Source organism: Lacerta agilis, chromosome 6 (assembly GCF_009819535.1).
Source record: "Lacerta agilis isolate rLacAgi1 chromosome 6, rLacAgi1.pri, whole genome shotgun sequence".
Taxonomy (NCBI): Eukaryota; Metazoa; Chordata; class Lepidosauria; order Squamata; family Lacertidae; genus Lacerta; species Lacerta agilis.
The window spans coordinates 93185244-93310249 of NC_046317.1; the positions used below are offsets into that span (position 1 = coordinate 93185244).

The following is a 125006-nucleotide window of genomic DNA, read 5'->3' on the forward strand; positions in this document are numbered from 1 at the left end:
AGACTTGGCTTATTTTGCATTCTCTGCACAAAAAGTCCCTTTCATCAAATGTGATTATGAAACATGCCTGTAATTACTACTCGTATGTCACCATTTGCTTGCAGCTAATTCAGTTAGCCTCCAAACTGTCATTAATTAGCAGGAGGAAAACAAGCATATATCAGAAATTCAGGTTTGCAAGATTAACGTGGTATAAAGCACTCTGCTACCAGTCACTTTCAGACAACTTTTTTAAAAAATGAACATCCATTCTGATTTGCTTGTAGGGAGATTAGATGATGCTGCAGGCCAGGGCATTTCCCTGTAACTTTCCTTCTTGCAAAAGAGTCCAATATTTTGGGGGAAGCAGGTTTGTTTTGCAAGAACTCCGGATCAGCTTGAATTGCCCTGAGTTTGCCAGGATGTGGCTGAATCCTGCTTTAAGATAGCGACAGCCCGGAAGCACCCACCCTGGTGCAACAAATCCACTTTCGTGGCTAGGAAAGTGACGTGGGAAATGTGCACAAAAGTGTGAAAATAGTGAGCCATTTACAGGAAGGCATAGAAACGCCCCACAAGCAAATCGGAACAGGTGCTCAATAAAGAATAGACGTGGTCTGACCTCCGCAGAAGCTTTGTGCAAGCGAATCATGAATGCTCATTCTCATATAACTAGCCCCCAAATACTCAGCAAAGACAGGGCTGTGTCTAACCTCCAAGTAAGCCTTAGGCAAACAAAACATGGCAAATGCATGATAAAACAGGTCATTTGGACAAACACTAAAAAGTTGCATAAATTAGAATTTAGTTTGATGATTTCGTTTAGTGCGGCAGCACCTGCACTCCAGGACTTTGTGCCTTTTGACACCCGGCAAGTGCCTTCAGCACCCTTTTCTTCCCCTGCTTAAAATATTTTTGTTTAGGCAAGCCTATCTAGGCATGGAGGCATGGAGATGCTTCAATGTGCTTTTATCTTATGGTAGATTTGAATTTCTTTTTTTTACTGTTCATTATTTTATTTGTTATGAAATTGTCACATGTCAAATGCTCTAATGCAAACAAAGCTGTATTTCAATGCAAATATGTCGAACAGTTTAAAGATGGAAATGAATTAAAAAAAACACGTTGCAAGAATCATTCTTTAAATTTAAGCTAAATACTTAGCTCTAACTTTCCAGTCGGCCGATTTAAGTGTTCGATTTTACATTTTTGTAAACCACTCGGATGTGTTTTTTTTTAAAAAAAACAACAACAATCAAGTGATTTATAGACCTTGCTAAATAAATAAATGAAATATGGCAGGAAACAGAAAACAGTAGTAGATAGGTCTTTCTGTCTGAACGGAGAGGGTTGCTCTTTATGTGGCTTGTACAGAGTGAATCTAGGACTGCAATGAAGCATTTCACTCTGATCTTATTCAGGGACTGGACCTCTACTCTTTGTAGCGTTTTGAGAATTCTGCCCCATTGCATCTGATTTTTATTTTTATTTTTGCAAAACAATTTGAGATTGTTGTGAATATAAAGCAGTTAAGAAATATTCTATAAATAAATAAATAAATAAATAAATAAATAAATAAATAAATAAATAAATAATTTCCATTGGGGGGGGGGAAGTGGAGTCAATTGATTCATAGATCTTCTTAAAAATAATTGCAGCTGCATAAGAGCTCCTTTGCTTCTCCCCGCAGACAAGGACAAAACACAACAACAATCTTTATTACGGTCCAGAGACCTGCCTTCAGGTTACACAAGCATTTTGTTCAGACTTAGGAATAGGGATCATTGGTCCTTGCCACAGCCGACAGAAACTTTGCCACTGCTAATGTTCTATCATTTGTCCGGTCTTCCAGTAGGAACCTGACATAGTAAGCCTCTGATTTTCCCGGGAAAGGTACTAACAAGGGTAATATCAGTCCAGTCCTGGCTTGCTCGAATTTCACACAGGGCAGCAAAATATGTTTTATAGAGTCAATGTCTTGGGCACACGAGCATAGTCTGTCCTGGTAAGGAACTCCTCTCAATTTGCCATCCAACACTGCAGAAGGAAAGACATTAAGTCTGGCTTTTGTAAATAGCCTTCGGTAATTTGGAACTGTCAGATTTTTAATATACAGGTGAAACTCGAAAAATTAGAATATCGTGGAAAGGTTCATTTCTTTCAGTAATTCAACTTAAAAGGTGAAACTAATATATGAGATAGACTCATGACATGCAAAGCGAGTTATGTCAAGCCTTTATTTGTTATAATTGCGATGATTATGGCGTACAGCTGGTGAGAACCCCAAATTAACAATCTCAACTTTGGGGTTTTCATCAGCTGTACGCCATAATCATCACAAACTTAACAAATAAAGGCTTGACATATCTCGCTTTGCATGTCATGAGTCTATCTCATATATTAAACTCCAGTAGCTAATGAAAACAATTGCTTACATAAATGGACTTTTCCACGATATTCTCATTTTTCGAGTTTCACCTGTAAAATGTTAACTTAAAGACATGTCCATATTGTACTCCTGCTGCCAGCGGACTGCAGACTGCGTGTGATCGATATCGCAAGTCACTGTGTGTAAAATCCCAGAGTCTTTAGGGCACCTTCATAACCCAGGCAATAGAGTTTGGAGGGGGAGGGGTGACAGACCAATACAGCAATGGCGACTTACGGTAATGTTTTTGTGACTCAGGCATTTAATGAAGAAATTCTGGCAACACCTTTTAAGAAATGACGATTCCTTCCGTGGAACTCGCTTTTTTGTGCACCCTCAAATCTCAACCACTGTAATTCATTCATAACCCAAAATAATAACGTGTTTTTTGTTGTCGCGCTTTTGCTCCTTCCTCCTCAGGTCCTCGGGTCACATCTTCTCTGTTTCCTTCCGTGCGTTGTGGTGACACACCATGGGGCTCTGTCTGAAGGCAACACAGGTCTGCCTGCTTCTGCTGTTCTGCAGCTGGGCAGCCCGTTCTGAAGAAACCTCCCAGTGCGTTGAGCCCATGGTGAAAATTGATAAAAAAACAATATTAATCGGTAAGTGACATAAACCTAAACATAAACTTGTTGGACGTACAAATATGTCTCTCCTGGGAAGCAGCTGATCTGCCACGACTCCCATTTCCCTACCCCGAGAAAGAAGTGGATGAGGAAGGGATATAGGCTTTTTCACTTTCGGTGGGGGAGAAAGACCCTTATTCCCTTCCCCAGGCTCCTCCTTGTGTCTTGCTCAGACTCAGAGAACCAGTTTCTTCCCTTACACACCATAAACTCAGCACAAACCTAGCTCCCTAGGGAGGCAGGACCAAGCACTGAATAGACGGACCCGGCTCTTTGCTGAGACAACATCTTCTGATGCTCAGCCTTTGGGAGCTGCAGAGGGAGATCTGACTCCACCTTTGCCTGGACTTGCCTCAGCCTTCTTGCCTGGCTAGACTAGACTGGCTTGAGCAGATTCCGGCTTCTGCTCCCCCTGCAAGCCCCACACTTCAAGAGAACAGGAAACATACCCCCCCCCCCCAAAAAAAACCCAGCTCCAATGCAACTCAAGTAAAATGATTAAACTGGGAATAAAACATGACCCGGAAGCTGTACGCTGGCTCCCTCGGCCAGTAAAGCGAGATGAGCGCCGCAACCCCAGAGTCATCCTCGACTGGACCTAACGGTCAGGGGTCCCTTTACCTTTACTTATAAGCAAGCTTTACAAAGCCTGGTTTAAAATCTTGGTTAAACAAGAACCCTGACTAGACTTAATTGTTTAAAGGGGAAAAATTTAGAGGGGGGGTGTCCTGCTAATAAGCTAAACAGAGGCTGGATGGTGATCTGTCAAGGATTCTTTAGCTGAGATTCCTGCATTGCAGGGGGTTGGACTAGATGACCCTTGGTGTCCCTTCCAACTGCACAGTTCTAATAGTAATGAAGGAATGGCCTTACCTGTGGGCTGCTTCATGGTGGGCTATGGCAACCTGGCTCTGCTGGTCTAATTCATGAGCTGGCATATCTCTTTCAGCGGCCAAGAAATCCATGACTGATAGCCACATTATGGAGGAAATGGCGGAGTCTGCGACCAAAAACCAGGGCTCTATGAAAAGTGTCAAAGGCATCAAAGGGTGAGGCATTTGGAGGAGGGGGGGGGCTATGTCAGCCTGTACCAACAGGAAGTGGACCTGGCATGCCAGAGCTCCAGTACAAATCCGTCGAGAAGACCTTCTTCTCTGGCGATCCCTCGCAGCCGAGTAAGATTGTCTTCCATGAATATGGTCTTAACAGTGTGTCCGTAGGTGACTGTGGAGGCCAGTTCTGGATCCACACGTCCCTCCACAGTGGGGACATAGGTTTCTGGGTGGGAGTCGATCATGGTGTGGGTTTGCCAAGCGTGTCTTCCTCTTAGCACATTTCTTCCTTTCGTCCTGAGTTCGAGGGTCTTCAAAGCCCATGACACCTTTGGTAAAGGCTGTTCTCCAACTGGAGCGCTCGCTGGCCAGGGTTTCCAAATTATCGGTGTTTATACTGCATTTTTTAAAATTTGCCTTGAGTGAGTCTTCAAACCTCTTTTGTTGACCACCGACATTACGCTTTCCATTTTTAAGTTCGGAATAGAGGAGTTGCTTTGGAAGACGATAATCAGGCATCCGAGCAACATGGCCAGTCCAACGAAGTTGACGTTGAAGACTCATTGCTTCAACCCTGGTGATATTTGCTTCTTCCAGTACTCTGGCATTAGTTTGCCTGTCTTCCCAAGTGATATTAAAAAAGATGTAAAATATGTAAAAATATGTAGAAGTGCAGCCTTCTGCCGATTGAAGTGCAGAGTGTTTGAGGACAGGGAAACCAAAATACTCGTTTACAAAGCTATTGTACTACCAACCTTACTGTATGCTTGTGGAACATGGACAACTTATAAACGCCGTCTCCAATTCTTCAAAATATTCTATCAACGGTGTCCCCGAAAAATTATACCTATCACTTGGGAAGACAGGCGAACTAATGCCAGTGTACCGGAAGAATTTGAGAAGACCAACACATATTTTAACTTGGCCCAGGGAATGCTGTTCCTGTATGCAAAAACTATAAGCGACAGCCTTCTCCAATGCCCCGAAGGGGCAGGGGAGGCTCATTTGGAAACCGCTGTCCTGTCACAAAAACATTTGGGTAGGTATGGGGAAGGAATTTGATTTTAAAATGTACTGACTGGGGTAAACAGCGTCTATAAAAATGCATACTTTAATGGGGATGGGTAAATACAACAACGCATCATATTAGGAAAAACTGCTTTGGCAAAAATATGTAAATTCGGCAAAAGTGCATAGAAGCCTGTGCAGATTAGGATAAATTTCCCCCACGGTGCCGATGATTTTTTTGTGAGGACTTTTTAAAGAATAAATAAGTGATGTGGAAAGTAAAGACTAGAAATAAAGAGAAGCTGATATATTTCCCCTAATTTATTCCCAAATGAGTTGCATTTTTATTTTATATTATTTATTAAATTTCTATAACACTGTCCACCCGAGGATCCCAGGGTGGTTAACAATATAATAACACAAAAAAGCATAATATAGTAACAAACAAAACGATTACCTCCCCCCCCCACCTCCACCCAGTTTTTGTTTTTGGGTCCCAGTGCTTTCCTCCAGAAAACCTACATTTTACCATTGAATCAGAGCTTTATGCTGGTGGCTGTTCAGTGCACTTCTCTCTTCTTCAATGCACCGTGTCTTTTGTCCCATAGGCTGAAAGTTGCAGACATCCAGCCCCCTGAGATTGTAATGGTCTTGCGCCCACCTGGGGACATGATAATGGTGGCGATAACTCAGATAACAATTGCTGGGAAAAGGTGAGCAAGATTTTGCTTCCAAATGCAGGGCAAGATCTCGGAGGGTGGTTCGGAGAAAGACACGGCAACATTCCAGAGAACTCTTTAGGTGATCCCAAGGGTGCACTAAGTCAGGGGTGGCCAACATGGTGCCCCCCAGATCTTGAGGGGCTCACTTCTCATCAGCTCCAGCTGGCAAGATGACAGGAGATCTGGAGGCGACCACACTCAGACCCTCCAAGTGTCCCTATTTTCCAAGGACAGTCCCAGATTTACAGAAGCCACCCCAGTATCTGATTTGATCCCATAATGTTCCTTAGGACATCCCTATTTTCACTGGAGAAATGTTGGAGGGTGTTATGTACTGAGTTGAATAGGATCCAAAATGCAGCAGTCTGATTGGTCCTAGAACAATAGGATCTAGAATGCAGCAGTCTGATTGGTCCTAGAGCAATAGGATCCAGAATGCAGTAGTCTGATTAGTCCTAGAACAATAGGATTCAGAATGCAGCAGTCTGATTGGTCCTAGAACAATAGGATCCAGAATGCAGCAGTCTGATTGGTCCTAGAACAATAGGATCCAGAATGCAGCAGCCTGATTGGTACAAGAACAATAGTATCCAGAATGCAGCAGTCTGATTGGTCCTAGAACAATAGGATCCAGGATGCAGCAGTCTGATTGGTCCTAGAACAATAGGATCCAGAATGCAGCAGTCTGATTGGTCCAAGAACAATAGGATCCAGAATGCAGCAGTCTGATTGGTCCGCAGGAGCCACCCAATCCAGCTCCAGGTGGAAGTGAATCTGCAACCTGATTGGCATACAGGAGTATCCCTGAATTAGCCAATCACGTGGGGCCCATTGTGTAAATAATGTATATAAAGCAGACGTTTTGGGGAAACTGCATTCCTCGCTACAATGATCTGAATAAAGAGCATGAAATCCACACTTGACTCTGAGTATATTTCAGAGGGTATGGAGTTGTCCAGCCCCTGAGCCATCTGAAGGCAGCCCTGTATAGGGATGTTTTGTCATGTTTCATGATGTTTATATATATTTTGGAAGCCGCCCAGAGTGGCTGGAGCAACCCACTCAGATGGGTGGGCTATAAGTAGGATGATAATGATAATGATAATGGAATAGGACGTCCCTAATTAAGGGACCCCCTCTCTAGCATGACTGCAGTGGAATGGTGGTCTTGTTTTCTCTTCTTCTCCAAACAACAGCAGATAAGCTCAGAGTTTGCTTCCTAAAACGCAAGTAGCTTTCTCTGTGCAGAGGCTGTTCTTCAATCTTCCACTGAAAATGTTTAGATGCCTCTGTGCAACTGGGAAGCATTCCTGATTGCCAGGAGGTATCTAAGAATATTCAAAACAAAATAAAATAAAAAATTCCTTCCAGTAGCACCTTAGAGACCAACTAAGTTTGTTCTTGGTATGAGCTTTCGTGTGCATGCACACTTCTTCAGATACACTGAGACGGAAGTCACCAAACCCTTAAATACAGAGAGGGAGTGGGGAGGGGTATTACTCAGAAGGGTGGTGGGAATGGGTGATCAGCTGATAAGTGTGGAAAACCTGTTGACGACTCTTAACGGCTGCAATTGGTCTTGCAGGGAAAGGCAAGGGGTGAGATGGCTAAAGATAGCTTTGTCATGTATAATGAGATAAGAATCCAATGTCTTTGTTCAGACCAGGTTTCTCCATGGTTTTAAGTTTGGTGATTAGTTGCAATTCAGCCACTTCCTCTTTCCAGTCTATTTCTGAAATTCCTTTGTAGTTAGACAGCTACTTTGAGATCTTGTATAGAATGTCCTGGGAGACTGAAGTGTTCTCCTACTGGTTTCTCTGTCTTGTGATTCCTGATATCAGATTTATGTCCATTTATCCTTTGGCATAGGGTTTGGTTTCTATAAAAGATCTCAAAGTAGCTGTCTTAATACAATAGTACAATTTGAAACAATACAGAGTACAATTTGAAAAAAATTATCAATTAATTAATACAGAGTACAATTAATACAGAGTACAATTTGATAACAATTATCAGCAGTACTTTCTTTCTATTTTTTATTTTATTTTTTTAGGGGTGCTCTCATTTTCCTACTCATATTGAAATACTGCCCCTCAATGAGACCAAACTTAGATTCACAAAACGTTTAGGGGTATGCATATCCCTACGTCCCCCCAGAAAAAAACACTGATTATCTATATACAGATAAGATCAGCGAGATTAACATCAGATATGCGCAATTTGTTTCCATGCGAATTCAGGCCCGGAGATGCCTTCTGTCTCTTTTTCCTCTGCCAGTAGATTCTGAATTTAGACAACGGCTTGGTCACTGTGAAGTGTGAGGAAGGGCCAGGCATGTCAGAAACCGCTGCCCCTAAGAAACCAGATTTCATTTTGTGCAGCTTCATAGGTGGTACCATGGAGATCACGGTGAGATCAAACATGACAACAGTCAGTTGCATAGAATACGATGCCAATAATGAACTCAAGTTGAAAGTAAAACAATGCATTGTGACGCTGATCAGCTGCAAAACCAACCTTCCCAGCAGGTGAGTGCCAGCAAGAAAGAACTGATTCAAATGAAGAGCTTTGAATTCTGCTCTGGCCAACAGTCCATGTTCTCTGAGTGTGCAGAATAGGGGTGTTTTCTTCCTGTGTATTTCGTTGGCAGCATCCAGTGGAAAGGTTTCCCTTCGCTATTGATCTGCAAGGTATTCCCCGAGAAGGCAAAGCTGCTCTGTGTTGCCAGTTGCCCCTGCCAACTGCTATCAGAAGGGGCAGAGGGAAGACAGGAACAGCAGAGAAGAAAATTGTGTTTGTCATCACCACCATGAATTAAATTTCCATGGCGCCCTTCATCCAAGGATCCCAGGGCAGTTTGCAATAAAAGAACACAAAATGTAGTAGTGACAACAACAACCAATATGACCCGCCCCCAGTGTAAAAGGGGTTGGCCAAGTTTTTGTGGCTTGGGCCGGTTCACGGTCCCACAGACGTGTATGTGTGTGCAAATGCTATTTCCAGTGCTCCTTCCGCTGTGGAGGAGGCATGCGCAGCTTCCCATTGGCTTCAGGAGCTTCCTGCAGCCAATGGAAAGCCGGCCAGCAACGCAGAAGGCGGTCCCCGCTCTGGTCCACACTGGTTTAGTGCGGCACACGGGAGCCGAACAAGCGGGCGGCAGGGATCCATGGGCCAGTTAAATGACCCCCATGGGCCATAAGTGGCCCATGGGCCTTAGGAGGCTGGCTCCTGCCATAGATTGTTTCATTAGCCAAAGGCCTGGGAGAAGAGGAATGTTTTCCCCTGGTGTTTAAAGACATACAATGAAGACGCCATGTGAACCTCCTTAGTATGCCTTCAATCAGAGGGTAGTCCTGATTTGCAGAAGGTATTTGTTTTGCTCCCCAGCAGGGATAAAAGCAGCTTCCCTGGAGACTGGGGTTGGGGTATTGGCCAGGGCCGTCTTAAAGGGATCGGCTGCCCGGCGCGATGATCCCTTGGTGCCCCCAGTGGGCCGCCTCTCCGCCCACCTCCCTGCCGCGCTGGCCACCCCTCGGGAGGGGGGGTGGGCGAGCGGGAGATGAGGAGCGTGGCGTTGCAAGCCGGCCGCCCTCCGGAGCCCCAGCTGGAGTGCTGGGAAGGGCGCGCAAAGCCCCGCGCCGCTCCAGCGCCACGCCCCTCATCCCCCGAGGGGTGGCCAGCGCGGGAGGGAGGTGGGCGAGCGGGGCGGGCACGGGTTGGGGAGGGGGCGCCTGGTATGCCGGCGGGCTCGCGGGGGCGCCCCTGGGGGGCCTGGCGCCCTGGTGCACCGTGCCACCCAGCCCCTATGACGAGACGGCCCTGGTATTGGCACAGGACAAATGGAAGTGTGGACAAGCTTTTAGATACCCTCTGAAGGAAAAAGACATTAACCCCCCCCCCAAAAAAAAACCTTCAATTCATTGGTGATCAGAAGATCCCTGGGCATTGCTGGTATCAAAACCTATGAAGACTGCTGTTTATAAATGGCAACCCTTATTTTTTTTAAAAAAACCAGCCACATTCATAGGTTTTGATACCAGGGAAGAAGTGATGACTCTTGTTCTCAGCTTAGATCCCCCAACACCTCGTGTTCACAAAGTCCCTTTCCCTCCCCGCAGCATGCTTCCGAAGATTGTGAACAAATTTCTTAATTCTACCCTCCAGAAAGTCCTCCCCGGCATGGTGAGTCTGATGGACCTGAAAGAGAACTTATGTGTGTGTGTGTGGGGGGGTGTCTGTTGACGTTGTGCAGAAATATTCTTGGTGCGCAGCTCACATGAAAACATGTTAATAGCAGCTGAGTCTCCTACAATGCCCTTCGGCTTTCTCTCTCTTCTAGATGTGCCCGGCAGCAGAGAAAGTGGTCTTACACATGGAGGAGAAAATGAAGAAAGCATTTGGTAAGCTTAGCTGGCATCTTCTGCACCAGCCTTGGTCAACCTGTGGCCTCTGGTCTTCAGCTCCCAGGCAGGTTGACCAAGGCTGTTCTATACTGTTCCTTTTAACTCTTAAAAACTGGTGGCTCAGTTCAGGTCATTGTCCCATGTATGTGGCAAACTATGACCCACAGTGATCACAAGCTTTATGAATGACGGACCCTGTTCATTCTGCTATATAACCCAGGTCTTTATCTGAATGTTGTTGTTGTTCAGTCGTGTCCGACTCTTCATGACCCCATGGACCAGAGCATGCCAGGCACACCTATCCTTCACTGCTCTCGTAGTTTGGCCAAACTCATGTTAGTAGCTTCGAGAACACTGTCCAACCATCTCATCCTCTGTCGTCCCCTTCTCCTTGTGCCCTCCATCTTTCCCAACATCAGGGTCTTTTCTAGGGAGTCTTCTCTTCTCATGAGGTGGCCAAAGTACTGGAGCCTCAACTTCAGGATCTGTCCTTCTAGTGAGCACTCAGGGCTGATTACTTTGAGAATGGATAGGTTTGATCTTCTTGCAGTCCATGGGACTCTCAAGAGTCTCCTCCAGTACCAGAATTCAAAAGCATCAATTCTTCGGCGATCAGCCTTCTTGATGGACCAGCTCTCACTTCCGTACATTACTACTGGGAAAACCATATCTTTAACTATACGGACCTTTGTCGGCAAGGTGATGTCTTTGCTTTTTAAGATGCTGTCTAGGTTTGTCATTGCTTTTCTCCCAAGAAGCAGGCGTCTTCTAATTTTGTGACTGCTGTCACCATCTGCAGTGATCATGGAACCCAAGAAAGTGAAATCTCTCACTGCCTCCATTTCTTCCCCTTCTATTTGCCAGGAGGTGATGGGACCAGTGGCCATGATCTTAGTTTTTTTGATGTTGAGCTTCAGACCATATTTTGTGCTCTCCTGTTTCAACCTCATTAAAAGGTTCTTTAATTCCTCCTCACTTTCTGCCATCAAGGTAGTATCATCAGCATATCTGAGGTTGTTGATATTTTTTCCGGCAATCTTAATTCCGGTTTGGGATTCATCCAGTCCAGCCTTTCGCAGCCTTTATCTGAATACTGTATGTATTTAAACATACAGCTTCTCCAGTCCTCCACAACCTGTCCACAGTTCTTTCCACTTTGACTTACTTGCCAAGGAAATCCTGCGCGTTGCAATGGAAATCTTGCAACTGAGCATTCAGCAGAGAATGTACACACTCATTTTTCTCAGACTAAACTCTGACTGACTGAGCCGTAGCTTTGGAGTAGAGCTCGGGCACCAAAGCCCAGCCTCTGACATCCTTCTTTCTTAGCAACCTGTTCTGGCTTATCATGGAATCTATGTTAGAGTTGAAATCATAGTTGGAAGGGACCTCAAGAGTCATCCAGTCAACCTCCTGCAATGAAGGAATCTCAACAAAGCATCCATGCCAGGTGGTCTGCTTAAAAACCTCCAAGGAAGGAGAGCCCACCTCCCCCACACTCACCTTTCCTCCATTCTTTCCAGGCACGACTTGTGGTTTAAAACTTGGTGTCCACGTACCCTTGTTTTTGCTCTGGGCTTTCCCCACGAAAACCTGCTCTTTAAAACTCAATCGGAGCAAACAGCAATCTGAGGGAAACCCAAAGACGTTTGCTTCAATTGAGCGCTAAAGAGCGGATTTTTGCAGGGAAAGCTCAGGGTAATAATAATAATAATAATAATGTTTGGACCTGGGGCTTTCAAGCACGGACCTGTTCCTGGGAAGGGCAGGGCAAAAGGTGAATGCAGATAAGCCCTGAGTCAGATTTATTCATGGAGGAAGACGTTATTCTGCCAGGGCAGTATCTTAAGGACTTAGGAATTGCCTTGCTGGAGTGGACAGGCTTCCAGGAAGCCTCAGGCAAGGTGCGAAGGCAATAGTTACATCACCCATGGTTATTTGCCTTGTCAGATGCTGCAAATCATTTTCCATGTCATTTCCCCAGAGCAATGCCCTATTGGTGAGCGGGGAACAATGCAGTATACAATGAATGGGCTGCCAGTAATACGTGAAGACGCCTTGGACATGAAGTTCAAGGTAAGTGTGGATAGCTCTGCTGTGTGCCAATTATATCTTCTTGCACTTAGTATAACTTTTCATGATCTTTCAGAGCCTCCAACCTGTCTATGAAATGAAATTGCCCAGTGAAGGCTCTTAAAGGAGCCAACCAATAGGTGTTCCCATTCTGCAGCCTGTACCCCTTGACTTTGACAAAAGCAAGGGGTCTACTCAGCGGTGAAGCAAAGGCAGAAGGTTATAGGAACATGCTGGATCATACCAAAGGCGTGACCAACATCTTGTTAGCCAGTTTTATTTAGAATCATGGAGTCAGAGAATTGTATTTTTGGAAGGGACCCCAAGGGTCATCCAGCCCAACCGCCTGCAATGCAGGAATAACAACTAAACTGACAAGCTGGAACTAAACTGACAAGCTGGAACGTGTCCAGAGGAGGGCAACCAAAATGGTCCAAGGCCTGGAAACAATGCCTTATGAGGAACGGCTTAGGGAGCTGGGTATGTTTAGCCTGGAGAAGAGAAGGTTAAGGGGTGATCTGATAGCCATGTTCAAATATATAAAAGGATGTCATATAGAGGAGGGAGAAAGGTTGTTTTCTGCTGCTCCAGAGAAGCGGACACGGGGCAATGGATTCAAACTACAAGAAAGAAGATTCCACCTAAACATTAGGAAGAACTTCCTGACAGTGAGAGCTGTTGGACAGTGGAATTTGCTGCCGAGGAGTGTGGTGGAGTCTCCTTCTTTGGAGGTCTTTAAGCAGAGGCTTGACAGCCACCTGTCAGGAATGCTTTGATGGTGTTTCCTGCTTGGCAGGGGGTTGGACTGGATGGCCCTTGTGGTCTCTTCCAACTCTAGGATTCTATGATTCTATAATGCATCCATGACAGATGGCCATCCAACCACTACTTAAAAACCTCCAAGGAAGGAGAGTCCACCACCTCCCGAGGGAAACTGTCCCACTGTTAAACAGCTCTTACTGTCAGAAAGTTCTTCCTGACTTCAGTCAGAATCTCCTTTCTTGTAACTTGTAACCATTGGTTTGAGTCCTCCCCTCCGGAGCAGGAGAAAACAAGCTTGCTCCATCTTCCATGGGACAGCCCTAGATATATTTGAAGAGGGCTCTCATATAACCTCTCAGTCTCCTCTTTTCCAGGCTCCCTCCACCATTCCTTATGATGCTTACTTTCCAGACCCCTACCATCTTGGCTGCCCTTCTCTGCTCTCCCCTTCTAGCTTATCAATATCCTTCTTAAATGGTGGCATTCAGAACAGGACACAGGTGGTTGTCTGACCAAGGCGGAATAGAGTGGGACTATGGCTTCCCTTAATGAAGAAACAAACACTTTTCTATCTTGATTAAAATATAAATGCAATTAAAAAAGAGCACCCAAAACCAAAACAAAACAGATAAACAGAACCATAACTCAGTGGTGGACTTTGGGCTTCAAAATTTCAGTGGTGCCCCATGCGATGCCAAAATTCACAGCAAAAGGAAAGATTTCATACGGAAAAGCCTCCACTCAAAGAGCCTCCATAAGAAAGAGTTCTTTTATACTTCTGGACTAACAGTACATTCAGGTAAATATATACAGGTTAGCTAATTAACCCCTTCATTACCTTCTCCTTTAGCCGGTAGTCCGCGACAGCGATGGAAATGAAATTGAAAAAGTCTGTGAAGCACCAGGCGCTGAAGGTTCTTCCCCAAGAGCTGATGGCATTACTCAAGTCATCATACCGACGAGTGTCCTGAACACTGTGTTGAAACTATTCAAGAACGACATGGACTGCGATGCTACTGATGACTCAGTGAGTGAGCAGATATTGGATTCCTTGAATCTGTTGGCATGTCGGCTTCTGTGTCTGCGACAGAATTTCCTTCAAAGGTGATGCTGACTGGAGAAAGTCAGCGGTGGCTTCTGTGGTGGGTCAGAGCAGAGGTCCTCCTGAAAGTGGCATTTCTGCAGCTCACCTGGATGGGGCAAAGAAGACCAGCGGTGAGATCCATTCCAGTGGGATTGGCTCTGTTGGTTCCGACTTTGCTGCTGCCCTGCCTAGGGATGGGAGTCGGTTTCAGTTTCTTGTAGGTACTCCTATTTCTGGCCTTCAGTCTTCAGACACAGCCAGAGATCAGGGATATCAGAGGTAGGAAGTGGATGGAGATTTGCTGAGTGGCACTTGGAGGCAAGCAAGAGTGGATAATTTGAAAGCGTTCACAACTAGAACTGCTGGTTTTGGGCTCTTTTTTTTTGTTACTGGAGAGCTATGTAGCTGCTTGCAAGCTTTCCTGAATTTGCCATTTGATGGTGAGTGTGTGCCTTTGAAAAAGAAACATTTCCACTTAGATTTGCTGATAATCATTTCCATTGACCAAGCCTAGGCTCCACCACCACTGAAAGCAGAATTTCCTGCTTTCGTTGCATCTCTTCACGTTGCTCCCCGTGACTCTGCCTTTGAAACAAGCTGTTCCTGCTTTTGGATGGAGCCACTGCTGCATTTGAAGCACTCATCTCCTTCCGTCCATTAATGCGGTTTCCCCTCACTCTTTCGGCAGGTTTCTGACATAACAGTGGGCAAGATGAAAGAAATGATACCAGGGGTGAGTCCTCACTGCTTATCGCAACACTGCCATTGAGAGATCTGGGGGAAGAAAGGCTGCGTCTGGTCATTCTTCAGGAAGGTTGAATTCTGAGGGGCAGAAGCCCATTGATTTGTAGCCACAACAGGTGTGCCAACCTGAATAAAAAATTTTTGGGGGGGCAGGTAAGCCCCACCTCGCATAATCAATCACATGATGTAGTGCGCACACACCATTTGAGTGGCCATGCCCATCAACTTTGAGGGGACTCAGCCCCCTCAAATATTTTAGGGGGGCTGAAGATCCCATGGCCCAGAGCAGGGCCGTCTTAAGCCTATCTGGCGCCGTGGTGCAAGGATCCCTCCAGCGCCCCCCACACCCACCTTTCCCTCCGGGCGGGCAGCAGCTGGAGGGCGGCTCCTCCGGCAGGGAGGTCTCCACCCTCCCTCTCTCCACACAGGTTCCCGTTCCAGGTGTAAGGCTGGGTGCGCACCGGGAACAGAGAATAGGTGCTGAGACTGATCTTGGCTCGTGTTCCGCGTGGATCCCTTCCACGGGGACCCCTCGGGCTCCTTCCCGGCTGCCCCACGCCCTCCTCCAGTCCTGCGCAGTGGCAGGCTGGAGAAGCGCTCCGGCGACCAATTGCTGCGCCGAGAGTAGGGGCGGCCACTGGGGATCGCGTCCGCCTTCCGGGATGGGTGCGCACACCAGCCAGAGAGGGAGGGAGGGAGGGCTGATTGCTGCGCGCTCAGCTCACTGCTGCTGATCGCCTCCTCCTGCCTTCCCCCTGGCAGCAGGCAGGCTACTGCACCTACCGAGCCACCTACGTGGCCCCCGGACCTCTTCCCTGGCACCCTCCAGAACATAGCGCCGTGGTTCCCCGTGCCACTACCCTCTATGCCTAAGATGCCCCTGGCCCAGAGGAACTGGCTCCTATGAGCCACAGTGTGATTTGGTGAAAAAATTATTCCCTTGACCACGGGTAGGCAAACTAAGGCCCGGGGGCTGGATCTGGCCTTCTAAATCTGGCCTGCAGGCAGTCCGGGAATCAGCGTTTTTTTACATGAGTAGAATGTGTGCTTTTATTTAAAATGCATCTCTGGGTTATTTGTGGGGCATAGGAATTTGTTCATTTAATTTTTTTTCCAAAATATAGTCCGTCCGCCCCCCCCCACAAGGTCTGAGGGACAGCGGGCCGGCCCCCTGCTGAAAAAGTTTTCTGACCCCTGCCCTTGAGGTTCTGCTGCAGATTCATTGTGAAAGATCTCGCAGCTTCTCCACCAATTGACAAATGATCCGAAGAGCTCTGTAGAAGAAGAGCATCTGCTGGGTCGGGCCAATGGCCCATCTAGTCCAGCATCCTGCTCTCACAGGGGCCAGCCAGATGCCCATTATGGAAAACCTGAAAATGCTTCCACTTGCCCCACCACTTCCCCCCAGAATCAGAACATAATGTCGATCGGCTTTTCTGCAGGGACGGCATCCAAGCAAACTCCCACAGAGCCTTAGAGAAGCATCGTCTTCAGACAATGCAAGCTTAAGGATAGGTTTCCAAAAACAAACGTGGAACAGGTTCTCAGAATGCAGTCAACCCCCCCCCCAAAAAAAACCTCAGAAAGCACCAGAACTGTTAGAGATTTCATAGCTAGCCACCTATGTCAATTAACTGTTGGCTGAAAGCCAAGATCTGCTCTCTCTCCAGAGCCTTAGCAACAACCTATGATTGGTTAAGAAGTTCCTAAAGAGATGAGCTCTGTGTGAGAGGTGGTGTGTGGGGTGTGTAGTTTGGTTAATGAAGGTTGAGAGAGAGAGACAGACAGAGAGGAAAGCTTTTACTTTTGTTTCTTTTATTTCCAAAGTCTGTACATAGTAACTTATGGATACCAGTTGCTTCAAGAAACACTGTATATAGTTATCCAAGTGAGTTGCTGAGTTCCTGCATTGGTCCTTCTTGGCTTAAGAAGTATGATCAGCATCTTAAATATAAATGTTATGGGGCAGTTGGAAGTTGTTCAGGCCTGACAGTATTTTCTCCAAAGTGCTTTTCTTTGGTCTTTCATAACATCCCATATCCCCAAATACAGTGGTGCCCCGCTAGACGAATGCCTCGCTAGACGAACAGCATTCGTCTAGCGTAGGGGTGGCCAACTCCCAAGAGACTGTAATCTACTCAAGGGGGTTAAAAACTGGCAGTGATCTACCCCCTTTTGTAGGGGTTCAGGTCAAAGTTGTTGAGCTTTTTTTAGGGAGGAGGAAAGCCCATTTTTGGGGGGTGCAGGGCTTTTTTTTTAGGGGAGCCAAAGTTGTTCAGCTTCTTTGGGGGGAGCCAGTGATCTACCAGTGATCTACCACAGACATCCAGTGATCTACCAGTAGATCCTGATCTACCTGTTGGACGTGCCTGGTCTAGCGGAAGCTGCCCCGCAAGACAAAAAAGTCGATGGGGCTGCTTTGCAAGACGATCTTTTTTTTAGCGCGAAAACCTCCGCGCTCCATTGCCGCTTCGCTAGACGAAAAATTCGCTCTACGAAAAAACTAGTAGAACGAATTATTTTGGTCTAGCGGGGCACCACTGTATTGAATCGGTGCAAGTTGACAGAGGAGGAGGTGGAGCACTGGACTTGGAATAATAAGGCATGCACAGTGGCGTAGGAAGGTGGCTAAGGGGGCAGGGTGCCCCGGGTTCCAGGCTGGAGGGGGAGACACTCTGGGCGCCCCCCCCCAGCACAACACCCAAGCCGAGCCCCGCAGACGCTGGGAAAAAGCCACACTTGGCAGCGGGGCTCACAAACCTGCTGGGCGTGTGCTTTGCTGCTTGGGCTGCGGGAGGAGGCGAGTTGCAGGCCAAGCCCCTCCCTTCCCCTCCGCCCGCAACCCGAGCGGGAAGGAACGAAGCAAAGTGCCACTCGGGGGAGGGGAGGGGCAGGCTTCTCTTGGGCCGCTGACGCCCCTCCCTGGCTCGCCTCCACTCGGTAGCGTGCATGCACAGCATCGCTATGCATGCGTCGAACGTAGCGGCGTTGCGCGTGTACGCTACGGAGTGACTCCGCCCCCGGGTTTGCCGCCCTGTACCTGCAAGAGCTTTTGGTTCTCTGCTTCCTCACACCGCTGGTTTTAATTGCATTCTGACTCCCTGCAGCTTCCAGATATGGACCCCTCAAAGAAAGTGAAGTTGGAAATCAGGTCTGTAGAACCGGCCAAGGTTCGCATTGAAGACGGCAAAAGTATCATGGCAGTCCATTCGACAATAGAGGTCAAAACAGATCCAGACAACGGACCCGTCTGCACCATAGACATGGTAGGCAGAATTTATGTCTCACTCCCAGGGGCCAGCAGTTCTGACATGTTTTACTTGTGCTGTCTCCCCTGCTGGGCTTTCCCCCCACAAGGCCCCCCTGCCCCCTCCCCAAAACATATTCAGGATTTGAATGAACTGAGCAGGTAATTCCACCCCAGGTTTTCCAGATGCCTGGTGCTACGTTTTAGAAACTTGCCGATAAAGTTAAAAACAAGTCCCTAGGATTTCTGGCCTCATTGCTAGTCTGCACATCAACAGCTGAACACTTCCCCCCCTCCCTCTCTCCGTCGCACCCACCCACGCCCCTTTTAAACTCAAATTTACAAATCAAAATTAAAAGTTCCACATTTCTCTAAGTACATTTGCAAAGGGTGGAGCCTTTGCCATTTTCTCCCTCTGCTGCAGACTCGAATCACTTTGGAGGTCAATGTCCTCACTTGGTCTTCCTTCTGTTGTTCCATTGCAGGCGCACGAATGGGATGTTGGCTATCAGCAGGTCAACGAAACAATGAAAGTGTTCTTGCAACCGGAAACGGGCAGGTACTGAGCTGAGGACTCTTCCCTTCCTTCAACAAGTTCTCAGTTGAAGAAGATGGTCTGGGGGCCTTTTCCAAGTCTATGGCTGTTCTTATACATGAGGTTTAAAACTTTGTTTTTTCTAGGGGTGTAAGAAGCATCCCTGGGTCCTTGGCCCTTGATGACACTCCAATCAAACACCTTAAACATTCTCGTTTCTTTTTTTCCATTTCTTTTATCACACTCCATGTTATGTGAAATTTCAGTGACAGTTCTGATCATGTGGACATAAAACCTTGATTAGTTAATCTGCTCATTAGCATCACAGTTGCTGCTTCCCTTCAGTAGCAGAGAGGGCACAGTTCATGGCATTTTCCTCCCACACCCATGAAGACCACCACCCCATTTTGGTGGCATATATGAGGCTGGACATTTTCCCACAAGGCGTCCTTTCCCAATCCATATTTAGGCTCAGAATGAGCTGAGCAGGTATTTCCACCCCATTTCAGTTTTGCTGGCATCCAATCAGTGATCTGTTCCATTGCACCCTGTCGTTTGCATTTTCTGTATACAGTACAAGATACATACCCTTTACACCAGGCATGGCCAAACTTGGCCCTCCAGCTGTTTGGGTACTACAATTCCCAGCATCCCTGCCCACTGGTCCTGTTAGCTAGGGATGATGGGAGTTGTAGCCCCAAAACATCTGGAGGGCCAAGTTTGGCCATGCCTGCTTTACACCAAATAGACACTTTTCAATTCTGTTTGATGCGTTCACTAGGATGACACAATTTATGGGTGAATCTTTTATGAAGTATGTGTATTTTCACATGTACTTCTTGTACACCAAAAACCCATAGCAAAATGTGTGCTGTCCGACTGGGGGTTCTAGTCCAATACAAAAGCTAGTTTGGGAACGTTGGGTCAGGTTGGTCCTCTCCAAATAGGGAATGAAATGAATTTCTTCCTCCCTCAAGCTCCCCGCACCTTCCTCTGTGTTGTGTGAAGAGAGAGGGGCTTTCTTTTGTCTGTCTTGAATCTTCAGCCCTTTTGTGGAAGAAGTCCGGGGCATTGAGGAAGGATTTGAAGGGAGGTGAGAGGAGAAAAGCAGTAGTGGAAATCTTCAATATGACAAATAATGAAATATCACTAAGCACAAGAAAGCAGCCGAGGAGGAAGCGATGGAGACACTGGCATGTCCTCACATGCTACCTTTCTTTCGTTTTGCAGGACAACAGCAATATCTGTGACTTCTCCCTCAGTCGACAACATTAATGTAAGTGTGAGGTTGTCTTGGGTTACTCAAGAGCACACACAGAAATAGTGGGTTTAGCCCTGTGAGAGATTCCCAGGTATACAATCGCATGCAGCCTGAACAGGAATTCTTCAAGATGGCAGGTCCCAGGAGGTTGTGCCTCAGGAGGCTTTCTAGAGAATTCCCACATTTTGCTCTGGGGACTTTCCCCCTTCTAACGTTTGCTCCGTCCTGATCAGTGATCCAAACACCTGCCTTGCCTGTGCGTAAGGTCTCAGGTTTGATCCCTGCTGTTGAAAGGATCTCAGGTTGTGGATCTCAGCCATGGGAGGGGGGGTAGCCCACCCATTTGTCTTCCAGCACAAAGCAACTTCCTCTCTTATACTAATGATCCATACTTAGGGGCCATCAACTCACCAAGAAACCTGCCTGGCTCCTTCAGCAATGGAAACACCCCAAACTCAGGACAGTATTTCAATAGAGTAGGTTTCTTAAATATTGTTTTAATTCTATTAGAGTTTAATTGCTTTTCAACAATGAGCCTTTATGTGTTTTCATATTTTATCCATGTTGTTTTGGAAGGAGTTAATTAGCTAACCTATATATTTACCTGAATGTATTGTTAGTCCAGTGAATGTATTAAGTATAAAAGTGCCCCTGTTGAGCTTTTCTGTATGAAACTGCTCTGTAAAGCTGTGAACTTTGATCTGCATTGTACTTCTCTCTGGCAAGCTTTGCCTTACTAAGTGTCTGGAGATAAGAACAGTAGACCTTACGCAGAGAGTACTGTAGCTGTCCTTCATTGAGAGGAACTGTTGTCTAGGTCAAGAGATAGGATGGCCTTGCTGGAGTGCGCATGAACCAACTCTGGCTAAATGTCATTTGCCTTATATGTACAACAGGAAATGTTCCTTATATGGACAAGAGGAAGTTTTCTGGGGTGGGAAGAGAGCCAGAGAACTGTCTATAAGAACTGTCTGAAATTTGACTAGTTTTGTACTTGCTTGGCTATCTAAACACCGAAGTACCTCTGCATGCAGAAATTAAATCTTTCTCTCTCTGAAGCCAGAAGCCTCAGGTTTTTTTACTTCCATGTTCTCTCACCGGGCGCAACAATGGGAACCCGTAGGGGCAAATAAGGCTCCAGTTTTAATTTCTGTGAGCCATCTTGATTCCTGGTTTGAGAAAAGGGTAGGGTAGATAGAAACGTTGTTGTTGTTGTTGTTGTTATCCCATTACTTGAGTGTAACACTGATTTCATATGCAGTTTGTGCATCAGCCATAATGAAGGCTTCCTCTTCCTCTTGTTTTAGGAAGATCAACTAAAGGAATGTATGCAGAATGCCATAATCAGCAGTTGCATCCCAAGGATGAATGGTAAGAGCCTTTGAGATGTTTGCTTAGGATTGCCATATTTCAAACAGTGAACATCTGGACAGAAAAGTTGTTGACCTATCTTCTATTTTTAAGGAAAATCACCCAAAACTACATTGCTGACATGGGTTGCCATACGTACGGGTTCCCCCAGACATTTTTGCCATTTCCACCCGGACACTGCTTCTGACTTCAGTATTCTGGATATGTCCGGCTCATTCATATGTACGTTTTGCTCCATGCTTTCTAGGCTCAGGTCCACGTTTCCCCCCGTCTGTGTCTGAGTGCTCCTTGCCCCTCCACTTTCCCTAGAAAAACCTGCTCTTTAACTCTGATTCAGAACAGATGGCAAATTGGGTTTTCCTCCTGAAGATGGTGCATAGGCAGGAGAAGAAGAGTCTTGGCAGTGCAATGACTTCCCCCTTCGGAAGTAAGGGAGAAGCCTCCAGCACACTTCCTGCCACTCTCTCTAAAGCCAACGGGACTTTATTCTTTGCACTTTCCAGGTGCCCTGACAAAGAACCAGATGAAAATGCCCAACCTGATGGGAGTTGACTATGGTCAACCTGAATTCAAGATGGTGGAGGTCAGTGTGGGGCAATGCGCTTGTGTTGGCTTTTCGTTCATGCGTGGTTGTCGGATGAACAAGCAGGCTGGTTTTAGCTTTACCTTTAGCTGCAGATCCCTGCATTGCAGGGGGTTGGAGTAGATGACCCTCGGGGCCCCCTCCAACTCTACAGTCCTATGATTCCATGACCCCTGTACTCCAACCGCATAGAAACAGCCTGAACTTTGTGAGCCGTGTCCCGTTGTTGGTGTTGTGGTGGTGGCACTTGCCCCCTTTCTGATAAAAAAAATATTCTGCAGGGGTGAGGGGCACAAAAAACAGGGGGTCAAGGAGGGTCAGTTGGAGAGAGAGTGAGAAATGTCTCTATTTCCATCTGAGGAATGTTGGAGCTGCGCCCCCAAATGGATTCAGAACAAGATCCAGAGAGGATCTGAGTTGGTCCAGGGTGGGTTGGCCTAGTTTTTTGGGTGAGGGTCAGATTGAGGCCATGGGGCAGTTTGGGTGGAGAGTTGTGGTTGAAAGGGCACACAGAGTCCTTGTTGTTGTTTTTTTTAAATGTGGCAATATTAATGGCTTTCCCCCTCCACCTTTCCAGAATCTCGTGATCATTGAAGTGGACCACAGCAATGCCGATGACAATTCCATGTTGGACTTGAACAGGTTTAAAAACTTGGGTGCTTAAAAACAGGCCAGAGACCTGCACCTGCATCCCAGAGGTGCTCCCCCAGCCACTTGGTCCAAAATGAAAACAGCACATCCATCTACAATGGGTCCCTTCCAACTCTACAATTCGATCTGGAGTGATTGGAGAACTCTTCTTCCTTGCCTGCCTGATAAACGCTCACCCCCATTCCCGGTTCTCTAGACTGCAACTCTCTGTCTAGATATTTTGCAGGTTCCTTCAATAAAAAACACCCATGTTTCCTCTTCTGCATTTCTTTTGTTGTCCTTTGGCCAAAAGCCTGCTAGAAATCTGTGGATGTTCAGAAACATGAATGTCATGTCAGTGAGTTGGGCTCAGTGTCCAAGCAATTCTGCAAACAGAGGCAGGCAATCTTTTCCAGCAGTCCACTGTGAGATTTTGCTCCATTATTTATTTTTAAAATGCCTGATGGAACAAGAAAATTTAAGTCATGCGCTTGAACTTCAGCAAGGAGGGTGTCTAACCGCAGCTGGGAGACAGATCCACAGGCTTGGGCCCACAACACTGAACAGATGGCCTCTAGCACTTACGAGACATCAGGGCTGCCATATTTCAAAAAGTAAAGGACCAGGAAGCCCCAAAATTGTTGAACTTTATTTTATTTTATTTTTTAGGATACACCAAAAACACACACAATTGATTGACTTGCCTAAGATCCAGGATAAAGTGCCACCTTTTGGAAACCCACCTCGGATCTCAATTCTGCCCCAAAGGTCTCAGTTATTGGGATGGGATATAAGGGTTCAGGAGAGGAGCATTTGCTGGATCAGGTCAATGGCCCATCTAGTCCAGCATTCTCTTCTCACAGTGGCGAACCAGATGCGGGTGTGGAACCCGTAAGTGGGATTCACACACAAAAACAACTCTACCCTGCTGTGGTTTCCAGCAACTGGGATTCAGAAGCATTTCTCCATCCGACCGTGAGGGCAGAGCAGAGCCATCCTGGCTAGTAGCCATCAATTGTCCTCTCCTCCTCCATAAATTTGTCTCATCCTCTTTTTTAATTTTATTTTTAGTATGTTTATTAGTGTACGAGAATTTTAACATACACTGTATAGTCTCCGTCAAGTATTAAATTTCCCGTACAATTTCCCCCCCCCCCTTTGCCCTTCCCACCACCCCACCCCACCCAAGGTCCATTGAGAGGATTCAAACAATAGTCCTCAGCCACGGGCACAAAGTCTTTGATTTCCACCAAATGTCTTTTGTTCCAGTAGTTATTATCCATTGAAGATAGAGGTTCCATCTGGTCTTCATCATAGTGGACTTGACCTTCCATGGTGTTTCCTGTGTCGTGACTGCGACGATATCCGATTGGATAAAATCAAACAGATAATTAGTCCAGACCTCTACTGTCCATTTTTCTCTATCTTTCCAACCAGGACCGGTGCTAGGGCTTCTGGCACCCTAGGCGAGACCAATCTTCTGGAGGCCCCCCCCCCCCGCCCCCTGCCAAAGCCTGCTTTAGCGGGAGGTGCAGGGTGGAGAGGCAAGCAGCGGTTTCTTCGCTGTAGCGGAGAAGCCGCTGCTCGCCCACCCCGCCCCCGCCCCACGCCAAAGTCTGCTTTAGCAGGAGCCGGGGCGACAGCAGCATCCTCTGGCGGGCGGCCGAGGCGGCAGCCTGCGGGCAGCCGGGCAGTGGGCACTGGGCAGCCCTTGGTCTGCTTGGCGCCCATGCTGGATGGAGCCCAGCCACCGGACGGCCTTGAGCGGGACATCGCAGGCTCCGGCCCACAAGGAGCAGGCGCTGCTGTCGAAGCGCAGGGCAGCTGCCGGCCCAGGAAACACCGCGGAGACGAAGAGGAGGAGGGGGAAGCAGCAGCTACGACGGCAGCGGCTTCTCCGGGCATCTCCTGTGCACCCGGCAACTGCCCCCTACCTCCTGCGCGCCCGGCAACTGCCTGCCTCGGCCCCCGGAGGGCGGGCCGCCGGCCAGGCAGAGAAGTGGGTGGGTGCAGGCAGGCCAGCAGCGCCCCCTTCCATTTTGGCGCTCTAGGCAGTTGCCTAGTTCGCCTAAATGGACGCGCCGGCCCTGTTTCCAACCTAGAGCTACTGTTGCCTTTCCTGCTGGTATCATAGCTTTGAAGGTGAGCTGGTCACCTTTCTCTATGGCCGTATTTCCAAGTAAACCCATTGCCGTAAGGTCTATAGATAACTTCACTTTAAAAACTTCATTAATAACCTTAAGAATTTTATTCCAGAATCCCCTTACATCTGGGCATTCCCAGTAGATATGGGAGAACCAGCCCTTGGCTTGTTCCATCCCTCTTTTAAAGCGATCCAGGTTGGTGGCCATCACTGCATCCTGGGGGAGGGAATTCCAAAGCTTAATGATGAATGAAATCAACACCACAGCAAATCAACAACAAACTAAAGACAGATTAAAACATACACCCACATTCTGGGTGGCTTTCTGCTGTCCAGAGGAGTTTTTTTTTTTGCGGACGGTGAGCTAGGACCGCAATCCAAATCTGCCCCTGTTCTTCCCATCCTGCCATTGAGACGCCTGCATCACCTTGCTCATTACAGAGCCGGCCCTTAGCTGGTGCCCTTGAAGGCTTCCTCTCTTTGAAATGGTCTTTGCATATGTTTCGCCAGAAAGCTCTCATGGCATAACACAGAGAACGAGCTCATTGCTTCTGTGCCACGGAGAAGCATTCTTCGAAAATTATGCAACTACATTTTCAGAGGAGGAACGTACGAGAGACAACTTCTGCAACTCATACAGACACAGTTACAGTGACAGTTCTTTCTTTCCTTTGACTGATTTGAATAATAATAATAATAATAATTTGGATTTGATATCCCGCTTTTCACTACCCGAAGGAGTCTCAAAGCGGCTAACGTTCTCCTTTCCCTTCCTGCCCCACAACAAACACTCTGTGAGGTGAGTGGGGCTGAGAGACTTCAGAGAAGTGTGACTAGCCCAAGGTCACCCAGCAGCTGCATGTGGAGGAGCGGAGACGCGAACCCAGTTCACCAGATTACGAGTCTACCGCTCTTAACCACTACACCACACTGCACAGCTGTATTCTTGAAAATTAATAAAGACATACACACACACACACACACACACACACACACACACACACAGTCATACCTCGAGTTGGGTATGCTCCATGTTGCGTCCGTTCGACTTACGGACCTCCGCAACCCGGAAGTCCTCCCCGGAGAGTGCGCAACGTGTGGGTGCGCACAGGTGCACAGAAGTGTTCTGCGCACTTCGTGCATGCGCAGAAGCACAAAAACGCATGAACTTCCATGTTTTTTTTGGTTTTTTGTGGGGGGCTTTCATGTTAAGCACGTCCGTGTTACGTAGCGTGATGCGGAACGGATTGCGTGCATAACACGGGGTACCACTATGTGTGTGTGTGTGTGTGTGTGTGTGTGTAGACATATAAAATGAAGGACTCAAAAGGATGACGTTGAAAAGTTTTTTGCCCTTGGGAATATAGGGAATCTGTGCCTGAAAAATGCGGAGGAACCACCCTTAAACCTTCCCACCTGTATATTTATTATTTATTTTATTTTTTAAAAATTGTATACCACCCTTCGTTCGAAGATCACAGGGCTGTTCACAACACAAAAATACAAAACGAGAACACAAAATACATAATGAAGCAAAGACCAACCAATAACTCCTCTAGGGCGCAAGGCCAGGCTCAAGGGAGCAGAGAGGACTCTTGGCTATTTCTCCAGTTATTGCTGATTCCCTTTCTCATTTATTTGGTTTTCAGTTGCTGCCTGCCTTCTCCCCTTTCACACCATTACCATGTTGTTGTTCAGTCGTTCAGTCGTGTCCGACTCTTTGTGACCCCATGGATCAGAGCACACCAGGCACACCTATCCTCCACTGCCTCTTGCAGTTTGGCCAAACTCATGTTAGTAGCTTCGAGAACACTGTCCAACCATCTCATCCTCTGTCGTCCCCTTCTCCTTGTGCCCTCCATCTTTCCCAACATCAGGGTCTTTTCCAGGGAGTCTTCTCTTCTCATGAGGTGGCCAAAGTACTGGAGCCTCAGCTTCAGGATCTGTCCTTCCAGTGAGCACTCAGGGCTGATTTCTTTTTGAATGGATAGGTTTAATCTTCTTGCAGTCCATGGAACTCTCAAGAGTCTCCTCCAGCACCATAATTCAAAAGCATCAATTATTTGGCGATCAGCCTTCTTTATGGTCCAGCTCTCACTTCCATACATCACTACTGGGAAAACCATAGCTTTAACTATATGGATCCTTTGTCGGCAAGGTGATGTCTTTGCTTTTTAAGATGCTGTCTAGGTTTGTCATTGCTTTTCTCTCAAGAAGCAGGCGTCTTCTAATTACCATGGACCCTCCCCATATTTTTTATTGTTCTAGGGGAGATGCATGTAGAGCCATTGAATAACTCATCCTTTGGCTGGTCTTGTGCGTAAGCTACAGAGGAATAGAAATTGCTCCACCTGGTAGTATTATCGCTTATTTATGGCCATCAAGGAGCAACAGGGCCCCTCCACAATCCCTCGCTTGGTTGGAGGGAAGAGTAAGGTGGCTTCACCACCAGAAATAACGTAAGTGACAAAAGGAAACCAGATGTCACCAAAGTCATGATTCCTGCCTGCACCCCCACAAGCCACCTACACCATGGGAAGGCAAACTAAGGCCCGGGGGCCGGATCCAGCCCAATCGCCTTCTAAATCCGACCCACGGACAGTCCAGGAATCAGCGTGTTTTTACAAGAGTAGAATGTGTCCTATTATTTAAAATGCATCTCTGGGTCATTGGTGGGGCATAGGAACTCGTTCATTAATTTTTTTTCAAAATATAGTGCGGCCCCCCCACAAGGTCTGAGGGACAGTGGACCGGCCCCCTGCTGAAAAAGTTTGCTGACAACTGGCCTACATTCTGTGAGGCTCCCAGACAGGACGGTGTCCCATATATATGTTTATTTGGGTGTCAAAGGATCTTTCGGAGTTGGATTTCCTCGGCTCTGCGATTATGAGTCCAGCGGCTGCAAGGAGAAAATGAACGAATCCTTTGCAGTTAAGCGTAGTGTTCATAATAATAACAATAATTTTTTTAAATTATTTCTACCTCGCCCATCTAGCTGGGTTGCCCCAGCCTCTCTGGGCAGCTTCCAACATGTATAAAAACATAAGAAAACACGAAGCATTAAAAACTTCCCAATACAGGGCTGCCTTCAGATGTCTTCTGAAAGTTGCGTAGTTCTTTATTTCCTTGACATCTGGCGGGAGGGCACTCCACAGGGAGGGCGCCACCACCGAGAAGGCCCTCTGCCCGGTTCCCTGTAACATGACTTCTCGCAGGGAGGGAACCAGCAGAAGACCCTGGGAGGGTCCAGGCTGAACGATGGCGGCGGAGATGCTCCTTCAGGTATACAGGGCCAAGGCCATTTAGGGTTTTAAAAATCAACACTATATTCTGCTCTGGTCAGACCTCACCTGGAATACTGTGTCCAGTTCTGGGCACCACAGTTCAAGAAGGATACTGACAAGCTGGAACGTGTCCAGAAGAGGACAACCAAAATGGTCAAAGGCCTGGAAACAATGCCTTATGAGGAACGGCTTAGGGAGCTGGGTATGTTTAGCCTGGAGAAGAGAAGGTTAAGGGGTGATATGATAGCCATGTTCAAATATATCAAAGGATGTCATATAGAGGAGGGTGAAAGGTTGTTTTCTGCTGCTCCAGAGAAGCGGACACAGGGCAATGGATTCAAACTACAAGAAAGAAGATTCCACCTAAACATTAGGAAGAACTTCCTGACAGTGAGAGCTGTTGGACAGTGGAATTTGCTGCCAAGGAGTGAGGTGGAGTCTCCTTCCTTGGAGGTCTTTAAGCGGAGGCTTGACAGCCATCTGTCAGGAATGCTTTGATGGTGTTTCCTGCTTGGCAGGGGGTTGGACTGGATGGCCCTTGTGGTCTCTTCCAACTCTAGGATTCTATGATTCTAACACCAACCCTTTGAATGGTGCTGGGAAACGTACTGGGAGCCAATGTAGGTCTTTCAGGACCAGTGTTATAGGCTATGGTCCCGGCGCTGTGGATCTGTTTCAGCCCTGGTCCTTTGCACAGAGTTTCCCCTTTGTCAAGCCTCTGGCTCTTCAAAATGGCTTTTTCCAAACAGGAGCTGCTTCCTTCCTGGAAGACCCTGGAAAGGTCACCACCGGGGAGGGACAGGACATTCTGCTTTTGCAACGAAGCATCGTCACCTCCATCATCACGCACGCCATGCCAGAGCTTGTGAGCAACCTGGTGACCTTTATCGCAGGGCTGCTTACAGTGGCCTCCTCCTTGTTATGTGGATCTGGCTCCAATCCTGATGGGGATCAAAGGCTTCGATAACATGATACGGCCCTTGTCAGCAAACCATTGTTCGCCTTGCACGCTCTCTCTCTCCTGCTCTGGCACCAAAACTCAAGGAGCTTGCAAAGTCTCAGCTGGGACAATGGTCACCTTAATAAGCTCCTTGTCACCTGAGCAGAACCTTGTGGCAGCAGCGGCAAGGCTTGTTTGCCCGGAAGATCAGCTGTTCCTCTGAGCCTGAAAGTGGTTGGGGACAAGCCAACGCTTTGCGTATCAGCCCTGCTGCCCATCAGAAGCAGAACAAGGCCTTGCCGTCTCCGGGGTATAGGGATTGGGAAAGAGTAATTGTAAAGGGGAGGGAGCCAGAGAAAGGATTGAATGAATAAATGATTGATCCCATTTCTATACTGCCCTTCCTCCCATCAGTGTGCAGAGCAATGAACCACAGAGAAATGCAATCTAAAAATTACATTTCTAAAATGAAAAATGCAAAGCAATGCCAGCTAATGAAATTCCAGTAAACACATGAAACATCTATGCATGTATTTATGTTCATGCGTCTATGCATGTATTTTATGTTCATAGAGTTGCAGAGCTGGAAGGGACCAGGAAGATCATCTAACCCCTTGCTGTGCAAGAATCTTTTGCGCAACATGGGACTCGAACCCACAACCTTGAGATTAAGAGTCCCATGCTCTACTGATTGAGCTATCTCAGTATGTGTGTATCTATAACTTCTTTTAAAAAGCCCCCCCCCCCCCGTTAGAACTCAGGACAGTTCAGTCGGAAGATCATGAGACTCTTAATCTCAGGGTCATGGGTTTGAACCCCATGTTGCGCAAATGATTCCTGCATTGCGGGGGGTTGGGCTAGATGAGCATCAGGGGACCCCCTTCCAACCCTACAATTCTGTCATTCCACAGGCCTTCAAACTGTCCCAGGGCAAGAAAAGAACAGCTCCCTCGTTTGTGTCATTTGCTTGGCAGATGCAAAACTTCCAGCAGGGCACTAACCCACCTGCCCCAAAATTTCTATCTGAGGATGTGTCAGTGATGTACCCAGCCAGGTTCCTGAGGGCTCTGCACTGCCCAAGAGATGGCAATGCCAGCCTTTCTGCATGAGGCTGCCTGGCAAAAGGGGAGGAAGCAAAGTGAGAGCTCCAAGGGGAAGGAAGGCAGGAGGAGAAGGAGGCGGAGTTCCTGACAATTTTGGTTTCTCTCCATTTCTTGGTTTTCCAAATTCACATATTTAGGTTGCCTTCCCAAGGGCAGGGATCACCTTATCACGTGTTTTTGTCAGTTGCTCTGAGAGCCTTTTCTGGCTAAGCAAGGAGACAGAACTGCTGTAGCTCAATGAGCCCAGAAGTCCTGGGCCAAGCAGAGCTACTTCCACTAACAGATGGCAGCAGACCCGTCTCTGGAGTTGTCACCCGCTCCTTTTACTGGCCCCGATTTTCCCGGAATGCAGAAAAAAGGAGGCAAAGCTGCTCCCTGCCTTGCAGGTTCATCTCCCTGCCAGGAAAAGCTTCTGTTTAGTTTCTGCTCTCAAAGCAGAGCTCCGTTTAAAAGGTTAAGAGGTGTAATCAATAAAGCAGATTTATTGAGAGGCATGTTTTGTTTTCACATTTTTGAATGACAGTGCAAATGGTGATTTTTTTTATTTCAGTCTGTCCACTGTACTATAGAGCAGTGTTTTTCAACCTTTTTTGGGAAAAGGCACACTTGTTTCATGAAAAAAATCACGAGGCACACCACCATTAGAAAATGTTAAAAAAATTAACTCTGTGCCTATATTGACTATATATAAAGTAATTCTCTTGAATAGGAATCAAATAAACACAATTTTTCCCACGGCACACCAGGCAACATCTCGCGGCACACTAGTGTGCTGCGGAACAGTGGTTGAAAAATACTGCTATAGAGGGTCCCCACCTCACCCCCACTGTTGCCCCTTTCTTCCTTCACATGTCATTTTTCACTTCGCTCAGTTTCTTTTTTCCTGGACAAGCAAGGTTGTTTGAGATATATTTGGATCAGGGCAATAGCCCATAGAGCGCAGCCTCCTGTTCTCCCAGTGGTCAACCAGATGCCTGGATCCAAGCACAAGATAGCTCTCCTTTCCTGTGGTTTCCAGCAACTCTTATTTGGAAGGACTACTGAAATATCAACAACCTCAGATATGCTGATGACACAACCTTGATGGCAGAAAGTGAGGAGGAATTAAAGAACCTTTTAATGAGGGTGAAAGAGGAGAGCGCAAAATATGGTCTGAAGCTCAACATCAAAAAAAACTAAGATCATGGCCACTGGTCCCATCACCTCCTGGCAAATAGAAGGGGAAGAAATGGAGGCAGTGAGAGATTTCACTTTCTTGGGTTCCATGATCACTGCAGATGGTGACAGCAGTCACGAAATTAGAAGACGCCTGCTTTTTGGGAGGAAAGCAGTGACAAACCTAGACAGCATCTTAAAAAGCAAAGACATCACCTTGCCGACAAAGGTCTGTATAGTTAAAGCTATGGTTTTCCCAGTAGTAATGTATGGAAGTGAGAGCTGGACCATCAAGAAGCCTGATCGCCGAAGAATTGATGCTTTTGAATTATGATGCTGGAGGAGACTCTTGAGAGTCCCATGGACTGCAAAAAGATCAAACCTATCCATTCTGAAGGAAATCAGCCCTGAGTGCTCACTGGAAGGACAGGTCCTGAAGTTGAGGCTCCAGTACTTTGGCCACCTCATGAGAAGAGAAGACTCCCTGGAAAAGACCCTGATGTTGGGAAAGATGGGGGACGACAGAGGATGACATGGTTGGACAGTGTTCTCAAAGCGACTGGCATGAGTTTGGCCAAACTGTGGGAGGCAGTGGAGGATAGGGTTGCCTGGTGTCCTCTGGTCCATGGGGTCACGAAGAGTCGGACACGACTGAACGACAACAACAACAACAACAACACTGCCTCCAGTAGGACTACTGCCTCCAGTAGGCAGTGCATAGCCATCCTGGCTAGCAGCTATTGATAATTCCCCTTGCTTAAGGCCACAGTGCATTATGGATCTCCGAGGGCTGTTGCGCAGAAAGCATGAAATCAATGCTTGACCCCATCCTGCATAAGCTCCGGTGCAAACAAGGTCATAATCCCTTAAGTACTGTGGTCAGCGTCTGATGCTAACTCTTGCTTCACCAACCCCTAGCATGGAACACACAGACCTGGCTTTTCCCTAGGTAGGCAGGAATGATTGACTTGGCCCCTCGGGAATTGGCATCCCAGATTAATGTTGAACCAAATACACCTCCTTAGATGTTCAACACACATTGCTCAACGATTTACTCAGCTTTTCAGATTTCTAAGGAAATATTTGCATTGGACATAAATCGCAAACCACTTGCTATTTTACACCCGAGCAAATATCATGAGTTGTCCACAAACAATCCAGTTTTCCTCATTCCTGACACAGATATTAGATATATAAGGGCCACTTGCCGTGGGTCTGAAGCATCTTCCTCAGTGAAGGACGGCAACAGGTGAGGAGCATCTTGGGACGCCTCAAGCTGAGTAAGGTAAGTGATGAGACTCCAAGGTTTGCTTCTCCCAAAGTAACCGCCGAGTTTGATTTCACAGCTTGGAAAGGATTTTGCAAGCGCTGGTGCTCTAAGGCTGTGATCAGTTCAGTTCAGTTCACATTTGGATGCGAACCTAACCCATTCACACATCTCAGAATGATACCTGTATGTGAACTGAAACACAGCTGTCTTGGAGATGGCCACTTCCCCACCTTTTGTGATACAGTTCCCCAGTGAAAGCTTTGTGCAAAAATTAGGGGACAGGATGCAGAAGGATATTAGTGAAGAAAAACACACAAAATGCATTAAGGTAAGGGAAATTGCTTGCAAAAATGTGTCCATTTGGCAAAATGGCATACCAAAATGTGCAGTAGAATGCGGAAGATTTTTCGTGAGTACTTCAAAAAATGGCAAAATGATGCATGAATGTGCCAAGTTAAGACTGAAAAAGAAGACAGAAACCAAGAGACCCCTAAACTGACAGATTTGTTGATCCTTACTCTTACATGGAATAGGTCTTGTTTAACTCAATGGGACTCACTTTCTGTGATACATTTATGTAAGATGGCCTGTCAAATTCATTTCATGAAGGTTGTGCTCAATACGTTGTTGAACTGTTAACCAAACAGTTCAGTTTGTGGGGGAAACTCAGTCACCGGATCCATTAGTCCTTCTCCAGTCAAGAGGCTGTAACTGAGCAGCAGAATACCTGTGGCTGCTTTGCATGCAGGATGCAACCCTTGGGGTCTCCAGCCATCAGGACTGGGGCAGGCGAGGATGGAGATGTGCTGTGTGAGTCAGAATTAGGCATTCCCAGTTAAGATGGCCCAAAGGTCCGGCTCAGCATAAGGCAGGTTTGTACACAATAACAACAGCTAGAAACTATGATGAATTTGTATGGGGACAGTCCCCAAGCCAAGGTTTTAAATTCAAATATTTTCAATTATAGAAATAACTGGTTTCAGGGCTTAAAAAAAAAATTACAAGATATAATCAACTGCACTTAGCAAGTCAATGCATAAAATGATTTTCTTAAAAATGCATGGACAAATCTTCCTTCCTTCCTTCCTTCCTTCCTTCCTTCCTTCCTTCCTTCTGACAATCAGTAATATTTTCTCAGGTACCAGATCAAGATGCTAAAGGCTTGGACTGTCCTCCTCCTTTGCGGCCTCCTGCCCTCCACCCAAGCTCTCGCTGACAATGTCCTTTTGATGGCCCGGCTGCCTAAGGATGTCCTGGAGAATGGTGAGCTCTGGATCTTTCTGATTTTTCTAAAATATGAAAATTCAGAGAAATGGCAAAGGGAACCATCCAACTCTTGAATGAGCATTTACAGAGAAGCAGGAATTGGCAGCCTCCTCTTCAAAACAAGAGTGGGTACAGTGGTCTTGGCGTTTGTGTGCCCAGGTGTGCCTCTGCTATGGACTTCATCCCCTGATGTGCCAGCACAGCCACTGAGACCCTCAGGTCTGCACAGGTGTTTCATAGGATTGTAGAGCTGGAAGGGACACCAAGGGCCATCTAGTCCAACCCCCCTGCCGTGCAGAAATCAAAAGCGAACAGGATAACGCATGCACAGCAGATGTGAAGTCCCTCTCCACAGGCTGCCATTCAGGTTTATACCGCCTCCTTCATTTCTAAAATTAGGGGTACTGTCTCAAGCCAGACAATTGCATCAACCCATCCCAGCAGTTTATTTATCAATTAACATATTTATATACCACTATTTGGGATGCGGGTGGCGCTGTGGGTTAAACCACAGAGCCTAGGGCTTGCCGATCAGAAGGTTGGCGGTTCAAATCCCCGCGACGGGGTGAGCTCCTGTTGCTCGGTCCCAGCTGCTGTCAACCTAGCAGTTCGAAAGCACGTCAAAGTGCAAGTAGATAAATAGGTACCGCTCCAGCAGGAAGGTAAACGCAGGTGGCACTGTCCCTCAGACCAGAAGTGGCTTAGTCATGCTGGCCACATGAAGCTGTACGCCAGCTCCCTCGGCCAGTAAAGCAAGATGAGCGCTGCAACCCCAGAGTCATCTGCGACTGGACCTAATGGTCAGGGGTCCCTTTACCTTTTATATCACTATTCATTAAAAAATCAGGGTGGTTTAACACCAGTGCATAAAACCATACAAATATTAAAATCAGAAATCGGCTCCCTATTGTCAGTTCCTGATATGTGAATGGTAATTGTGACATGAAAGGAGATTCTGACTTAACATCTGGAAGAACTTTCTAATGGTAAGAGCTGTTGGCCAGTGGAGCAGTCTCCCTTGGGAGGTGGTGGACTCTGTTTTGTTGGAGGTTTTAAGCAGAGGCTGGGTAGCCATGGGTCAGGGATTTGTTCGCAACGACTACTGCATTGCAGGGGGCTGAACTAGATGACCGCTTGAGGGTTGCTTGCCTGGACTCATATAGTCGAAGGATCCAGGCAGATTATTGTCTGGGACGTGGAAAGAGGCATGCTTAATAAACCAGGTTCAGTCCACCCAACCTCTGGTGGAAAAGCATGCTAATGAGATAGTTGCTTGTTTTGTGTCCTTGTATACCGTTGATGAGGACAGTGTCAACACTGACTTTTATTCCCTTGACTTCTGTCCCCTGCGCTAAATGCTGTCTCTTCCTTCCAGGCATCTCAGATACGCTGGCCAAAGGCAACCTGCTCCAGGGTCTCTTGGGGCAAGTGCTTGGTGGAGACCTTCTAGGAGGCTTGACTGGCGGCGTCCTTGGAGGCCAAGGAGGAGGTCCTCTTGGCTTGGTAGGAGGCCTGGCTGGTGGTGCACTTGGAGGCCAAGGAGGAGGTCCTCTGGGCTTGGTAGGAGGATTGGCTGGAGGTGCACTTGGAGGCCAAGGAGGAGGTCCTCTGGGCTTGGTAGGAGGCCTGGCTGGAGGTGCACTTGGAGGCCAAGGAGGAGGTCCTCTGGGCTTGGTAGGAGGCCTGGCTGGAGGTGCACTTGGAGGCCAAGGAGGAGGTCCTCTGGGCTTGGTAGGAGGCCTGGCTGGAGGTGCACTTGGAGGCCAAGGAGGAGGTCCTCTGGGCTTGGTAGGAGGCCTGGCTGGAGGTGCACTTGGAGGCCAAGGAGGAGGTCCTCTGGGCTTGGTAGGAGGCCTGGCTGGAGGTGCACTTGGAGGCCAAGGAGGAGGTCCTCTTGGAATTGTCGGCGGTGCCCTGGGAGGCAAAGGAGGTCTCCTCGGTGGTGTCCTTGGACGTGAAGGTCTCCTTGGGTGAGTTATCTCTTTTACTGAGAAAAACACAGGGGGTGGAACTCAACGTTTCCCTATGGCAAGATGTAGATGTTGCTTTGTGGATTTAGCTTCTGCTCCTGACTGTCTCTCCTTCACCCTCCAGCTTGAAGTTGGTGGACATCGTCCTTCCTAAGGTCTCACTGAAATTCTTGAAAGGCGTTGGGGTCGGACTGAACATCTATACCAAAGTTGCTCTCAAGGGAGATACGTGAGTTGACATCCATGGGACGTAGCAAGCGGGGGGAGCAATAGCTCAGTGGCAGAGCACCTGCTTTGTAGGCAGAAGAATCCAAGTTCAGTCTCTAGCGGCATCTCCAGGTTGGGCTGAGAAACCCTGGAGAGCCACTGCCAGTCAGTGTAGACAAAGCTGAGCTAGATGGCCATGAGTCTGCATAAGGCAGCCTTCCATGTTCCTATTGAGAAGTCCCGAGAATTTTCTCCTCCTATTCATCCTCCAAAAGTGTATGAGGATTTTTATTTCAGCAGGAATTTCCCAGGTGTTCTCCTGTCCTAGCCAGTTCAAGAAAGAGTCTTTGATGATGGTGATGATTAAAAAAAAACTTAAACAGCACTGAAGTATCCTGAAGATTTATTTGGGACACAATCTCCTGTTTCAAATACATGGTTGGGTTGCTTGGGTGGCAGATTCTGGGGTGGGGGATAGGCTTCCATGAACAGGAGGTGATCCTTCACTCAAAGCAGCTCCCTCATTCACTTCTATGGAACAAGCCAATCAATGTACCTGCTCATTCACGGATTGGGTCCCCACCACTGAATGTGGACCACCATATCTACGAGCGATTCCATGAGCACATCTATGCACACACATATCTCTGGATCCAACTTCAATTCTACTTAAGTGCCCGTGTGCACAGGGTCATCGACTCATAGACGTGTGGCATCAGGAGGGAGTCACAGGGTCATCTAGTCCTGCCTCCTGCAATGCAGGAATCACAAGAGGTTGCTTCTTGGTTTCCATGGGGGGGGGGGGAAGAGGGCGCCCAACCTTTTCCACGTGAAAAGTAAAATCTGCATAGAGTAGTATCTGTGCAGGACTCACAGATAGTGTACAAGAGGGATCTGCAACACAATATTGCAATTCTAGCCAGCTATGCCCTTTCCAGGATATTCTACCCCCCTTCCCTCAGTTCCCCAACCCTCCCCCAGCTGTCAGTCATCATTCTATGGCCACTGAGCACAGTCATTTCTCCTCATTGGGCTGTGGGGGGGGGGTCTCCCCCAGCTTCAATTTGTATTTCTCCCTCTAAACCATTTGTGTACTTGGGTTCACCAAGCAGTCGTGGCTGGTGCTATTTCGGGTACTTAAGACCAACACTTGGGAGAACTGAGACCGCAGTTACGCAGTGTAATGGGAGATAACTTCCATTAGAAGAAGAAGAGTTTGGATTTGATACCCCGCTTTAACGCTACCCGAAGGCGTCTCAAAGCGGCTCACATTCTCCTTTCCCTTCCTCCCCCACAACAAACACTCTGTGAGGTGAGTGGGGCTGAGAGACTTCAAAGAAGTGAGACTAGCCCAAGGTCACCCAGCAGCTGCATGTGGAGGAGCGGAGACGCGAACCCGGTTCACCAGATTACGAGACTACCGCTCTTAACCACTGCACCACACTGACTCTCATTACCCATCTTCGTCAAAATAATAGATTTCAAAACTTGGTGGGGAAAACAAAACCACACCCAGGATAGGAGTCGTATGACCTGCAAGGCATTTTTGATATTTGTGCCCCAAGCAATGCCTGACAAAGAATTTGCCATTGCAATCTGAGTACCTGCAGAATACATTTTGAAACTGGAGTTGGTTCAGTGATTGTTCTCACCTTCACCTCTTCTCTGTCTTCCAGGCTTTTGGGTGGGCTTCTGAATCTTCTGGTGGAAGTGAACGTCACAGCAAACGCACGTCTGGTCCAGGACAAGTCAGGCACTCCCATCCTAGTTGTGGAAAACTGCAAGACCAACTTGGGTGGCATTCAGATCCTGTCTGGGTGAGTGACCAGAGGTCCTAAGGAACATAGTCACTGTGGCTACTAGCCACTGAAACACCTTAAAGACTCATGGTCCCCAAACATTTTCTCCCTTAGGTTCCTTCCACTCAACTTGGACAGGGTCTTGACGAATCTCCTGAGCAATGTCATCCCTGGAGTGGTGAGTCTTCTGATAATTTCACAGCTCAACACGATTGTCGGTCACTTTCTTTGCATCATAGTTTTGCTGAATTTAGGAGAGGCATTGCTATTCAGAGTCGACTGGATGAGATGGAGCAACAGACATAGTTAAAACAGCTGCAAATACTGATACAAGGCAAAAGGATACCCTGGGAATTTTATCTGAAGAAGTGTGCATGCACACGAAAGCTCATACCAAGAACAAACTCAGTTGGTCTCTAAGGTGCTACTGGAAAGAATTTTTGATTTTGTTTTGACTATGGCAGACCAACACGGCTACCCACCTGTAACTGGGAATTTTATGTGTTTATTATTTATTGCATTTATTCCTCACCTTCTTCTGCAAGAAGCTCAAGGTGGCACACAGGGTTCTGCTCTTCTTCATTTAATCCCAACAACCCTGTGAGGTAGGCTAGGCTGAGAGGCAGTGACTGACCCAGTGAGCTTCATGGTTGAGCAGGAATTCGAACCCTGGTCTCTCAGGTCCCAGTCTGACACTCTAACCACTACACCCCACTGGCTCTCATTGGCTCCACACTTGAAGTGAAGAATGCCAATATGGGGAACCTTTGGCTCTCCAGCTGTTCCTGAACCACAACTCCCATCATCCTTGACCATTGCCCATACTTCTAGGACTGATGGGAGGTGTAGTTCAGTAGAAGCTGGAGGCCCAAAGGTTTCCTACCCCTGAGTTAGAGTTTTACCCTTCTGGGAATCAGGATGACTAATAGCTCCTGCAAGTAAATGGTGACTCTTCACTCCTTGTTGTCGTCTGCCATTGCATCTCTGAGATGCCACCAGAATAAGCAGATGAGGATTGATGAATTGATGAACTCCTTTTACTGGTCCACAATAGAAAGTGTCCTTTCATATTGTATCACAGTGTGGTATGCTGGCCTGACAGCCACGGACTGACAGTCTCTACAGAGGGTGGCGAACACAGCACATGATATCATGGGCTGTCACTTGAGTCCGCTAGATGACATCGCAATGGATCGTTGCCTTAGGAAATTCTTAGGGATGACTCACACCCCAGCCATCACCTCTTTAATCTTCTACCCTCGGGCAGGAGATATAGAAGTATAATCAGCCGTACCAACAGGCTAAAAATAGTTTCTATCCATGGGCTGTTAGGCTGTTGAATGGAAAATAACATAGTGAAATTGCAGTTATAGGGAGCTAGCCGTGTTGGTCTGCCATAGTCAAAACAAAATAAAAAATAAAAAATTCCATCTAGTACCGCCTTAGAAACCAACTAAGTCTCTAAGATGCTACTGGAAGGAATTTTTTATTTTTTATTTTATAGTGAAATTGACTTGCAAGGTGGTGTGTTGTTCGATAAGAGATTGAGTGTTAGGGGTTGGGGAAGGAGGCTCGTTTAATTTCATTGTACACAGGCTGTACAATGACAATAAAGGTATTAAATTAAAGAAAGATTTCTTTCTTGCGATGGTTTCCCCGAGGGCAGCTCTGGTGGCAGGCAGGCAGCACAAGGAGATTTATTTTTCAGGTAACATAACAAAGGATGTGGGGAGCACTCAGTTCTGTGGCTTCACTCCTGCTCCTTTCATTTTGTTGCAGCTGTGTCCAGTTGTAGATCTTGTGCTGAATATTGTGAACACCCTTCTTGGCACAGTCAACAGTAAGTTTTCCCATCTCCTTTGGATCGTCAACTAGAGGGTATATCATATTGCACAACTTGCGGTCTCCCCACTTTGAAGTGTCAGAGCGCCCCCACCCCACCCCCACTGCTTTCCCCAGGAACAAACGGCAATTGGGGTTTCCTGCAATTTGGGTTTGCTCTGATTCAGGGGTGAAACGCAGGTTTTCGCAGGGCAAAAACAAAAAACAAATGCTTGGACACAGAGCTTTCAAGCGAGGGCCTGTGCCTGGAAATGAGGCACAAAATCAAGACGGGATGACGATCCCTTAATGGACAGGTTTGTTGCATTGTTGGCTGAGACCTTGCGTGCAAAAGGGTTTGAACCGCCTAAAAGCACAAGTGAAATGGACTAAGGAGCCTAGCTGTCTAGCTCACTGCCTCCTGAAGGAGGGCATTTCAAAGCTTAGCTATGTCCTCCTGTGTAAAGTCCCAATTCGTTTTGTTGTTGTTGTTGTTGTTGTTCAGTCGTTCAGTCGTGTCCGACTCTTCGTGACCCCATGGACCAGAGCACGCCAGGCACGCCTATCATTCACTGCCTCCCGCAGTTTGGCCAAACTCATGCCAGTCGCTTCGAGAACACTGTCCAACCATCTCGCCCTCTGTCATCCCCTTCTCCTTGTGCCCTCCATCTTTCCCAACATCAGGGTCTTTTCCAGGGAGTCTTCTCTTCTCATGAGGTGGCCAAAGTACTGGAGCCTCAACTTCAGGATCTGTCCTTCTAGTGAGCACTCAGGGCTGATTTCCTTCAGAATGGATAGGTTTGATCTTCTTGCAGTCCATGGGACTCTCAAGAGTCTCCTCCAGCACCATAATTCAAAAGCATCAATTCTTCGGCGATCAGCCTTCTTGATGGTCCAGCTCTCACTTCCGTACATTACTACTGGGAAAACCATAGCTTTAACTATACGGACCTTTGTCGGCAAGGTGATGTCTTTGCTTTTTAAGATGCTGTCTAGGTTTGTCATTGCTTTTCTCCCAAGAAGCAGGCGTCTTCTAATTTCGTGACTGCTCCCACCATCTGCAGTGATCATGGAACCCAAGAAAGTGAAATCTCTCACTGCCTCCATTTCTTCCCCTTCTATTTGCCAGGAGGTGATGGGACCAGTGGCCATGATCTTAGTTTTTTTGATGTTGAGCTTCAGACCATATTTTTACATGCCCTGAATTTTCAGACCATGCCCTGAATTTCCAGACCATAGTTTTACATGCCCTGAATTTTCCGACATTCAAGTTGCAGTGTTATGAGAGAGAAGGGAAAACATTTCTCGGTCCACTTTCTCTCGTTTCTTTCATCCTGTTGCCTCTTACCCATCTTTCCTCTAAACTGAGCAGGCTGCAAGCTCCTTCCTCTCCCTCTCCCCCTGGACACCACCAGCTCACCACCCATTCAAAACTGCTTTTTTGTCTAGTTTGTGACGTTGAGTACACAGAGTATGTCTCACGAACCCTGGATTTTATTGCTGGAGGAAAAGCATGGGACATTGGAAGGAGGTGCCCCAACGACAGCTTACATCTTCCCCCTTTCTCTCTCCTTCCTTTTTATCTCCCAAACAGGCGTCTGCCCATTCGGTACGCTGGGGAAACTACATTACACCCTGGCTGGCCTGCCGTGGTTCAGCGATGAACAACAAATTGTGCTGAATGTGAATGTAAGGCACCTTTATTGATTGATTGATTGATTGATTGATTGATTGATTATTTGTTTATTTATTTATTTATACCCCGCCCATCTGGCTGGGCTTCTCTTGCCACTCTGGGCGGCTTCCAACAAAATATTAAAATACAATAATCAATCAAACATTAAAAGCTTCCCTAAACAGGGCTGCTTTCAGATGTCTTCTAAAAGTCTGGTAGTTGTTTTTCTCTTTGACATCTGGTGGGAGGGTGTTCCACAGGGTGGGTGCCACTACCGAGAAGGCCCTCTGCCTGGTCCCCTGTAACTTGGCTTCTCGCAGTGAGGGAACCGCCAGAAGGCCCTCGGCGCTGGACCTCAGTGTCCGGGTAGATCGATTGATTGCATTTATATCCCACCTCTTCCTCCAAGCAGCTCAAGGTGGCCTACATGCTTCTCCTCCTCCCCATTTGAGTCTCAGAACAACAACCCTGTGAGGTAGGCCTGGCTGAGAGAGAAGCAGAGAATAACAACAGTTAGTTATCAACCGACCTAGCAGCTCAGAGAGCTTAATATAGCCCCAGGGGAAATCCCGATTAAGTCATTCCCCATTTCAGTGTCAATTAAACAATTCCAGGCATAGGCAAACTCTGCCCTTCAGATGTTTTGGGGACTACAACTCCCATCATCCCTGACTACTGGTCCCATTAGCTAGGGATGATGGGAGTTGTAGTCCCAAAACATCTGGAGGGCCGAGTTTGACTATGCCTGAATTATACTTAACCTAATAATAATAATAATAATAATAATAATAATAATAATTTATTATTTGTACCCCGCCCATCTGGCTGGGCTTCCCCAGCCACTCTGGGCGGCTCCCAAACGAATGTTAAAACAATACAGCGTTAGATATTAAAAAACATCCCTAAACAGGGCTGCCTTCAGATGTCTCTTAAAAATAGGATAGCTGCTTATTTCTTTGACATCTGATGGAAGCATGTTCCACAGGGTGGGCGCCACTACCGAAAAGGCCCTCTGCCTGGTTCCCTGTAACCTCACCTCTTGCAATGAGGGAACTGCCAGAAGGCCCTCGGCGCTGGATCTCAGTGTCCGGGCTGAACAATGGGGGTGGAGATGCTCCTTCAGGTAATGTCTCTGAACCTCTGATATTTTTTTAATGTTTCTTCCAGGTCTTAGTGCTTGATAATGAAGGCAACTCCATCAAGCTTCCCCCAACCCAGCTGCCCTCTCTTCCTCCAGCTGGGGACCACACTTCCCAGTTGCTTCTCTCTGGTGACCTCATCTCCTCCTTGCTGCAGCTGGTGGTAAAGAACGGGCAGCTCAACACAGACATCACTGACCAAGCGGTGAGTCGCCTGCCCCGGAAATGATAGTTAGTCCTTGAAGGGTCCGCACAGGATGCAGTCGAGGCAGATGGAAACCAAGAGCCTGGAAGCTAAATGGCCAAACACTCAAACAGCATGGGGTGGGGAGGGGGGACACATGGTTTCTTGACCCTCTTCTCCTCCAGAGCTTTCCCCACTAAATAATATGCACATGATTCCTGCTGGATCAGGCCAGCAGCCCATTTGGGCCAGCATCCTGTTCTCACAGTGTCTAAGCAGTTGTCTGTGAGAAACCAGCAACCGTATGAAAACGGTTGTAGGTTTGAGTTAAAATATTTTGCAATGTTGATATTGGGAACTAATTTACAATTAATAAGGTAAAGTTTATTAAGATAGAAAGAAGGTAAATAAGTTGTTTGGGGAATGCGAAGACCAACTGTAGGTGAATTCCTAGGCAAGTCAGAGAGTGGGAAGGAGGGAAGTCAAAGCTCAGTATGAACAATATTTTTGGTGATTTGAATAATTGATGGAATGTGATTATGGTAAAATTGTAAAATTAATAAATATTATAATAAAAAGGAGAGAAACCAGGAATCAGGATTCGAACACAAGAGAGCCATTCAGCTGCACTGGATTCCAATGAGTAGTGCTAAGAGAAAGGGGGGGCGTGTATCTTTTCTCTATCCACTTTCCCCCGTTCCATCCATCATGGTATAAGCTTCTATCGTGTTGCCTCTTAATTGTCTTTTCTCTGAACTAAAAAATCCCCGAATGCTGCAACCTTTGGGCTTGAACCTTTTCCAGCTCTACAATATCCTTTTTGAGGTGGGGTGACCAGAACTGTAGACCAGGGGTAGGCAACCCAAGGCCCGTGGGCCAGATGCGGCCCAATCACCTTCTCAATCCGGCCTGCAGATGGTCCGGGAATCAGTGTGTTTTTACATGAGTAGAACGTGCCCTTTTATTTAAAATGCATCTCTGGGTTATTTGTGGGGCATAGGAATTCATTCATTCCCCCCCTCCCAAAAAATAGTCTGGCCCCCACAAGGTCTGAGGGACAGTGGACCAGCCCCCTGCTGAAAAAGGTTGCTGACTCCTGCTGTAGACAGTATTCTACATGTGGTCAAGCCCAGAGCTTTTTTCAGCCTGAACTCACCTGAACTCAGGGCCGGCACATCTCAGGTGGGCACCATTGCCATTGATTTGTATAATGGACCAACTGTGGGCCAAGCTGCGGGGCCTTGGTCCCACTCAAGCCACTATGTGTAAGGCATATGATTAATATATAATCAATAAAGCATTTGCAATCTATAAAATAGTACTAAATAAATAGCAATTGAAAATAAGCTCAACACTATTATGTTCTTAGACACACAAACATACACAACCATTAATTCTCAGCCTCAGTTTTGCACCTGTAAATTGGGAACAACCCCTCCCCTCCGTCTTTCTTTATTTTGAGAGGATGAACATGAAGGAAATTACCACGTCAGGCTGAAGGTCTTGGGCAAAAGATTAGGGTGGCATTTAGAAGACACCCCCCTTTTAAAGTTCTTTGCACCCATCTTGCTTTCCCCCAGCTCCATGGAGCCGTCCCACTGACAACGTCCGCACTTCAATCTGTGCTACCTCAGGTAAGGAAGCCCTGCTGGGCATCTTCCTTTTGGGGTGTGTGTGTGTGTGTGAAGTGATTTGCCCCTGCGCCCTGAGTGCGAATCATTCTCATTGCCCCGCTTTGTACAGCTGTCCCGGCTGCTGCCAACAAGCCTGCCCCTGGTGGTCAAGATCCGGATCAGCGACGTTCCGGGAGTGTCTTTGCAAAACGGGAAGCTGACAGTGACCCTTGCCGCTGCCGTTGATGTTTTCGCCCTCGCAGACTCCGGCCCTGAGCTTCTCTTTGGGTTGAATGCTGTAAGTAACGGGATGGGGGTGGATGGCGCATGGCTTGAAACTCCAAGCCCCGCCCCGCCCTGGGTATCTAGCCGATGCGGATAAGAATTCGTAAGAACATCAGAACAGCTCTGCTGGATCAGGCCAGTGACCCATCTAGTCCAGCATCCTGCTCTCACTGTGGCTGCGGGGAACCCGCAAGCAGGATTCGAACGCAGGAGCCCTCTCCCTTCCTGTGGTTTCCAGCAACTGATATTCAGAAGCATTGCTGCCTCTGACTGCAGAGGCAAAAGTGGTAGCCATTGATAGCACTCTAGGCTTCATATTTCTTTTCAAAGAACCTTTGCTTGGGTGTCAGTAATCCCACCAATCGTCAGTGTGTTGGGATTTATTTATTTTTTTAAATGACACTCAGGTGTCCTTGAAAACCACGCAGATTCCTCTTTCCAGGTGTGGCAGTTCCTTTTAGCCTAAAGGAAGGAGGGCACGCAATGCCATATTCCTCTGACAAAGAGCCCCCCCCCCTGATCTCAGTGGGGCAGAGAAATTGGGAGCAGAACAGCGCAGAATCATAGGGTCATAGAGTTGGAAGGGACCCGACTCCAGACATCTAGTCCAACCCCCTGCAATGCAGGAATCTCAACCCAAAGCTGGTTTTGCAAAAGCGAAAGGGAAGGGGCCAGTCTCTTACCCAGTGATCACCCAGAGAGCCAGTGTGGTGTAGTGGTTAAGAGCAGTGGACTCGTAATCTGGTGAACCGGGTTCGCTTCCCCGCTCCTCCACATGCAGCTGCTGGGTGACCTTGGGCTAGTCACACTTCTCTGAAGTCTCTCAGCCCCACTCACCTCACAGAGTGTTTGTTGTGGGGGAGGAAGGGAAAGGAGAATGTGAGCCGCTTTGAGACTCCTTCAGGTAGTGATAAAGCGGGATATCACATCCAAACTCTTCTTCTTCTTCATCTTGCGTTTACAGCAAATCGGCTTGAGTGGATCTGTCCGCATTTCAGGAGCAAAATTGGCCGTCTCCTTATCTCTTGACAAGTAAGTGGATCTTGATGCTCTAGATCAGGGGTCAGCAAACCTTTTCAGCAGGGGGCCGGTCCACTGTCCCTCAGACCTTGTGGGGGCCGGACTATATTTTGGGAAAAAATAATGAATTCCTATGTCCCATAAATATCCCAGAGATGCATTTTAAATAAAAGCACACATTCTACTCATGTTAAAACACGCTCATTCCTGGACCTGGGCCAGATTTAGAAGGCAATTGGGCCGGATCCAGCCCCTGGGCCTTAGTTTGCCTACCCATGCTCTAGATCCCTAGGTTATGGTGCAGAATAACAAGTGGCATTTGGACAGGACTGGGTTTAAGGTGATGCCAGTGGTTCTTCCACACGGGGACACTGAGCCGAGGGTGGGGTGGGGGTGGGGGCACGAAAATAGTAGTAGTAGTAGTAGTAGTAGTAGAAGTAATAAAACCTATATTTTATATGGGTACCTACTGAGAGAGCTGGACCATCAAGAAGGCTGAATGGATGCTTTTGAATTATGGTGCTGGAGGAGACTCTTGAGAGTCCCCAGGACTGCAAGATGATCAAACTTATCCATCCTTAAAGAAATCAGCCCTGAGTGCTCACTGGAAGGACAAATCCTGAAGTTGAGGCTCAAGTACTTTGGCCACCTCATGAGAAGAGAAGACTCCCTAGAAAAGACCCTGATGTTGGGAAAGATGGAGGGCACAAGGAGGAGAAGGGGACGACAGAGGATGAGATGGTTGGACAGTTTTCTCGAAGCTACTAACATGAGTTTGGCCAAACTGCGAGAGGCAGTGAAGGACAGGCGTGCCTGGCGTGCTCTGGTCCATGGGGTCACGAAGAGTCGGACACGACTGAACGACTGAACAGCAGCAACAACCACAACAACCTACTGAGAAGATCCATTAAAAAGCAACTGTGCCAAATGGAATTGTTGTGAAAATAAGAAATGTTTAGGTGGCTCATCAAATGTTGTCCTTGCTAAAATCCATCCCCGATTTCGGAGAAAGTCTCCCTTTAAATCAATGGTTCCCAAAGTGGGCGATGCTGCCCCCTGGAGGGCAGTGGGATTACCTAGGGGTTGATAAGTGGTAAGGGGGTCGGGGGTGGGACCAGCGGTGTAGCCCAGGATTCCCAATTCTGTACTGTGTTTATAGCCCCCTTTCTTCCTGGTCTTTTCTCGGCCGTGCTCTGGAAGCTCTGCAGACCAGCCTCCCCCAACACGATGTCCTCTACATGTCTTGGACTACAGTTCCCATCAGTCCCAACCAGTTGTAGTCCAAGATGCCTAGAGGCCATCGGATGGCGGAGGGCTTCTCTGTGCCAGATGTGCAGCCTAGCACTCAACACTTTCCTTTCCTTTCGCAGCGTCAGCCTGAACGTCTCGTCTTCCCAGATTGGCTCCTTTGATGTAAGACTCCCTTCCACCGAGTACTGCAGTGGACCCCTTGGAGAAGATTTTGGGGGAGCAGGGCGGGGTGGGTCGGGGAGAGGAAGTCCTGTCGCATGAGCAGAACTCCCAAGGTCTCTGCAGCTCACCTGGAACTTGAAAGAGAGAGAGATAGCTGAACTCGTCCAGGATTGGGGGTTTCTGAGTGCTGCAGCAGAGGTGGAGATGGCATCTGGGGCAGCCACACAAACCCTTGGGTGCTTGAGCTACAAAGGGTGAAGTCCCATCATAGAATTGTCAAGTTGGAAGGGTCCCCCCCAAGGTCATCCAGTCCAGCCCCCTGCAATGCAGGAATGAGAATCCCTGGCAGATGGCCACCCAACCTCTGCTTAGGAACCTCCAACGAAGGGGAGCTCACCACCTCCTGAGGAAGTCCATTCCACTGTCCAACAGCAATTACTGTCAGAAAGTTCTTCCTAATGTTTAGTCGGGAAATATTTGAAGTGAGCGACCCAACGGATCACATCTCTTTCTCTCACCAACTGATGATGCAGAAGTTTCTCTTTCTGTCGCAGGTTGCCGTCCTCAAAACCTGGATCACAAACCTTCTCCGAATTGGATACCTGCCTGTGATCAACGGTAAGAGAGCCGTATTTGTACCAATAAGTGTGCCGTTTCAGCAACTATTCTGCATGCCTAGCGTTGTTTCTTGGTTTTCTTCCAGGTGCCCTGGAGATAGGAATCCCACTCCCTAACCTCTTCAACCTGAACTTCGCCGCTGGGGATGTCAACATAGTTGATGTAAGATCTCAGCTGCTCATTTCTTAAAAACTGGGCTTATCGGGGGCTGAGCACCATCCTGAACAAATCTGTAACATGTTCCACAATGCGCCAGGGAACCCGCAACTTAGTGGGTTGTATTGAGTGCTACTTCTGACTCAAAGTAAACTCCATTGGGGCTAATGGATGTGAAGTTCCTTAATTCCAATGGGGTTTACTCTAACTAGGGCTCAGTTTAAAACAGTCCAGTGATTGACACATGACCTACATGTCAGGGGAGGAAGAGGGGCAGAGGAAAGCTTCTTTTCTACTGCTGGAGAGAGGAGGGAGGGTGGCTCATGATGTAAGGAGCTTCGTTGGTCTTTAATTGATGAGGTTGACTGATGGATAGCTGTCAAGTTTCGGTTTTGAAAATAAGGGATCAGCAGTCTCACCTATCCCGGGGACAGTCACATGTCAGTGGTGGGCGGAGCCAGAAGCAAAAGTGGGCGGAGCAGCAATGTAAACTCCAAGCAGGCTCGGGCTCGGAGCGGAGCAAAGAGGAGGGCAGCCATGTGCTCCGTGCGATGGAGCCCCATCGTCTTCTTGTCTGATCCCACCAAAACAGGACAGGAAGCAGCAGCTGCTCAAAGGCAGCCAGGCTCCGCACGCCAGCTAACCCTATTGGCCGGCTGAGGGGCTCGGCGGCAACGGATAGGGGCTGATGCAGGGGGAGGAATACACCCCCTGTAAGCACGGGAAACGGCTCCCACTTGCTTTGAGGGCTGAGGCTTTTCTCTCCAAGTAGGCGAGGTCTTCCCACCCAGTCCCTGGCCAGCAGGGGAGGAGCTGCTTCCATTAAAAATGGGAAATTTAAGGGAAATAAAAAATAAGGGAGAGCAGCAGGAAACTGCTTGAAATAAGGGAGAATCCCGGGGGAAACGGGATACTTGACAGCACTGGACTGATGTGATAGTAGGAGGAGAAATGTAACAGACAGGAGGGAAAGAAAATCAAAGGGATTTCAGATGCAGGAGCAAAGCATGCTTTTAATTCAATCAGGACTGATCTACCCCTTCCGGTGTTTCTGTTTCTCATTTGTCCGGTCTTAAATCCTGTTCTCCATACCTCCACAGTAGGTTTTCTTAAAATTGGTTAATTAATTGTATGCCTTTCACTGCTGCTTTCTCTTAATACTGCCATTTGTAACGGAGCTTTGACTAATACACACATATTTGTATGCTGTGTCCGAGAATATATGCCTTTTCCGCACACTTTAGAATCATAGAATCCTAGAATCCTAGAGTTGGAAGAGACCCCAAGGGCCATCCAGCCCAACCCCCTGCCAAGCAGGAAACACCATCAAAGCATTCCTGACAGATGGCTGTCAAGCCTCCGCTTAAAGACCTCCAAAGAAGGAGACTCCACCACACTCCTTGGCAGCAAATCCCACTGTCCAACAGCTCAGAACTGTCAGGAAGTTCTTCCTAATGTTTAGGTGGAATCTTCTTTCTTGTAGTTTGAATCCATTGCTCCGTGTCCGCTTCTCTGGAGCAGCAGAAAACAACCTTTCTCCCTCCTCTATATGACATCCTTTGATATATTTGAACATGGCTATCATATCACCCCTTATGCAATTTCTATTATTTTGTTGGAGAACTGCACCACGGAACTGGGGCATGTGCAAATTTAACAGGACAGCCGGTGTGTGGGCTCCCTCACGTATGGATTAGAGATGTTCCAGTTTCTCATTGAAATGCAGTCGGGATTCTTCCCCCGCCCATAACTGTGATGCTTTTCTTCTCGGCAGAACGCATTGCTGGCAAGCGTGACTCCTAAACTCCTCTAGAGTAGACGTGATCGCCCAGCTGCAGAAATGAGCTCCGAGGCAGAAGTCTCCTCCTCGCTTCTTGCTGTTCCCGGTGACGTCTTGGCCCAGGACTCTGGCTACAGAAGAGTCCTCTCTCATCCTCCTTCAGCGTCTCACTGAGCTGCAGAGCTGCCTTTGGAATGAGCTCAGCAATGTTTCCTCTAGAAATGCCTTGGCAAGAACTCTGGGCTGCTAGTGTACTGTCTGGGGTGTTTCTTGACTTCCTCGCTCAGTAAAAATACGTCACTTTCTCAGCACTTACAGCATGTCTGTGTTTTTCTTCCACTTTCAATACGCTTTGAAGACCTTCCCAAGAGTGCCTCTGGGTAACGTTTGCCGCTCTCCTCCCTGCTACAGTTTTAGCCAATCCATCCCTCCTCACCTGTAGCCCCCTAAAATATTAGTAAAGGGAGACACGGGACCGCTGCTACTTCTCCATATTAATTTTATCCCATAAAACTTACATACCACTTGATTATAGGAAAAACAACAACGCCCTAACAACACTCAAAGTGGTTTGCAAAGCAGAGCTGCTTCAAAGAGCACTTTTGCAAAGGGCTTTCAACCCCCCCACTCATCAGCAGAAGAGCAAGGACTGAATCTTGCTGGGCACAGAGGGCATAGCTAATTCAGGATCAAACGCTGTCCTCCTGACCGTCAGCTGGCATCACCGGTGATGTGGTGTGGTGTAGTGGTTAGAGTATTGGACTATTAGGACCTGGGAAACCATCGCAGCACACAGCCATTATGAGTGGTAGCAAGCCATTGATGGCTTCCATTTTAGATCCATCCAAATTAGTGGCCTTCTCCATTTTCTTCAACCTCAAACTTCCAACATTTGCTTCGTTCAGTGAAAGGGCAATTTTGTGAATGTGATGCCAGGTTCTTTAATGTTCAGTTCTGCTTGCACACACCCAACTTGTCCTAGTGTAGTGCAACGCTGAGTCAAACAAAGTTAGGGATCTCCAAAGGGACCAGTTTCTGCATGGAATTTCTTTGGGTTGCAATACCTGGTCCCTGGAAGAAACTCCCCTGTGATTTGCTCCATGGTCTCCCCCAGAGTACAGCCACCCAAGAATTAGCATTTCTTTGTCCTGACTCCAGTCTATGTGCAGATAACTGAAGTCACCTATTACTAGATCCCTTCTTCCTTTGGATGCCTCCTGGATTTCAGGACAAATGAAAGGCAGTATGTCTTCATGCAGCAGATAGTTAAACTATGGAACTCACTGCCCCAGGAGACAGTGATGGCCACCAATGCAGATGCCTTTGAAATTGGATTGGACAAATTCATGGAGGAGGAGAGGGCTATTGATGGCTGCTAGGCAATAGGGACCCAGGTGGCGCTGTGGGTTAAACCACAGAGCCTAGGGCTTGCTGATCAAAAGGTCGGCGGTTCGAATCCATGCCACGGGGTGAGCTCCCGTTGCTCGGTCCCAGCTCCTGCCCACCTAGCAGTTCGAAAGCACGCCAAAGTGCAAGTAGATAAATAGGGACCGCTCCAGCGGGAAGGTAAACGGCGTTTCCGTGCGCTGCTCTGGTTAGCCAGAAGCGGCTTTGTCATGCTGGCAACATGACCCGGAAGCTGTATGCTGGCTCCCTCGGCCAGTAACGCGAGATGAGCGCTGCAACCCCACAGTTGGACACGACTGGACCTAATGGTCAGGGGTCCCTTTACCTTTACCTTTTATGTCTTCATGCAGCAGATAGTTAAACTATGGAACTCACTGCCGCAGGAGACAGTGATGGCCACCAACGCAGATGCCTTTGAAATTGGATTGGACAAATTCATGGAGGAGGAGAGGGCTACTGATGGCTGCTAGGCAATATGGCTCTGCTCTGCCCCCCACAGTCGGAGGCAGTGATGCTTCTGAACACCAGTTGCTGGAGACCACAGGAGAGGAGAAATTTGCTCTTGCCCTTGGGTCCTCCTTGTGGGTTTCCCATAACGGGCATCTGCTCAGCCACTGAGAGAATAGGATGCTGGACTAGATGGGCCGCTGGTCTCATCCAGTAGGTTCTTCTTATGTTCATTGTCCACCTCAGATCCCCCTTAGGCATTTTGGTCAGGAGGATAAAAATATGATAACGCAGTGTTAACGGTGATGTGATGTAGCCTGTGTCGTCTTGGTGTGCTGTGGGCCACTGGCCCGTTTTGATGTGTTTTCTCTCGGAATTAAAGTCGGTATTCACCAGCCTCTCCCACAGAGCTGGGGCAAGGAGGTTTTGCAGAGGAAAGGTTCTGTAATTTCCCTCCTCTTACGTGGAGAAAACGAGCTGATGAGCTTTGAAATTGCTTTTTGTTTGGGAAGGTAATTCCACCCCACCCACAAACCCACCCACCCGCCGCAACCCCTGTTGTGTAACACTCATTTGAACAGGGAGCTAATTGCTGGGTCTTTATCTCGCCAGGGTATTAACTGTTCATTTCGCCAGGACAAGGATATCATTATGGTCTGGTGGCAGTTTGGAGCTAATCTCAGCATCTCTCTGAGAAAGGTCTTTGCAGGGACTGGAACCCAAAGCTGTCAAAACAGGGCGTCAGCTTTATCAGCGCTGGGGTACAGACTTGAGATCCTCCCTCCCAGCCTAATCTTCAGGAAAAGGCCACTCAAGTTCAAGGACAGGAAATCCCTGAAATAGAACACTTCACAGGTGCCCAGGGTGGACATCACAGTTGGGGGGGGGGAGCTTTTTCGGCTCTGAGTCTAGTTCTTTATATTGGGATTCATCCATATTATTTAATGTTTTCCAACAATTGCTCTGTGCTGATTCTATATATCGTTTCTCGCTCCCCTTATTTCTGAGCAGAAGAGGCAGCCATTCAAAGAGTCAGTTGCCTCTTGGGGAAAGCACATCTGAGGCTTAGCAGTTGTAAGAAGAGACTGCTGGATCAGGCCAATGGCCCATCTAGTCCAGCATATCCTGCTCTCACAGTGGCCAACCAGACGACTGTGGAAAACCTGCAAGCAGGATCCAAGCACAAGAGCAGCCCTCTCCCCTCTTCCAGCAACTGGGATTCAGAAGCATCGCTGCCTCCAGCTGTGGAGACAGAGTAGAACCATCCTGGCTAGGAGCCATCAATAGCTAATGAGTCTGTCTCACCCCCGTTTAAAGGTTTCTAAAGTTTGGTCAAAAAAAAAAAAAATCCTTCCGGTAGCACCTTAGAGACCAACAAAGTTTGTTCTTGGTATGAGCTTTCGTGTGCATGCACACTTCTTCAGATCTTTTAAATATCCAATCATTCAGATCTTTTAAATATCCAATATTCAGGTCTCGAAGGGGCTACCGGAAGGAATTTTTTATTTTATTTTGTTTTGACTATGGCAGACCAACACGGCTACCTACCTGTAACTAAAGATTGGTGGCCACCAATCCTGTGGGAGTGAGTTCCCTAGTTCAAAAGCACTTTCTTTCATCAGTCCCGAATTTTTCATCTTTTTTTGGTAATAACATGCAACAATATCCAGTAAGCAGCTCTTTGGGGAAAGGAAATACCTTTAACTAGCAAACTATGTGAATAGTGGGATGATGTGGTTTGTTAAGGAGAGCCAATACTCTCCAGTCATAAGGAAAGCCTGCAGGATCAGGCCAATGGGTTATCTAGTCCAGCACCCTCTTCTCCCAGTGGCCAACCAGATGCCCATTCTAGGAAACCCGCAAGCAGGATCCAAGCACAAGAGCAACACTCTCCCCTCCTGTGGCTTCCAGCAGCTGGGATTCAGAAGCATGGCTGCCTCCAACTGCGAAGGTCAGAGCCATTCCAGCTAGCAGCCCTCCATAGCCCTCTCCTCCTCCATGGGTCTGTCTCACCCCCGTTTAAAGGTTTTAAAGGTTGGTGACCACCGGCAGCAAGAATGTTATTGGCACAGAAATGGAAGCAAGAAGAATTACCGGCGATTGAAGAATGGCAGGTGAAGTTAATGGACTATGCAGAATTAGATAAGATGACAGGGAGAATTCGAAACCGACGGGACCAGGAATTCCTGAAGGATCTCATCCCTGTTTAAAGGTTTCTAAAGATTGGTGGCCACCAATCCTGTGGGAGTGAGTTCCGTGGTTCAAAAACACTTTCTTTGATCAGTCCTGAATTTTCCATCTTTTTTTGGTAATAACGTGCAACGATATCCAGTAAGCAGCTCTCTGGGGAAAGCAAAAACCTTCAACTAGCAAACTATGTGAATAGCGGGTCCTTCCATCACTGATGTGGTTTGTTAAGGAGAGTCAATACAGTTTTACCTTGGTTTTCGAACAGCTTAGTTCTCGAATGTTTTGGCTCCCGAACGTCGCAAACCTGGAAGTGACTGTTCCAGCTGGCGAAGTATTTTTGGAAGCCAAATGTCCGACAGGGCTTCCGCAGCTTCCGATTGGATGCAGGAAGCCGTGCTTTGATTTCTGAACATTTTGGAAGTCAAACAGACTTCCGGAACTGATTCCGTTCGACATCCAAGGTACGACTGTACTCTGAATATAAAGCAGGGGGGTTGGACTAGATGACCCCTGGGTCCCTTCCAACTCTGTTGTTGTTGTTGTTGTTCAGTCGTTCAGTCGTGTCCGACTCTTCGTGACCCCATGGACCAGAGCACGCCAGGCACACCTATCCTCCACCACCTCCCGCAGTTTGGCCAAACTCATGTTAGTAGCTTCGAGAACACTGTCCAGCCATCTCATCCTCTGTCGTTCCCTTCTCCTTGTGCCCTCCATCTTTCCCAACATCAGGGTCTTTTCTAGGGAGTCTTCTCTTCTAATGAGGTGGCCAAAGTACTGGAGCCTCAACTTCAGGATCTGTCCTTCTAGTGAGCACTCAGGGCTGATTTCTTTGAGAGTGGATAGGTTTGATCTTCTTGCAGTCCATGGGACTCTCAAGAGTCTCCTCCAGCACCATAATTCAAAAGCATCAATTCTTCAGCGATCAGCCTTCTTTATGGTCCAGCTCTCATTTCCGTACATTACTACTGGGAAAACTCTACCATTCCAACTCTACCATTCAATGATTCTATGACACTTGGAGCACCGGAACTGTCTTCCTAATCTCCATGATCAGCAGTGCCATCAGGGCATAAATTGGGCACAGAAGTCCAGGTCCCCACCTGGGGAATGAGTAGGAGGCCTCCAAAGACAGCAGAATAGTTGACTTACCATATTCCAAAGTAAGTGAAATAAAACTCCTGACCTTAAAAAGGGAGGAACAAGACCATTAAGTCCAAAGTCTTAAATTACCCAAATGTGTCACTGTCCACAATGAGATCTATCTAGATAAGCCCTGAAAGGCGATAACTATTTGCCTGCCCTGTTCGAAGCAGAAAGAGATTTCAGAAACGAAAATCCCTGTGGGCTGAGAAACGTTCCTCCTTCATCCCTCCTGCCAAACACAAAAAAAGACTTTCTGGAACCTGGAGTGATCCAGGCACTTTATCCCTCTTGCTTAACTCCCGTTCCAGATTGGCAAATAATTATTTTTACTGGAATATGGCATACTGAGCCCATTATCTCCATGTCCCTGGCACTGGTTCCATGCCCGCCCCGCCACTCGCCACTAATATAAATGGCCTTTGCCACCTCTGCATTTCCAGAGCCAGGAGAAGGCGAGAGCACAGAGGCGATGGGCAGCACCAAAAACACACCGTGATCGAGAATTCGCGGAAGCAGGGCTGATTTCTCTCCTTTAACCGTTAGTTTCAGAAGGGGGCACTCAGGTAACTCAGATCTGGTCTGCAGAGTTTAACCAATTTACCTTTTAATTAGTTTTTGTAAAAATAATAATAATAATAAATTATACACCGCTTGCTTGTAAACAACAACAACCCTCAAAGTCGGTTGCAAGAAAGGTGAAACAATAAAGTTATCGATAAGAATAAAATTATCTCAGCAGGTGTGGCGGCTTCAGCCAAGATGTTACCCGTCTGGTGTGCTGCCATCTTCAGTTGCCTGCTGATGAGATCAGAGAGCCAGCTCCTTCCAACCGATGCTGTCATCCGAGTCAATAAGGGCGTATTGCATAACGGTAAGTCTAGGATGGGATGCTAGGGTTGGAATGGACCTCACAGACCAAGGTCCACCAGTTTACCTCCTACCCTAAGAAATTCTTGATGTGCAAATACCCTAAGAAAAGTGTTGATCTTGCTAACATTTCCAAAATTCCTCGGTTGCATTACCTGAGCCAGAATTTCCAGTATTTGGCGTAAGATTTCACTTTGGGTGAGTTTTGTGGTCACTCTAAGGAGCGCCACCTGGGCCGACATCCAGGTGGACATGAAGCTCAGACTGTGAGACACGTGGCAGATTCAGGGCATTCAGGAGCCCACAAAACAACGAACCTCGAAGGGTTCAGACAAGAGTGAGCCGAAGGAGCAAAGGCCTAGGGGCAGCGTTGGCTGAATGCGGGCCAAAAACTGAATGCAGACAAGACAGAGGTGTTATGTGTTTTTGTTTGTTTGTAAAAATATTTATATGCTGCTATATTGCATAAACGTATAGAATAGGTTTTTAACAGTAAAAAGAGGACAATAAAAGCACAAAAAGTTAAAAACAGCAGAGTTAATAAAACAAAAACCAGCAATCCACTCTTAATTGCCTGCCTGGGCCTGGAGGAACAGAAAAGTTGTCACCAGCCATTTAAAAGGTGGCACAGAAGGCACCTGCCGGATCTCTAGTGGCAGAGAGTTCCGCAGAACTGGGCCGATGATGCTAAAGGCTCGGTTTCTCATTGTTGTCAAACAAGCCTCACTATGGGATGCTCCTGCCCATGATCTCAGTGGTCGAGTTGGGATAGAAGTTGCTAGTTTTCGACTTCCGGCGAGGTCGCCATCACGGCGGTCGTGGGTTGCCTCGGCAGTGAGGCGACCCATCCAGCCCGGGGGTTGGAGCCCTGCCACCGCTACGCGGGGCTCCGGTGAGGCACGGGAAGAGCGTCCCGTGCCTCGGGCTCCCCAGCGGGCCCGCTAAGCTACGCGCCCTTCCCTCGCTCCCCCTGTAAAGGGGGAGTGGGGGTGAAGGGAATGCGGAGCTGGGCCATTAGGGGAAATGCCCCAACCGGGCGGAAAAGCGGCGAGAACCGGCCGTGGTGAGCGAGACGTTCTACCTGAGAGAGATGAAAGGAAAAGAAGCTGAGGGTCGTAAGTACTTAATTGGATTAACTGCTGAGTTCAAAGACTTAACGACTTAACGACCCTGGAGGCTGCAGACAAAGGCAGACCGCCTGTCTCCCTTCGGAACTGAGAAAAATAACAGATAGTGATGCTGTTGCTATTGAATGGATACATTGTTAAGACTTTTTGAGGAGTGAGACTTTATAGATCTCCCTTGGGGGAGGAAGAGGATGGAAAATATTCCTTTTGAAAGTTTTAGTCTTTGCGTCCCGGTTTCAGAGAAAATGGCCGCGAAAACTCTGAACCGAAGTGGAAAAGTACTGAGTACTGTTATATTGAAATAGAAACTGAAATTTGATACCTATGCCCATCCTCACCATGCTGGGCTATGTTTTTGAAATTGTTTTGGACTCTGAACTAACTGATGAAGAAAGGATTATTTTACTGGAACTGGAATTGATTAATCGGAAATTGAAGGTTTTGAGTGGGGGTTTGAAGGAAAATATATTTCCCACAGAGGAGACCTTCCAGATACTCGACACTATGGAAGAATGTCTGGGCAAAGAGTTGAAGGAGTTGTTTGAGAAATTGAGTGAGTTGGCATGGCGATCCCTGGAAAAAGGAGCGTTTCTCGGTGGTGGCAGCTCGAGAACGGCAAGGAATGTTATATCCAGCCCCCGAGGTGTGAGCTCGGGAGCGATGGTCAAGAAATTAAGATATTTACAAATAGAAGAATGCAGCATTGAATGGGAGAAGCCGAGAGATGAACAGTGTATCCTGATGCTCGATGCAAAGATGGTTGGGGACGGTGTCTGGCTGGTCTGGCCCTGTGGACGTATAAGAAAAAAGGACAATCCGAGGAGCGGTTCCGGTGAAAGACGGAGAAGGACACTAGACAGAGGGGGGATAGGGTGAACTTTACTAAGTATAAAATATAAATGCTTTGTTATGGTAATCTGAAATTGGAAGGTTAAGACTGTAAGCTTTATTTTAATTTTTAATAAGAAAAGGGATATGCTGAAACTTTTTGATATTAGCAACAGTTTAAGGGAAGAAGAATAATTTAGATTTAATATAAGAGCAATTTGTTAAGACCCAAAGAATTGTTATTAAGATTGTGGTTTAAGGTTCGAATTGTATTAAGTGAATAAAATTTTTCGAGAAAGGATGTTATTAAAGTAGAATAATGGATATAAAACTGAAGGAGAGAGGGTGGGGGAAGTCAATTGTTAAGATTTGGAACTAGAAGATTTTCTTAAGTGAGGAAATAAGAAGAATTGTATTTGTGTTTGTATTTGATTTATATATGTGGGTGTGGGTGTGGGTTATGTTTTGTTATGAAAATGACAATAAATTCTTATTAAAAAAAAAAGAAGTTGCTAGTTTTCAAGCATGGGCTCCAATACTGCATATACAGAAGCTCTCCCACCCCACCCCCCACCCCGAGTCAAGGGAAGCAAAGCCCACCCCATCTCTGCTGAATTATAATGTGCTTCTCTCTTCCTTAGCGGGTCATGCAAACCACTATTTTGAATAATGCTTTTTGTAAGGCAGGGGGCCCTGCAGCTGAGTTTATGAAAGCCTCTAATCTAGGCATCCCCAAACTGGGCCCTCCAGCTGTTTTGGGACTACAACTCCCATCATCCTTAGCTAACAGGACCAGTAGTCAGGGATGATGGGAATTGTAGTCCCAAAACAGCTGGAGGGCCGTGTTTGGGGATGCCTGCCCTAATCTAGCCCACCGAGCTCTGCCCTTTGCAACCCAGCCAGCCATCCTGTGCCGTTCGTGGAAGAGTTTCCCCCGAGACACAGCAAGGGGAGACCCTCCGGTTCCACCGTCCTGCCTGCCCTGATTTTTTTTCCCCTGCTTTGCTTCCACAGCCGTCTCCAGCTCAATGGCGCAAAGCAACGCCCTGCAAGGAGCCATGAGAGATTTGCCGGTCGGAGGAGGAGGAGGAGGAGGCGGGGACGGTGGCTTGCTGGGAGGCGTCCTTGGTGGCGGTGGCGGAGGGGGTCTCCTGGGAGGTGTCACCGGGGGCTTACTCGGGGGAGGAGGAGGTGGCGGCGGTCTCCTGGGAGGCGTCACCGGGGGCTTGCTTGGTGGCGGAGGAGGTGGCGGTCTCCTGGGTGGGGTCACCGGGGGCTTGCTTGGCGGCGGTGGTGGCGGTGACCCTTCTGTGGGGATGGAAGCTGCCTATGCTGCTCCTCTGGGTCCTGGGGGCAATGGCGGCGCTGGCAGTGGTCCGGGTGCTAGTGGGCTGCTCGCTCCAGGAGGCCTGCTGGGTGGCGGAGGTCTGCTTGGCACTGCAGGGATTCTGGGTGGCGGTGGCGGGCTGCTGGGCAACGGGGGCCTCCTGGGCAACGGAGGGCTTCTTGGAGGAGGAGGCGTGCTTGGCATCCTGGGAGAAGGAGGATTACTCAGCACCGTCCAGGGACTCACAGGGTAAGCAGGAGAGTCGTAATCCTCGCAACAATTAATCGGCGGCTTGTAAGGGGTGGCCACACGGGAACAGGGCCTTTTCTGCAATGGCTCCCTGTTTGTGGAGTGCTCTTCCCAGGCAGAGCCACATGTTGCCAGATGAAACCTTTCCTCTGTAACCAGGCCTTTGCCCCTTAACTATCTGTGGCCTTTTAGAAGTGGGTAGGTAGGTACGGTTTTAGTGTATCTATGGCCCGATCTACACTCATTGTTTTTAACGCTAAGAAAGAGTTAAGGAATTGTTCCGATAACCATATAGCCACATGACGTTCTGCTCTTCAACGTTATTAAAATGTGACACCAGAGGGCCCTGCAGAGCAACCAGAAACCAGGGAGACAGCGGGGAGAAAGCAAAAGAGAATGTTTCTTGTTTTAACGTTTTAGAACGATATTCCTAATACCGTTCTCATAACGTTTAAAAGGTGAGTGTAGATCCAGCCTATGTGGCGGGTTTGTTTGTAAGTAGCTTTGCATTGCCTTGGGCAAGGTAAAGCAACTAACGAATAATAATAATAATAATAATAATAATAATAATAATAATAATAATACAGTATGTGAGTCGCCTAGGCTTCAAAAGGTGCCTGCTAAAGTCACAGGAAAGTCACACTATATCAACCAAGGTAGTGGCAACAAATGTGGTGTGGCCACATTTGGAATATTGGGTACAGTTCTGGTCACCTCAGCTCAAAAAGGATATGTGCCACCAACTTGGATGGCGCTACTCAAGGACTGGTGAAATTCATGGTGGAGAGAGCACTCAAAGGCTAGTAGCCACAGTTGGAAGCAGCAATGCTTCTGAATACCAGTTGCTGGAAATTGCAGGATGAGGGAGGGCTCCTGTGCCTGGATCCTGCTTGTGGGTTTCCCATAAGAAGCATCTGATTGGCCACTGTGAGAGCAGGATGCTGGCCTAGGTGGGACCCCTTGGGCCTGATCCGGCAGGCAGCTCTTCCTCCGTTCTTATCGTCTAGTAAAATATTGTCTACACCAGTAGCTCCCAAACCTTTCTTCCCACGGACCACTTTCAAATTACTGAGAGTCTTGGAGGAGCACCTAGTCTAAGCTGTCTGGCTATCAACGACTCCTAGCCATGGTGACGGCATACTGCCTCCAGCATGAGAGGAGAGCAGCATGACCCTCAATGCCAGTTTCTGGGTACCACTAGCAGGAGTTGGCTGCTGCCTCCAAGCCCAACCTGTGAGCTTCCCGGAGGCACCTGGGGAAACAGGATGCTAATGGATGACCTGCCTGCTTCTTCCTTGCAGGCTACGAATTGTGGAGCTGACCCTTCCCAGGATCAACCTGAGACTCTTGCCTGGAATTGGGGTCCACTTGGATTTATATACCAGGGTCGCGCTCAACGGTAAGAGGTAAGCAGAGCAACTTGACCCCTGCAACTCAATACACATGTTTGCTGGCAGCTTCCTGGCTGAGGGTGTTCTTCTAAACATTACTGCAGAGGATTTTGTTTGCCCAAAGGCTCCCTAGTTTCTTAACCATATGGCGCAGGAAGGAGGAGATGCACCACACCAGCCGCTCTTTAGGCTGGCCAGAGGTTTACACTGGGCTGCTTGCACTCCTGCAGCCTCCAGCTCTTGAGTGGTGCTGGTCTTCATTCTGGACTCGCTTTCAGGAGGTAGGAGGAAGAATTACCCTGAATAGAGCAGTTTTGGGGGAGCAACCGTGGGTACTTTCAGGGCTTCCTGAATGCATCTGCTGTTGGCCAGTGAGGGAGACAGGATTCTGCTCTAGTTATACTTATGGCCTGATCCAGCAGTTGGGCTCTTATGTTCTTCTGTTAGCTGCAATGCAGAAAACAGTGAACTTTAGGTATTTACTAGGAGACTTGTACCTAGTGTTGCTTGGGAATTATAAGGAAAAAACAAACAAACAAACCTCAGTGGTTAAAATCAGTGCAATTTTGAAAAGGTTTGATCTGCCATCTTGATTCAAGCTGGCACTCATTTGTATCCCAGCATAGAAGAAAACCTGCCCCTTGATCTCAGGAACCACCATGATAAATTCGGTTATGATATCTTACGAAGTGTCCGAATGCACAACAAACAGCTTTCCGCGGTATATAGTAGGTTAATTTAGAAAACCCCGGAGCAATTCACAAATCAAATTGTCAAACACATAACAGAATGTAACATAAAAATCATCTTCAACCTTGAAACAGCAAGTTGGAACAATTCCATATAGACGGTTCTGCAAACCCAGTTTTCCTCAGCCTAATTGGCAATAACCTCAAAGGCTGAGTGAAAAATGTCCTCAATAGCCACAATATGTCCACAGTATTAGTGGTGACTGATGGATCTCCAGAGGCAGAGAGTTTCACTACGAGGGGAATGCAACAGAAAAGGCCTTTGACCGGCTCGCTGTTCCTTGCCTTCACTTAGTGGTGGCATCCCAAGCATACCCGCCTCCAATGAAAATGCTTCAACTGGCTCATCCATCTTACAGATGTGGGAAGTACAACCTCCTCCCAACAACTTAAAAACAGCCTTCCCCAACCTAGTGCCCTCCAGATGTTTTGGACCACAGCTGCATCAGTCAGCATGGCTGTATGATGATGGGGATGATGGGAGCTGTCATCCAAACCCTTTGGAAGACCCCAGGATGGGGAAGGCTATTAAAAGCATCATACAAAGAAGCTTCAGCAGAGTCTCTCTTTTCGTTCCAATGCAGTCTCCTTGGATTCCTTGACATCGCAGTGGAGGTGAACCTCACGGCCATTGTCCGCCTGACCATGGATGGCACGGGCTACCCCAAGCTGGTGATCGACCACTGTGACACCCTTCTTGGAGGCATTAAAATCAGACTCCTTAGAGGGTGAGTTGCATCCATCTGGCCAACCTGACGTCTTATGGGGTTGGGGGTGGAGCGACTCCCTTATTTATTCCAGGGATGAGGTTGGTGGGCCAGATCCTGCTGTCCCCTGGTGTACCCTGGGTGGGTCACTTTGACACAGCGGCAGATGAAGTGCCCCCCCCCCTTTGCAGACTGGCTTCAAACTCAGGCTGGTTTGCAGAGGAGAAAGTTCCCTCACCCATGCTTAGGGTATTTGAGAATTTCGGTAACACTCTTGCAGTTTTCATGTCCATCTGTGTTCAGGATTGAGAATCAGTCAAGCAAATTCATTGGTTTTCATTCACATCTTGCTTGTTTTTAAGACTACAGACAATACTTAATTAATTACTTCTTCTTGGGTGGTTTTTTGGGGGGTAATTTTTTCTTTTTTTCTCCCCCCCCCCCCAGCCTACTCCCTATCGTGGATAATTTATTGGCACGTGTCCTTAACAAGCTGCTTCCAGAACTGGTAAGTGATCAGCCAGGGCACCTATAATCCAATGTGCAATGGGATCTGGCTCAGGAAATGAATTAGGAAAGAAATATACTTGTAGGAATTCAATGTAGTTCCTAGCTTGGAGACCAAACTCTGCCCTTGTGAGATAAGTTACAGGAAGGTAGCCGTGTTGGTCTGCCATAGTCAAAACAAAATAAAATAATTCTTTCCAGTAGCACCTTAGAGACCAACTAAGTTTGTTCTTGGCATGAGCTTTCGTGTGCAGGTATCTGAAGAAGTGTGCATGCACACGAAAGCTCATACCAATAACAAACTTAGTTGGTCTCTAAGGTCCTACTGGAAGTATTTTTTTATTTATTTTGTGAGATAAGTCTTTGATGTCTGGAGAAATGAGATGAATAAAGAGAACCGTAAGATGCACATATTAAATTTTGGAAAAGGCATAAATAAAAATAATAAAAAAGAGATGGTCTTTGACAAAACTTAAAAGGAAGAAGAAGAAAAATAACTGCGAGCACAATTGCTTTGCATATATTACAATTTGATTCCTGACATTTTGCCACAAGCGTCTCATTAGAGCATTGAATTTTTCAGCTGTGTCCAGTCCTAGACATCACCCTGGGCCTAGTCAACGATCAGCTGGGACTTGTGAACTGTAAGTGTCTCTTGTTGTTCCTTCTGCCGTCCCATTCTTTCATATGGATGATCTGACTGCACCTTCCCATACCCTCCAACATTTCTCCAATGAAAATAGGGACGTCCCATTCCATAATGATATTTTTACTATTTATACCCCACACATCTGACTGGGTTGCCTCAGCCCTTCTGGGCAGCTTCCAACATATATAAAGACACAATTAAACATTAAAAACAAACTCTTCCCTATGCAGGCTTGCCTTCAGATGGCTCAGAAGTCGAATAACTCCATACCCTCTAACATTTCTCCAATAAAAACAGGGACATCCTAAGGAAAAGCAGGACATTCCGGGATCAGATCAGAAACCGGGACAGCTTCTCTAAATCAGGGATGTCCCTGTAAAGTAGGGACACTTAGAGAGTCTGCCTTCCATCCCCAAAAGAGATTCAATGCTGCTCTCCAACATTTTCCTTCCCTGCTCACAGGATGCTGATGATAACATTTGAGGGCTAAATTGCAACCGAGTTATCTATTTTGAGTGAGGTGTTCCCAGAATTCCTTGAGTTTTTTGGGGGAGGGAGAGAATTTCCTCGTTCTGGATTCTAGAGCTACGCAAATGATTGAGCCAGATCCTGCACTGAAGCAGCCCCTTTTTTGTGGAGATTCGGGCTTTGGCCCAGTCAGGTGGAGAAGCAGCTCCGTGCAGGATTGAACCATCCTGGCTGTAGTGTAGTTGGGAGTGGGGAGGCGGCGGAACAGTGTCTCCATAAATTAGGGCATTAAAAATGAATAAGGACCCCAGATTAGGTAGTTGGGGGAACTGTGCACAGCAGCACTCAGTTCTTCTCTTACGGATGTTTGTAAGGTGATTTTGAAAGCAAGAGTTGGTATCCTGGTGAGTTCCCAGTTCCCAGGTCTGGGGCTGACACAGCAGAACTTCCCAGCAGATGTCTCTTCTAAGAGCTGGGTTGGCCTGTGTCCAACTCTCTGCTGCTTTTGATGGCTCCCACAACCTGTGGCCATAGAATCACAGCATCATAGAATTAAACAAGTGACCCCCAAAGGTCATTCTAACACCTTGCAATGCAGAAATCTCAGCTAAAGCATCCATGGCAGGTGGCCACCCAACCTCTATTTAAAAAGCTCCAGTGAAGGAGAGTTGTGAGGTTTGGAGCTTTCAGGGTTAAATAAGCTCAACAGTACACCCCTCCCACAGGGAAGATGTGTCACAACATCTGGGCTATCTGCTGTATACGATGTCTATGTGATTTGTGACACACTGTTTATTGTCAGTCCTACTTTTGCTTTTGAGCGGAGCAGAGCAGAGGTGTCCTCCGTGAGCCCCGGAAAGAATGTCCGTGATTTACATGCCTGTAATTAAAGCTGCTTGACTTGAAACAAGCCAGACGTTGTGGGAGTTTAATTGCCGGCACGAAAGGCACACATACCGTTGCGCAAGAAGAAGTTTGAAGTTTGAACAACTCTGCAAAAGCACTGGAGAAGCAGGGAAACGCAGACGGAAGCGTAGCTGGACACCACTCCAAGTGCTAAACTGGTTTTGAGGCTTTTCCAGTTAAAACCAAAAGCCCAACAAGAGTCTATGTCAGGGACTGGGCAGAGGAGGAACGGTGGAGACCGCCTCCCCCAGCCTGACCCTTCCAGAGAAGAAGAAGACAGTTCAGAATTACAGCAGGGGCTTGGGGGAGGTCACAGCTCAGAGGCAGATGAGGGGGAAAGCTGGGAAATGGGAGAGGTGGAGGAACAAGAGGAACTACCAGGAGGGCAACAGCTGATGGACACAGCGTCTTTAGAAAGCATTCCAGACCACCACCACCGCGGCTCCCAGAACCCGGCGAGCCTTGAAAGTAGGAGAGGAAATGCTCAGAAGCAAAGGGCCCTCAGTACCACCCGTAGAGGACATGATGATGAATAAGGAAGTGGGAGAAAAATGGGGTGGAGAATCACTCAGGACAATGCCATTATTCCAAGAGGTTGCGTTCCAAGCCTCTCTCTTTTCCTTGTCTTATCCGTTCCTGGCAACCTGGCATGGGGGCTGTTTCCTCTGCTGCCTGACAGCCCACCACCTTCCAGAGGTGTCTATTCCACTGTCAAACAGCTCTTGCCATCAGAAGGTTCTTCCTAATGCTAAGTCAGAACCCCCTGATTATGGGAGCCTGTGGAGCTATTGACAATCCAAAGCATGAGAAATCCTAAATTCTTTCTCCTTCCGTTTCTCTTTCCTCCCAGCTCTGGTCCCTCTGGGTATATTGGGAAGTGTCCAGTACACTGTCTCCAGCCTTCCACTCGTGACAGGACATTTCCTGGAAATTGATTTGAATGTAAGTCCAAATTTGCTGAGGTGGATCTTGATGGTGCGGCGGCCCCTGCGTGGATTGGCTCCGACTCTTCCCTGGCTCCGCAAAGTCACCTGATTTGCTTGACTGTGGGTTTTGGCCAACTTCCGCCATGGGAGTGGGCCTTGAATCTGGCTCTCCTTGCTCTGCTCCTGTTGAACTCACTGGAGGGGGTGATAATGGGAGAGGGATGAGTCCTTTGTCCTATTATTTTCCTTTATCACTGTTTGCAAAACATCAAGCAATGGATGGGAACACCAGGGAACGTAGATGCATTGGGTGCCATGAGGCAGACTTCAAACTTTCAATCTTGCACAAGTTTTCCAGATGGGCAAATAAACAAGGAGGCGGGGAGTGTTGGGAAGGCCATTCCTTCTTTTGCTTCCATGTGTTTGTGTGTGAGAGGGGGAGGGAGCTTTGTGTCTCTCCCCTGGGGACGGACAGAGGGAAATCTAAGCACAAAGGTGGAAGGGAGGGAAGGAAGGAGGTCAATGGGGTTCACACTGTGTGAAGTTCCTCAAGGTTTGGGAACCCGATGCCTTAAACCCGTCTGTTTATTTCCTGGTGGAAATCTTCTCTATTCCTGTTTTGCAACATGCTTTTTGGGGGAGAAGGAGCAATAACAAAACGGTGCATGTGGTGTGTGTGTGTGTGTGTGTGTGTACAGGCACCGGTGAAGAAAGGAGGGGCAGGTGCTCCACAAGCAGACAGAAGGGTGGAGGGAATTTAAAACCAGGATGAAGTCATGGAAGCCCTAACTCCAGGTTTCAAAACTTTTGTTATCTGTGCACAAAGCGGTCAGGTATGGACCTGTGGAGGTCAGCAGAGGACAAAACGAAAGCAGAAAACGTGGATGTTCAGGTGCGGTGAGGATGAGCCCTAGGAAAGGGGTGTAACAAGCAGTTCTTTGCCTTGACTGGGTGAGCCTGAAGTCTTAGCACTTCCAGTCACAGATCTCCTTCCAGGATGGCTCTGGACAAATTTGTGACACCTCAGCCGGTTGCATCGCCTGAGGACAGAGAATGTCCCAGCCTGGGATGCAGAAGAGGGCAGCTCTTTATTCCAGGGCTCTGCATGGCATCTTTTGCCCTTTTGCAAAGGATAACGGGATAGTGTCCCTCTTAAGTAAGAACATGAGAATAGCCTGGTGGATCAGGCCAATGGCCCATCTAGTCCAGCATCCTGTTCTCACAGCGGCCAACCAGATGCCCGTTATGGGAAACCCACAAGGAGGACCCAAGGGCAAGAGCAAATTTCTCCTCTCCTGTGGTCTCCAGAAACTGGTGTTCAGAAGCATTGGTGCCTTCAGCTTTGGAGGGCAGAGCAGAGCCATTGTGGTTAGTAGCCAATGACAGTGTAAGACTTCACTGGCACCCCCAGAAATTTAGCAGCTCTGGCCAAAAAGCCTGGGTTGACTGGAGAGTTGGGCCAGGCTGGGAAATTTCAGCAGCCAGGATTATTCAGCTAGTGCAGGGGTCCCCAAACTAAGGCCCGGGGGCCGGATGCGGCCCAGTCGCCTTCTAAATCTGGCCCGCGGACATTCCGGGAATCAGCGTGTTTTTACATGAGTAGAATGTGTGCTTTTATTTAAAATGCATCTCTGGGTTATTTGTGGGGCATAGGAATTTGTTCATATATTTTTTTTTTCAAAATATAGTCCGGCCCCCCACAAGGTCTGAGGGACGGTGGACCGGCCCCTTGCTGAAAAAGTTTGCTGACCCCTGGACTAGTGTTTCCTGCCACCTTCCTTAGATGACCTTGAAAACCTCCTCAAAGCTAAGATTCCACCCAAAATGGGACTGGCTGCCTCACATCCTTGTTCCTTCCCTCTAGACTGCGGTTGGGCAGGTGGCCGGACCCCTCCTCAACTACCCGCTGGGCAAGCCCGAAGCTCCCCCCTTGCCGCCAAGGGTGCCCATGCCCGCCATGCCCCCCATGGCCGACACAACCAACTCCCAGCTGGGACTCTCGGTCAACTTCCTCAGCTCCGTTGTGGCTGTCCTGCAGAAGCAAGATGCCCTGAACATCGACATCTCGGATGGGATGGTGAGTTGGGAGGCAGATTCTGCGGGGGCATCTCTTGGCACCTCCCAGGCAGGGTGGGAAGCAGAAGGCATGGGGGGGGTGTGGCATTCAGAAAACTAGACCCTTGTTTTCCAAATTCGCCCGCCTCACCCCAAGTGCCAAATCTTTGCTTTTGGTTATGTAGTTGAAAGGCAGGGCACTCTGCAATGCAGAAATCAACCGCTTCTCGTTTTAATGTGAAGCTTCTTAGTACTCCCCAAAACAGTATAGGAACTGGAGCACACCATTCCTTTGAAATTCACCTTTGCTCTAATTTTGGGAAGCACTCCTGCACCCAAAAAGTGCAGCAAGAGTCGGTCTTGTGTACTGGCTAGAGTGTCACGCTAGTACCTGGGAGACCAGAGTTCGAATCCCCGTTTGGCCGTGAAGCCCAATCGGTGTAACTTTGAGCCAGTCACTGCCTCTCAGCCTAATGTCCCTCACTGGGTAGTTGTGGGGATTACAGGAGGTGGAGGAGAACCATGTATTATGTCTTGAGCTCCTCTGAGAAAAAAGTGGGGTGCACTACTACTACTACTAATTATAATATAGATGCATTCTATTAGGGCAAGCTGTGCATGAAAAAGTATAGGCTTGTGAACATATCACACTCAAATCTGTCGTATTAAATGAAATTGCTTGCAAAAAAAAATGTGTATCTGAAGCAAAACTGCATGCAGAGCTATGTACATATATTAATGGAAATATACACTAAACGCTGGTGAATTTTTGTGCAACCATTCCTTTAAATGCAAACTCCTGCAGAACTGTGGGGAACTAAACTTGAGCTGGGGGAAATGGAAAGAAAGAAAAAATGACAGATTGGTCCATCCCTTGCACTCTTTGTAAGTTCAAAAGCACTCTCCTCTTTGCAGGATATTGAGGTATCTCCCTGGCAAATAGCTACAGAGCCTGGGGGTAAATCTTGGCAAGCCTGTATTCAGATTGAGCCCCATGTGGCTGAGGAATAAATAAACATTAGAAGAGCTGGCTGCTGGATCAGGCCAGTGGCCCACCTAGTCCAGCATCCTGTTCTCACAGTGGCCAAGTAGGTGCCTCCATGGGGAGCCCACAAGCAGGACTCGAACCCAAGATCCCTTTCCTCTCCTGTGGTTTTCCAGCAACTGGGATTCAGAAGCATTGCTGCCTCCAACTGTGGAGGCAGAGCCAGCTCTCTCCTTCTTCGTGAATTTGTCCAATCCTCTTTTAAAACCATCTACCTTAGTCACCACGGTACTTTTTTGGCGCCTGCTAAAAACAGCGGGTAGCACTGTGGGTTAAACCACAGAGCCTAGGGCTTGCCCATCAGAAGGTCGGCGGTTCGAATCCCCGCGACGGGGTGAGCTCCCGTTGCTCGGTCCCTGCTCCTGCCCACCTAGTAGTTCGAAAGCATGTCAAAGTGCAAGTAGATAAATAGGTACAGAGGACAGGGTCACACTTCAAAATGACCTTAACAGATTAGAGAACTGGGCCAGAGCAAACAAGATGAATTTTAACAGGGAGAAATGTAAAGTACTACACTTGGGCAAAAAAAATGAAAGGCACAAATACAGGATGGGTGACACCTGGCTTGAGAGCAGTACATGTGAACAGGATCTAGGAGTCTTGGTAGACCATAAACTTGACATGAGTCAACAGTGTGATGCAGCAGCTAAAAAAGCCAATGCAATTCTGGGCTGCATCAATATAGCATCTAGATCAAGGGAGGTAATAGTACCACTGTATTCCGCTCTGGTCAGACCTCACCTGGAATACTGTCTCCTGTTCTGGGCACCACAGTTCAAGAAGGATACTGACAAGCTGGAACGTGTCCAGAGGAGGGCAACCAAAATGGTCCAAGGCCTGGAAACAATGCCTTATGAGGAATGGCTTAAGGAGCTGGGTATGTTTAGCCTGGAGAAGAGAAGGTTAAGGGGTGATATGATAGCCATGTTCAAATATATAAAAGGATGTCATATAGAGGAGGGTGAAAGGTTGTTTTCTGCTGCTCCAGAGAAGCGGATAGGGAGCAATGGATTCAAACTACAAGAAAGAAGATTCCACCGAAACATTAGGAAGAACTTCCTGACAGTAAGAGCTGTTCAGCAGTGGAATTTGCTGCCAAGGAGTGTGGCGGAGTCTCCTTCTTTGGAGGTCTTTAAGCGGAGGCTTGACAGCCATCTGTCAGGAATGCTTTGATGGTGTTTCCTGCTTGGCAGGGGGATGGACTGGATGGCCCTGGTGGTCTCTTCCAACTCTTTGATTCTATGATTCTATGCTCTGGCGGGAAGGTAAACAGCGTTTCTGTGCGCTGCTCTGGTTTGCCAGAAGTGGCTTAATCATGCTGGCCACATGACCCGGAAGCTGTACGCCGTCTCCCTTGGCCAATAAAACGAGATGAGCGCCGCAACCCCAGAGTCATCCGTGACTGGACCTAACGTTCAGGGGTCCCCTTTACCTTTACCTTAGTCACCACCACTGCCTCTTGCAGGAGGGAGTTCCATAGTTTAACGATGCGCTGCATGAAGAAGTAAGATAACTAGCAAAGAGCCGGGGAATCTGCATTATCTTTAGCCCATTTTCTTTCCCCCTTCCTTCCTTCTCCCCAGTTCCCTGAGCTTCCTCCTCTGACGACATCGACTCTCGGGGCCTTGATTCCTTCGGTGAGTCCACTCAGTTGTTGCTGTGCTGCCTGGATCTGAGCTCTGCCCGGGGCATCTGGGTGTGCTTCAGTTTAGTTTTACCTTCACAGGTGAACTTTTGAATCCAAGAAGCCTCAGGTGGGGGGGGGGAAGCTGTGAAAAGCGCGCTGCAATAATTCCATTGGCACCCAGTTAAAAACAACAAGAAGAAGATTCTCCATTGCCTGGTTCCTGCATAAAACCGAACTAATAACTGCAAGGACAGAAAGGGCAACTGAAACAAAAGGACTGTTTGCCACTAAGATGTCATTGCAAAAATACCTGTACAGGTATCATAAATTCAAAGACAACCACAAAGCAAACACACCCATTAGCCCTACATAAATTCTTTCACTTCAGTCCCAAGAGATTTTAAGGGATATCTACAGCAGGCTTCCCCAACCCGGTGCCCTCCAGACATAGGTAGGCTATAAACGCAACAAGCAAGTAATAAAGCAAACATGGCTTGCAGGTGTTCCAGATGTTCCCAGAGCCGCGCTCCCTCCTTCTGAAGGTGTCGGTCCCTGATGTTCCAGTAGTGAAGCTGCAGAAAGACAAGGGCCTGATCCACCTCACGGCCAGCGCTGAAATACTGGCGTCGAAACCAAATGACGCTCATCAATCTCTCTGCACCCTGGACATTGTGAGTATCGAGAAATGACGGGCTCACTCCTTCCCACTTTCCCTCCCTCTGGAATAGGCTATCTTTTTTATTGCGTTTTACATTGCAAATTTAAATTCAAACAATAAACATCATCACCATCATCATTTAGGATTCCCTGAATCCTTTGACTCCCCTCCACCCTTCCATGGTTTCAATCCTTATCCAGTGCTTCCCTTATTTTCTCTGTTTTTCTTGAATAATCCAATTTTACCTTAGTTTTCGGTACATTACACTCAAATTCTGCCAAAGTTTTTAGTTGTTTACAATGTTCTCTTAAGCGCATTGTCAGTTTCCCCCATTCCTTCTTAAAAGTTCTTCTCGCGTGGAATCAGGAAGGGCTTGGTTAAGAAACGAACCATTTCCCAATTTTTCACCACAGGACACAACTTTGCTGGCCTCGTTTTCCGTTGAGGACAACAAACTGAAAATCAGCGTTGCTCTTGAGAAGTAAGTGCGGCGTTTCTTAACTTATGGGCACTTATATTTTAAGTGTTATAATGTGATTGTTTTGTTACACGTCTTAATTAGGAATGTTTATATTTCAACATTTGTGGAATTGGTTTATAGACTTGTAAACTGCTTAGAAGCCAATTTTGTTTCTAAATGGTTTTTATTAATGAAAATAATACTTGAAGATCTCCAGTGACATGACCCCTCCCTGGAGCCAACGAAGGTTGTCTGGATCCCCAATGACTACTCTTACTTCTTCTTCTTCTTCTTCTTCTGTAGGTCCCATCTCTCGGTGGCTTCCTCATCCCTTGGGAAATTTGATGTAAGAATATATTATATCTATTTCTTTATTCAGAGCATTTGTACCAGCTCTTCAGCCAAAAAAGGCTCCCTGAGTGGCTTACGTACAATCAAAACAAGATGGTCCCTACTCAGAGGCTTAAATTCTTTTTTAAAAAGGGGGGGGGGAGAGAAATGGCAGCTATTTTCACTGCTGGTGGAAATGTTCAAAGATTTTTGGTTTTTGGAGTGAAATATATGAAAGATTAAAGAAGATGCTTAAGTGTACGTTTGGGGGGGGAAAACCAGAGGTCTTCTTATTAAGTATAACTCCTGAAAATATTCCGGAGGATAGGAAAAATATTCTTTTGTATGTGTGCGCAGCAGCCAGGTTACTCATAGCCCAAAATTGGAAAGGGGAGAAAATTCCAACAATTCAAGAATGGTTGATTGAATTGGTGGAATTCATGAATTTGGCTAAGATGACGGCAGCAATTCGAAATATATCCAAAAAAAGATCTAAGGCTGAGTGGAAATATGTGGAAGACTATCTGAAAAAAAAGGCATAAGAACGGATTTGGTGATTTGCTTAGATTGAGATATATGTGGGGAGACTTATATTAAAATGTGAGCTATTTATTTAGTTATATATTTTTCAATTATTGTCTAAGGTATAGCAAGTTTTGTTTTATTATTAAGGGAAGCGATATACAGACAATTGGAAGCCAATTTTTAATTGTTATTCATAATTCTTTGCTTTTTTCCGTGTGTTTTGTTTTTTCATATATTATTTTTTGTGGATTACTATGTCTAGATTATATGCTTTTGGGGTTTTTTGTTTTTTGTTTATTTGTTTCTATTGGTTGATTTTATCGATACTATTGCTACAGGTATGTCATGATCTTTGACGAGAACAGTAAACTTATCAACTGAACTGAAATCGCTTCTTTTGTTGACGCAGGTGTCTCTCATGGAGGGGCTGGTCAACAAGATTTTTGATGTTGCCTTCCTTCCCGCTATGAATGGTAAGGACGTTCTACAAAAACCCTGATTTGACACCCCAACAACTTTCTTTCGCGCTGCATGAAAATTCAGAGCGGAACTCATTGGGTGCCAACCCATGTGCAGTTCAGACTGCAGCCTTGGAGACATCTTTTGCTCAGAGAGCTGATATGAGATGGGAGTGGAGTGCAGGGATGTCGCAGGTAGCCATGAAATTGGATCCCTGGATAAAAATTGCTTTGCTGCAGGGATGGAGAAGAGCCACGGTGTGCTGGTCCCGTGGGTTACCCGAGAGGCGAGGTCCAAGTCCGGTCCGTGGTCAAAGGTTCAGCATAGAGACAGTCCGTAGTAGCTGAAGCTGGGTGCAGGGCAGGGAGTCAGGCGAAGTCAGGGACAGGTATGCAGGCAGGGAACCAGGGCGGATCAGGAGCTCAGGCAGGAAAGCAAGAAAGGTCTCAAGCAGAAACTAGCAACCAACAATGTTGCTCCCGCAACCCGGGGCGGGGTTGTTGTTGTTGTTGTTCAGTCGTTCAGTCGTGTCCGACTCTTTGTGACCCCATGGACCAGAGCACGCCAGGCACGCCTATCCTTCACTGCCTCCCGCAGTTTGGCCAAACTCATGTTAGTAGCTTCGAGAACACTGTCCAACCATGTCGTCCTCTGTCGTCCCCTTCTCCTTGTGCCCTCCATCTTTCCCAACATCTTTTCCAGGGAGTCTTCTCTTCTCATGAGGTGGCCAAAGGGGCGGGGTCTGGCTGCCTTTTATCTAGAACTGGGTAATGGATGGTCCCGATCCCCTGGCGACTCATTCCCTCGCCTCGCCTGGAGGCGAGCACTCCTCCTGCGAGTACTCAGGTCTCTCCTTCTATCAGCCCTGAGTCTCTGCAGCTTGGGAGATGCCTGTGGGTTACAGGACCCAGGAGTCGACTCAGCCCCAGCCGGCAGTGGGCCAGCTGATGGCAACGAGGTATCCCCTGCACCTGGAACCAAGGCAGACTCAGGCCCTAGACTCGGCTCAGCCGATGTCCCAGGCAGAGGGTCCGGCGCAGGCTGCGACTCCTCCAGCTCCAAGTCCGAGCCCGAGTCCCAGGCCACCACACACAGCTCAGTGAAATGAAATAAACAGAGAGGTGATTTGTTGGAAAAACGTAGGTAGTTTCATAGAAGAAGGTCGGACGTGAAAGGGTCCAGCTTAGCCACAAGTGCAATAGTAATCAGGATGGTATTTTGATAGAAAACAGCAATGTTCATCCGTAAATAATAAATTATAAATTATAAATAAATATATTATTATTATTTGCCCAGACACTGAGGTCCAGTGCTGAGGGCCTTCTGGTGGTTCCCTCGCTGCGAGAAGCCAAGTTACAGGGAACCAGGCAGAGGGCCTTCTCGGTAGTGGCACCCACCCTGTGGAACGCCCTCCCACCAGATGTCAAAGAGGAAAACAACTACCAGACTTTTAGGAGACATCTGAAGGCAGCCCTGTTTAGGGAAGCTTTTAATGTTTAATAGATTATTGTATTTTAATGTTCTGTTGGAAGCCGCCCAGAGTGGCTGGGGAAACCCAGCCGGATGGGCGGGGTATAAATAATAAATTATTATTATTGTGCAAAGGTCTTCCACTCCCTATTCTGGTCCAATAAATGTTGACAGTCTTATTATTTTTTATAAATAGGGGCAGGTTTGAACCAGAAAGAATGGAAAATAGAGAAATTTGTTCTTGGAAGGCCCAGCTCATATTTGCTACAGCCCAGTGCATTTTGGAGACTCTGGTTTCCTCTTCAGGAGAAATCTGAAACTCTCAAATTCTGTAGAAGCCGCTTGCACAAATCTTGCTGCTCATCTGACACCAGGGGCAGGCAGCTCCATTCCTACAACCTGCAGAATTTGAAAGCTTTAGATCACTCTAAAGAAGGCTGTCCCATCCCGAAAGGTGCTGACCCAAAAAGGTCTTCCCAAATCTTGTTACGCTTCCCTTTGGGATCCCTCGTTTCTTCTTTCCCCCGAGGGAATAATCAAACCTGCCTCTTTCTGCAGGTGATATTCTGTGGCAGATATTAGAACAATACAATATTTATCAAAAAATATCTACACTGCCAACATTGTGGGGAAATACCATGGATGCGAACAGCAGAAAATCAACAGTAAAATTGCATTTGTGAAGCAAATACAAAATAAATAAGATGAGACAACCTCATCGCCTACAGTTTCCCCTTCATACTAGAAAACTAATATTTTTCTCCTTTCTGGCTGCAGGTGTGTTAGGTAACGGAGTTCCTCTCCCCAAACTGCTGAATATAGACTTTGACAACGCTGACATTGATGTCATTGAAGTAAGTGCACCAACTCTGATCATTCCTGGTGGCATTCTGTCACACGGCTTAATTGTCACGACAGGCTTAAGCTCATTCCCAAAGAAGCATTTGCCGCCTGAAGACTTTTAAATTGACTTCCTAGCAGAAAGTGCCTGGAGTTCGTTTGAGAATTCTAAGAAACCAAAAAGTACAGTTTGGAAATCAGTGGTTAAACTCAGTGTGGTTCTGAAGGGTTTAGTCCGCTATGTTGCTTCAAACTGGTACCCAATTGTATTAAGACATAGAGAAAATCCTGCACCTTGATCTCAGGAACCATCATGCAAATTTAAAAACAAAATAAAATAAAAAATTCTTTCCAGTAGCACCTTAGAGACCAACTAAGTTTGTTCTTGGTATGAGCTTTCGTGTGCATGCACACTTCTTCAGATACACTGAAACAGAAGTCACCAGACCTTTATATATATAGTGAGGGAGTGGGGAGGAGTATTACTCAGAAGGGTGGTGGGAATGGGTGATCAGCTGATAGGTGTGGAAAACCTGTTGACGACTCTTGACGACTGCAATTGGTCTTACAGGGAAAGGCAAGGGGTGAGATGGCTAAAGATGAGCAATTAAATAGTCCTGATTTTGCTCATCTTCCAACATTGTGTATGCAATCAAATGCCAACAGTGCCCTTCAGCTCTCTTTTTGGACAAGCAGGCCAAACCCTACGCCAAAGGATAAATGGACATAAATCTGATATCAGGAATCACAAGACAGAGAAACCAGTAGGAGAACACTTCAGTCTCCCAGGACATTCTATACAAGATCTCAAAGTAGCTGTCTTACTACAAAGGAATTTCAGAAATAGACTGGAAAGACAAGTTGCTGAATTGCAACTCATTACCAAACTCAAAACCACGGAGAGACCTGGTCTGAACAAAGACATTGGATTCTTATCTCATTATACATGACAAAGCTATCTTTAGCCATCTCACCCCTTGCTTTTTCCTGTAAGACCAATTGCAGTCGTTAACAATCGCCAACAGGTTTTCCACACCTATCAGCTGATCACCCATTCCCACCACCCCTCTGAGTAATACCCCTCCCCACTCTCTCAATATATATAAGGGTCTGGTGACTTCTGTTTCAGTGTATCTGAAGAAGTGTGCATGCACACGAAAGCTCATACCAAGAACAAACTTAGTTGGTCTCTAAGGTGCTACTGGAAGGATTTTTTTTTTATTTATTTTTTTACTATGGCAGACCAACACGGCTACCTACCTGTAAATGCAAATTTCAGTTACAGTTTCTTAAATTTGGTTAAATTTGGGGTTTTGAAAGTTTCAGCCCACCATCTTGATTCAAAATGGCATCCAATTATATCCAAACAGAGACAAAAATTTGTTCCTTGATGCCAGGAACTGCCATGCAGAATTTGGTCACAATATCTTGTAATACTGCTATATCCTGGATTACGTCGGCCTTTGGCCTGTTCCTCCAGAGTCCGGGCTCCTTTTGTGTTCTTATCAATCCACTAACAAGGACGTTGGACCAGAGCTGTGGGTGGGGGGGGGGTCCCAGATTTGAGAACTGAAACTCTTGCTTTCACCCTTTTCACAGGACCTGCTTGTGTTGTCTGCGTGAGTCGAAAAGGAGACAAGAAGATACTCAGTGGAGCACAAGGGCAGTCGGAGAAGAGGCCAGCTAGTTGCAGACCAAGTTCCCCCAAAGCATCGTCTTCCAAACTGTACAATACATTTGAAACACAGACTGGGTTTCAAGCGCAGGAAGATTCCACCAGGATCCTGTCACTCATGAGATCGTGGCATTTCCTTTGTTCCCTTCCGCTCTGCCATTTCCGAGAGTGTGCACACACGCACACGCACACACGCACTGCATTTCTTGCATTGTTTTAATAAACTGTTTCTGCTTTCCACTGCATTTGGAGTGACCTTGAGTCTCTTTAGAGTCATTGCGAAAAAACAAGCAAACATCTGGCAGTGATGAAATGAGGACAGATGGATGGTCACTTGGAGTGCCTGTTGACTTGATAGCAAACACAAGGATCTGTGCCAATGATGCAGCTCTTTAGTTTTTCTAAAACTTGCTTCTTTTAGTGATAGAATCATAGAGTTGGAAGGGACCCAAGGGTAATCTAGTCCAACCCCCTGCCATGCCATGCCATGCCATGCAGTGACTAGATGGGCCACTGGCCTGATCCCGCAGGCTCTTTTTACCTTCTTAGAGAATGTAGCACAGTGGCAGAGCCCCTCCTTTGCATACAGAAGGTCCCACATTCAGTCCCCCGCATCTCCAGTTAGAAAGATCAGACAGTGTGTGATGGTGGGGAGCCTCTTTCCCTCTGTCTACAACCCTGGAGAGCCATCCATTACAAGTCAGAGTAATGAGCTAGAGGGCCAAATGGTCAGGCACAAAGCATCTTCCCAGCTTCCTTTGTCACCGCCTCCCTCTAGCATCTGGCTCAGGTGAGAAAGGTGGAAGGGGCACCAGCGGGCTCAGGTGAGTCCCTCGGTGTTCAGAAGCATACAAGGATGTTTTCATAGAATCATAGAATCCTAGAGTTGGAAGAGACCCCAAGGGCCATCCAGTCCAACCCCCTGCCAAGCAGGAAACACCATCAAAGCATTCCTGACAGATGGCTGTCAAGACTCCGCTTCAAGACCTCCAAAGAAGGAGACTCCACCACACTCCTTGGCAGCAAATTCCACTGCCAAACAGCTCTCACTGTCAGGAAGTTCTTCCTAATGTTTAGGTGGAATCTTCTTTCTTGTAGTTTGAATCCATTGCTCCGTGTCCGCTTCTCTGGAGCAGCAGAAAACAACCTTTCTCCCTCCTCTATATGACATCCTTTGATATATTTGAACATGGCTATCATGTCACCCTTTAACCTTCTCTTCTCCAGGCTAAACATACCCAGCTCCCTAAGCCGTTCCTCATAAGGCATCATTTCCAGGCCTTGGACCATTTTGGTTAGAAGAGACCCCAAGGGCCATCCAGTCCAACCCCCTGCCAAGCAGGAAACCCCATCAAAGCTTTCCTGACAGATGGCTGTCAAGCCTCCGCTTAAAGACCTCCAAAGAAGGAGACTCCACCACACTCCTTGGCAGCAAATTCCACTGCCAAACAGCTCTCACTGTCAGGAAGTTCTTCCTAATGTTTAGGTGGAATCTTCTTTCTTGTAGTTTGAATCCATTGCTCCGTGTCCGCTTCTCTGGAGCAGCAGAAAACAACCTTTCTCCCTCCTCTATATGACATCCTTTGATATATTTGAACATGGCTATCATGTCACCCTTTAACCTTCTCTTCTCCAGGCTAAACATACCCAGCTCCCTAAGCCGTTCCTCATAAGGCATCATTTCCAGGCCTTGGACCATTTTGGTTAGAAGAGACCCCAAGGGCCATCCAGTCCAACCCCCTGCCAAGCAGGAAACCCCATCAAAGCATTCCTGACAGATGGCTGTCAAGCCTCCGCTTAAAGACCTCCAAAAAAAGGAGACTCCACCACACACTCCTTGGAAGCAAATTCCACTGTCAAACAGCTCTTACTGTTTTAGGTCCCTCCTTACAAGTCACTGCCTGGATAGCTTAGGTCAGCCTTCGTCTACCTTGCGATGGGCTGCAACTCCCACCTGCCCCAACACAAGCACATCAGGATCAAGTTTGGATTGGCAGGCTCTGGTACATGGGGGGGGGGACACATGGGGGCAGGAATGGTGGGAACTTGAGTCCTAGCTCCTGCCCAAAATCAAAAATGCAGAGGCTCTCACTTGTAAGTAAGAAGGATCTTTATTCAGGCAAGTAATTTTACAGGCTCAGGGACACCTAGAGAGCACCAGGTTACGAAGACTGGCTAAGATTGAGCCTGGACTTTTTCTTTTATTTTGAAGAGATGGATATATTTCAAAAATGGGCACCCTGACCCATAGATAACTTTTCAGCTTTTCTCTGTAGCCTTGGGTTTACTTGTATGATGGTCAACCATAAGGACCATCTCCTTGAACATCTCACTCCTTGACCAATAGGAGAAAAAAAGGTTGAAGAGTAAAAACAAAATAAAACATAAAAAAATTCCTACCAGTAGCACCTTAGAGACCAACTAAGTTTGTTCTTGGTATAAGCTTTCATGTGCATGCACACTTCTTCAGATACACTGAAACAGAAGTCACCAGACCCTTATATATAGTGAGGGAGTGAACAGGAGTGTTACTCAGAAGGGTGGTGGGAATGGGGGATTGGCTGATGGGTGTGGAAAACCTGTTGATGACTCTTAATGACTGCAATTGGTCTTACAGGAAAAAGCAAGGGGTGAGATGGCTAAAGATAGCTTTGTCATGTATAATGAGATAAGAATCCAATATTCAGACCAGGTCTTTCCATGGTTTTAAGTATGGTAATGAGTTGCAATTCAGCAACTTCTCTTTCCAGTCTATTTCTGAAATTCTTTTTTTAATAAGACAGCTACTTTGAGATCTTGTATAGAATGTCCTGGGAGATTGAAGTGTTCTCCTACTGGTTTCTCTGTCTTGTGATTCCTGATATCAGATTTATGTCCATTTATCCTTTGGCGTAGGGTTTGGCCTGTTTGTCCAATATAGAGAGCTGAAGGGCACTGTTGGCATTTGATTGCATACACAATGTTGGAAGACGAGCAATTAAATAGCCCTGAGATGGTATGTTTGATGTTGTTGGGACCAGTAATGGCGTTCTCCGGGTTTATGTGGCAGCAAAGTTGGCATCTGGGTTTATTGCAGGCTCTGGTACCAGTGTCCATGTTGAGTCCTGTTGTTGTATTATTGTGGGTGAGGAGCTGTTTAAGATTGGGTGGCTGTCTGTAGGCGATGAAGGGTCTTCCTCCCAGAGCTTAAGGTTGAAGAGGCTTATCATACAAAACCCTGATGTTGGGAAAGATGGAGGGCACAAGGAGAAGGGGACGACAGAGGATGAGATGTTTGGACAGTGTTCTCGAAGCGACTAGCCTGAGTTTGGCCAAACTGCGGGAGGCAGTGGAGGATAGGCGTGCCTGGCGTGCTGTGGTCCATGGGGTCACGAAGAGTCGGACACGACTGAACGACTGAACATCATCATACAAAACTGGCATTCCCACTGCCAGCCACAAGAGGGCAGCCCCACCCTCTAATAATTCCCTCTGCCATGCTGAGCTGGCTAGTTAAAAAACACACAAAACCTGTGAGTTAAATTTGAGGTTTTTAATGGCAAATATTTGAAATGATGCTTGTGCCTTCTGGGAACTGTGATAAGAGTGCCATATTTAATAGGTTAAATTAATTTAATTGTCTGCTGGTGCAAAGTTGGGTTATGACTCTATTAAGCTGGGTAGTTTGCTTAAGGTTACAATTAATTCAGGCAAAAGCTTTGGCTCTGTTTAAAGGGCTGGTGTGTGGAGGGGGGAGCAAACAGAGGGAAAGTCCAGCGGACAACCTGAAGGATCTTATTACAGGAAGCGGTGGACGTGAAAAAGCCAAATTCCATGCTAGGGATCGTCAGGAAATGGACTGAAAATAAAACTGCCAATAGCATAATACGGTTATGCAAATTTATGGTGCAACCGCATTTTGAGAACTGTGTTCAATTCTGGTAGCCTCACTTCCAAAAGGATATTGCAGAGTTGGAAAAGGTTTGGGTAAGGGCCACTGAAATGGTCAAGGGGGTGGAGTGAGCCCCCTCCCACATGGAGAAAGGTGGGAATTCTTTTAGTTTGGAGAAAAGAAGAAGAAGAAGAAGAGTTTGGATTTGATATCCCGCTTTATCACTACCCGAAGGAGTCTCAAAGCGGCTCACATTCTCCTTTCCCTTCCTCCCCTACAACCAACACTCTGTGAGGTGAGTGGGGCTGAGAGACTTCAGAGAAGTGTGACTAGCCCAAGGTCACCCAGCAGCTGCATGTGGAGGAGCGGAGACGCGAACCCGGTTCCCCAGATTACGAGTCTACCGCTCTTAACCACTACTCCACACTGGCTCTCAATTTATAAAATTGTACATTTCATGGAGAAAGTGGAGAGATAAAAGTTTTCCTCTCTCTCTCATAACACTAAAATTTGTGGACACCCAGAGAAGCCGAATGTAAGAAAGTTAAGACAGAAAAAGGAAATGCCTTTAAACTATGGAACTCACTGCTGCAGGAGGCAGAAATGATGGAAGTGCTTTTTTAAATAATATTTTATTAATTTCCACATTAAACAACAAATACACAATACATCACACAAATACAATACATCACGTGGATGGAAGTGCTTTTTCATGCAGTGCATAGTTGAATGACGGAACTCGCTCCCACAGGAGGGATTGGTGGCCACCAACCTTTATTTTATTTTTTAAAAATATTTTTTATTAAATTTTACATACATTCTTTTAAATATCCAATAATTTTCATGTGTTATACATATTTTTGACTTCCATCAAACCCTTCTCACGATTTACAAATTTCCTAATTTCTTCTTGTATTTCCAACTTCGCTATTACTTTTTATCACAATAATTAATTATTACCTTCCAAAGTTATCTCCGTAATATTTCCTAAAATTAACCTTACAAAACTTCTTGTAAACCTACGAGCGTAATTTGCTGTTTACAATTGTCTTTCAAATATTTCTCAGATTTAGTCCAATCCTTCAGGAATTCCTGGTCCCGTCGGTTTCGAATTCTCCCTGTCGTCTTATCTAATTCTGCATAGTCCATTAACTTCACCCGCCATTCTTCAATCGCCGGTAATTCTTCTTGCCTCCATTTCTGTGCCAATAACATTCTTGCTGCCGGTGGTCACCAAATCACAGCTGCTGGAAGCCACAGGAGGGGAGAGTGTTGCTCTTGTGCTTGGATCCTGCTTGCGGGTTTCCTAGAATGGGCATCTGGTTGGCCATGGGAGAAGAGGGTGCTGGACTAGATAACCCATTGGCCTGATCCTGCAGGCTTTCCTTATGACTGGAGAGTATTGGCTCTCCTTAGCAAGCCACATCATCCCACTATTCGCATAGTTTGCTAGTTAAAGGTATTTCCTTTCCCCAAAGAGCTGCTTACTGGATATTGTTGCATGTTATTACCAAAAAAAGATGGAAAATTTGGGACTGATGAAAGAAAGTGCTTTTGAACTAGGGAACTCACTCCCACAGGATTGGTGGCCACCAAACTTTAGTTACAGGTAGGTAGCCATGTTGGTCTGCCATAGTCAAAACAAAACAAAATAAAAAATTCCTTCCGGTAGCACCTTCGAGACCTGAATATTGGATATTTAAAAGATCTGAATGATTGGATATTTAAAAGATCTGAAGAAGTGTGCATGCACACGAAAGCTCATACCAAGAACAAACTTAGTTGGTTTCTAAGGTGCTACCGGAAGGAATTTTTTATTTTATTTTGTTTTTACCAAACTTTAGAAACCTTTAAACGGGGGTGAGACAGAGTCATGGAGGAGGAGGAGGAGGAGAGGGCTATTGATGGCTCCTAGCCAGGATGGTTCTACTCTGTCTCCACAGCTGGAGGCAGCGATGCTTCTGAATCCCAGTTGCTGGAATCCACAGGAAGGGAGAGGGCTGCTCTTGTGCTCGGATCCTGTTTGCAGGTTTCCCATTGAGGCATCTGGCTGGCCACACCATGGATCAGAGAAGCCAATCCCGACTTCTGTTTTGAATTCCAGATGCCCCCTTTTTTGGTCTGGTGCTCTGGCGCAAATCCTCATGTCAGAGCGCCGGACCAAAAGACTCTCACTCTGGGAGCGATGAGCCCAGAGTGCCGGTGCTGTGATCTCCCGGGCTGAGAGCGTGGCGCAAGTCACATGATTCGCCTGAGATCGATGCGTGCCCCAGTCCAGTTTCAGGGAAGGAAAAGTAGGGCGGCACGCTCTGCCGCCTGCCTTTCTTCCATCGTGGGACCTAAGGAAGCAACAGGAGACATGAAGTCCAGAGGGTTCTGCTGCACATCTGTCAGGGATGCTTTAGTTGCAATTTCTGCATTGCAGGGGTTGGACTAGATGACCCTCGGGGGTCCCTTTACAATTCTAGGATTGTATGATTGTGAGGTTAAACCTGATACTATTTGTAAAATTACTTCCTCCTCCTCAGCTCCCTGCGAGGGGTAAAGTGTTAAAAGAAGCAAGTCCACATTCCCTGGCTAACGATTTTTGCAAAGAAAATGATATAGCAAAAGCAAGTCCACATTCCCTGGCTAACGATTCTAGCAAAGAAAATGATATAGCAAAAAAGGAAGGAAGGAAGGAAGGAAGGGAGGGAGGGAGAGAGAGAGAGAGAGAGAGAGAGAGAGAGAGAGAGAGAGAGAGATGTGTCACTCAGGAGAGGGAAACCCAACCGTTTAAATATGTGTGGATGATTCACAATGGATGTTACACTCTGTAAGTGTTAGGGCTGTGGGAGCAAATCTGTTAGTGCACCAACTACATAGGAAATACACACAATCTTAGCTGTTTATTGACCAGCCAGCCACTACCTGGCCCGTTCTGCCATCCCAGAACCCCACCATTATTTCTCATCTAACCACAGTCTTTGGAAAAACTTATTCAACCCCCCCCCCCATACGAGCAGAGCCCCCCTGGAGTTGTTTTTCGCTCTGAAGTTCAGTTAGGTTCTAAACTGGCTCTTACCAGTTCGGGAGTCAGGCCAGACTTTTGTTTGTGTGCCGCTGTCCTCACTGATAATGGGTTTTGCAGAATTTCAACCTCATTCCCAAGGCAAATTGGGCATAAGCAGAGGGACTCTGGTGTGGGACGAGTTGGGTGACACCAGAAATTAAGGGGGGGCACAAAAGGGGCAAAGTATATTCCTTGGTGGGTGGCTTGTGCCACACGCATTAAGATCTTTGAAATAAAAATAACAGTATATTGCTAATGACATGCATAGGATTGCATTCTAAAACTCTTGGCGCAGATTCTCAAACCTGGGGCAGTGCGAGAGCCCAAGAATGCCACATATAAAATCCAGAAAGTGGTCTGGTGCCATCTTTAATGAGTTGGCAGCCAATATCACCATTATTACTTATTTCAGGTTCCCAGGAATTACACTTCAGATTCAGCATGAAAGCCTTTTTGGCAATCTCAGAGTCTCTCTTCTCCTTCAAGTTGCTTCGCTGAGATTAATGGGAGGAAGTAAGACTGCAAATGCCGAGCAAATATGTTTCGTGACGTTCCAAGAAAGCAGAAAGGGCAAATGATCAGGAAATTGCCCTAAATCCAGACTCTCTTCAGTTTTGTCCCTACAGAAAGAAAGATAAAGACTTTCTAGTCCTTCTGGTGCTTGAGAGACCACTTGAGGAAGGTGTTGTGCTTTTAGGTGAGCACAGGATCGTGTCTGTTTTATTTGGCTGTACATCATGTTCCCTTTCTCTGCTATTCAAGTGTCTTCCCAGGATTCAGGAAATTCCTGCTTCGGGCTTTTGTTTCTGACTCCACAATCTTCCTCTAGAGGTTGCAGTCGATTCCCATCGTCCTGTTGTGCTCTGGCGTGGTCCAGAAGCAGAGGGAGGAAGACCCCCTGGGATCACTGGAAACAGGGAGAGGGTGCTTTGCATTGGCAAAAACACACTGGGAGCAGTTTTGCCGCTGCTCTAGATCCCAGAAAAGATAACTCGCCACCCCACCCCATAAGTAGATGCTTTGCTGTTGTTCAGTCGTTCAGTCATGTCCGACTCTTCGTGACCCCATGGACCAGAGCATGCCAGGCATGCCTATCCTCCACTGCCTCCTGCAGTTTGGCCAAACTCATGCCAGTTGCTTCGAGAACACTGTCCAACCATCTCATCCTCTGTCGTCCCCTTCTCCTTGTGCCCTCCATCTTTCCCAACATCAGGGTCTTTTCCAGGGAGTCTTCTCTTCTCATGAGGTGGCCAAAGTACTGGAGCCTCAGCTTCAGGATCTGCCCTTCCAGTGAGCACTCAGGGCTGATTTCTTTAAGGATGGATATGTTTGATGCTACTTGCATTAAAAAATAAAAGGACACATTGAATGCAAAGAAGTGGTTGCTGCATTGAGCTGCAATTCCTACGCTGCAGAGGGCTGGACCAGATGGCCCTTGACTCTACAATTCCATGATAAGTTTGGCCCTCAGGCTTGCTCAAGCTCAGGGCCGGATTTAGGTTTGATGAGGCCCTAAGCTCCTGAAGGTAATGGGGCCCTTTTATATGTCCAGCTGTCCTTTGTCAACAACAAACTGTCGCTGTTTTTTGTGTTGAATATATGCTATATGGTAATTTATGGACCTAATAGGTATCAAAAGCCATTTGCACATAACAAAATATGTATTTTATCCAAGTAATTGTTGAACTGAAATACAACTAAGAAGAAGTATATTAACAGTGAAATACAATTAAGAAGAAGTATATTAATAGTGAAATAATTATTAAGCTCTAACTTAAAATGATTTTATTCATAACAAACTTAATAATGCAAACACATTGATTGGCATTTGGCAATAGCAAAAGTTCCATTAGAAACACAATTTACAAAGACTCATCATCTAGTCTCTAGAAACTTGCTATAACATGAAATAATAATAGGTGTAAATATATGATGCAAACTACTAATAATTATAAATCGCAGAATGTAGGCACCCTATATATAGAAAGGAGCAAACCAGTGAAATTTTAGGGAGCAGGCTAGCAGGAGGGGCCCATGACTTACATCATAGGAACCTACACAACACAAAACACTGTTGCTGTGTGTAGGTTTTATTTTATTTGTTTTTTATCTTATATTTTGGAAATGTACATCCAGGGTTTTTCCCCTTTACATTTTTTTGGGGGGGGGGCAGGAGAGTGGGGCCCTAAGCTATAGCTTGTTTAGCTTATGCGTAAATCCGGCCCTGGGCCTGAGAGAGACAAGCCGATCGGACCGAGAAGCCAGACTGAGATGGGACCCTGCTAGCTTCTTGCGGCTGAAACACCATCCTCCGGCCATCCATCCTGGTGGTGCCGCAGGGCATTAGAGAAAAGGGTGGCATCTCCCTCCACGTGTGAGCTACCACCACGGTGCCAAGGGTCACAGTGCCTGCTTCCAGATCCGCAGGTTCAAGGTGTTCCACGGAGCTGGGGAAAGGTATTGGGCACCCCAGTTCAAGAAGGATACTGACAAGCTGGAACGTGTCCAGAAGAGGGCAACCAAAATGGTCCAAGGCCTGGAAACGATGCCTTAGGAGGAACGGCTTAGGGAGCTGGGTATGTTTAGCCTGGAGAAGAGAAGGTTAAGGGGTGACATGATAGCCATGTTCAAATGTATAAAAGGATGTCATACAGAGGAGGGTGAAAGGTTGTTTTCTGCTGCTCCAGAGAAGCGGACACGAGGCAATGGATTCAAACTATAAGAAAGAAGATTCCACCTAAACATTAGGAAGAACTTCCTGACAGTGAGAGCTGTTCGGCAGTGGGATTTGCTGCCAAGGAGTGTGGTGGAGTCTCCTTCTTTGGAGGTCTTGAAGCGGAGGCTTGACAGCCATCTGTCAGGAATGCTTTGATGGTGTTTCCTGCTTGGCAGGGGGTTGGACTGGATGGCCCTTGGGGTCTCTTCCAACTCGAGGATTCTAGGATTCTATTGGTAGCTATGTAAGATCTCCAGGAAGCAGAAGTCCAGGTGCTGAGCGAGGCATCCCAGGGCAGTTTCAAGCACCCGCAGCCCCAAGTGCCTTCTGTTTGCTTCTGAGTGTCGAAATCCATCCTTTGTGCAGGGCCTTGATACCATCTCCGAATGCCGCCAATTCAGAACCCTCTTTCCCCCCTTATACCTGCCGTGGGCTTGGCTATATAAAGGCTCTTGCGCCACAGCAGCAGCGGCAGGAGATAAGGCAGCCCCGGAGACCTGTTTGCAAATGTCAAGGCGTCCCAGGTAAGAGACACAAAACTCCTCTAACACTTTCGCTGCTCCCCCCATGGGGGAGAAGCATTTTCTGCTTCTCCCCCATGGGGGCTTGGCTTGGCTTGTTCTGCTTCCAAAGAGCAGCTGCAGGGGGGGGCAGTTTGCGTAGGGATGCCTAAAGGGGATCAGTTTGCCTATGAAATCGCCTTACCCCAAATGTGCCCACTCAACCACTTCGATCGACAGAATTGGCACTGCTGCATAATCCCCATTCTGCATTGGTAAGATCTCAGTTGTTGAGTGTCTACACTTTGGAACTCCCTGCCTCATGAGGTCAAGCAGGAGCCTTCACGGTACTCTTCGTGGTGCCTGCTAAAAGTTTTAGCATTAGAAATGCTAAAAGTTTTAGCATTTAGACAAGCCTGCCCAGGTTTTAGCATTTTTATTTTTTGTAGGTTTTAATCATAAAAATAATATTTTTTTTAAAAAAAAATTAAAGTATTGCTGTATTTTTTTTTGTTTTATCGTTTTATATTCTTTTAAGCTGCTTTGAGGTTGTTGTTTTTACAGTCAAGTGGTGCACAGAGGTTTGGAAATGTACTTTCAATCCACTCCTGGAGATCGAATTGGCAAAAACAGCAATTGTCCCGAGCTATTGGAGAAATGGCGGATATTAAATAAAATCAACAGTAGTAAAAAGAGAGGGGGGGGATTATTCCAAGCAGAGGGGAGATGAAAAGGTGATTCTTGACATGATGGTGGGTTTCTCAAAAAGGAAGGTCAGTTTTCAGCACTTAGACCTGGGAGACCTGGATTCAAATCCTCCGCTCGGCCATGAAGCTCACCAGGTGATTTTGGGGGGCGAGTCCCCGCCTCTCTCAGCCTAACGTACCTCACAGGGTTGTTGTTGTGGGGGGTTAGTAAGGAAGGGGGGAAACCAGGGGTGTCACCTCCATCTCCTGGGGGGGGGGGATTCTGCAATGCGGTGTCTCTACGGAAACCAACAAAGGTTCCTTTCACCCCACATAACAAGGAAGTGCCCTTTGGGGTTTCTAATAATTTGGAAAGCCCAGTTTGCATGTGAATGAACACCCCACACCCAAAGGCTTGGGTAGGCAAACTAAGGCCCGGGGGCCAGATCCGGCCCAATCGCCTTCTCAATCCGGCCCGCAGACAGCCTGGGAATCAGTGTGTTTTTACACAAGTAGAATGTGTCCTTTTATTTAAAATGCATCTCTGGGTTATTTGTGGGGCATAGGAATTCGTTCATTTCCCCCTCCCAAAAAAATATAGTCCGGCCCCCCACAAGGTCTGAGGGACAGTGGACCGGCCCCCTGTTGAAAAAGTTTGCTGGCCCCTGCCCAAAGGGCTCTCTCTCTTCTTTTTCTTTTTGCTGGTAAGGTTTTTTAATTGAAATTTGCTCACGATACAATAAAATCGCAACTACAAAAGATACAAAACAAAGAAAAGAAAGGGGGAAAGAAAAAAAAGGGATAATTGGGATAAAAAGAGAAAAATATAGAAAGCTAAAAAAGAGAAACACGAGCAAAAAATTTAAAAGAGGGACCTCCAATTTTCCATCTGCCAGAAGAAGATAAGATAATTCAGAACTTTTGGTCAATGTGAGCGTCCAGAGACTCCACTTTCTGTTAAACCATATTTCCTCCAAGTTAAGGTGTCTCAGATTCATATCCTTTTCTCATGGAAAGTCCAAGATAGGCCCCCTAATTGTTAATATTATTAATAAACCTTAACCGCGTTCTTTCTTTTCATTTTACTTCTGTTAATTCCCACCACCATGACTCCAAATGGAATAACACTAGATTTTCTCCATCCGTGTCTGTATTAAAGCCTCTCCGCTGCGATCGCTATCCATTCCCTTCTCCAGGAAACTAAGGGGCTGAAGCAGCCGATTCCCGCATTGCAGGGGGTTGGACTGGATGACCCTTAGGGTCCCTTCCCACTCTGCAGTTCTGTGAACCTGTGAATTCACGAGTCCTTTTCCCATTTCCCATTTCCTTCTGATATTGCATCCCTCCCGGGGGCCGCTGATCATAAGGAGATCTCCCCCTCCCCCTTTTGCTCCTTTAGAAGAAAGGAATATGCCCCCCCCCCCTCGCTGCATACCTTGGGGTTCACTCTTTTGTGGCAGCCCTTCATTCTTCTTCCTTCTTTCTCAGTGGCTCAGGCTTGGCTCCATCCCTTGACTTCGCTATTAGTGAGAATGATAGAGTTACACCTGTTTGCCCCAAAGACCCATCCCACTGGCGGAAACTGAGCAGAAAGATGATGATCAGTCAGTCCCAATGAGCGCAGTAACCTTTCTGCAACATCTCAGAAGCCTTTGCTCTGCAAGGAGACCATGCAGTCACTTGTCCATAGCTATTATGGAGGCAGAATTTGGGTTTTCCCCTTTCCCCTTTTAAGCCCTGCATGTTATAAGCGACACGTTTAATTGAGCAGGAAAGAGCAGTGCTTATTTTTATATCGAATAACTTCACATTTTCTCCCCAAAGGCAAGCTTAAAAGATTTCAAAGGAGCCAATTTTGGTCCATGGCATGTCTGCGAAAGAGATGCCAGCAAACCCCTTTGATTGTATCCTGCGCTGAAGGCTGCTGCCTGAGTCCTGGCCTTCTTCTCTCCTTCAATAGTCCTGGCAATGAGTCCACACGCGTGCGTTGATCAAAGGCAGAGACATTCTAGCAAGTCAGAATCTCATTTAATGATGCCAGGAACTGTTACGAAGGAGGGTCATCTTCAACAATAATGAAGTTATGTGGTACAGACCAAACTCCGCTGTTCGGCAGGGCAGAAATTATCAGGCTTGCCTCGTCTTGTTTCTTTGGCTCGTAATTCAGAGAATGAAAGTGTAACGCTGCAGAGAGTCTAGTAAATATGCCACCACTTCAAGATCTCATCCGAAACAAAATAAAATAAAAAATTCCTTCCAGTAGCACCTGAGAGACCAACTAAGTTTGTTCTTGGTATGAGCTTTCACATCCAAAGAAATCTTAGAATCATAGAATTATAAAGTTGGAAGGGACCCCTGAGGGCCATCTAGTCCAACCCCCTCCAATGCAGGAATCATAGGTGTCCCGGGAAGGGGGGGGGCTCGAACCACCAACATCCATACAATCAAAACACGACACTCTGTGTTGTTGTTCAGTCGTTCAGTCGTGTCCGACGCTTCATGACCCCATGGACCAGAGCACGCCAGGCACGCCTATCCTTCACTGCCTCCTGCAGTTTGGCCAAACTCATGTTACTAGCTTTGAGAACACTGTCCAACCATCTCATCCTCTGTCATCCCCTTCTCCTTGTGCCCTCCATCTTTCCCAACATCAGGGTCTTTTCTAGGGAGTCTTCTCTTCTCATGAGGTGGCCAAAGTACTGGAGCCTCAACTTCAGGATCTGTCCTTCTAGTGAGCACTCAGGGCTGATTTCTTTGAGAATGGATAGGTTTGATCTTCTTGCAGTCCATGGGACTCTCAAGAGTCTCCTCCAGCACCATAATTGAAAAGCATCAATTCTTCGGCGATCAGCCTTCTTTATGGTCCAGCTCTCACTTCCATACATTACTACTGGGAAAACCATAGCTTTAACTATACGGACCTTTGTCGGCAAGGTGATGTCTTTGCTTTTTAAGATGCTGTCTAGGTTTGTCATTGCTTTTCTCCCAAGAAGCAGGCGTCTTCTAATTTCGTGACTGCTGTCACCATCTGCAGTGATCATGGAACCCAAGAAAGTGAAATCTCTCACTGCCTCCATTTCTTGCCCTTCTATTTGCCAGGAGGTGATGGGACCAGTGGCCATGATCTTAGTTTTTTTGGTGCTGAGCTTCAGACCATATTTAGCGCTCTCCTCTTTCACCCTGTACCGCACTCTGTACCGCAGGCTTAAAATTGTCATTGAAAAGAAAACCCAGAAGCCACACACCTTGAGCAGAAAATGTGGCTGTTCATATCTCATCTGGCTCGTTCCCTTCCCACCTGAGCACCCCGCAACCTGCTCCAGCTGCCTTGCCCTTCTCTCTTTCGGCAGATGCAAGGAGGATGAAGACCTTGAAAGTTGCGAAGACGTGGTGCCTGGTCGCCATCTTCTGCGGCTTGTTGGTTCCATCGCAAAGTCTTGGGCTGGGCGGTCTTCTTGGTTCAAGCTCAGCAAAGACTGAAAAAGGTGAGTTGGACCTCAAACAGGTGAAACGAGGGGCAGTTGAAGAGGAAGCACCAGCCAAGCTTCCCACACTTTCCATGGGTTGTAGAAGAGCAAAGCTGAAATTCCTCGGGAAAGACATTTCTAAGAAAATGCCAGGGATTTGGGGTCCATCTGAGACCCACAGCATCACTGGGGGTATCAGCCCAGTTGCCCCAGGAATAGGCCAGTGGATTCCCTCCCTCTGCTAAAACTTTCATAGATTATGAGTCCTGAACAATAACCAAGAAAGGGTCTCCTTATTTTGAAAACCAGCCTCTCCATCCTTCCTCTAACCCCAGTTTCAGCGCAGTTTCACTGGGAGCAGAGACGTCCACACAACTTACACTGGCCAGTTGAAATTCCAGCAGCAAAATAACTGGGAACCACTTTCTACACCTTGAAAGAACATAATCATGGGGATTGGGCCAGAGTTGGAAGACAGAAAGAGGGCTTTTCCTCCTAAAGGAAAATACCAGCGTAGTCCATGCTCTCGTAACCTCAAGCCTGGGTTACTGTAATGACCCCTTGGGTCTGGTTCAGAGGCAGAGGTGCCAGGTTGCCACCAAGATTGAGGGGGCACGTTGTGAGCCATGCGTGCGTGGTGTCACATGCCCGTCATGTGCCGTGATTGTTGCACACGCGTGACATCACGCACACAATGTGTGGGCATTGGCACATTATCTGGAGGACGCCAAGCCTTCTGAGGGACCCGGCCACTGAGCCTGTGATGTGCGGTGCACTATGCGCACTGCACATGTGATGACACATGCACACAACGTACTCTGGGGTCTCTCAACATTAAGGGGGCCCAGCTGGTGCAGAATGCTGCGGCCCGATTGCTGGTGGGGGCATCTGGCTGAGAACATGTGACACACTGGTTAAAATTGCTGGCCTGGCTGCCCATCTCCTATCGAGCCAGGATCAAGGTCCTTGGGTTAACGTACAAATCCCTGAACAATTCAGGCCCAGGGGACCTTAGGGCTCAACTGAACCCCTCTGAAGGAGCCCCTCCACCCCCATCGATCTACCTGGACACTGAGGTCCAGCACCGAGGGCCTTCTGGCGGTTCCCTCACTGTGAGAAGCCAAGCTACAGGGAACCAGGCAGAGGGCCTTCTCGGTGGTGGCACCCACCCTGTGGAATGCCCTCTCACTAGATGTCAAAGAGAACAACAACTACCAGACTTTTAGAAGACATCTGAAGGCAGCCCTGTTTAGGGAAGCTTTTAATGTTTGGTGGATTATTGTATTTTAATATTTTGTTGGAAGCCGCCCACAGTTGCTTGGGAAGCCCAGCCAGATGGGCGGGGTATAAATAATAAATTATTATTATTATCTATCCCAGCTTGATCATGAGGAGCATCTGCAGGAGCATCTCTGGTTGTCCCCCGAGTTGCCAAGGCTCACTTGATAGCAACAAGAAATAGAAGCCCAGTTTTATGTAGTTAAAACTATGGAACTCCCTCCTGTTGGCAACGGCTGCCAACCTGGATGGATTAGACAAATTCACGGAGGACGAAAGGGCTATTAATGGCTGCTAGCCACAATGGCTCTACTCTGCCACCAAAGTTGGAGGCCATGATGTTTCCGAATCCCACTTGCTAGAAGCCAAAGTAGGAGAGAGGGCTCTTGTGCTTGGATCCTGCTTGTGGGATTCCTATTGGGGCATCTGGCCGGTCACTGTGAGAACAGGACCTTGAACCATTGGCCTGATCTAGCAGGTTCTTCTTGTAAGCCACTTGATATATATTTTTAATGAAATTGTAGTCTATAAATATTTTTATGTCTGAATACTTAAATAGCATCCGTATTGACAATATTATTGGCACAGGAGGTCTGTTTTACACAGACGTTGCTGGTGAAAAGGGGCTCCTGGGGACATGTTTCCTTGGTTGGTTCTCACCGTCTCAGAAAGAGCCGGTGGTAGTGTGGGGTTTAGGACCTGGGAGACCAGGGTTCAAATCCCCACGCGGCCATGAAGCTTGCTGGGTGGCCTGGCTCCACTCACTGCCTCTCAGCCCAACCTACCCCACAGGGCTGTTCTGGGGATTAAAGGATAAGCAGGAGAACCATGTGGGCCACCTTGAGCTCCTTGGGGAGAAAAGGTGGGCTATAAATGTAATATATAAATAATGGGGATCTTCTTGGTGCAGGTGGTGGTTCTGGCAAAGGTGGTCTACTCGGTGGTCTTGGAGGCGGCCTGCTTGATGCTGTCGGAGGAGGAGCAGTAGATGGAGTACTTGGTGCTGTTGGAGGTGGCGATGGAGGTGGCCTGCTCGGCGCTGTTGGTGGTGGAGCAGTAGATGGAGTACTTGGAGCTGTTGGTGGTGGAGGCGACAGCAAAGGCGGCGGTGGCTTGCTTGGAGCTGTTGGTGGTGGAGGAGGAGAAGGTGGAGGTGGTCTCCTTGGTGCTATTGGAGGTGGCGATGGAGGTGGTCTCCTTGGTGCTGTTGGTGGCGGCGATGGAGGTGGCCTGCTCGGCACTGTTGCTGGAGGAGATGGCCTGCTTGGTGGTGCTGGAGGCCTTCTTGGCAACACCACTGGTGGTCTACTTGGTGGTGGTGGTGAATCTGGAGGTGGCGGCCTGCTTGGTGGTGCTCTGGGTGGCAATCTCCTTGGCAAAGACGGCCTCCTGGGTGGTGATCTTCTTGGAGGAGAGAACGGCCTTCTTGGTGGAAACCTACTTGGTCTGGGAGGTCTCCTTGGCGGTGGAGGATCCAAGGAGCCATTCCAATGGTGAGTTGGTGTGGGCAAGGGAGCAGCCGTTGCAGTTGACAGGCCACGTCCCCAACCAGAATGAGAGGCAGTAGGTCTATCACCATCCCTAATTCTGGACACTACAGGCCAATTCTGCTCTCCTTCGCTTCCCTTCTACCACTAAGAAGGGTATTGATAAGCTGGAAGGAGTGCAAAGGAGGGTGACCAAGGTGACCAAGGGTCTGGAAACCAAGCCTTGTAAGGAACGGTTGAAGAAGTTGGGCATGTTTAGCCTGGAAAAGAGGAGACTGAGAAGAGATATGACAGCCAACTTCAAATACCTAAAGGGCTGTCATATGGAAGATGGAACAAGCTTGTTTTCTCCTGCTCTGGAGGATAGGACATGAACCAGTAGATTAAAGTTACAAGAAAGGAGATTCCGACTAAACATTAGGAAGACCACCCTGAGGGTAACAGTCATTTGTCAGTGGGATGGACTCCCTCAGAAGGTGGTGGGCTCTCCTTCATTTGAAGTTTTCAAGCAGAGATTGGATGGCCATCTGTCATGGATGCTTTAGTTGAGAAGATTCCTGCATTGTGGGGGGTTGGAATAGAGGATCCTAGGGGTCTCTTCCAACTCTACAATTCTATGATTCTAAGAACGTCTTATTAGGCAAAATCTATCATCTTGTTGGGGTTGGACCACATCAGCGCCATTGAGAGGAGAGAGTGGGATAGATACATGAATCAACCTGAACAGCAAATAGGAACTTTGCAATGTGTGCCGACCATTCTGGGGCCTACATGCATCTTCCACCTTCTGTTATGTTGCTCAATTCACAGGTTTAATGCTGTGAACCTTGAGGTTGTTGGAGGATCCTGGAAGGTCCTCCATGGGAATGAACTACAGCTCAACCTACATGCAACCATTACTGCTAATTTGCCAGGGTGAGTCATGAGAGCGAGAGCTGCTTCCTTCACATTCAGCACGTTCTGAAATTAACATGAGCAGGAAAGGGCAAAACTCCATTAGCAGAAGACGTATTTTGCACCTCTGTGCATCCTTCCCCAACCTTCTCTTTTCCTAAATGTTGCCAGACTACATCTTCCATCAGTCCTGGCATCATATATCTGTGCTGATGGGAGTTACAGTGCAAAAGACAGGGAGAGCACCAGGTCAGCGAAGGCTAGTCTCTAACATCTCCAGCTGAAGGAATTCCAATAAGCAGGAGGACTAGGAAGGATCTCTGCCTGAGATTTTGCAGAGATGCTTCCATACCAAGTCGAGGTGGCCAAAAAGGATGGGCCGGTTGCCTGGTTTCTTCCAAGGTAGCTCCTTCCCACCACAAAAACCTTAATGAGGATTTGTTGACTGTGGTCAATGCCTCTCCTTGTCCAAATGCTTCTGAGTTCCTCCAGGTTCTCCTCCACTGTCCCACACAGCTGCCCCAACCAGCTCTAGGCAGCCCCAAAGCTCTGCAGTTCAACCGATGTCAGCCAGAAGGGCTGAGATGCCCTTGTGGGACTTCCCCCTTGCTCCTGGACAACCTTCAGGAGGGAGATGCAGAGGGAAGTTTAAGCAAGCGTGGTCTGCTCCTGCCTGTATCTGCTGTGGGTGGCCTGCGCTGAGTTGCAACGCACTATATTCTTATCCAGCCATTCCCAGAGCAGGGCGTGCTCCACAATGTCTTAACCTAAGAACATAGGAAGTGCCGGCTGCTGGATCAGACCATTGGCCCATCTAGTCCAGCATCCTGCAAGCAGGACCCGAGCACGAGATCCCTCTCCCCTCCAGCTGTGGTTTCCAGCAACTGGCATTCAGAAGCATCACTGCCTCCAACTGTGGAGGGAGAACATAGCCATCCTAGCTAGTAGCCACCAATAGCCCTCTCCTCCTCCATGAATTTGTCCAATCCTCTTTCAAAGCCACCCAGGTTTATGGCCTCCTGTGGGAACAAGTTCAACAGCTTGACCATGCGCTACATGAAGAAGGACTTTCGTTTATCTGTCCTGAATCTTCCAACATCCAGCTTCATTGAATGCCCACGAGCACTGGCGTAGGAAGGGCAGGGAATAGGGGGCGGGGCGCCCCGGGCAGTGGGATCCCAATAGGGTTCCATATCAGCACTCCCTGCCCCCAGAACGAGCGCCAGTCCTGCCTCCGCCTGCTTCCCGCCCCCGGTGCCAAAGCATGAAGCTCCACCACTGCCCACAAGTTTTAGTGCTATGGAATAGAGGTTTTCGAACAATGACCCAGGTCTTTCTCAAAAGCTGGTTGACAAGAGAGGCAGCTTGCCTGCCACTGCAGTTTTTCTTTTGCAACGCACAGCTGCCACAGAGCATTGAGCATGTTCTGGGTCACACTTCCAGTTTAGTTCATGCTGAGCGCCTCTGCAAGGCCCTACAGCATCTGGCCATTCCCCCACGAGCTGATGGCACATCCCAGAGCACTCTCTGGCCCCTGCAGGTCCCACCTGTGCTTTCCCTTCCCAACACTCAAAGCCCAGCACCCCTGTCTGACTTTCTCTCCCAGGATGCTCAGTTTTCTCAGCGGAACGTCCGTGGTGATGGACATCAGCCCTCACCTGGCGGTCACCCAAGACAAACCGGGAGATCTCAAGCTGGTCCTTAAGAACTGCCAGGATATGGTCGCTGGCTTCAGCATCAAGCTGCCAAGCAGGTGGGCGTTAAAGGTTTTGGGGGCTTATCTGGGTGGTTTCCTTATTATTTTGGGTAGTGTACATGGTTGGACAGTATTCTCGAAGCTACTAACATGAGTTTGGCCAAACTGCGGGAGGCAGTGAAGGATAGGCGTGCCTGGCGTGCTCTGGTCCATGGGGTCACGAAGAGTCAGACACGACTGAACAACTGAACAACAACAACAACATAGGAAGGACAGATCCTGAAGCTGAGGCTCCAATACTTTGGCCACCTCATAAGAAGAGAAGACTTCCTGGAAAAGACCCTGATGTTGGGAAAGATGGAGAGCACAAGGAGAAGGGGATGACAGAGGACGAGATGGTTGGACAGTGTTCTCGAAGCTACTAACTTGAGTTTGACCAAACTGCAGGAGGCAGTGGAAGACAGGAGTGCCTGGCGTGCTCTGGTCCATGGGGTCACGAAGAGTCGGACATGACTAAACCACTAAACAACAACAAAAGATAGACTATTACTAAAATTTAATCTTCTCCCAATTTCTCCTCTATCCTTACCTGTTCTGGCTTCACCTCGTCCCCTCTGCCTCTCTGAGAATCACTGCAGTGTTTGAAACAGAAGGTGGCATCTCTCATTCCATTAGCGCAAACATTTCTGCTTCCACAATGGAACTCCCCATTGTGTGCACCCGGTGTCCTCCCCAGATCTTCTCCAAAGGGTTGGAAGAACCCCCAGGTCAGATTTAGGGGAGGTGTGGGGATAGAGGAGCAAGGAGGAATGTTCATTTGTGGAAGCAGAATTCCTTGGGCTAATGGAATTAGTGACTGGATATGAACCAGATTGGCCACAACCAGCTCTTCTTGTTTGCACTCAGGGCTTGTCCACCCTTTGCTTTCCTCCACTCTTACAAGGCAAAGTTTTTAACTTAACACCCTGTCCCCGAGGACCTTTTCTTTTTCTTTTGCTATGAAGTTTTCGCCACAAAAAACTACTCTTTAAAGCTCAATTGGAACAAACGTCAATACATGGAAAACCCAAACTGACGTTCATTGCGTTTCAGCTTTTTGTGGGGGAAAGCTCAGGGCAGAAACAAAACACAAAACAAAACAAAACAAAACAAAGCGTGGATAAGCCCCCAGAGTTCAGTGGAACTAGCTTCATTCTGTTTCCATTTTGAATCCTTGCCATTTCCCCCCCTTCATTCCTTGTCATGTTCAGAATTATAGGGCTTGTTCCAATATTCTAACTGTATGCAAGGGGGCAGAGAAATCCTCTCACTATTAGGAAAAGGGGAAATTGCAATTTAATGGTGCACCACCCTCCTAGTGGTGCAGCAATAAAACTGCTAGTACATTTGCGGAGCTAGGCAGGGTCCAGTATGGGTTCAAATTTGATGGGGGACAACGTGTTGAGATTCCTGCATTGTCCCTCAGGGTCCCTTCCAACTCTAAAATTCTATGATTCTTATTGGCTACCAGACACCTGCATCTTTATAATGTCCACTGCACAACCTACTCCTGGATCAAGTAGCTCTAAGCAACCATCATAATCAAGAGTCAAATCCCTATAAGGTCACCTTCCTTGGTGATAAGAGCAGGAGACACGTTGTGGCACTGGGGAATCCAGCCCTGAAATCTGACTGGGATTGGTTTGTCTCTTTCCTCCTTAGCTTGCTTGCAAACCTGTTGAGTGGCGTCATCAATTCCGGCCTCCGTACCCTCCTGCCTTCAGTGGTGAGTAGCCAATTGTCTACATGTATTGGGGCCAAAGGCTGGCAAATGGCTTGAAAGAATGGAAACTGGAGAGCAAGTAGTTGGGCAAGGGCCATGGCTCAGTGGCAGAGCATCTGACTTATTACCGTATTTTTCGCTCCATAAGACACACTTTTTCCCTCCTAAAAAGTAAGGGGAAATATCTGTGCGTCTTATGGAGCGAATGGTGGTCCCTGGAGCTGAATTTCCCAGGGGCCAAAAGAGGATCGTGCTTTTTATTTTACAAAGAGAAAAGGGGTGTTGAAAGGACCCCGCTCAGCAGCTGATCAGCAAGAGATCGGGAGAGAGATAAGAGTCCAGGCTCCCTTTCAGCCCCGCCCTCCTTTGTTGAATGTGCTGCAGAGGGAGGTTGTTTGTTTCCCCAGCGACATGTGACTGGCTGATTAGATTATCTGTCTGGAAACTGTAGAAAAGGCTCCCTTTCCTTTAGAAGCTGCAGAAATGTGAGTTGAAGCCCATAAAAACAGGGCTTTTCCTCTTTGCTTTTCCCCATTTGCAAAAGGAGCTTTGCTTTTCCCCCTTTGCAAAAAAAGCTGCAAAACTTTTAGCTGATCCTCAAAAAAACAGGGCTTTTAGAGGAGGAAAACCAGAAAAAAACATTTTTTATCTTGTTTCCTCCTCTAAAAACGAGGTATTTCCTCTAAATACGGTATTTCCATGTTAATAATAATGATGATGATGAAATGGACACCAAGGGTCATCTAGTCCAATTCCTTGCAATATAGGAATCGCAGCACAGAATCAATTGTGGAGTTGGAAGGGACCCCAAGGGTCATCTAGTCCAGTGTTCTTCAACTTGGCTCCCCAGATGCTCTTGGACTACGTCCCATCATCCCTTTTTTAAATGTTTTTTTTCTTTTTTCTTTTTTTTCTTAAATGTTTTAAAATGTTTCTATTATTATTATTATTATTATTTCTTTTCATCTTTTTAAGTTTTCTTGTTGTGGGGGTGGGATAGATGTTTAGTGGGGTTTTGAGTTTTGTATAATTTTGGTTACTTGTAATTTTTATAGTTTTTGGTTTGTATTGTTGTGTTTTGTTTTCTGTTTTTATATAGGTTTAATTTTGTTCTTAAGGGGTGGGGTCAGGGCTGCCTGGGAGGGGGTCCCGGCCAACAAAATGGCTGGGGCAGGTTCCACAGGGTGGGATGCACTGGGACAACCGATCTCAGTGATCACGGGCAGGAGGAGGAGTTACGCTAAGACCAGACCATGTCATTGCCGAGGAGGCAGGTTTAGTCGTTGTCTGAGGACTATTCCTGCCTCCGGGTCTGGTCCTGACCGGACGGATACTGGATTCAGCAAGGGATACCCACATGACCTGAAGATGCTGCTGTGCAATGCCAGGTCAATGTTGAATAAAACCACTGCCATCCACGACTTGATTGTGGATGGTGGACTTGACCTGGCATGTGTAACAGAGACTTGGTTGGATGAAGCGGATGGGCCTGTCCTTGCCGCTGCTTGTCCACCAGGTTTCTCTTACGCACAGCAACCCAGGCCATCTGGGCGGGGAGGGGGGGTTGCAGTGATTTTTAGGAAGTCATTAGTTTGCACCAGGCGTCCTATTGGGAAGACCCAGTTCTCTGAGTGCATGTTCTGGAAGTTGGGCAATAGGGGCAGTACAGGATTCCTTTTGGTGTACCGACCTCCCCGCTGCACCAAGGATTCCCTGCCCGAGCTGCTTCAGGTCGTGGCGGATGTTCTCCTGGAGTCACCTAGTTTGGTCGTCCTAGGGGATTTTAACATCCATGCCGACACGACCTTACAAGGGGCCGCTCGGGACTTCGTGGAAAGCATGGCCTCCATGGGGCTGTCCCTGAATAAGTCTGGTCCAACTCATAGCCGAGGACATGCCTTAGACCTGGTATTCACCTCTATGGATGTTGGTGATCTGACATTAAAAAAAAGTGAAACTAAAGAAGTGCCATGGTCAGATCACTTCCTGGTACAACTGGACTTCTCCGCAACCCTTCCCATCTGCAGGGAGGTGGGACCAATTCGGATGGTCCGCCCCCGCCACTTAATGGATCCAAATGGTTTCCAGAGAGTGGTAGGGGATACTTTATCCCATGTTGATGGCCTTTCAGCCGATTCCCTGGTGGCCCGCTGGAATGTGGAGCTAACCAGGGCTATTGACTGTTTGGCTCCGAAGCGCCCTCTCCGGTTGCATGGAGCCCGGACAGCCCCGTGGTTTTCCCCGGAGCTGAGGGCGATGAAACAATCGTTGAGACGGCTAGAGCGCCGGTGGCAGAAAACCCATTCTGAATCCGACCGAACACAGGTTAGAGCTCAACGTCGAGCCTACCAAGTGGCGATAGCGACGGCGAAGAAGACTTTCTTCACCGCCTCTATTGCATCTGCGGAAAATAGCAGCAGGAGACTCTTTCAGGTGGTTCGGAATCTATCGGAGCCACCTTCATCATCGGGGCCTGGTAGGGACCCCAAGATCTCCTGCAATGCGTTTGCAAAGTTTTTTGCAGATAAAATCGCTCAGATTCGGAAAGAGATAGACTCCACCGTGGGAGCAGGGCCAGGGCGGGAGAGTGCCAGAGTCCTGTCTAGTCCAGTTGCGTGGGATCAATTTCAGTCTGTTACCTCCGAGGATGTGGACAGGCTGCTTGGACGAGTGAAACCAACCACCTGTCTCCTTGATCCTTGCCCATCCTGGCTTATAAAAGCTAGCCGGGAGGGGCTGGGCGATGGGCTGCGCGGGGTGGTGAATGCTTCCCTCTGTGAGGGAGCCTTCCCAGCCCCGCTGAAAGAGGCGGTCATTAAACCGCTTCTTAAAAAAACATCTTTAGACCCGGCCAATATGGCCAACTATCGCCCAGTCTCAAATCTACCATTCTTGGGCAAGGTGATTGAGAGGGTGGTTGCTGAACAACTCCAGGCACGCCTGGAAGAAGCGGACCATTTGGATCCCTTCCAATCGGGATTCAGGCCTCACCATGGGACTGAAACCGCCTTGGTCGCGCTGGTCGATGATCTCCGGCGGGCTAGGGACAAAGGTGAGAGCTGTTTCCTAGTTCTGCTGGATCTCTCAGCGGCCTTTGACACCATCGACCATAACATCCTTCTAGACCGGCTAGAGGGGTTGGGAGCTGGAGGCACTGTTATACAGTGGTTCCGCTCCTTCCTCCTGGGCCGTGTTCAGAAAGTGGTGGTGGGGGATGAGTGTTCAGACCCCTGGGCTCTCACTTGTGGGGTGCCTCAGGGTTCTGTCCTCTCCCCCATGCTTTTTAATATCTATATGAAGCCGCTGGGAGAGATCATCAGGGGGTTTGGGCTGGGTGTTCATCAGTATGCGGATGATACCCAGCTCTACCTCTCTTTCAAATCAGAACCAGTGAAGGCCGTGAAGGTCCTGTGTGAGTGCCTGGAGGCGGTTGGAGGATGGATGGCGGCTAACAGATTGAGGTTGAATCCTGACAAGACAGAAGTACTGTTCTTGGGGGACAGGAGGAGGGCAGGTGTGGAGGATTCCCTGGTCCTGAATGGGGTAACTGTGCCCCTGAAGGACCAGGTGCGCAGCCTGGGAGTCATTTTGGACTCACAGCTGTCCATGGAAGCGCAGGTTAATTCTGTATCCAGGGCAGCTGTCTACCAGCTCCACCTGGTACGCAGGCTGAGACCCTACCTGCCCGCGGACTGTCTCACCAAAGTGGTGCATGCTCTGGTTATCTCCCGCTTGGACTACTGCAATGCGCTCTATGTGGGGCTGCCTTTGAAGGTGACCCGGAAACTGCAATTAATCCAAAATGCGGCAGCTAGACTGGTGACTGGGAGTGGCCGCCGAGACCACATAACACCGGTCCTGAGAGATCTGCATTGGCTCCCAGTACGTTTCCGAGCACAATTCAAAGTGTTGGTGCTGACCTTTAAAGCCCTAAACGGCCTCGGTCCTGTATACCTGAAGGAGCGTCTCCACCCCCATCATTCAGCCCGGACACTGAGATCCAGCGCCGAGGGCCTTCTGTCTGTTCCCTCACTGCGAGAAGCAAAACTACAGGGAACCAGGCAGAGGGCCTTCTCGGTAGTGGCGCCCGCCCTGTGGAACGCCCTCCCATCACAGGTCAGGGAAATAAACAACTACCTGACATTCAGAAAAAACCTGAAGGCAGCCCTTTTTAGGGAAGTTTTTAATGTTTGATATTGTTGTATTTGGTTTCTGTTGGAAGCCGCCCAGAGTGGCTGGGGAAATCCAGCCAGATGGGCGGGGTACAAATAATAAATATTATTATTATTATTATTATTGGCAAAGATGACTGGGAACCCAAGGCTGAAGAACTCTGATCTAACGCCTTGTGATATCTCAGCAGTTGGCATTGTTCTTCCTTGCAGATGTGCCCAGTGTTCCAACTCTGGTTCAATGTTGTCAGCATGCAACTCCAAGCTCTCAACAGTAAGCTTCCTTTCTAAACCTTCCTCTTGTTTGCAAACTTGTGGGGAGCTGCTGATGGCGTTATCCTAGCCCATCCCAGCTTCCAATGGACTCTCTCGTGGCCCCCCTGCCCTCACTCCTGCCTCTCTCTCCCCTCCCTGTTCAGAATACGCCTCCTTCGGACTCCTTGGGAAACTCCAGACAGCTCTCGCCAGCGTGCCAATTTCAACAGGACAGTTTTCTGAAATGGACTTGAAGGTGTGTTCTCAACATACATTGGCTTTCTTGCACTTCCTTCTCCACCTGGGGTGCTTCTATCTTCTAAGGACTTCTTCAGCCCAAGCTTCTCTTGGACAAAGCTCCCCTCCCCAGGGACCTCAAGCTTTTATGATTAACCTTAAATGGAGAGAAATATGGATCACAGCTTCAACTTCCATAGACACCCAAGGATGCATTTCCCACAATCTCGGGGTCTTTGCCTGTCTCCCCATCTCTGCCTCCTCTTTTATAAAAGTGACCTCATGCAGGGTGTGGAGATGCATGAGATTCAGCCCAAGAACAGAGGGAGCTGACTTATTCCGAGTCACACAATTGGCCCAGCTAGCTCAGTTATATTGTCGACACCAGTGATTTTCAACCTTTTTGAGTCCGCAGCTGCCTTGATCCCTCACAGTAGGTGGGGATTCCCCCATTCTGCCCAGCCCCTTTCGGCGCCATTTTTTGCATGCGTGTAAGTGGGAGCACATGTCTTGGCGGGAACCCAAGCAATGCCACCGCTTTGCAGGGCCGAACTGATGCAACTCCCTTTCCCAAAATTAGTGTGCACATGGGGGCTGGAGAGGGCAAAACAAGATTAAGACCAGAAGCAGAAATATTTTGTTATTGCGGGGAAGGAAAGTGAGAAACACGCAGCATGGGGCGCACATGCAAACATGGTCCTTCCCTGATCCAGCAGGCTATTTTTGCATCCTTATGAAGAAAGCAGAATTTCATGCTGCATCTTGGAGCAATCTCTCCCAGTCCCCAGATGTTTTATCTGGCTCTCTTTCTTCCCCTATTGTAGGACAAGCCTTTTCCGGGAGCCTTCCTCAAGTGGCTACTCGAATGTAAGTTTCCCCTCCTCCCCACCATCCCTACGGGCTGTGATTCTTAAGAATCACAATGTTTCCTCTCTTTTTTTGGATTCTGGTGCCTGTCTGGGCCAAGGGCCAGCCCAGACGGGATGGGGGCAACCCCATTTATTCATGGACATGTCTGCCTTATTCACATGCGAGGTGAGAAGTGGAGGCTTGTTTTTGCAGCAAAAGGTGTATACACAGGTGTGGCCAGCTGAACCCACTACTTGGGACATCTTACCTGGCTGTGCCCAATATCTGCTTCTGGCACTTCCAGTTTCAGATCTGAGCTGTTAGAAAAGGGTCTGCATTAGGGAAGTGGGGAGGCTTCTTCTCCACTCACCCCAGGGGCGTTCCTAGCCCCTTGGCTGCCCGGGGCGGGAAGCCAAGGGGCACCCCTGGGGGGCGGGGCATCGCGGCGCGTGCGTGCGTCATGACGTCATGACGCACACGCGCGCGGCGACGGCCCGGCATCCCAGGGGGCGGGGCATCGCTGCGTGTGCGTCATGACGCACGCGCGCGCAGCGACGGCCCCGCCCCTGGGGTATGCCGGGCGGGGGCTTGGGGGCATCGGCGGGCTACAAAGAGCCCCGAAGCCACTGCCATAGCGCAAAGGGCTGCCAGGCTGCGGCTTCGGAGCTCTTTGCAGCCCACCGAGGCTCTGGAAGCGGCGGCCCGGCATCCCAGGGGGCGGGGCATCGCTGCGTGTGCGTCATGACGCACGCGCGCGCAGCGACGCCCCCGCCCCTGGGGTATGCCGGGCCGCCACTTCGGGAGCCTCGTCCATGCAGCGCTGCTGCTCCCGGGGTGACGGAGGGAGCGGCGGCGCATGGGAGTGGTGGGACGCGCCGCCGCTCCCTCCGTCACCCCGGGAACAGCAGCACCGCACACACCCGCCTAGGGGCGGCACGAGGGGCGGCCCGCCCCCACCGCCCCCACCCTACGACGCCCCTGACTCACCCATTAAGACTTTTGCACCTCTTTGAGGGTTAAAAAAGGAAAAAAGGATGGCCTCCCTGCTCTGGGTGTCAACAGGGAGAGAAAACATGGCTGCTCCACATTTAAAGCAGTTTGCCTGCATTTGTTTAGTTATTTCATAAAATTTATACACCAATTGAAGGGATGCAGGTGGCGCTGTGGGTTAAACCACAGAGCCTAGGGCTTGCCGATCAGAAGGTCCACAGTTCGAATCCCCGCGACGGGGTGAGCGCCCATTGCTCGGTCCCAGCTCCTGCCCACCTAGCAGTTTGAAAGCACGTCAAAAGTGCAAGTAGATAAATAGGTACTGCTCTGGCGGGAAGGTAAACGGCGTTTCCGTGCGCTGCTCTGGTTTGCCAGAAGCGGCTTACTCATGCTGGCCACATGACCCGGAAGCTGTACGCCGGCTCCCTCAGCCAATAACGTGAGATGAGCACCAAAACCCCAGAGTCGGACACAACTGGACCTAATGGTCAGGGGTCCCTTTACCTTTACCTTTAAACACCATTTGATTATAAAATAAAACCTCAAAGCATTTTACAAAAGAGATAAAACCACAAAATCATCAGTGGGGTGAATAAACCAGAATAACTTAAGTTAAAATAGCAATGGACTGCAAACAGATGAAAACTTGCATTGGCTTTCTAAAGATGTGGGTAGTTTGTCTAAACCAGACATCTCCAAACTAAGGCCCGTGGGCCGGATGCAGCCTGTGCGAGCCAATTGTGTGGCCCCCGACAACCCCAGCCGCCCGCTCTTACTGGCGCGGTGTGGTGCGGTTGCCCATCTTCAGGTCGGCGTGGCGACGGAAATAGCTTTTGCGCATGCGCAAAACGTCATTTTCAGCGCACTTTCGGGTCTGCGGAGGCCCATGTGCACATGCACAAGCTATTTCCAGTGCTGTGCCGACCCAGAAGTGCACTGGAAAAAGCGAGTGTGCGCGCATATGGACGCGCGCTCCCCTGCCCTCCGGCCCACCACACAAGCAGCGCCGGAGGAACCGGCCCGAGGCCAGGTAAGTTTGGGGACCCCTGGTCTAAACAAAAAATGTTTTTAGCATGCCCCAAAAGTGAAGGTGCCTGATGACTACAGGCAGGGAGTTCCAAAGTGCAGGTGCTGCCCTTAATTTTATAAAGGGAGCGCACAATGTTAAGGGTGCAGTTGAGGCTGCAAGGGTGATCACCTATGGACCTATGTCCCAGGAATTAGGCCAACCCCAGCCATGCGAGATCAGATGGGTGGGGGTGGAAGGCCATGGATGGACTGCCCAGTTGGGAATCAATATCCAGCTTGCTTCTCTGCAGTTGCCCGTTCTTTTGGTGGACACAAGACTCACTGACGGGCTTCTGCACGCACCCGGTGAGTAAAGATTCCCCCAAGACCTTCTGCTCTCCTGAAACTCTCACGGCCTCCGTTCCCCTCTGTGGCTTTCACAAGGAACCATAGATGGTCACTTCCATCCACGCACCCGTGCATGGATTTTCTGCGCAACCTCAGTGCAGGATTTCCCTTTGCTGCAGCGGCTGCCAGCAAACCGCTCCCAACCTTTAAGCCCCCCACGAAAGGTGGCAGTGTGGGTCATCAGCTAGTGTAACAGAACAGGGTCCCGCCGGCCTGTCCCACGATGCGATTGGCACTGCTCTCGCTGAACCTGCGACAGGAGGCCCCGCCCCTAACATGGATCTCCATTCTGCGGAAAAAGCTGTTCATTCAGTGCTAATTTACACAGTAGAAACAACAACAGACAGTCACAGTATCTGTACCTCAGAAAAAATACAAAACCGTGTATATCACTGGAAGAATTGCATAAATATGAAACTAAACTGACAATATCATAATGCAAAGGGCATTTATAAATATTTCATCATTGTGAGGATGGACCTACGCGTCTGATAGACATTTGCTATACCATCTTCATCATTATATTGAACATTATATGGCACTTTGTATTTTGCACTTTGTAAATTGCACTTTGTACTAGCACTCTGATGATTTAAAGCATATATAGGTTTGCCTCTGATGAAATATTTATAAATGCCCTTTGCATTATGATATTGTCAGTTTAGTTTCATATTTATGCAATTCTTCCAGCGATATACACGGTTTTGTATTTTTTCTGAGGTTCATTCAGTGCTGGCTGCTGGTGGTGAGAGGGTCGGACTAGGACCTGACAGAGACCAGGGTTCAAATTCCCACTCATCAGCAGGGGTGGCCAACTCTGAAGAGACTGCGATCTACTCACAGAGTTAAAAACTAGCGGTGATCTACCCCCTTTTTTGGGGGGTGGGGTTTCAGGTCAAAGTTGTTAAGCTTTTTTTTTTTAGGCAGGAGGAAAGCCCTGTTTTTTAGGGGTTCGGGTCAGAGTTGTTGAGCTTTTCTGAGGCAGGAGGAAAGCCCTGTTTAGAGGGGGGCTGAAGGGCTAAAATGTTGAGCATTTTTTTAGGGAAGCCAAAGTTGTTGAGCTTCTTTGGGGGGGAGCCAGTGATCTACCACAGACATCCAGTGATCTACAGGTAGATCACGACCTACCTGTTGGATGTGCCTGAAATTGCATTGGCTGACCTTGGGAATCAGTCGCTGCCTCTCAGCCTAAACTACCTCACAGGGTTGTTGTGGGGATTAAATGTGGAGGGGGAGGAGAACCACTAAGGCCCCCTTGGAGAAAAAAAGGTGGGATCTAAGTGCCATAATTAAGCAATAAACAAACCCCGTCTTCGTGGAGGAGCCTCTTGCTAGTTCCCAAAGCTGGACGCATTCCTGATGAATTAACGTTCCTCAGGTTTCATTTCCCTCCCTGTAATTCGAACCCGCCACTTCACCTGGCGTGCCACTTCACTGAAAGGTGTGCCAATGTTCCCTCTTCTAATTACCTTTTAAAACATGCAGACGTGTTTTCTTTAGGATGAAGCTTGCCAGCAGCTCCTTTGGCTTCTCGGCTCATGACCTGCTGCCTCACAGACCTTTCATTGTCTTCGCAAGGGGCCTCAGGACAAAATCCAGTTTGTGACCAGCACCCTCCTTGACAGATGGAGCTGAATTGAGGGGTGAATCCTTTTTGTGGCTGCCTTAATTCATCCCTCCTCATCTTCTCCATGGTGCTGAAGGATGATGTTCCTCAACTTCTCTATAGCAGCCCCCAAAATGCCAGGAGACCATATTCTCCCTTAAACTTGCATATACCTTGGCCAGCCTTCCCCAACCTGGTGCTCTCAAGATACTTAGGATATTTACAACTTTCAGTCCCAGCCAGTGCAGGTGCGCTGGGAATCTCAGTCAGGGAGGTCCTTAGCTCAGCACCTGCGTTGCAAGCAGAAGGTTCCAGGTTCTACCCCAGACAGCATCTCTAGGCAGGCTTGGAAGCGACTTCTTCCTAAAATCCTGGAGAGCTGCTGCCAGTCAGAATAGACAATACTGAGCTAGATGGCCAGTGGTCTGGGGCTGCATAAGGCAGTTTCGTATGTTCCTATGTACAGGTGAAACTCGAAAAATTAGAATATCAGTAATTCAACTTAAAAGGTGAAACTAATATATGAGATAGACTCATGACATGCAAAGCAAGATATGTCAAGCCTTTTGTTGTTGTTCAGTCGTTTAGTCGTGTCCGACTCTTGGTGACCCCATGGACCAGAGCATGCCAGGCACCCCTATCTTTCACTGCCTCCCGCAGTTTGGCCAAACTCATGCCAGTCACTTCGAGAACACTGTCCGACCATCTCATCCTCTGTCGTCCCCTACTCCTTGTGCCCTCCATCTTTCCCAACATCAGGGTCTTTTCCAGGGAGTCTTCTCTTCTCATGAGGTGGACAAAGTACTGGAGCCCCAACTTCAGGATCTGTCCTTTCAGTGAGCACTCAGGGCTGATTTCTTTAAGGATGGATAAGTTTGATCTTCTTGCAGTCCATGGGACTCTCAAGAGTCTCCTCCAGCACCAGAATTCAAAAGCATCAATTCTTCGGCGATCAGTCTTCTTTATGGTCCAGCTCTCACTTCCATACATTACTACTGGGAAAACCATAGCTTTAACTATACGGACCTTTGTCGGCAAGGTGATGTCTTTGCTTTTTAAGATGCTGTCTAGGTTTGTCATTGCTTTCCTCCCAAGAAGCAGGCGTCTTCTAATTTCGTGACTGCTGTCACCATCTGCAGTGATCCTGGAGCCCAAGAAAGTAAAATCTCTCACTTTATATTGGGTATAATTGTGATGATTATGGCGTACAGCTGATGAGAACCCCAAACTAACAATCTCAACTTTAGGGTTTTCATCAGCTGCATGCCATAATCATCACAATTATAACAAATAAAGGCTTGACATATCTCGCTTTTCATGTCATGAGTCTATCTCATATATTAAACTCCAGTAGCTAATGAAAACAATTGCTTACATAAATGGACTTTTCCACGATATTCTAATTTTTCGAGTTTCACCTGTAGTCCAAACCATATTGGGGGCCCCAGGTGGAGAAAGACTTGGCTAGACCAGAGCAATTTGGTCAAACACCCAGAATGAGTGGTACAGGTCCAATCCAAACCCCTAAGATTTGGCTACAGGTCCCAATTTGTCCATGAACCCACTGTGTGGTCTTCAGGAAGTCCTTGCTTTCACCCTCCAGTCTTCAGCATAGGGAGAAGTGAAATCTACAGGGCTGGTGTGAGGATGAAGGAGACCAGCTGGTGTGGTTGGCTGCTCCCTGACGAGAACGGTGACCGGACACAAAGGCAAAAGAAATGTGAACCAGTAGCTTGTGCCCTTAGATATGGGGTCACAAACATCCAGCAAGGTACCATTGCTTGATCCGGAGAGTTGCAGAAAACCCCGGCTGCTGAATCAGAACCAAGGGGGTCCAGTGGGTTTCTTCAATAAACATACAGTACCATGGTGATCTTTACTTGGTCAGAACAACAGTGGCTGCTGGGGAACCCACAAAAGTGGAGTCCGTCACCCTATCAATTACACAGCCTTGCGTTAGCTCCACACATGCATCAAAATTAAGTCACGTTCTCTGAGACAAAGCATGCCTACCTTCTCAGAGCCTGGTGCCCAGTTCAGCAACATGAGGAAGGTGGCATGCTCTCCACCAGGCTAGCTCAAGGCCAAGTTTTCCCTGCACAAACTTTCGTAATATGGTCTCAGCAAGCAGATTCTCCTAACAGCATCCTTTCACAAACTCTTTGTTCTACATCTCTTCACATGTAGGCTCTGTCAAAGCATGTACTAGAATTCCCGCTGTGGGGAGTTCTGGTCCATCCCTCGTGTATCTCAGTGGGCTTCCAGGTTGCCTTCCCTGGGGGGGGGGGGAACAAGCCGGCCAGGAGCCCAGGGCCACTCTCTCTTCATAAGTAGGTTTCAACTTTCTCATGGGGCAGCTCCCTAGATGAGGACCAGGGAAGCTTTACTTTTGCCCCAGTTATCAGGTGGGTGTCTTAGTTGCTGGGGTCAAACAGACTTTTAAAGAATATCTACTGATGCTAACTATTGTTATTGATAGAATTTCTATACTGCCCTTCATCTGAGGATCCCGCGGCAGTATACAATATAAAAACATATGCTTGTTTTCATTTCCTTGAGGTCTATCAGCACAAACAGATCAGATAAGACCAAGTACATGTGAATAACGTATCTTACAATTATAATATTAATTCAGTTCTGCAAGGGACACAAATTACTCGCATAAGAATTGCTGGTGTGAAGAGACAACATCTCCTACTTAGACGAAAACCAGAACTCCCTAGAGAGAAAGAAAACCGTTGCTTTAGGGACCCAGAGCTGCAATTAATTGATTGGAAGGGTTGATAGGTAATCAATTTGTAGCCTGAATGAGGAACAGAAAAACCTAGACCTGTAGAAATGCTTGCTCAGTTGTCCGTTTGATCGTGCAAGTATTTAGACATTTTCTAATTTAAGGATTAAAAATGTGCAATCATTAAAATTCAGCAGTGCATAAAAATCTATTAAATTCGTAAAATTTAAAGCACTGAATATCTAACTTTAAAAATCCAATTTAAGAAGTCCTCCAGTTAGCTGAATATTGGGTTTTTTGGATGAATACTAAGAAGGCAGAATCCCATAGGCATACCCCCTTCTGTAGTTACTGCATTGCCTGCATATCTCTTTCTCTCGGGGGGGGGGGGCTCAATTCCATGGGGTTCCCTGGAGCCCAGACACTCATCTGCTTAGCTTCAACGTGGTCACCACATCATTTGCCTTTGGACTATGGGTGCTGTTCCTCATGCACAGAGTAGAACCACTGAAATCAGTCGCACCCATTGATTTCCATGGGCCTGCCTGACTGTGGCTTACACCCACATACATGCCTACTTGGAAGTTTGAACAACCTAAACATGCAATAGACTTGGGCCTGATCCGGACTTCCTTTTGTGCCGTACTTCCCAGGCAAATTGGCTGCTTATTTCTGAAACGGAACAAACACCAACCAGGTTTTCTGTGAGCTGCCGTTTGTTCTGATTCAGCAGGTTTTCGGGGGGGGGGGAGCTGGAGGACAAGGGGGGGGAATGCTTGGATACAAACCTGGAAAGCATAGACCTGTGTCTGGAAAGTGTGGCCCCAAAGGAGTCTGGATGAGCCCTTGCTTTCAGGGAAATGTGTAGAGGATTGAAGCCTTAACCAACATTAAGGAATGAACAGCGGAAGACTTGCTTTGGACGAAGAACTTCCCAGATCTGATCTTTGGCATAACCAGTTATAGAGACCAACGGCCCCTTTCTGGTGCCCTGGAGAGCTACTGCCTGCTTTTGCCAAGCTGGTGCCCCCCAGATATTTTGCATCACAACTCCTGTCAGCCCCTGAGAACATGCCTTCACTGTCCTTTCCTTGCCAAGTTAAGGCATTTTCTTTTCTTTTTTATGTTCCCAAGCTTTTTGATTTGCAATTGGGGCTCGCTGCTTGTGTTATGCTGCCTTTCGTCATTTTGTGGCTATTTGCTTATGCAAATGTTTCATTTTGTCCTTATATTCTTTATTATTTTCATCTTCTACGAACTGCCACGAGGATATGGCTGAAGGGGGGTCTTAAATCAGAGGTTGCAAAGTGGGTGGTAACCCCCCTTCCCGGGTGGAAGTTACCTAGGGGGCACTAAGAGGCAAGGGGGTGTCAGGGGTTGCTGAAGGGAGGCCTCTCCAGGTGCATTGATCACTTATTTACAATTGATCAGGCTAGAACCTAGAGCAAAACAATTTCCTCGCTTCATATTTACTAAAGTTTTAGTGCTCTTTTCACTTCCAAAGCCATTTCCTTTGGTCATGTTTCTCCTTACGATTCTGTGTTGTCATGAGTCACAAGATAGCCAATTATTTGTAATAGGTCTTGATTTTCCTTTAAATTAGTTGCAGTACATCTGTAACAGGTGTAGGGTTTGTTTTGTAAGGAGCAATATATAAATACTTTATGCTATTAATTTCCTACTTTGTGTTCGTGAGTAAGAATGTGTAAAAAAAAAAACATTTTTCACTAGATCAAGTCCATCATTTTTGTTGCATTAATTAAACAGTTTGAAGTGGAATTTTGAATAAATGCACAATTAATTCCTACTGTTTCAGATGTCATCGTGCGATTATCCCCCTTAGTGGGTCATGCAAACCACTGTTCTGAATAATGCCTTTCATAGGGTAGAGGGCACAGAGGATGAGTTCATGGAACCAAGGGGTCAGAGTCATCAAAAATGTGTGGGAAATACTGTCTTGTTGTTGTTCAGTCGTGTCCGACTCTTGGTGAACCCATGGACCAGAGCACGCCAGGCACCCCTATCCTCCACTGCCTCCCGCAGTTTGGCCAAACTCATGTTAGTAGCTTCAAGAACACTGTCCAGCCATCTCGCCCTCTGTCGTCCCCTTCTCCTTGTGCCCTCCATCTTCCCCAACATCAGGGTCTTTTCCAGGGAGTCTTCTCTTCGCATGAGTTGGCCAAAGTCTTGGAGCCTGAACTTCAGGATCTGTCCTTCTAGTGAGCACTCAGGGCTGATTTCTTTAAGGATGGATAAGTTTGATCTTTTTGCAGTCCATGGGACTCTCAAGAGTCTCCTCCAGCACCAGAATTCAAAAGCATCAATTCTTCGGCGATCAGCCTTCTTTATGGTCCAGCTCTCACTTCCATACATCACTACTGGATATAGCTTTAACTATATGGACCTTTGTCAGCAAGGTGATGTCTCTGCTTTTTAAGATGCTGTCTAGGTTTGTCATTGCTTTCCTCCCAAGAAGCAGGCGTCTTTTATACTGTCTTAAATGTATATAATAAATAAATAAGCTAGACCTTAGTTGGTATAAGCAGTTTCCTATGTTCTTAATTGTCTCCCCAATTCAAGAAGGCAGTTTCTTGTTCCTTCTACAATTTGAATGAAGTTATGCAATTGCATGTGTCCCACCAGAACCATTCCTTTGTGAGTCTTCTCTCTCAGCAGCTTGACGTGCCACGACCGAGACACAAGCCAAGGGGCCGATTGAGTTACCGGTTTTTGTGGCTAGACAATAACTGCTGGCGATAATCTGCAAAGGGCGTGAGAAGGACCTGGCACCTCCAAAGGGCAAAAACATTACTGTCTTGGGACCAGCCTGACCACTATCTAATGACCGCAACGCAGAGAAACGGTGCTCCCAGAAGGAGACCATTGTCTTTGGGGGCCATGCCGTGTTTGCGTAGATTGAAGGAGAAAAGCCAAGGTCATGGTTTAGTGCCTTTAAATATTTGTTGTTCTGAGAAAACCCTCCGCAGCCTTCTGTTATGGGGAAAGATGAGTATCTCTAGGGCAACCGCAGGGTAAAGAAAATCCAAAAGCAAGCAGATTTCATTTCAGAGGAGAAGAAAGGAAGAAAGGTTCTGAGTTGGAGAGAGAGGCCAGCTTCAGATGTTCATGATGGAGACCCCGGTGCTCTTGACCCTGATATATACCGGTATCACTACATAGAATCATAACACTGTAGAGCTGGAAGGGACACGGAAACATTTAGTGGGGACAGGGGTGTTGCTGGGGGGGGGCGGTATGCCCCAGGTGACGGGAGGGTGGGGGTGACAAGCAGTGGCCCCTCCCGCCACTCCCACGCGCCGCCGCTCCCTCCGTCACCCCGAGAGCAGCAGCACACGGCCCGACGAAGGAGTGCATCTGCGCAACATTTCGTGCAGGCGCACTCTGTCGTCGGACCGCCGCTTCCACGGCCTCCTTTTGAGCCGCAGAGTGAAAAGGTGGCTCGTGGGGCTGCCGTGTGTGATCAGTGGGGAGCCGCCAATCTAGCTTGGCAGCCCCACGAGCCGCCTTTTCGCTCTGCGGCTTAAAAGGGGGCTGCGGAAGCGGCGGCGGCACTCTGTCGTGATGTCACAATGTGGCGTCACGACGTCCCGCCCCCCAGGGCATTTCCTTTTGCTGCCCCGGGTAACGCGGAGCCTTCCTCCGCCACTGAGTAGGGAGGGTGCTGTGGCTCAGTGATGGAGCGGTGTTTTTGAGGCCGGAAGTTCAATCAGCCCCCAACTTCTGTAGTTGAATCTCAGAATTGTAGAGTGCCACTGGGCTTTAGGGGGGGGGCTCCGTAGGACGTCCTAATGATGACATAGTAAATTGAGCAGAATGGAAGGCGAGAGGTGTCAGATTTTGGCCTCGCTGCTGAAATGTGAAAGACCACGACTGCCCCTGTCTGTCTCCAGGGTCAAAGGCAGCAATGCTTCTAAATAACCGTTGCAGAAAACTGTGGGATCGGAGAGTGCTGTCCTGCTTGGGTCCTGCAGGAGAGTTTTCCACGAGCATCTGGGTGGCCACTGGGGGAAGAGGATACAGTGGGCCTGATGCAGCCGGCACTTCTGATGTTCTTAGCATGATCCAAGCATCACGTCTTGGACACATGATCCAAGATCACGCCCCACAACTCTCTCTGACAGTGATGGGGCCCTTTTGGGCCACATGCCGAGAGAGACTCTTAGAGTTTGCATCAGCCTTGGTTTAGCAAAACGGCCCTGGGCAGCCTTTGCCCTGCTGGCATATCAGATTCTTCCTGGTCTCTGCAATTAGTTTCAGTCAACGATTGAGGACAAAAGGCTATGTAATGGGAAGAGCGTTCGAGGGAGGTCACGGCCAGGGTGTGCAACCATCACGCCACTTGGAAAATGTTCTTCTGCTTGCCAGATATTAACAAAAGGGGAAAGGGGGAAAGAAAACCACAAACCAAAGAAGGTTATTTGATGAAGCAAGAGATACTGAGCCAATTGCGTCCTTGGAAGGAAGTGCCATTGATGGGTCTGACAGCAGGAGATTATCTGTGCTGGGGTGCCAAAAAGGTCTTTTTAACGCTAACATTTATATCAGGATCAGTTAACGAAACAGTCCATTACGTAAATAAGGGCTCCTCGGTTAATACAAGAATGGTTCTATTTGGGCCACACACCAAGCTTAGTCTAGCCCAAGACCCTCGCCCCAGATGCCTCTAGGGAGACTGCAAGCAGGTCCCAGGGTCTGCAGGGGGTAAATTCAGATTTTCTGTCCCTGAACATGGAAGTCCCTGAAGTGTGGGTGGGTTCCCACGAGGCAAGACACAGCGATAACAGCAAGAATCTTCATTGAACTACATAACTCGGAAACAGGGGGAAAGCAACTGCTTGTATATATCCCTGAAAGCCAGGGCCACTCCCACTCCCAACGTGATTGGCTGTCTAAACTTCCAAGCTGCAAATCACGACTCAGAGTTCAAGGGCCAATGGCAGAGGCCCCAATCCTGAAATGTTCTGTGACTGCACATCATGTCTCGAATCAGAACACAAGAGCGCAGAATCCTTAGTCCAGACTCAAGCTCAGGCAAACACAGACCAATGAATACATAGCAGTCCCATTCATTTGTTCAGCACCACATCAACCAGCTAAGCTTCTGGCCATGGAAGGACCTTGTGGTACTTAAGTTACTTTGACCATGTTGTTAAAATCTGGTAGGCAGGTCACTGCATCATAGCCAAATAACATGGCAGACTTGAATGCTCCACTGTAGTGAACGTTCCCCACATCAAATGAGGTGCGCGTTTTGCGTGGTCGCGAGTAGCCCCCTTGGATCACGGAGCAGCTCCTGGCAGTTGGGCCTGGCACCACCTTCCCAGGTTGGATACCTGTGGACTCCACCTACTCCGGCAGCCGCCCAATCCCGGCTGGGGAGGTGTTGCGGGGGGGGGGGTGTGGCCAGGTAGAAGGAGGGATTATACAGTACACACAATAGAACTTGAGTCATACCATTGGATTCAGAGCTTCCCCACCCTCCACTCCCTCAATTAATGTTAACTTTGCAGGTTAATCACCTTTTTTCCTTTTTTTTTTAAATGAACTTATTGGCATTTCAAGAATATACAGAAAAAGAAAAAGAAAAATACATACAAAGTACAAACTACAAAATACAACAAGCAGGCAGGCACTGCTATGTCAAGGTCGCTGTTGAAGGGCCGGAAAGGACTTTCCCTGCATTGGCAGGTTTCGCCTTTCCCGTAGCAATTCGTCACAACTTTGGCGGTTGCAGGCCTTGGGCGGAATCCTTTAGTCATCTACAGAGTTGGGGGGGTGACCCCCACCCGCATTGCGACGTCGATGACAGGGTTCCCGTTAAAGGGGTTTCAGGGGGAGGCATTGGCCATACGCCCAGAGATCGTCACTGCCCTCCCCCTCCAGCGGCGGCAAACAGGGGGGCGAGCTATCTGCTTGAACATATGTTCTCCAAAGTTAGCCCACTCCCCACTCAAGCTGGATAACCCTGAAGTTACCCAGAACCCCGGCTGGGGGGCTGGGAAGGATAAACGCCCAATGCCCGAGCCAAGGTCTCCCTACATCTGAATATTAATAAAGTTGTGGCCAATTTAATCCCATAGAACGTTGTCACGTGTCATTATTTCCCTCAGGGGCTGCCCAGGGTTTGGGGGACTCTTCCTGGCCATGCAAATGGTGGGGTCTCCCTTCGGTGGAAGATTTTCAACAAAGGCTGGGTGGCCATCTGGTGTTTTCTGGATGCTTTTGCAAGAGAGTTCCTGCATGGGCCGGGGGCGTGGGGGTGGGACTAGCTGACTTTTCAGGTAGCTCCCAACTCCATGACTCTTAAATCCTTGTGGAAGACCATATGGTGGAACCCACACATGAGGCAGGACCACTGAGTAGGAAGCAAACCAAAGTCATTGAGCTTTTTTTTTTTTTAGGAGATTGCCCCCTAAATTTGTTGGCCCAGAGATGGAAAGAAGATAAACTCGCTACCAAAGAAGAATGGCAGATCAAGTTGATGGATTATGCTGAAATGGCTAAAATGACCAAAATTTTAATAAGGAATGGGGGAAATATGTAACTTCTCTTAAAGACCATTGTAAACAGTTAAAATCGTTAGCAGGATTGGAATATCACCTGTAGTTTAATGGTGAGTTCTGGACACAATGGAGAGGTAAAAGATTTGGGTTGTCATAAAAGATGCAGGAGAAAATGGTTAACAGTAGGGCCCACAAAGGGCAGGAGGAAAGTCCAAAAGAAAAAGTCTGGGAACCATGGATCTAAACAAAAGAAGTCCACCCACATTTTAAATAACTCAGACCCTTCTCCCTAAGCATCCAGGGGAGTCTGAATAAGATAACGAACCGGCACCTTTTTCTACATTCCAAATACATCGTTGGCAAATGCAGAAAGAGATTTGAATGGCTGCTTACCTCTGGGCGAATGCATGAAGCATAATGGACCCAGGGGTCATAGAATCATAGAATCCTAGAGTTGGAAGAGACCCCAAGGGCCATCCAGTCCAACCCCCTGCCAAGCAGGAAACACCATCAAAGCATTCCTGACAGGTGGCTGTCAAGCCTCTGCTTAAAGACCTCCAAAGAAGGAGACTCCACCACACTCCTTGGTAGCAAATTCCACTGCCGAACAGCTCTCACTGTCAGGAAGTTCTTCCTAATGTTTCAGTGGAATCTTCTTTCTTGTAGTTTGAATCCATTGCTCCGTGTCCGCTTCTCTGGAGCAGCAGAAAACAACCTTTCTCCCTCCTCTATATGACATCCTTTGATATATTTGAACATGGCTATCATATCACCCCTTAACCTTCTCTTCTCCTTTCTGAATTCAGTTCCATTTTAAGTTGAGGATATATTAACACCCCAAATCCCCTTCTCTTCATGAGGAAACCGTTGGCAGAACATCGACAGCCCCAACACAGCCTGTGAGTCCCAGAAAGCGAAGGAGGCGCAGGGGCAGAAGAAATGAAGAAGCTAGCCAGACTCACAACTCATTTGAGCCGTTCTGGGCAAACTAGGCCAGCTGGGATGCACAGTTCCCAAAGGTACACAAATTTGGGCCAGTGGGTACCCAGTTTCTGATTCATGATGTTTTTAAGCAGAGATTGAATGGCCATCTGTTAGGGATACTTTAGCTGAGATTCCTGCACTGCAGCAGATGGGACTAGAGGACCCTTGGGGGTCTCTTCCAACTCTACGATCTATGATTCTATGAGATTTCAGCTAAGCCATAACCAGAAGCTTCATCTTGCCAGAAATCCCCGAGCAACGTCCTGGTTCGGGACTTGCTTTTGAACTTGACACCTGCTCGCTGGGATGATCAATATTTGTTTATTTGGGAGGACTCAACCTATAGACAAATATTTGGTTATTGGTAACGGCGGAAGCCATTGCATGGGTCCTCGCTTTTCCTCCTTGGTGGGTTATATAAATGCCACCCGGTTTTCGTGAGACAGACGGAGGAGAAATTGACGGAGACGAGACTTTCTACGCAATCTAGGTAAGAAAGGTCCGCGTGCAAAAAAAAAAAGTGGCAGATTGTCACTTCAGGCTGGAAAATATATTCCTCAGGTGTGCTAAGTGGAAGAATTCCACTTGCTTAATTGTGTTACTTTGGTATGGCATTGGAAGGGGGGGGCATTCCAAATTCGCATAATACAAAGATACGTGACCCCAGGGTTCATCTAGTCTGACCCGCTCTGGAACAGCAGAAAGCAAGCCTGCCTCTCATTCTCCTCCTTCCTCTCTCTTCTGTTTCTTATAACACGGATGCCATCCTTCTCAACAGGTCCAAGGGCAGAAGATGCTTCTGGTTTTGGCCCTCACCATCTTCTGCGGCCTCCTGGCCCAGAACACCCAAGGATATGCCAGCCCTCAGGCCGTTGTCAATCTTGGCCCAGAAATGCTTCAGCACCGTAAGTTAAGTCAAGGGTTTGCTCAAGGGGCTCTGGAGGCTCTTCCCTGACCCTGCCTGGCGCTCCTTCCCTTGGCTGCATTGATATGCTTTGCACATTGCAATCCAATGCTCGCTTTCTCTCCTTACATACAAGCCTCAGCCGATACAAGCCTGCGCCCCTTAACCCTCAGCTTCCAAGAAAAAGGGTTCCTTCATACTCAGGAACTGCCTGTATTCATTAGGAAAAGGACTTCCTTCTTTTGGTTTGTATACATCAGGCACGTCCATCTGTGGTAGATCACTAGTAGATCACAGGCTCCCCCAAAGAAGCCCAACAACTTTGGCTCCTCTTAAAAAAGCTCATTTTGTTGCCCTGCACCCCCCAAAAACAGGGCTTTACTCCTCCCCCAAAAAAGTTTTTAATTCTGTAAGTAGATGACAGTCTCTTGGGAGTTGGCCACCCCTGGTATACATGGCTGTAGACAGAATAGTCATATGAGCATTGATGGTTAAAATGTCCCTTCCCTCTCCTTTTTAAACTGTTTGGTCTACACAGGAGGGTGGTGTTCCCCTCCCTAAAAAGTTTGGGAACCGCTACTCTAGGTTCTCAAGCCCACGAGCAAAATAGTCCCTCTGACCCCATCAACGCCCCTCTTAGCAATCTCTAACCTGCCCTTTTCTCATTGGCTTTCAGTGATTTCCCATCGGTTGGACAGCCAGGCTCTGGTAGGCCGTCTCCAGAATTTGCCCCTCCAGAGCATCTTGCAAGGCGGTTCCGGCGGATTGCTGGGCCTGGGAAACCTCCCCGTCCTTGGAGGCCTGGTGGACGGGCTTCTGGGCAACATCTTAGGGTGAGCTGTGGGATGTGACAGCCGGAATCTGGAGTGCGCTACCAAAAAAAGACAACTTAAAATGTTGCGCCTTCTCTGCAAGGTCCAGAGTTCGGCAACATGAGAACAGGCCTTTTCTGTGGTGGCTCCCCATCTGTGGAATGCTCTGCCCAGAGAAGCTTGCCTGGCACTGTCATTGAGGCACCAGGCAAAAGCATAACTCTTTACCTAGAACTTCAACCATTAAATAATCTATGGTCTGTTAAAGGTGGGGACAGGGGGGACCATTCTTATAATTTCATTATTATGCCCCCTGTTATTACACTGTTTATCACGCCTTATTTCTATGCTCCGTAAAATGTGTTCTCAATGTTGTACCCTGCCCCCATTCTGAGCAGGGTGAAGATCAGGAACGTGGAACTTCTCCGACTCGACATCCGTTTTGATGAGATAGCAAAGCACATCATTGTGACCATCCCAGCAGATGTGGAGATTGAAATAAATCTGTGAGTGCTTCCCCACGGTTCTTTTGAAGGTGGCTGGGTGGAACAGGACACAGGCGGGCTGATAGGGGAGCCTGGGTTTCAAAGAACTGTTAGAGATTTCAGAGTTGCCTACGTGCAGAAATGCAACTCTCTATCTCCAAGCAATTAACTAGTTGGCAGAAAGCCCAGATCTGCTCTCTCTCAGACCCTTAACAACGACCTGTGATTGGTCAGTGTAGTTCCTAAAGACTCAGCTCTGTGTGAGAGCTGTGTGGTTAGGTGTTAGTGTGTGGTGTTAGGTTGATGAGAGAGAGAGAGAGAGAGAGAGAGGAAAAGATTTTATGTTTTTTTTTTCTTTTATTTTGTAAAGTCTGTAAATAGTAACTTATGGATGCTAGTTGCTTCAATCAATAAATACTGTATATAGTTATTCAGTGAGTTGCTGAGTTCCTGCGTTGTGCTGTCCAGTCAATTACACAACAGCCAGAAGCTTCCAGAAAAGTCTGTGTCTAACTCTGTGGTGTCCAGGAATACGTTATACTCCTGACACTAAATCTTAAGAAGAACGCTATAAGATCCATGCATTCCAACACAGAAAGGTTTGTGGATTCCATCCCTAAGACCTTGCAAAGCCCCCATCTCCTAAGGAGCTGCCATGTACCATCTAGCTCAGTATTGCCTACACTGACGGGCAGCAGCAATGGCTCTCCAGGTTGCAGACAGCAGCTATCTCCCAGGCCTACCTGGACTGAGCCTTCTGCATGCGGAGCAGGTGTTCCACCACTGAGCTGCCGTTTGAGTCAAAAGTCAAAAGAAGCAAGTCAAATATGCTCTGGAGGACACAGTTGTACCAGGAGAAGGTCTCCCAGTTATGCTGCAAGAAGGGAAACAGTGTGCTTTGTCAAATGTCTAGATTTTAGAGAATCTTAGTAGAGTTGGCAGGGATCGCAAGGGTCATCTAGCCCAACTCCCTGCAATCCCTGACAGATGACCATCCAACTTCTGCTTAAAAATCTCTTGTGAATTATAGAATTGCAAAGTGGAAGGGACCCCCAAGGGTCATCCAGTCCAAACCGCACAAAGCAGTTACAGGTAGGTAGCCGTGTTGGTCTGCCATAGTCAAAACAAAATTTAAAATTTAAGATTTAAAAAAATCCTTCCAGTAGCACCTTAGAGACCAACTAAGTTTGTTCTTGGTATGAGTTTTCGTGTGCATGCACACAAAGCAGGAATTGCAACAAGAGCATTCCTGACAGATGCCCATCCGAGGTGGTGTCTCTTACCTAAAGTATGTATTAATGCCCCTTTCCTTCCCCGTTTTTAGGCCACTCAGTCTAGGCAGGCTCCTTCACATTAAGCTGTACCTGGACATCCAGGTTGGAGTTCGAATCCTGAGAGACCCAGCGAGCGGCCATGTGAAACTGGTTGTTGGAAATTGCCACAATAACCCTGGCCATCTTAGAATCACCCTCCTCAACAAGTGAGTATGGAGTCATAGAACTGGGTAGATGCCAGTCCTTTGGGATAAAGGAGGATACTGGGAGGAAAAGAGGTGACCTTCAAAATCATAGAAATGTAGAGCTGGGAGGGCCCTCTTGTTCAGCCCCCTGCAACGCAGGAATCATGGACTCCTCTGTTCCTTTCTGCATCAGTTGCCTTAGATAGCCACTCCTCTCTGCCTAACAGTAGAGCCGGCACTGTTCTGTCCCCACTGCCCCCCCCCACCTATTGCAGGGCAAATATGACCGTGGGGGTGTGTGTGTCCGTGCTGAACTCCCACATAGGTTCCTTGGGCAGTGCAGAATCCCGACCACACAGGCCCCCTGCTGCAGATGTTTGCAGAGGGCTGTGGGGACTGACCCCCTGATGCGACAGGCACAGAGACTGACACGTTCTCCCTTTGTTCCAGCAAAGGACCTCTTCTCCACACCGTCAATAACCTTCTGCGAGCGGTGACGGACATTCTGGAGAAGACAGTGCCACATCTGCTGCAGAAAGAGGTGAGTCCTGTGCAGGTTTCTTCTGGTCCACTTGCGGGGGAAGAAGGTCATTCTTCTGAGCCAGTGGTCCTCCTGGGGTCTGGCTTGCTGAGATGCTCCTAGACTGCGCATGAGATTAACACACATGCAGACACACTCCGATAATGGCTGCTCTCCCTTGTCAATCACCTGAGTGGTTCTCTTTCCCCCCCTTTATTTCCAGCTCTGCCCACTTGTCAACATGCTGCTAGAAGATGTGCTGAATTTGCTCCAAGGTGAGAATCTTCCTCTGTATTCATCTCCTCTGTCTCCCTTTTCCTTATCCCCCACACTATGCCAGTGTGGTGTAGTGGTTAGGAGCGGTAGTCTCGTAATCTGGGGAACCGGGTTCGTGTCTCCTCTCCTCCACATGCAGCTGCTGGGTGACCTTGGGCTAGTCACACTTCTCTGAAGTCTCTCAGCCCCACTCACCTCACAGAGTGTTTGTTGTGGGGGAGGAAGGGAAAGGAGAATGTGAGCCGCTTTGAGACTCCTTCGGGTAGTGAAAAGCGGGATATCAAATCCAAACTCTTCTTCTTCTTCCCAAGCACTTCTGCGGGAAATTGTTGTTGATTTTATTAGTTATCTACCTGTAACTAATAATAATAATACCTTTATTGCCATTGTACAACCTGTGTACAATGAAATTAAACGACCCCCCCCCCAACACTCAATGTCTTATCAAACAACACACCACCTCGCAGGTCAATTTCACTATGTTATTTTCCGTTCAACAGCCTAACAGCCCATGGATAGAAGCTATTTTTTAGCCTGTTGGTACGGCTGATTTTACTTCTATATCTCCTGCCCGAGGGTAGAAGATTGAAGAGGTGATGGCCGGGGTGTGAAACTCCGAACTCCATCCACACACTGCGAAATTGGTTTGCTTCCCCCAGCCTCTCCCCTGGGTTGACGATTTCTCCCTCTGCCGTTCTCCCCAGGCTCCTTGTCATCCTATGTGCACGGAGACATGATCCAGCTGCGACCCTCGTCCACCTCTCTCCACAACGGAGTCATGCAAATTGGCTATGAAGTAAATCGGGGCTGGCGCTGCAGGGGGTGGAGGGCAGGAGCACCTCACCAGGAGCGCCTCACCAGGACGTGGCGCCTCAATGCAGTTGTCCCCCTGGGACCTTTGCTTTTTTCCTCCATGTTGCTTTGTTAATCTCTATCTTTTGAATCATTAAAAAATGTGGGGGTTTGAGCCCTGGTCTCCTTGGCCCAGGTTCAACGCAGGATAACACAAGTTGTAGCTGTCACTCAACCACTTTGATTGGCAGAACTGGCACTGTCACAGGTGCTGCGTAAGACCCTTTCCACATGGGTAAGAACTCGATCTTTTAGTGTAGCCGCACCTACACTTTGGAACTCCCTGCCTATTGACACCAGACAAGCACTTTCACTGTACTTTTTTTGGCGCCTGCTAAAAACAGCGGGTGGCACTGTGGGTTAAACCACAGAGCCTAGGGCTTGACTATCAGAAGGTCGGCGGTTCGAATCCCCGCAATGACGGGGTGAGCTCCTGTTGCTCGGTCCCTGCTCCTGCCAACCCAGCAGTTCGAAAGCACGCAAGTAGATAAATAGGTACCACTCCTTTGGGAAGGTAAATGGCGTTTCTGTGCACTGCTCTGGTTTGCCAGAAGCGGCTTTGTCATGCTGGCCACATGACCCGGAAGCTGTACGCCGGCTCCCTCGGCCGTTAACACGAGATGAGGGCCGCAACCCCAGAGTTGGACACGACTGGACCTGATGGTCAGGGGTCCCTTTACCTTAAAAAACATTCTTGTTTAGACAAGCCTGCCCAGATAGGCAAGCCTACTGTTGTTTTAACTTTTCAAAAACCTTAAATTACCGTTGTTCATTTTCTTATTGTTTTACTTTTTCTACAATCAAACAGTGCATAATTTTTTTTAATGAAATGAATGCATAAAATAAATGTCTATGCCCCCCTTTCCTCTGTTGGAGGCAGCGTGCCTCTGAATGCCCATTGTGGGAATCAGAAGTGGGGAGAGTCTGGCCCATCTAGCCCAGGATCCTGTTCTCACAGTGGCCAACCAGATGCCTCAAAGGGTAACCCGCAAGCAGGATCTGGGCGTAAGAGTAGCTGCCCTGAGGTTTCCAACACCTGCTATTCAGAAGCAATCCTGGAAAGCTTGCATCGCTGCAAAAGTTGGGGTCTCCTCCGCACCTGCTGGCAACTTATAACCATGTATAGAATGCCCAAATTTGGAGAATGAACTTGCAGTTCATGTGTCAGGGTTAGGCCCACTTAGATTGGGCTCAGGTAGACTGTGTTTGCTCTTCTTGCTTGTCTTTCCATTCCAGGGCACTGTCCGTCTGCCGGGAGGGCAGAACTACATCGTCCCCTCTGGCACTGCCCCCCTTCCCCATGCGCCCCTGGGCGATGCTCCCATGAACATGCTCCTCAGCGACCACCTGCTGAGCGCGATGCTCCGGGCTTTCTTGACTCCAAAGGCTATAAACATCCACAGTCCACAGGAGGTATTATGCTGAGTTCATTTTAGCATTTCAACATTTTAAATGCATTACAGTCGTACCTTGGAAGTCAAAAGGAGTCCGTTCGACTTCCAAATTATTTGAAAATCAAATCACGGCTTCTGATTGGCTTCAGGAAGCTCCTGCAGTCAATCAGAAGCCGTAGAAGCCCCGACAGATGTTCGGGTTCCAAAAGAACATTTGCAAACCAGAACAATCACTTCCAGGTTTGTGGCGTTCGGGAGCCAAAACATCCGAGTTCCATGGCATTCGGGATCCAAGTATTGGGAAACGGGTGTTGACAGATAGCCTGAAGCCACCTCGAATCTTAAGTCCTTTCAAGGCAGAGATTTGGGTGGAACTTTGCAAAATTCACTTCTGAATCTCAGCGTAATCCAGTCTTTGCGGGTCACATGGCAAGTTGAAATTGATCTGTATTTCCCAAGAAAAGGTGTGACTTGGGGCTCATCCCTACTTCTGCTTGTCCCATGGTGAGGAAGCGCAAGTCTGAGCAGCTTTCTAGGCATGGATCCGAGTGGTTTTGCTTCCCCCCACTTCTTCCCCCCAAACAACCCAAACTTTAGCAGTAAATTGGAGCAAACAACAATCTGGAGAAAACCCAAGTGATGTTTGCTCCAGTTCAGCGCTAAAGATCAGGTTTTCCCAGGGGAAAGCAGCGGGGCAAATGGAAGCATGGATGAAGCCCCGAAATGCAGCTCCCCCACATATCTCAAGCT

The 125006-nt window shown here is 47.8% G+C and overlaps 4 protein-coding genes across 4 annotated transcripts; all 4 read left to right on the top strand.

Annotated features, from left to right (window-relative positions):
* Nucleotides 1-5685: 5685 nt before the first annotated feature.
* On the top strand, nucleotides 5686-18294 carry BPIFB6 (BPI fold containing family B member 6). Its single transcript, XM_033154005.1, has 9 exons — nucleotides 5686-5806; nucleotides 8197-8343; nucleotides 9934-9997; nucleotides 10155-10215; nucleotides 12203-12294; nucleotides 13904-14080; nucleotides 14826-14870; nucleotides 17989-18147; nucleotides 18271-18294. The coding sequence occupies exons 1-9, from the start codon at nucleotides 5739-5741 to the stop codon at nucleotides 18292-18294; spliced, it is 837 nt and encodes a 278-aa protein (XP_033009896.1). The 5' UTR covers nucleotides 5686-5738.
* Nucleotides 18295-32370: 14076 nt separating this feature from the next.
* LOC117047833 (BPI fold-containing family B member 3-like) lies at nucleotides 32371-45418 on the top strand. The gene is made up of 12 exons (XM_033151058.1): nucleotides 32371-32418; nucleotides 33542-33666; nucleotides 35045-35639; nucleotides 35764-35868; nucleotides 37523-37663; nucleotides 37760-37823; nucleotides 39425-39485; nucleotides 41061-41155; nucleotides 42309-42485; nucleotides 44045-44098; nucleotides 44208-44375; nucleotides 45327-45418. The coding sequence occupies exons 2-12, from the start codon at nucleotides 33555-33557 to the stop codon at nucleotides 45396-45398; spliced, it is 1644 nt and encodes a 547-aa protein (XP_033006949.1). The 5' UTR covers nucleotides 32371-32418; nucleotides 33542-33554; the 3' UTR covers nucleotides 45399-45418.
* A 9877-nt stretch (nucleotides 45419-55295) lies between these two features.
* Nucleotides 55296-76389, top strand: LOC117049268 (BPI fold-containing family B member 4-like). The gene is made up of 15 exons (XM_033154006.1): nucleotides 55296-55407; nucleotides 58373-58934; nucleotides 60236-60340; nucleotides 61659-61802; nucleotides 62229-62289; nucleotides 62872-62932; nucleotides 65162-65253; nucleotides 67102-67314; nucleotides 69921-69974; nucleotides 70465-70635; nucleotides 71036-71103; nucleotides 71386-71428; nucleotides 72347-72410; nucleotides 74644-74720; nucleotides 76306-76389. The coding sequence occupies exons 1-15, from the start codon at nucleotides 55296-55298 to the stop codon at nucleotides 76327-76329; spliced, it is 1851 nt and encodes a 616-aa protein (XP_033009897.1). The 3' UTR covers nucleotides 76330-76389.
* Nucleotides 76390-86371: 9982 nt separating this feature from the next.
* On the top strand, nucleotides 86372-105687 carry LOC117049178 (uncharacterized PE-PGRS family protein PE_PGRS10-like). Its single transcript, XM_033153890.1, has 10 exons — nucleotides 86372-86544; nucleotides 90557-90691; nucleotides 92862-93444; nucleotides 94249-94353; nucleotides 95939-96085; nucleotides 97730-97793; nucleotides 102176-102236; nucleotides 102382-102473; nucleotides 103279-103321; nucleotides 105613-105687. Exons 2-10 carry the CDS (start codon nucleotides 90568-90570, stop codon nucleotides 105645-105647), a joined length of 1254 nt encoding a protein of 417 aa, XP_033009781.1. The 5' UTR covers nucleotides 86372-86544; nucleotides 90557-90567; the 3' UTR covers nucleotides 105648-105687.
* The last annotated feature ends 19319 nt before the right edge of the window (nucleotides 105688-125006 follow it).

What these genes read in the sequence shown, in the direction of transcription:
- BPIFB6 (XM_033154005.1), top strand. Translation starts at nt 5,739, where the DNA reads ATGGTCTTGCGCCCACCTGGGGACATGATAATGGTGGCGATAACTCAG. An exon ending in AAAACCAACCTTCCCAGCAG is followed by an intron (nt 8,344 to 9,933) that starts GTGAGTGCCAGC and finishes CCCTCCCCGCAG; the next exon opens with CATGCTTCCGAAGATTGTGA. An exon ending in GAAAATGAAGAAAGCATTTG is followed by an intron (nt 10,216 to 12,202) that starts GTAAGCTTAGCT and finishes TCATTTCCCCAG; the next exon opens with AGCAATGCCCTATTGGTGAG.
- LOC117047833 (XM_033151058.1), top strand. Translation starts at nt 33,555, where the DNA reads ATGCTAAAGGCTTGGACTGTCCTCCTCCTTTGCGGCCTCCTGCCCTCC. An exon ending in GTTGCTCTCAAGGGAGATAC is followed by an intron (nt 35,869 to 37,522) that starts GTGAGTTGACAT and finishes TCTGTCTTCCAG; the next exon opens with GCTTTTGGGTGGGCTTCTGA. An exon ending in AAATTGTGCTGAATGTGAAT is followed by an intron (nt 41,156 to 42,308) that starts GTAAGGCACCTT and finishes TGTTTCTTCCAG; the next exon opens with GTCTTAGTGCTTGATAATGA.
- LOC117049268 (XM_033154006.1), top strand. Translation starts at nt 55,296, where the DNA reads ATGTTACCCGTCTGGTGTGCTGCCATCTTCAGTTGCCTGCTGATGAGA. An exon ending in AAAATCAGACTCCTTAGAGG is followed by an intron (nt 61,803 to 62,228) that starts GTGAGTTGCATC and finishes CCCCCCCCCCAG; the next exon opens with CCTACTCCCTATCGTGGATA. An exon ending in TCGGGGCCTTGATTCCTTCG is followed by an intron (nt 69,975 to 70,464) that starts GTGAGTCCACTC and finishes CATGGCTTGCAG; the next exon opens with GTGTTCCAGATGTTCCCAGA.
- LOC117049178 (XM_033153890.1), top strand. Translation starts at nt 90,568, where the DNA reads ATGAAGACCTTGAAAGTTGCGAAGACGTGGTGCCTGGTCGCCATCTTC. An exon ending in TCCAAGGAGCCATTCCAATG is followed by an intron (nt 93,445 to 94,248) that starts GTGAGTTGGTGT and finishes CTCAATTCACAG; the next exon opens with GTTTAATGCTGTGAACCTTG. An exon ending in ATTACTGCTAATTTGCCAGG is followed by an intron (nt 94,354 to 95,938) that starts GTGAGTCATGAG and finishes TTTCTCTCCCAG; the next exon opens with GATGCTCAGTTTTCTCAGCG.